Genomic DNA, 144,179 nt, shown 5'->3' on the forward strand with positions numbered 1-144,179 from the left:
CTAGAGAGAGAGAGTGTATAGAGAAGGTTGAGGAACCATGAGAGCTCTGCAGGAGGTGAAGGAACAGCTCAGGACTGAAGAGACCAGTGAGCACCACTGTTTACACCTCCCAGGCATGTGGATAGAAGATGGGAGCTCCATCCAGGCTCTATGGTGGTGTTTCCCAACGTGGGGCCCACGCCCACAGGGGGGCAATTCGATAGTTAAGGGGGGCAATTTGAATATAGACTCGACACAACTTTAACTCTTTCGCCCCAGGCCATTTAAATGCAATGCTAGATATCGGTGCCAAATTTAACAGAAAATGCAATTCTTAAATAATTATTAAGCATAATTTCATTTGACGAGACCAAAATAACAACTGGGTGACTGGCGTCGTCAAGTAAACTTCATCCTGGGTTCACCGCGGAGCGTGCCATCTGCCGCAGGGAAGCCCGGACATTTTAAAAACTCGCTAAACAATGCAGTTATTCTCACCTAATTGGCCCATTGCAACTTCTGTAGTGTCTCACATCATTCAGTTGGTGTTATTTTGAAATAAGTGTCAGTCAAAACTGTTGTAAAACCTCGTTGATTTAATAAATATACATATATATTGTATAGATATAATTGTTAAATATTTGATTTTATTTTTATCAATATTAAATTCTTTATTAAGTACTTCTTGCATCGGGGCTAGAAAGCACTAATATTTTATAAATATTATTGGGGCTATAATAGTGCATGCACGACAATTTTAATTTTAGAAGCATAACTTTCCAGAAAATTTTGTCAAGTGGAAAAAATATAGATACCTTTTGATTTGTGGTGGTAGCGTAGTAAATGTGTTATATACATTTAAATAAATATGAATTTTTTTTTTTTTACAGAGGCAGAGATAGACAGGGACAGACAGACAGGAACGAAGAGAGATGAGAAGCATCAATCATCAGTTTCTCATTGCGCGTTGCGACTTGTTAGTTGTTCATTGATTGCTTTCTCACATGTGCCTTGACCGCGGGCCTTCAGCAGACCGAGTAACCCCCTGCTGGAGCCAGCGACCTTGGGTCCATGCTGGTGAGCTCTTTGCTCAAGCCAGATGAGCCCATGCTCAAGCTAGTGACCTCGGGGTCTCGAACCTGGGTCCTTCCACATCCCAGTCCGACGCTCTATCCACTGCGCCACCGCCTGGTCAGGCAAATAAATATGAATTTTTAGTATACGTTTACTCTATGTCACATTGAATATATTTTAACACATATTTTAATATTAGTTTTTAATTGATCTTATTTTATTTCTTATAGCCCATAGTAAAATGAGTGGTGCAAGCAAGAAAAAAACTCGTCAATATTCGGAGGAATATTTAAAATTTGGGTTCATACCCGCTGTTCACGATGAGCAGATTCCTTTTTGTCTTTTATGCCAGCAATGCTTGACCAACGAATCAATGAAACGAGGTCATCTTGAGGAGCATTTGAAGGCAAAACATAGTGCTCATATTAATTCAGATTTGAGTTACTTTAAAACTTTAAAGAAAAATTTTGAACAAAGAACAACATTAAAGTCTCTATTTACTGCTCATACTTCAACTAATAATCGTGTTCTTGAGGCTAGTTATCAAATTTCTTTATTCATCGCTAAAACTGGAGAAAATCACACTATAGGAGAGAATTTAATAAAACCGTCAATATCAGCATTTCTTAAAACGGTTCTTGAAGAAGATGACAAAGATGTAAAAGCTATGCCACTCAGTAACAATTCTGTTAGCAGAAGACTAGACGAAATGAGTGAGATATTGAAAAACAACTTCTTGAAAAGCTGAAAACAAAATTCTCCTTGCAAATGGATGAATCAACTTTGAGAGACAGTGAGGCAGTATTGATAACTTACGTAAGATATATTGATAAAGGACATTTTGTTGAAGAAATGTTGTTCTGTAAAAGATTAGAAAGCACCACTACCTCCAAAGATATATATAATAAGCTAAAAAAAACTACTTAGATGTCAATGATATACCAATGAAAAATATAACATCTTGTGCTGCAGATGGTGCTCCCAATATGATGGGCAAGAAAAATGGCTGCTTAAAATTGATGAAAGATGCGAATCCAGAAATGATTCTTGTGCATTGTGTTATTCATAGGGAAAACTTGGTAGCTAAAAACATCTCGCCTGTTCTGAATGAAGTATTACATACAGTAATAAAGTGTGTTAATGCTATTAAAGCTAGGGCCAAATGTGAGCATCTTTTCAAGCGATTTTGTGAAGAACAAAATGAAGACCATGTGAGACTTTTACTTCATACTGAAGTAAGATGGCTATCTAAAGGAAACTGTTTGAAAAGATTTATGGAACTGTTTGATACTCTTAGTGATTTCTTTTTTTTTTTTTTTTTTTAGATTTTATTTATTCATTATAGAGAGGAGAGAGAGAGAGAGAGAGAGAGAGAGAGAGAGAAAGGGGGAGGAGCAGGAAGCATCAACTCCCATATGCGCCTTGACCAGGCAAGCCCAGGGTTTTGAACCGGCAACCTCAGTGTTTCCAGGTTAACGCTTTATCCACTGCGCCACCACAGGTCAGGCCATCTTAGTGATTTCTTAAGTGACAAACCTGAAATGAAGTAACTGTTAACAATAGATGGTAAAGCATTTGTGAGTTATTTAGCCGATATCTTTGAAAAACTAAATATATTAAATAAGCAACTTCAAGGAACAAATAAAACTCTTGTCAATGCAAAAGCAAAGATATTTGGTTTCATTACCAATATTGAGTTATGTCAGAAACATATTAACAACAAAAACTTTAAACAGTTTCATTGGCTCCAAAAATGGGAAGTAACTGATACCGCTTTACTTGTTATTGTCAATCATTTGAATATCCTATCGGCTGATTTAAAAGAAAGATTTTCTGATTTAAAACAAATTGATTTCCCAACATGGATGATGCAGCCAATGTTAGTGGATTTGTCTGATATATCAAATATGCAGTATCAAGAAGAACTTGCAGAATTGCAAAATGATGAGTCAGTTAAAGCTTTATTTAATATCAAAGGAGCGATGGCATGGCTTTGTGAGGAAACAGAAATCAAATACCCAAATTCAACCAAATGTGAAAGAAAACTATTGCTACCATTTCCATCTCTATTTTAACTGAATGTGGATTTAGTGCTGTAAATGATTTACTGGTAAAAAAAAAAAAAAGAAATCGGCTGGATATAACACAATGTGGAGACTGGAGACTAAAGCTAACCAAATTGGAACCTAATATAAAATCTCTGTGCAGCAAGCATCAAGCACAAGGATCACACTAAATTAAAATAATAAATTAATATAGAAAAATCTGTATTAAAATTATTTGGAATTTAAATTTCTGTTTTTCATTATATGTTTTGAAATTTTACTTACTGTGTTTTGTTAATAATTTCATAGTGATTTCTTCCTAGAACCTATCATTTATGTTTATTAAGTGAACAAATCAATTTTTTAATGTTAAAAATTATGTATGTTACATAGGGGGGGGACATAAAAATTTTAGAAAGGTTAAGGTGGAGCATGGCACAAAAAAGGTTGGGAAACACTGCTCTATAACCAACCACAGGGCACTGAAGCACATCCCCAGCCACCCCTCCTGGAGCTAAACACAACAGAATCATGAGGCCAGCATAGCTTGTATAAAGAAGAGCTGCTCTTCCCAGATATCGACCCAGCAGGTAGGTATGGGGAAGTGGCAACACTTTGCCCACTGAGCTGCATGTGCATGTGGGGCTCCCTCACCTAGAGAGAGTGCAGAGCTAGGAAAACACTCTGGTACCAGCTGCAGGGCAATTCGACCCACCCAGAGAAAGTGCAGAGATAGTTGGTCACTTCTGGCATTCCCCTCCTGGAAAATATGGAGCTGGCAAATGGGCTATGGTCTGCACACAGGACTGCATGATCAGAAAAAGTGCAGAGATTGGGGGGTGCTGCTGCTCACACTAGTTGGGCTGCTCTACTCAAAGAAACCACAAAGCTAGAAAAACCTTGTGGCCCAGTGTGGAGTGACGGGGGCAATGCTGTGCATGTGCACAGGGCTGCCAAGCCCTGAAAAGGTGAAGAATGAACAAACTAAGGCTGTGTGTGCACCCAGGCCACCTCACCAGGACAAAGGGTGGATCTAATGGGGGGTGAGATACAAGAAAGCAATCAGGTAACCCAGTGGCCCCCAACCCCGGGCCGCAGACCGGTACCGGTCCGTGGGCCATTTGGTACTGGTCCACAGAGAAAGAATAAATAACTTACATTATTTTTGTTTTATTTATATTTAAGTCTGAACGATGTTTTAAAATTTATTTATTTATTTATTCATTTTAGAGAGAGAGAGAGAGAGAGAGAGAAGAGAGAGACAGGGGGAGGAGCTGGAAACATCAACTCCCATATGTGCCTTGACCAGGCAAGCCCAGGGTTTCGAACCGGCGACCTCAGCATTTCTAGGTTGATGCTTTATCCACTGTGCTACCACAGGTCAGGCTGAACGATGTTTTATTTTTTAAAAATGATCAGATTCCCTCTGTTACATTCATCTAAAACTCACTCTTGATGCTTGTCTCGTAAATTCAACAATTATACTTAAAAATCAAATACCACAGTTTTTATGCCAATCGCATAATTTTATCTTGTGCATTTATCCATTTACCTAAAGGCCAGTCCGTGAAAATATTTTCTGACATTAAACCGGTCTATGGCCCAAAAAAGTTTGGGGACCACTGAGGTAACCAAGTGCAGACCATGCTCTGCCAACAGGTAATTGAAACAGGACACACAAAGCACACACCACGCAGCCCCTTTTACACCAGGCAGCCCTGCCAAGACTAAAAGGACAAGGAGGCTCACACACCACAGGTGGCCCATTCAGAAGCCACTCCTCCAGGCCAGGCCACAGGACAGGCACTGCATGCACCGCCCCCCCCCCAACGACAACCAGCAGGCTGAAACTATTCAACACACAATGTAACAAAGACAACTTTTTCAAGAGTGGGTAAGATGAGTATTCCATTCAACTCAAAGGAACAAAAACAGACAAACAAAATAGGGAGACAGAAGAATATAGTCCAAATGAAGTACCAAGAAAAAAACTAATGAAATATCCTAATGAAATGGAGATGGGTAATTGGACAGATAAAGAATTCAAAGCAAACAGTCATAACGATGTTTAATAAACTTGAGAGTAGAATAGAGGAATTCAAGAGAGCGCTTGAACAACAAGAAAATGTAATAAGATCATCCGGCTTGAGCGCGGAGTCGCTGGCTTGAGCTTGGGATCATAGACATGACCCCATGGTCACCAGCTTAAACCCCAACTCTCTGGCTTGAGCAACGGGTTCACTGGCTTGGCTGGAGTCCCCGAGCTGGCCACACTTGTCCCCTCTCGAAACACCCTACCGCGAGCGCGCACTAACACGCGCGAATGTGCGCCCGTGGGCCAACCAGCCAGCCTTAGCGCCGTCTCCCGCGCAGGCACGTCGGGGCTGGGCGTGCAGGGTGGCCGGAGCATGGACGCGGATGGGACCCCGCGGGGCGGCGCTGAGGAAGCGACAGGGAGGACCTGGGCGGGCCAGGGATGGCTGGACCTGGCCGGGCGAGGGGCGGTTCCGCCGGCCGCTGCGCAGGGTCACGTGGCTGCGTCTCCCCCCAGGCCCCCGCGCCTTCAGGGCCGTCCGCGCCTACTTCTCCTGGAGGGTGGCCACCGTGGGCGACTGGGAGAAGGCGCACTGCGGAAACGTGAAGAGGAACCAGGACGCGCTGCACTGCACAGGTGACGGGGACCGGGCGGGAACCGCGGGCGGCATGCGGGCCCGCCTGTGTCCGGGCTGATCTTTCAAGCGCTTCGCTTTCGGGACCACGATTTTGTTTCTCCCCAGGCCTCAGAGCCCCTTGGCCCGCTTTCATGATTCACCGCCGGCAGACCGCCAGAACCCCGGCGGAGGACACTAAGGACTCGCATGAAGAATGGACTGGGAGGCAGCGAGGTGAGGGGCCGCAGGCCCGGCACTGCCCATTTGAAACCGACCCAGGGTCAGGTCCCCAGCGTCTCAGCAGCTAACGAGGGACAGAGCTTGCGTTTAGCAAACAAGTGAGATGCAAACAGTGCATTGTGCAGTATGGAGCGATTTGCTACACTGCTTCCATGTGTAAATAATTACACGTTTATAGATGTGTTCATGAGCAGGAACGGTATAAAAGTATAAAAGCACTTAAGAAATAACTCATTCAGAATAGTTCTCATCACAAGAGGAGGAGGAAGGTCTGGCCGGTGAGCAGTGCTCCAGGACAGGGCTGCCTGGCTGCACCAGCCACATTGCAGACCGGAAAGGATTAATCATGGTGATTAAGGCAGCTGGGGTTGTAGGCCAGGGTAGGGACCATCATATCAGGCCCTGTGTCAGCCATCTCTTCAGTGTGTCTAGTTTTATGAGGGTGTGGTCAGTAAGGTCCTTCCACTTTCATGGGTCTAACATTAAAACACAGCTGAAGTCCAGATGTGATCTCTAACTTGACCCAAATGGTTTCTGTGGTCCACAGACTTGAGGCTCTGTTCCCAAGACTGTTTGGTGCTGACCAGACTCTGATGATTAAGGAAGGGCAAGGATGGTCAAATGTGTAAAGGTGAAAGGATAAGAAGGAAAGGAGGCAAGGTGGTCACTGTACCATTAGACTGGACAAGGCCACTCTGAAACAAGAAGACAGAAAGGAGCCCTGGCCAAGTTGCTCAATTCATTAGAGAGTCGTCCCTATACACCAAGGATGTGGGTTTGATGTCCAGTCAGGGCCCATATCAGAATCAACCATTGAAGCCTGACCAGGTGGTAGCACAGAGGATAGAGCATCAACCTGGGATGATGAGGACCCAGGTTCCAAACCCCAAGGTTGCAGGCTTGAGGATGGGTACACTGGCTTGAGTGTGGAATCATAGACATGACCCCATGGTCACTGGCTTGAAGCCCAAGGTTGTTGGCTTGAGCCCAAATTTGCTGGTTTGAGCAAGGAGTCACTGGCTCAACTAGAGTCCCCTGGTCGGGGCATGTATGAGAAAGCAATCTATGAACAACTAAAGTACCGCAGCTATAAGTTGATGCTTCTCATCCTTCTCCCTTCCTGTCTGTCTCTTTAACTAAAAGAAAAAAGAAAGAATAATCAATCACTAAATGCACAAATCAGTGGAACAACAAATCAATGTTTCTCTCTCACTCTCCTCTCTTCTCTAAAATCAATTTTAAAAAGTTAATTTATTGATTTTAGAGAGAGGAGTGAGAGAGAGAGAGAAGGGGGTGGCAGAGAGGAGCAGGAAGCATCAACTTGTACTAGTTGCTTCTTGTGTGTGTCTTGACCATACAAGCCTGGGGTTACAAACTAGTGACCTCAGTGCTCCAGGTCGTTTCTTTATCCACTGTGCCACCACAGGTCAGGGAAATTTTTAAAAAATTTAAAAAAGAGAGAAAGGAGAAAGTGTTATGTTAAAGATTTGGAATTTCTGTCCGCTTAAGTGACCTTTATTATATTTTTGACATAAACGGCCAATTTTTTATTTTTATTTTAGTGAGAGAGAGGAAGGGACAGACAGGGACAGACTGGATGAAAGGGAGAGAGATAAGAAGCATCAGTTCTTCATTGCAGCTTCTTGTTCATTGATTGCTTTCTCATATGTGCCTTGACTGGGGGGCTACAGCACAGTGAGTGACCCCTTGCTCAAGCCAGTTAGCTACCTTGGACTTGAGCCAGCAACCATGGGGTCATGCCTGTGATCCCACGCTCAAGCCAGCGATCCTGTGCTCAAGCTGGTAAGCCTGCAGTCAAGCCGGTTTAGCCCGCACTGAAGCCAGCAGCCTCAGAGTTTCAAACCTGAGTCCTCAGCATCACAGTCCATCCTGGAGAAGTAAGACCCTCTGGACAACACTCTAGATGAAAATTGGGTAAGAGAGAGTCATTTGTAGATTTCGGTTCCTCTGAATCCTCTAGAAAGGCTAATAAGTATGGCCTAGGTATGTGGGGTGGACTTTGGATAGGACTGGATTTAAGAACTAAACTGAAAGTGAATTTAGCACTGGAGCTTTGGGCAAATCTTACAAATTCTCTGAGCTCTTGAATGCTAATGTGTAAAGTGAAGATACATGCATATATTCATTAACAGTATTCAATTCAATTTATTTATTTGTATATGTATTTATTTATTTTTTAGGTAAGATGAGGGGAGATAGTGAGGCTGACTCCCATATGCACCCTTACCAGGATCTACCTGGCAACCCCAGTTCTTGAGTACTGAGCTGTTTTTTAGCACCTCAGGATGATGTGCTCTGGCTAACCGAGCCATCCTGAGCACCCAGGGCCAATGCTCAAACCAATTGAGCCACTGGCTACAGGAAAAGAAGAGAAAGAGAAGGAGGAGAGGGAGGGTAGAGAAGAAAATGGTCACTTCTCCTATGTACCCTGACCAGAATCAAACCCGGGACATACACTGGGCTGATGCTCTATCCACTGAGCCACTAGCTAGGGCTTAAATTCAATGTAGAAGAACTGACACATACAAGTTGTCCAATAAATATATCTCTGATAATAGCAACCATATGCTGTTCGTGTTGTATACCAGGCCTTTCCTCAATACTTTACATATACTGTGCCCTTAAATATTTTAATTTCTTTTTAATTTTTAATTTTTTAATTTTTTTTATAGGAACAGAAAGAGAGTCAGAGAGAGGGATAGATAGGGACAGACAGACAGGAATGGAGAGAGATGAGAAGCATCAATCATCAGTTTTTCGTTGCAACACCTTAGTTGTTCATTGATTGCTTTCTCATGTGCCTTGACCGGGGGCCTTCAGCAGACCGAGCAATTCCTTGCTGGAGCCAGCGACCTTGGGTGCAAGCTGGTGAGCTTTTTGCTCAAGCCACATGAGCCCACGATCAAGCTGGTGACCTCTGGGTCTCAAACCTGGGTCCTTCCGCATCCCAGTCCGACGCTCTATCCACTGCACCACCACCTGGTCAGGCAATATTTTTATGAATAACTAATAGTTGGGAAGTTATACCTCATAATGGAAAGATCTAGAAACAAATATTGCATTGGCCATCTGTAGTCAGTGTAGAGGCTTACTATTATAGAGGCTCTCTAAGCCAATAGTTGACAAAGGAAAATACCAGAGTATATAGGACAGGTGATAATTTGATGGGAGGAGATTATGTTTTCTGACAAAATAGGGACTAAAAATCCAGATCCCAACAACCTCACTCTTCTCCAACTTAGAACTCAGAAGAGCCTGACCTGTGGTGGCGCGGTGGATAAAGCGTCGACCTGGAAATGCTGAGGTCACCGGTTCAAAACCCTGGGCTTGCCTGGTCAAGGCACATATGGGAGTTGATGCTTCCAGCTCCTCCTCCCCCTCCTTCTCTCTCTCTCTGTCTCTCCCTCTCCTTTCTAAAATGAATAAAAAAAATTTTTTTTAATTAAAAAAAAAAAAAAAAAAAAAAAAAGAACTCAGAAGAAAAGAGACCGAAGTAAAGATGTATATCCTACGAGAAAGAAAGGGCCATGTGCACCAACAGGTCAGTGAGCACCAGGACGATGACTACCTCTGTAAGTGACCCTCACAAGGAAGCATGTTATCTCTTCATACAATAATTTCATCTGGTCCTTTGGCCCTTAGAGCAGTGGTTCTCAACCTTTCTAATGCCATGACCCCGCAATACAGTTCCTCATGTTGCGGTGACCCCAAACCAAAAAATAATTTTGGTGGCTACTTCATAACTGTAATTTTGCTACAGTTATGATTCGGAATGTAAATACCTGATAGGCATTATGTATTTTCCGATGGCTTTAGGCGACCCCGCTGGGGTTGCGATCCACAGGTTAAGAACCGCTGCCTTGCCTGACCTGTGGTGGCGCAGTGGGATAAAGCGTCGACCTGGAACACTGAGGTTGCTGGTTCGAAACCTTGGGCTTGCCCGGTCAAGGCACATATGGGAGTTGATGCTTCCTGCTCCTCCCTCCCCTTCTCTCTCTCTCTCTCCTCTCTCTCTAAAAATTAATAAATAAAATATAAAAAAAAAAAAAAAAAAAAAAAGAACCGCTGCCTTAGAGCATTCCATTCCCTTATAGACCTGCACTACTTATCACACAAATTATCACCTGTCCTTCTATATACTCTGGTATTTTCCTTTGTCAACTATTGGCTTAGAGAGCCTCTATAATAGTAAGCCTCTACACTGACTACAGATGGCCAATGCAATATTTGTTTCTAGATCTTTCCATTATGAGGTATAACTTCCCAACTATTAGTTATTCATAAAAATATTGCCTGACCAGGTGGTGGTGCAGTGGATAGAGCGTCGGACTGGGATGCGGAAGGACCCAGGTTTGAGACCCAGAGGTCACCAGCTTGATCGTGGAGAATCTAGAATTGAGGCTCAATGATATGAGTGCTTGGGCTCTCTCTCTGAAGCTCTATACGTCCAGGAACATGCATTACACCTTCTCTAATCCCTGTTGTTCTCACCCCCAGATTGTGAGAAGTGTCAGAACTTCTTCATTGACAGTTGTGACGTGCATGGGCCCCCTACATTTGTAAAAGACACTGCAGTGGATAAGGGGCATCCGATCCATGCAGTCCTCACTCTGCCTCCTGGGTTGAGAATCAGACCATCGGGCATCCCTGAGGCTGGGCTTGGAGTGTGGACTGAGGCATCTGCTCTGCCAGTGGGTCTGCACTTTGGCCCTTATAAGGGCCAGATCACAGAAGATGAAGAGGCAGGCAACAACGGATACTCCTGGCAGGTGAGAAGTATTTACCTCTTCCCCTGTCTTGTGCCTTCCCACATCCCTCCCATGGCTTGGTGGGACCTGCCCTTCTACATACTAGGACATGGATGGAGACAGTCTGGTTAGCTCTGGGTACTGAGTGAACATTGCAGACATGGAGCTCCAGCTGAGGATCGCAGGTTAAGTGGGAGCAAAATAGTACACACACAAAGGAATGCCTCCTACCAGCCCTGAGTGGACAGGTCAACTCAGATGTGATAAGTAAGAAAAATATTGTCACGAGTGGCAATGCATGCAAGCTGAAAGACCTTTGTTAACAGTCGGGTAATATAAGTCTTCTATTACCCTCTCACCTGAAAAAAAACTTTATTTTTTCTTCCTGAAATGCAGATCACCAAAGGGAGAAACTGCTATAAGTATGTGAATGGGAAAGATGAATCCTGGGCCAACTGGATGAGGTAAGGCCAAGAAGTTTCTGGGAGTCATGGAGAACACTCATCCCTCTCAGGCCCATACATCTTACCTTCTCATTATGCCTCCCTCAGTGGTCTGCCTCAATCCTCTGTTCCTCTTTTTTCTCCATTCGGTGCTCTTTCAAAGCAAGAGGTATTTAGAGGAAGAAAGGAAATAAAAATAGAACATATGTCCTCAAAATATAAATCTCTATGATAGACAAAATTTAGGCACTGGAAAAAAACATTGAGGGCCTGGATTACACTTTAATTCAAGGGTCGAGAACCTTTTTGGCTGAGAGAGCCATGAACGCCACATATTTTAAAATGTAATTCCATGAGAGCCATACAATGACCCGTACACTGTGCATTATCTAATAAAAATTTGGTGCTGTCACGGAGGACAGCTGTGATTGGCTCCAGCATCCTGCAACCATGAACATGAGCGGTAGGAAATGAATGGATTGTAATACATGAGAACGTTTTATATTTTTAACATGTTTTTATTAAAAATTTGTCTGTGAGCCAGATGCAGTCATCAAAAAAGCCACATCTGGGGGAAGAGGAAATGAGATGTTGTTCTAGGGTTAAAGTTTTAGTTATGCAAGATAAATAAGTACAAGAGATCTAGGGTACTATAGCTAACACTTTATTACCTACTTGCAATTTGCTAAGAGAGGACATCATAAGTGGCAGCCTTGGAAACTGTATCCAAGTTCTCTCATCCAAAGAATAAAAACAGACCAAGAAGCCAGACAACAGCAGCTTTGAAAGTGAACCTGGCCTGACCTGACGTGGCGCAGTGGATAAAGCGTCTACCTGGAAATGCTGAGGTTGCCGGTTCGAAACCCTAGGCTTGTCTGGTCAAGGCACATATGGGAGTTGATGCTTCCAGCTCCTCCCCCCTTCTCTCTCTCTCTCTCACCTCTAAAATGAATAAATATGGCCTGACCTGTGGTGGCGCAGTGGATAAAGCGGCGACCTGGAAATGCTGAGGTCGCCGGTTTGAAACCCTGGGCTTGCCCAGTCAAGGCACATATGGGAGTTGATGCTTCCAGCTCCTCCCCTCTTCTCTCTCTCTCTCTTCTCCCCTCTCCCTCTCTGTCTCTCTCTCCTCTCTAAAAATGAATAAATAAAATAAAAAAAAAATGAAATATAAAATGAATAAATAAAATTAAAATAAAAAGCTTTAAAAAAAAAAAAAGAAAGTGAACCTGGTGGACTCTGAAGGAGTGTGTTTCCCCATTTCCACTTCCCCCCTTTCCCACACCTTTCTGTCCTTTGTAGGCTATAGTACAGCGGTTCTCAACCTGTGGGTCGCGACCCCAGTGGGGTCGCCTAAAGCCATCGGAAAATACATAATGCATATCAGGTATTTACATTCCGAATCATAACTGTAGCAAAATTACAGTTATGAAGTAGCCACCAAAATTATTTTTTGGTTTGGGGTCACCGCAACATGAGGAACTGTATTGCGGGGTCACGGCATTAGAAAGATTGAGAACCACTGCTATAGTGACACAAAAAAAGAGGAATTGTTGTAAGGTACCAAAAAGCTGAAAATTGATATTGATATTCTGGGAGGAAAGGTCAGGTTTTCCTATCAGCCTTTCCTGTCCCGTCCCTCCTTTAGGGAGGGGAGGAAGAAGAATGTAGAACAGTGGTAGTCAACCTGGTCCCTACCACCCACTAGGGGGCGTTCCAGCTTTCATGGTGGGTGGTAGCAGAGCAACCAAAGTATAAATAAAAAGATAGAATTTTTTTTTTTTTTTTTTTTTTTTTATGGAGACAGAGAGTCAGAGGGATAGACAGGGACAGACAGACAGGAATGGAGACAGATGAGAAGCATCAATCATTAGTTTTTCGTTGCGCATTGCAACTTCTTAGTTGTTCATTGATTGCTTTATCATATGTGCCTTGACCGTGGGCCTTCAGCAGACTGAGTAACACCTTGCTGGAGCCAGTGACCCTAGGTCCAAGCTGGTGAGCTTTTTGCTCAAGCCAGATGAGCCTGCGCTCAAGCTGGCGACCTCGGGTTCTCGAACCTGGGTCCTTCCACATCCCAGTCCAACACTCGATCCACTGCGCCACTGCCTGGTCAGGCTAAAAAGATAGATTTAACTATAGTAAGTTGTCTTATAAAGATTTATTCTGCCAAACTTAGTGAAAATCCAACATAAAGTACTTGGTAAGTAGTTGTTATATGCTTTATCTTGCTGTAACTCTGCTTTATAAATTTTATAAAGTAAAGTTACTTTCCTACTTTATCAATCACCATTACTGTGGAACCGGTGGGCAGTTAGAAAATTTTACTACTAACAGAGATACATAAGTGGGCGGTAGATATAAAAAGGTTAACTACCCCTAATGTAGAAGTTTCTAGCTTGCAAGAATAATCGGCCTGACCAGGCAGTGGCGCAGTGGATAGAGCATCGGACTGGGATGCAGAGGACCCAGGTTCGAGACCCCGAGGTCGCCAGCTTGAGCGTGGGCTCATTTGGTTTGAGCAAAAGCCCACCAGCTTGAACCCAAGGTCGCTGGCTTCAGCAAGGGGTCACTCGGTCTGCTGAAGGCCCACGGTCAAGGCACATATGAGAAAGCAATCAATGAACAACTAAGGTGTTGCAACATGTAATGAAAAACTAATGATTGATGCTTCTCATCTCTCTTCGTTCCTGTCTGTCTGTCCCTCTCTCTGACTCACTCTCTGTCTCTGTAAAAAATAAATAAATTAATTAATTAAAAAAAAAGAAGAAGAATCGGTCATTCAGTTTCAAATCTAACATAAAGGTTAACCAAGAAACTTCTCTTTCAATAGGAGGTAGAATTTACATACCACCTGGCATTGATTGTAGTTCTTCCCCCTTCCTGGAATCTTGAGGGTAAAATACCTCTAGGCTGGTGAGGGAAGATGAACCCTGAAAGATTTGTAAACATCTTTGATTGTGTTACCTTGAAAGTCTTAATGTTTCTGTGTATCCCCTAAACAAATGTTGCCAGCTTGTACCATGATGTCACGCTCTCCCCAGCTCGTGTGTGATCAAGGGTATATAAGCAGCCCCTGAACTATTTTGGGGACTGCACGACTTGGGTCTAATGCCCCATGTCAGCCATATGCAGCCGGCATATTTAATAAATCTCCTCCTCTAATAAAACTCTTGAAAATTCATCTGGAGTGGGTGTTTCTATACGAACTCGATGAAATGAGGTACAGTGCCTTTCAGAATCTGGGGTGCAGTACTTTATAACAGAATGTCCTAGATATACTTATACACAACTTTTGAGGGCACAGTTTGGAGGTGCAGGCGCACAGGACACTTGTAGAAGTGGGATAGCAGGGTCTCGCTGTAGCCCACAAGGAAATAGAACTTGTGCGCAGGCAGCTGCCTCAGGACCAGAGCACAGATCTCCACTTGGTTAGCCCGGCGCTTCAGGACAAGCTGGTCAGCCAGGCAGCCGGGGAAGGTACCCAGCATAAACTTGCGAAGAAAAACATCTTCCACCATTCGCTCTGCAGCATGGTCCTCACCATCAAGGTTACCTGTAAAGAGAAGGGCACCACAGACTCAACCAAATCTCTTGAATTAACACACAATAGCACAGGGCACCCATTCCACCCCCACCTCTGCCACGTTTCTTCTGCAAGTGGAATAAGAACATTTTAAAGTTCAAAATACAGCCTGACCTGTGGTGGCGCAGTGGATAAAGCGTCGACCTGGAAATGCTGAGGTCACCAGTTCGAAACCCTGGGCTTGCCTGGTCAAGGCACATATGGGAGTTGATGCTTCCAGCTCCTCCCCACCTTCTCTCTCTGTCTCTCTCTCCCCATTTCTCTCTCCTCTCTAAAATGAATAAAATTAAAAAAATAAATAAAGTTCAAAATACATTATTTCAATAAACTCACAAACTAGGTACTATCACTATCCTCACTTTACAAAGGAAACAGGTCTTCCTTAGCCAGGACACAAAACTCAGATGATCCCTCTGTCCACTCCCTTTTCCACAGTCTTTCTTTCTTTTTAAAATTATTTTATTAATATTTTAGAGACAGGGGAGGGAGACAGAGAGAAGAGAGGGAGAAATAGAGAAAGGGGGAGAGAGGAAAAGAAATGTGGGGGAGAAGCAAGAAGCATAAACTCATGTGTTCCTTGACCAGGCAAGCAGCATTTTGAACAAATAACCTCAGACTTCCAGTTTGACGCTTTATCCGCTGTACCACCACAGGCCAGGCTGTCACTTTTTGCTAACTGCCTTAAAGCACTTTTCATCGCACAGGCCACAGATGAGGCCATCATCTCCTTCTGAAGTTTGGGACAAGAGCTCTCACCAGCCAGGGCCATCACCTTCACCCAGTGAATTCTCAGTGTGGACCCTGCAAGCCCTCCCCTCTCACGATATCCACAGAGTCTCCACATCCATCTCCAAGTCTCAAAACCATACCCCAGAAAGGGTCAGGGAACAAGAACCTTTATCAGGGGTCTCCAAACTTTTTACACAGGGGGCCAGTTCACTGTCCCTCAGACGATTGGAGGGCTCCCAAATACAGTGATCCTCTCACTGACCACCAATGAAAGAGGTGCCCCTTCCAGAAGTGCAGTGGGGGCTGGATAAATGGCCTCAGGGGGCTGCATTGCGGCCAGCGGGCTGTAGTTTGGGGATGCCTGCTTTAAATAATTCTCTAGATAGATACATCTCAAACATCCAAATTGAAAACCTTCACACTGAACAAAATACAGTTGATTATCATTAATTTACTGTAGTTCTATTCTGTAAACTCACTGTAGACAATGAACTATCAAACACTCAACCATAGCTCCTGGAGAAATGCAAGGGTAGGCTCTGCAAGCCTTTAGCTACAATATACAATATTTTTGTCAATAGATCAATATATCACACAACCTTGTTTCATATCAGGTCTACCGGAAAGTTCTGTCTGTTTCTATCAAAAGTTTTGAAACATAAGCACGTTTATTTGGCGCATGTGTGCCTCTCTATTGTTATCACTTAATGTATACGTACTGATGTAGCAAATTAACTAAAACAAAGTTGGTTCACGTTAGTCTTATGTGTGAAGTGATAGTGTACCCATGGCTACTGATAAAATTCATTTACGCCACTGTAATTTTTACGAATTTCAACAAGGAAGAAATGCTACAGAAGCATGTAGAAATTTATTGAAAGTGTTTGGTGAAGGTACAGTTTCTGAAGATGGTTCGAAAAATTCGAAAGAGGTGATTTCGACCTTTTTGATAAGCCATGTTCTGAGCGACCATCTTTGATTGATGACGATGTTGTTAAGACCATGTTGGAGCAAGATCCTTTTCTGACAACATCGGAGATTGCAGAAACGCTTAATTCAGCTCAGCAAACCATTTGGGACCATATTCAGAGGAAAGGATTGGTGTGGAAATATTCAAGATGGGTGCCACATAAATTAAGAAGAATTTGGATGATCGAGTCGTCATATGTACATATCTGCTTGCTTGGAACAAAATCGAGCCCTTCTTGAACCGGATGATAACTGGGGATGAAAAGTGGATTACCTATGAAAACATCGTAAGGAAAAGGGCATATTGTGAACTCGGAAAACCTAGCCCTTCCACTTCTAAACCAAATTTGACTCTGAATAAGAGAATGTTGTGTATATGGTGGGACATTTGAGGACCAATACATTATGAGCTTTTAAAACCAAACGAAAAGCTCAATTTGGAGAAATATTGTCAGCAACTGGATAATTTAAAGACAGCAGTCCAAGAAAAGAGGCCGGCGATGTTCAATAGGAAGAACATACTGCATCATGATAATGCCAGGCCACATGCTGCTTTGGGGACTCATCAAAAAATTGCAGAACTAGGGAAGGGGGAAAAAAAAAATTGCAGAACTAGGCTGGGAAATTGTCGCATCCACCATATTCCCTGGACTTAGCACCCTCCGACTATCACTTGTTTTTGTCCTTACAAAATTTTTTGAAGGGCAAAAAATTCAAAACTGAAGAAGATATCAAACAAGCACTGGTTCAATTTTTCGCATCAAAAGATAAAACCTTTTTCAAAAACGGGATATACAAACTGCCCTCACGCTGGCAAGTAATCATTAATAATAACGGCAATTATATCATTTAATAAAGTTTATTGATGGTAAGAAAAATTTGTATTTTGTTTTATTCCAAAAACGGACAGAACTTTCCGGTAGACCATATATATTTCTACTTAAAGACACCTTTTTTATTATGTGGGCTAATTAATACTAAACTCTCCCAACAGCACCATGACTCATGCCTGAAGTAAGCTAATCTAACACGCACATTTCCTCTGTCAAGTATGTCACAGCCTCCCTGGGCTCAGGAACACCAGACAACCCCTCAGCATCACCGCTATTTAAGGCAGCGGAGTCAACAACAAAAAGCATAAAACTGTGAATACATGGAACCAGCAACTCAAAAGGACACATGAGTACTGTAGGAAAGCTGAAACTAGCAGCACAGACTGGAAGGAGACTTGACTTGGGGTGGTTAACACACAATACAACATACACACGATCATTATACAATTGTAAACCTGAAACCAACATAATTTTACAAACCAGCATCACCTCAATAAATTCAATACAAATTTAAAAAACTTCGGACAAATACACAGAAACAAAAACAAAAATTAAAAAAAGGGCACTGCCAAGAGTAGAAAAACCCACAGAAAATAAAGAAAAGCCAGTGCTTCAGAGGAAAGCTGCTGTATTTACAACACACTATCCCGCGTGTCCAAGTCGACTCTACAGGGTTTCACTCTTCACTGCCTCTGAGCCACCGGGCGCCTCATTCAATCACAAGTGATTGACAGCAAAGCAACAACACTTCCTGCCTCCAGGCACGCAAATCCCTCCGTGGAGGTTCAATCCGCTCCCCGCGGAAAAAGCCACCGCTGTGTCGCATTTCCACCCTCGTGCCCTGACGCCTGCTTTCCCACGTCTCCTCTACAGGTGGACGGATTTCTGACTCCACGCGGATCACTGAGTGGAGTAAAACCTCCAACGCGGCTCACTCCTCCTGTACCAGTCACAGCCGAGAACTCGTCGGTGGCGCCGGGGTCGCATCACCAGCCTCTGGCACCGTCGTCCCCTCACCTGTGTGCAGCGACAGCCAGCCCTTGCGGTGCGCGATGTGGTGAGGCGCGTGCGCCTCCTCGTACGTCACCGGCTTGTCCCCTTTGCTCACTCGGACCCGGGCCGCCCGATTCTAGGAGGACAGAGAGGCCGTAAGTCCGCACGCCCGACCCAGGCGGCGACCCGGCCCCGGCCCCTGGTCCCCAGGCGGCTCACCTTGGCGCACACCGCGGAGACGTGAAGGGCGCGCCAGGCACACGGCAGCTCTCGGCTCCAGGACAGCACCTGCATATGTGGAGGGGGAATCGTAACACGAAACCTGGGGCAGCCATGACCGGCCGAGCCCACCTCCCGCCACCGAGCCCGCTCACCCGCTCACCCGCTGTCCGAGCCTCCAGCTACCCATGGGCGCCGCCATTTTGGCTGAGCGCAGGGCGTGACGCTCCACCGCGCCGCGGGGGCAAAGGTCAGCGCGCCGTGGACGAGATCAAATCGGAGCCGCGCAGCTGCGACTCTGCGGTGGGGGGCGGGGCCCGAGGGCGAATTGGGGCCGGGGCCGGGCGGACCCACGCTCTGGCGCTCATTTCTGCACCTCTTCGCCGGCCACCGCTGGAGCCGCGGCTTGGGGCGGAATGAGCGTGAGTTTCTCACGGGAAGAGCTTGTCCCGGTGTCCTGAGGACAGCAACGTGCCCCTCGCCGCACTCCCGGGCCTCCCCTTGGAGCGTTTTCTCAGTTTTTACACATTCAGCTACTTGAATTGTCTCCAAATATTTTTTCTGCAATGTCGATATTAAAGCCCTAATGATACACGGAAACAAGCTCACAAAAACTGTCAAGATGCCATTTAAGAAAAAAAGATCGTCTACTTATATTCACACAGTAAAAATATACAAAAAGTCATTTCAAGTGTTAGCAGTTATCTTTGGAAAGTATGATGATGTGCAATTTCTTTTGGTTTGTAATTTTTTCTCCTTGTAGTCTCTATTCTCTTTAATGAACATATCTAGTATTTCTTCCGTATTTCTCATAACTTACTTTGCTTTTTAGGCCGTATTTAATTTACTTTTAAAACTTTCTATTACAGTTTACTTTCAGTAGTTTTTTCAAATAATTGTCTTTAAATCAAACTCCTAGATTTTATCCACAATGAAGAACAAACACGTTTTGGTTAAAACTTCACCCAATTTTTCAACGAGGCGCTAAGCAAAAGGGAGGGGCTTCACCCTGCCCTGGGCGGGTCAGAACCTCAGGGGACACCACGGGGCCTTGATGCTCAGACCAGGGCACTAACACCGTCATTGGTCTCCACTGACGACTACAGTGAGGGGGAAAGTACCAACACTGGATGTCTTATTTCAGAATTCAACACTGTAATGGGGAAAAAAACCTCAAAACACAAAATTTAGGCTCCAGGTTCTGGAGTTGTGCCCTGGTGGGACAATCTGTACACTTGAGCCTCAGTTACATTTTCTATAAAATGATTTTGTTGCTGATACCATGTCATAGAATTGTCAGTAGAAGTAGTTGTCATTGGTTCTGTTAGGCTGATCATGTGAAATCGCCAACACTTGGCCTTTTTAAATCTACATCATCCACCCTGATGTTGCAGCGGCTGTGGTTTCCAAGGGAAGAAGGACAACACTAGCATCTATGTGGAGGGCAAATGCACGGTTGCCCATCATCGCACTGGGAGAGGAAAAGGGACCAAGAAACTCATCTTGGCTTCAGTCCGTACATTCTGCATGATCAAGATTTCTTTGACCACTTGAAGATGGGTCCTCAAAAAAAATCGTTAATAGAAGGACAGTGTCTTTCACTTTACTAGAAATGTTTTATTTCTAATTTATTAACTGTGGCCTCCAGCTGTTCTGCATACTGGGTAAGGGGGCGGAACAGGGATGAGATGTTCTCCAATCACAGTAGTTTCCAACTGTGAGAACTTCCACCTCTTCCTGAAGGAGCCTTTTAGACTGATAGTATTTCATTGTCCAGTTTTATAATTTTATTTTAGAGAGACGTCCCCATGTTTCATTCTCCACACCCACTATCCATTGTTGAGGCACAGAATGGAGTAGGTTCAGTGGGCTAGGTCCCAAGCTAGTATTACTGACTTTACCTTTGGGGTGCTGAGATAATCATCTCCCGACTCCTGATAGACCCAATTACAAACATCCTGTGCCACGCTGGGACCTGTGGGAAGAAGCCACAAGTCCAGGACTTGGAGTTGATGGATATGGAAATTGGCTTCACATGTACCAGCAACACTTCACTTCCTGACTCTGACACGGCACTAGATCTGGACACAAAAGAGGGCTGATACTGCATTACACAGGGAACAGGGAGCCTGGATGGGGAGGGCAGAAAAGCTAAGGTAAGGACCGTAACAGGAGCACTTATAGGGGCCTGACACCCTCGGGTGGTAGAAAGAAGGTGAGGCTGACATCAGAGACTGTCCTGAGGGAGAAGTGCCTGCTGGAGAGGGCCAAGGACAGGCAGGAGGCTGGGGCATACAGCAGCATGTGGGAGCTGAGGGGTGAGGAGGAAAATCACCACAACCAGGATCAAGGACTTCTTGGCTCATTTCTGCAGCCCTGACTTGTCAGTGCTTGTAACACTGAATTAGTTTTACTGATGATGTCTTAGGAACTCATGATAGGTTTATAACCAAAATTATATGTTTACTAGTGATTCAGAAAAAAAGAAAAAATTTTTCTTCCTTGGGCTAACTCACATCTGAGGAGCTAGGGAGAGCTACAACAATATCAGACTTACATTCGCACAGATTTCTTTTTTTTTTGGTGACAGAGAGAGAGACAGACAGGCAGGAAGGGAGAGAGACGAGAAACATCAATTCTTCCTTGTGTCTCCTTAGTTGTTCATTGATTGATTTATCATATGTGCCTTGATCAGGGGGGCTACAGCAGACCGAGTGACCCCTTGCTCGAGCCAGCGACCTTGGGATCAAGATGGTGAGCTTTGCTCAAACCAGATGAGCCCGCGCTCAAGCTGGCGACCTCGGGGTCTCAAACCTGGGTCCTCTGCGTCCCAGTCCGACGCTCTATCATTGCACCACTACCCAGCCAGGCTCGCACAGATTTCTAACACCAGCCCTGCTAGGTCCTGTGTCTCAGTAAAACTAAGATATTACAGACATTGCTTAATACACCATTAAGAGAAGTGTATCCTTTTGAAAATCTGTTGAAAGCTATAAACCTTTCCACAGAAGGAACAGCACACTTAATTTTCAGGAATTCAATGACTGAACCTTAACTTTACACAATGGGTAGATCCCAAATAAAGAACCCTCGGTTAGTAGGGAACCAGTTGAGCTTCCCTGTTTCAGATTTCAGGAATAGCTAGAATAAGTTTTCAAAGGAACTGATTGCCCTGGCCAGTTGGCTCAGCTCAGCGGTAGAGCATCGGCCCAGTGTGTGGAAGTCCCGGGTTTGATTCCCAGTCAGGGCACACAGGAGAAGCACCCATCTGCTTTTCCACCCTTCCCCATCTCCTTTCTCTCTTTCTCTTCCCCTAATGCAGCCAAGGCTCCATTAGAGCAAAGCTGTCCAGAGCGCCATGGTATCCACCTCAGGTGCTAGAATGGCTCCAGCCCCAAAGGAGCAACGCCCCAGATGGGCAAGGCATTGCCCCTGGTGGATCTAATGCCGGGTGGATCCCGGTGGGGCGCATGCGGGAGTCTGACTGCCTCCCTGCTTCTAACTTCAGAAAAAAAATTTTTTAAATAAATAAATAAAATAAAAGGGACTGATTGATATTCAACAATCCTAAGACAGGTCTCCAGTGCCTGAACTTGGGGCCCAGAAATATTCTAGTGGATTTCCCACTGTGTTGGAGAAACACCAGGGTAGCTTCCATGGCCCTGGACAGAGAAAATAACAGGTTTGTGGTTTTCAAGGTGAACCAACATCTTAAAATTTGTTTTACTTAATGATACAGGAAGAGATGAGCTTGCAGTGCTTGAGGATTACAAATTCTTTTTAAGTTTCAGAAGGGAAAACATTTCCCCAAATTTGTTAGCAGAAGACCAGGTTTCCAGAGTGCCAGTATGGTGCATGGCCTGTTCTGCACGTCCAGAGGCTTGCAGAACCCAAGGGGCAATGCCCCAGACACCAAGGAAGCCGCAGGTGTCCTCGCACTTCAGAAAAGGGCCCAAGGGGCCTGCATTTAAGGGCAGGTTCCAGGACACAGGGCTCACTTTCCAAGTCTGGCAACAGCAATGAAAGGGACACAGAGAGCTCTTGATCACCACCTTGAGGCCAAGTTTTCCTGTAACCACAAAGCAGGGAGGCCCCAAGGCCTCAGCTGAGATTCACAGAGCTAGTGACACAGCTGGAACTGGGTTCTGAGGCTCAGTGAGGTCACCTTGGTGAGGGCTAGTGCAGGTCAGGACTTCAGCTGGAGAAAAGACAGGGAAGGACCTCAAATTCTGGCTCGAATGGCAGCAGGGGGGCCCATGTCAGGAGCAGTGCAGGGAAGTGAAGGGCTGGCACCGAGGGCCTAGGGGGTGAGCCTGCTGCCCTGGGAGTGTGGGACGTAGAGAGGCAGCACTGAGGGCAGCGGCTCCCTCTCGGCTCACTGCCCACACAGGTCTGCTGCTCTGGGCCCGTCCTCACCTACAGAATGGGACAGTGATGGAGGCACTTTGGAGCTACTACAAGGACAGTTAGCTCAGTTTCCCAGTTAACAGCCTGAAGAATTGGTCTTCTTTCAGGGCCCAGCATGCACCCCTCCCTCAGAAGACACTGGTCCTTTTGGAGGAAACATGAACATTAGGGTCAGAGAGGAACCGCCTATTACTCTCATTTGTGCATTCATTTGTTTCACAAACATTTATTAAAGCGCCCACAGTGTACCAGGCCCTGGGGTGACAGGGAACACACAGCCCCTGCTCTCAAGGAGCTCACTGTCTGGGGAGGGGCATATGTGTGACCAGGTAAGTCACGATGCACATGGTCGTGCCGTGGGAGGTGTACACAACGTGCTGTGGGGTGTAGGACACAGAAGAACGAGCAGGGTGGGGTTGGGGCGGGCTTCACGGTCAGTCAATAAATAGACTTGCCCACATAGGCATTCACTGAACGAGCTGCATCAACCCACTGATGCTGGGCTTGCCAGGAAGGTCTGTCTGATTCCTAGGGCCCCTTCCCTACCCCTCTCCTGGAGACCCGTGTGCCCAACTGCAGTGATAGAGGGCACCCCTCTGCTCCAGAAACAGATGAAAGAGACCCCACTGCAGGGGTCACCCACGGAGCTGAGACAGAGCTCTTGTCTGTACCTGACTGCAGGGCTGCTACACCCCCAACAGCCTCTTTCACCACTGCTCAGGAAACGCCAGGCCCCGTCTTTTGCCTTTCTACCTTCTCATATAGGCAGGGCACCAGCCCTCTCAGATGCCAACCCCAGGTGGACACCCCTCAGACCAGCTGCAACTCACAGCTGGCTCACCAGCTCGATGAGCTGCTGAACGTTCTGGTTGGGGTTGGACAGGCCGTTCCTGATGTTCTCCAGCAGGCACCTCTTCAACTCAAAAATGGCTTCACTGTACCCCAAGCTCACGGCAGCCATGGGAGGCACTCCACTCCAAAGGCCAGGGATGTGCCATACGTGCTGCTTCTCTGGGTCACAAAAGGTCAGGTATGCTAGCGTCCGGAGACCCTCTCCCTGTCTGTCCACCTGGGCGGCAGCTCTGTTCACATCAGCAGGGTGCTCCAGCAGTGGCCTCCTCTCCCGAGGCTTCGGGCCGGGGACAGACATGTCGTGAAGGTTCTGGTACACAAACTGGTAGTTAGGCACGTGCCCCATTTTCTCCAGCCTCAGAAAAGCATGCACCACAGCAGGTGGAATGTCCCTTGTTTCAGCTAAACTGACCACAATGACGTTGCTCAGCCCCATAATCAGAGTGGCCAGGGAGACCTCCAGCTCAAAGCGCTCCCCAGCCGTGGCCGGGGCGCCTATTAAACCCCCTGAGTCTATCACCAGGATGTGGTCACAGCCCAGGTCCTGGCTGAAGGACTCAGCCACTGTAACAAGTTGCATAAAGGCCCCCCGAGGCCCACGACCCCTCCCTGTGGCAAACCGAAGCCCAAACATGGTATTGAGGAGAGTGGACTTCCCTGTAGCAGGCACGCCCAACGCCGACACCACCACCAGCCGTGACCTTCTCTCCAGGTGCGCATGTAGCTCCTTCAAGAGCCCCGTGACCCAGCGCAGAGGGGCGCTCAGCGTGTTCCCATCGATCAGCTCCAGGGGCAGCCCCTGGACCAGCAGTTCCAAGGCCAAGCCTGGGAAGTGGGCAAAGCGCCTCTGGCCTGCTGGCAGCTTCCCTGCCTCCACAAGGCAGCTCTCTGCCTCATAAAACTGCCCCATCTCCCGCAGGAAGTGCTCCACCCCCAGGGGTTCCGGCCAGAGCGGCTCACTGAGGTCCCCAGCCCCAACCTGCTTCAGTCTCAGGGTCAGAACTGCCTCTGGAGTCTGTCTCGGCCTTGGTTAGGCCACCCAGGCCAGCCCCCACTCCATCCACCTCAGGAAATACTGCCTCTCGCCTAAGGAGGGGCAGCTGATGCCCGCGATGAACTCCTGCATGCCCCCTGCAGGGTCGTGGCTGCTCTGCTGTGTGCGAAGTTCCAGCAGCCGGTGGCTCAGCTCTGCCCGGTGCTTGTCCGGAGGGTCCACCGCCCACTGCACCTGGCACAGCTCCTTCTCCACCCGGGCTGCCTTTCTCCACGGCTCCCCCTGCAGTCTCAGCTCGTCCCGCCGGTAGGCGTCTGAGTCTTTGATGTTCCTGGTGATCCGCTCCATCCGGTCCTTCGCCCGCTGACACTCCTCACCGTCCTCGTCGACCTTCAGCCCCAGCTTGCGGGCTGCGTGGGCCATGTCCTCCACCGACACCCTCCTGCAGGGGGACCGGGCCACGTGCGCCACAATGGAGCGGACCCTGCGCGTGAAACGCACCCCGTCTGTGCTGCTGACCTTCACAAGCACAGGTGAGTGGTCCATTTTCAGCACGGGGATCAGCCTGTTCAGGAACCGCAGGTTGGAGTTGCGTTTCCCACGGTAGGGACTCAGGATGAAGTAGTACTTGGTGGCTGACCCCTTCATAGAGGACAGCAGTTTGTACTCCTTCTTACTGATGTTGTCGGTCAGGATGAACACGGCCGAGGAGACTTCTGTCAAGAGCTTAAACTGCAGCCAGTGAGACCCAATGTCGCCTCTGAGGTTCAGAAAGGCCACGGGCTCAGGGAAGAGGTCCAGGTCCTTCCTGCCACTGGGTAGGAACCAGGAAATCTCCACCAGCCCATCTGCAATCTCCCGAGGGCTGGTGCCCAGGCTCATATCCCGATGCCAGAAGCAGTTTCGCTGCCTGTGGCCCGGGCTGAGCACGGCATTGAGCAGCTGGGACTTGGAGTTGCTGCTGACCTCCATGCGCACGAAGGCGAAGGCGGGCGCCCGGGGAAAGACCACGCTGTCCTCCCTGAGGCTGCCCACGCCCCTTGGGGGCTGTGACCACCATGTCTGCACGATACCCCGCATGGCCCACAGCAGGAAGGTGTGGACGTGGTTCTCCGAGTCGGGCAGAATGAGCGGGAGCGCGAACTGACAGAGAGACATCCTCAGCATGATTTCTTGCTGCAGGAAACTGTCAGAGGAAAGCAGCAGGGCACAGAGGAGGTCCAAGGGATTCACAGGCGTGTCAGGGGTGGGCAGCTCCGAGAAGGAGTAGATGTCCGCGGAAATGTCATCAGCGGTGTCCCAGTAGATGACCTCCTCCTCCATCTGGCTCTCCTTCTCCACAGGCCGGGTGTCTGGGAGCACATCCAGCACCATGGTGGTGTTCCTGGCATCGGCATGGAGGGCCTGCAGCTTCCGGAGGAAGTTCCAGGGCAAATCTTTGGGAGCCTGCGGAGCCCAGTTCCTCGTACTGTCACTGCTGATCTGCAGGGCGTCCTGGAGGCTGAGTTTCTGGACCTGGTGTGTCTCTAGTCCCAGAAGCAACAGCATTTCCTGCAGTCGGCTCCTCTCCACTGTAGAGGGAAATGAAGACATAAGTGCTCACCACGCAGGGCAGGGGCCAGGGCAGAAGCAGAGAGGGAACACCAGCATGAGGGTGGGGTGGCCTCCTTCAGAGAGCAGAATGCAGGATCCCTGGGCCACCTGAGACCAAGACACACATAAATCACACCACCCAGGTCTGAACACAGGCAGGCATGTGGACATCAGAGAAGGACAGGACACCAGGGGCCTCAGACAGAAGTCTGCATATCTGTTTCTCCTGCAGCCTATGGCCCCAGCAGCTCTGAGCCCAAATCAACTGGCTGGAGTGAGTGCACCCCGAGGTGCGGGCAGCCTGTTCTCCCCCACCCCACCCCATCCCCACCCCCGCATGTATCCTGTGCTTCTCCCTGCACTCGGTCTGGCAGTGGGTCCTCTCACACTGTAACTGGCTGGAGTGAGTGCACCCCGAGGTGCGGGCAGCCCGTTCTCCACTCCCCCCCACCCCCGCATGCATCCTGTGCTTCTCCCTGCACTCAGTCTGGCAGTGGGTCCCCTCACACTGTGACCGGTATGCCACAGGTGACACCATCACTGATTCACTATGATTTTCTTGTTCCTGTTCTTTCCTCTTTACAAAATAATTAGAGAATATTTAAACAAAACAGGAAATTATTATTAGAGTGCTGCAAACCATAGCTAAACTATTTTGCAAGTCTGAAGCCAATAATACGGATCTAAATTTTTATTGTATTCAAGTCTCTGTTAGAGATGATCATAATTCTGCTCTTATTTGTTCTCACCTTACATCACCCACTCTGATCCAGCCTCTTACAAACACTGCATGCTCACAACAGCCATGCCAAGGGTTTTGGCCACTTCCCTGTCTTGGACATGGCCTCTTACCAATTTTCATATTACATGTAACTAGTACACTTTTAATGATAACAAGTCAACAAAATGAACACGATTCCTGCTGCTCTCCTGGATTCTCTCCGCTCCCTTCTCCAAAGAGGCAGCGACCCCTGTGACGCTACCCTAGGTGCTTCTGGGAACTATGGGGGCCGTTTCCTCAGAAGCACAGGACGGTTTAGGTCCAGGCCCAGGTAACCAGTAGCAGTCAGAGCACTGGGGCACATCTGTCTCACTTCCCCGCAGGGTCCACCAGCTGCCTACTGTCTGCATGGACTCAGCAGGTTCTCGGGCGTGTGGCTGCAGCACGACCAGGAGCTGGTGAACTTGCTGCAGGAACAGCACTTGTAGGGAGAGACACTGAAGAAGAAACTCTCCATACGTGTTACTCAGGTTTCTCAGTCTTGGAAAAATGAAACCAGGGATATTTTCTTCCGAGATCGGGCGTATTCAGGGTGGTATGGCCGTATACCAGGGATATTTTCTTATCAGACAGGGAACGACTGTCTCTACAGTATTTCTGAAACAGCACGGTAGTTAAGTGCTGCAGGGAAAAGCCAGAGTAGAAAAGCCTGTTACATACACACTCATGCCCAGTGCATGACTCTCCACAGGCCTGTATATGAAACCAGCACACCGTAAGTGGTTCCCAAACCAGGCTGTGCTATAGAATCACTTTGAAAAGGACTTGTTAAAAATAACACCCAGAGATGCCAACTCCGTTACTCTATACCGGTGTTTCCCAACGTGGGGCCCATGCCCCACAGGGGGGCAATTCGATAGTTAAAGGGGGCAATTTGAAAATGGGCTCAACACAACTTTAACTCTTTCGCCCCGGGCCATTTAAATGCAATGCTAGATATCGGTGCCAAATTTAACAAAAAATGCAATTCTTAAATAATTGCAGTAAATAATTATTAAGTATAATTTCGTTTGACAAGACCAAAATATCAACTGGGTGATTGGCATCGTCAAGTAAACTTCATCCTGGGTTCACCGCGGAGTGTGCCGTCCGCCACGGGGAACCCCAGACGTTTTAAAAACTCGCTAAACAACGCAGTTATTCTCACCTAATTGGCCTGCCAGGGTCCAGCCCCGGGGGAGGATCCAGGGGCCCCACAGGAGGAGACGACGTCGGCGAAATCGAGTGAGAGAGCCGAATTCTTTTCTTTCTCTTTATTCTCTAGTTAGCATTTACTGCCAGGCATCTCTACCAAATGCTAGTACAGCTTCTTTTTTATACACACACACCAAGTTACAATTACATGGTATTAATCATTGCTTCTGTTTTACTATGTTTACATGTTTCCAGATAACAGTTAATTTATATCTATAAACTACAAATCAGGTGGCAAATCATTCAAAGTATAATTAAAAAATAACTTGAATAGCGATAACATCGGTAAAAGCTTTTAAAGGATTAGTACTAACTAATAACTCAACTTTACTGTTGTTGTGAGTCAAGGGGCAGAGAGAGATTAACAGACAAAATCATTAAGGACTAGCAAATGACCACCGCTTGCTCAGGCAAATGGCCTTGAGTTTATGCAGTGTCCTAACTTTCCTCACAAGATAACAAAAGGCTTTTCCATTAAGAAATTGACATAACATTAAGAGTAACTTTTACTTAAAGATATACAGAGTGCACTCGCAAGATAGTTTAGTAGCAACATAATTTCAGAAGACATTAATTGCTATTGCTTCTATGTATGCCCTTCCATACCTCTCATTATCTGAAGAAAGAATTTTTGGGGAGGTATGCAAACCTCATAAGAGTGTCTCACTGAGAAAGCCCAGCAACTGCCTTCAGTCATAAAACAATTCTCTTAGCAAAACATTCTTTTCTTGCTGACTGCATTCCCATTCCAGGCCACGCAACGGGCCATTCTATAACACCTTACCTAAGATTCTATGTCTAGTTAAACTTTATTTATTTACTATATTCACACACTAGTAAATTCTAACTATATTCTTCTTAGAGTGTTCCACTATTTGCAGATCAAATAAGCAAAAAGAAAGGAAAGTTTCTCTACTCTATCACATGAAAAGGCTAGGGAGGAAAAATGATGAATTAAGTGAAGGCCGAAAGGTGCTCTGTGCACAGCCACTGCCTCCTACCCATTCACAAGTCACAATCTATTCTTTCTAACATGATTAGTAAGAAGAAATTCTCCTACAGACTTAACCCTTTATGAGGGATATCATAGCCAGCCTCTTATGTTTATGAGCCCAGTTCAAGGGGCTTACAGGCTTTTCTGTGGAACTTACACCTTCTGTCTCATTTCCAAAGAAATTACTACAAATCTACAGGGAAAGCATGGAACTATTATCCCTGTGCCACAAATAATAGCACACACCCAGAAAAGGGGGGATATAAGGCCAGATTAATTCAAAAAGTCAAAGGGGGAAGTATCGTTGTGCCTATTCTTTTTGCGGTGACTTTGTCACCCCGCAGCCATTGGTCTTCACTGCAGTGACTTTGTCACCCCGCAGCCATTGGTCATCTCTGCTGTGACTTTGTCAATCAGCAGTTGTGGGTCTTCTGCTGCTGTGACCTTGTCAGCCAGCAGTCGTTGATAGGCTCCCGACATCGGCCCATCGCAACTTCTGTAGTGTTTCACATCATTCAGTTGGTGTTAATTTGAAATAAGTGTCAGTCAAAACTGATGTAAAAGCTCATTGATTTAATAAATATGCATATATATATTGTATAGATATAATTGGTAAGTATTTGATTTTATTTTTATCAATATTAAACTCTTTATTGGCCCTGGCTGTTTGGCTCAGTGGTAGAGCGTCGGCCTGGCGTGCAAGGGGTCCCGGGTTCGATTCCCGGCCAGGGCACACAGGAGAAGCGCCCATCTGCTTCTCCACCCCTCCCCCTCTCCTTCCTCAATGTCTCTCTCTTCCCCTCCCGCAGCGAGGCTCCATTGGAGCAAAGATGACCCGGGTGCTGGGGATGGCTCCTTGGCCTCTGCCCCAGGTGCTAGAGTGGCTCTGGTCACGGCAGAGCGGCGCCCAGGAGGGGCAGAGCATCGCCCCCTGTTGGGCAGATCATCGCCCCCTGGTGGGCCTCTGCCAGGTGGATCCCGGTCAGGCGCATGCGGGAGTCTATCTGACTGTCTCTCCCTGTTTCCAGCTTCGGAAAAATACAAAAAAACAAACAAACAAACAAAACCCCTCTTTATTAAGTACTTCTTGCATTGGGGCTAGAAAGCACTAATATTTTATAAATATTATTGGGGCTATAGTAGTGCATGCACGACAATTTTAATTTTAGAAGCATAACTTTCCAGAAAATTTTGTCAAGTGGAAAAAATATAGATACCTTTTGATTTGTGGTGGTAGCGTAGTAAATGTGTTATATACATTTAAATAAATATGAATTTTTAGTAAACATTTACTCTATGTCACATTGAATATATTTTAACACATATTTTAATATTAGTTTTTAATTGATCTTATTTTTATTATAGCCCATAGTAAAATGAGTGGTGCAAGCAAGAAAAAAACTTGTCAATATTTGGAGGAATATTTAAAATTTGGGTTCATACCCGCTGTTCACGATGAGCAGATTCCTTTTTGTCTTTTATGTCAGCAATGCTTGACCAACGAATCAATGAAACGAGGTCGCCTTGAGGCACATTTGAAGGCTAAACATAGTGCTCATATTAATTCAGATTTGAGTTACTTTAAAACTTTAAAGAAAAATTTTGAAAAAAGACCATTAAAGTCTCTATTTACTGCTCATACTTCAACTAATAATCGTGTTCTTGAGGCTAGTTATCAAATTTCTTTATTCATCGCTAAAACTGGAGAAAATCACACTATAGGAGAGAATTTAATAAAACCGTCAATATCAGCATTTCTTAAAACGGTTCTTGAAGAAGATGACAAAGATGTAAAAGCTATGCCACTCAGTAACAATTCTGTTAGCAGAAGAATAGACGAAATGAGTGAGGATATTGAAAAACAACTTATTGAAAAGCTGAAAACAAGAAAATTCTCCTTGCAAATGGATGAATCAACTTTGAGAGACAGTGAGGCAGTATTGATAACTTACGTAAGATATATTGATAAAGGACATTTTGCTGAAGAAATGTTGTTCTGTAAAAGATTAGAAAGCACCACTACCTCCAAAGATATATATAATAAGCTAAAAAACTACTTAGATGTCAATGATATACCAATGAAAAGTATAACATCTTGTACTGCAGATGGTGCTCCCAATATGATGGGCAAGAAAAATGGCTGCTTAAAATTGATGAAAGATGCGAATCCAGAAATGATTCTTGTGCATTGTGTTATTCATAGGGAAAACTTGGTAGCTAAAAACATCTCACCTGTTCTGAATGAAGTATTACATACAGTAATAAAGTGTGTTAATGCTATTAAAGCTAGGGCCAAATGTGAGCATCTTTTCAAGCTATTTTGTGAAGAACAAAATGAAGACCATGTGAGACTTTTACTTCATACTGAAGTCAGATGGCTATCTAAAGGAAACTGTTTGAAAAGATTTATGGAACTGTTTCATACTCTTAGTGATTATTTAAGCGACAAACCTGAAATGAAGTATCTGTTAACAATAGATGGTAAAGCATTTGTGAGTTATTTAGCCGATATCTTTGAAAAACTAAATATATTAAATAAGCAACTTCAAGGAACAAATAAAACTCTTGTCAATGCAAAAGCAAAGATATTTGGTTTCATTACCAATATTGAGTTATGTCAGAAACATATTAACAACAAAAACTTTAAACAGTTTCATTGGCTCCAAAAATGGGAAGTAACTGATACCGCTTTACTTGTTATTGTCAATCATTTGAATATTCTATCGGCTGATTTAAAAGAAAGATTTTCTGATTTAAAACAAATTGATTTCCCAACATGGATGATGCAGCCAATGTTAGTGGATTTGTCTGATATATCAAATATGCAGTATCAAGAAGAACTTGCAGAATTGCAAAATGATGAGTCAGTTAAAACTTTATTTAATATCAAAGGAGTGATGGCATGGCTTTGTGAGGAAACAGAAATCAAATACCCAAATTCAACCAAATGTGCAAGAAAACTATTGCTACCGTTTCCATCTTCATTTTTAGCTGAATGTGGATTTAGTGCTGTAAATGATTTACTGGTAAAAAAAAAAAAAAGAAATCAGCTGGATATAACACAATGTGGAGACTTGAGACTAAAGCTAACCAAATTGGAACCTAATATAAAATCTCTGTGCAGCAAGCATCAAGTGCAAGGATCACACTAAATTAAAATAATAAATTAATATAGAAAAATCTGTGTTAAAATTATTTGGAATTTAAATTTCTGTTTTTCCTTATATGTTTTAAAATTTTACTTACTGTGTTTTGTTAACAATTTCATAGTGATTTCTTCCTAGAACCTATCATTTATGTTTATTAAGTGAACAAATCAATTTTTTAATGTTAAAAATTATGTATGTTACATAGGGGGGGACATAAAAATTTTAGAAAGGTTAAGGTGGGGCATGGCACAAAAAAGGTTGGGAAACACTGCTCTATACTGTAGTAGCTTCCAGGGGTTTGCTTTTTCTGGCAATATTATTAATATGTAATTGATATAAAGAGTTAGTGGCTCTGGCCAGTTGGCTCAGTGGTCAAGTATCGGCCCGGCATGTGGAAATCCCAGGTTCGATTCCCAATCAGAGCACACAAAAGAGGCATCCATCTGCTTCTCCATCCCCTCCCTCTCACCTCTCTCTCTCTTCTCCACCCCTCTTACAGACATGGCTAGATTAGAGCAAGTTGGCCCCTCCGCCTCAGCCACTAAAAAATGGCTCCAGTTGCCCCAGATAGGCAGAGCACTGCCCCCTAGGGGGTTTGCTGGGTGGATCCCTGTCAGGGTGCATGCGGGAGTCTGTCTCTACTTCCTCTCCTCTCACTAAAATTAAAAAAAAAAGTTAGTGGACTAGACATGATTTTGATGCAGCTAGGTGTGGGGACCACCAGCATGGATGCTGTCTTTCTTCAACAGGACAGGAAGTTGTAGCAGTGACAGGAAACAAGACAGAAAACACATACCTGTTGGAAAGTCACTGTCCTGAGCCTCATTCGGACCATCTACAAAAGCAAAGGAAAACAAATGTCAATCAAGCCACATGCCTGGGACTCACACCAGTTTAAGCTAAACTCAGAATCCTCTCTGCTACTTATTGAGACAGAGTACTCCCAATTTTTCAAAATATACAACTACAGTTATTTTTAAAATTTTATTTAATGATTTACTGAGAGAGAGGAAGAGAGAGACAGAAACATTGATCAGTTCCTGTATGTGCCCCGACCAAGGATGGAACCTGCAACCCTTGTGCATCAGGACGATGTTCCAACCAACAGAGCTATCAGCCATGACACACCAATTCGTTTTCACTGTGCCTGTTCCCTCTCTCTTTCCCCACCCCAATCCAACACCAAGCCCTGTGGTCTCCACCTCCATACTGAAGCTTGCAGTCATCTCCTTCCATTTCTCTCCATTCCAGATCTGGAAGAAAAACATACACACGGCCTCATCAGCAAGTTAGAACTATCATCTGTCCCAACAATTCCACCTTTGGTAGATTCCTCCAAAAGATTGACTACAAGGTCTCAAAGAGATATCTGCACACCCACGTTCACATCGTTATTCACCACAGCTAAAACACAGAAACAACCTGAATGTCCACCAGCGAACAAACGGACAAATAAAATGTGGTCTGTATGTTTAATGGCATGTTATTCAGCCTCTAAATGGAACAAGGTTCTACAAAATGGTGCAGCACAGACAAACCCTGTGCTGAGAGAAATAAGCCAGTCACCGGAAGACAAACATGGTACGAGTCCATGTACAGAATGTACCCAGAGAAGTCAAATCATAAACACAGAAAGTATAATGGTGAGTGCCACGGGCTGGGGGAGAGGAGAATGGACATTATAATTGAATAGGATAAAACTTCTATTGACAAGATGAGTCAAGTTGTGGGACGGACAGTGTTGATGGCTGCACAACAAAGTGAATGTATTTCATCACTAAACTGAATACTTAGAAATGGTTAAGATAGTAAACATTATTTTATGGTATTTTAACAAAAAAGAAAAAAACTCTGGGGAAGAAGAACATTTTATAGTGAGTAATTCTGTGCCATTTAGTAAAGTCACAAAGTTGTGCGGTCCCTGCTTCTTATCCATCTAGTCACAAAGTTGTGCGGTCCCTACTTCTTACCCATCTAGCTCCACAACATTTCCATCACTGGAAAGGAAACTGTGTTCCCATTAAGCAGCTTGCTTCACCTCTCCTCCCCACCCCTGCAGCAACCCCCATCCCCAGTTCCCAGCAGCTGCAACATTTTACACACCTACCAACCATGCACAAATTTCTCCACATCGTGACCAACATTTCTCTTGTTTTTTGGTAGTAAGCATTACATAGGGTGTGAAATAGTATCTCATTGAATAAATATTTAATAAAACGTAGCAAAAAGGGCCTGACCAGGCAGTGGCGCAGTGGATAGAGCATCGGACTGGGATGCAGAAGGACCTAGGTTCGAGACCCCGAGGTCGCCAGCTTGAGCGTGGGCTCATCTGACTTGAGCAAAAAGCTCACCAGCTTGGACCCAAGGTCGCTGGCTCGAGCGAGGGGTTACTCGGTCTGCTGAAGGCCTATGGTCAAGGCACATATGAGAAAGCAATCAATGAACAACTAAGGTGTCACAACAAAAAACTGATGATTGATGCTTCTCATCTCTCTCCATTCCTGTCTGTCTGTCCCTATCTATCCTTCTCTCTGACTCTCTCTCTCTGTCCCTGTAAAAAAAACAACAACCCATAGCAAAAGTGATTAACACAAACTTATTTGTGTATTTTGTGGGGTTATTTTTGTATAACACTATTAATATCCAATAGAACACATTCATTTGGTGAAGCACCAGGTTAATGAAATTCACCTTGAAAATGAATCAATAAGAGAAAGATTTCTGGAGTGTGTCCAAAACTTAAAGCTGAAGTCTAGAGGAGCTGCTACAGCCCCACCCCACAATCTCCATAGGAGCAAAAACTGCTTCTGGGGACCATGACCAGAAAGACCAGAAGCCCCAGTCTAATCAGGACAGTTCCACTTTATACCTGTTGTCCCAACAAGACACGCCTTTCCCTCTCAGAAGTGCTTAGAGCTTAGGAACTACTCAGTCACCCTGGACACATCTTGGGTAAGCAGACATAACACATTCAAACAGAGTGTGTCCAGGTGAGCAGTGCGATCATCACCTGTTTTAAAACTAAATCCCACTTTGAATATTAAGGGAAGTTTAAAAGACACCTAGCCCCTTGGTTGGCAAACTGCGGCTCACGAGCCACATGCAGCTCCTTGGCCCCTTGAGTATGGCTCTTCCACAAAATACCACATGCAGATGGTACCTCGATAAGGAATGTACCTACCTATATAGTTTAAGTTTATAAAATTTGGCTCTCAAAAGAAATTTCAATCGTTGTACTGTTGATATTTGGCTCTGTTGACTAATGAGTTTGCCGAACACAGACCTAGCCTGACCTGTGGTGGCGCAGTGGATAAAGCGTCGACCTGGAAATGCTGAGATCACTGGCTTGAAACCCCTGGCTTGCCTGGTCAAGGCACATATGGGAGTTAATGCTTACTTCCTGACCCCCCCCTCCAAATGAATAATAAAAAAAAGACACCTAGACAGGATATTCTTGTAAAAGGAAAATCAAAGCCTTATGTGGATTTGCTCTCAAGGTCCATGTTCCCCAGGCCAGGCTGAGGCTGGAATCCAGAACCCCAAGGGGACAGAAGAAAGGTATCTGCTTTGCTGGGAGCCCAAGTCCAACTTTACCTGCAATGGCCACAGCTGCTTGTCTCTCAGATGTTTTTATTTCAGGGGCCACTTCTCCCAAATCTGACTGTCTGTAATAATTTCAGAAGAACGTTACAATTAAAACAATGAAATAACACTTTTTTTCCTTTCCAGTTGGCTGCATATCAAAATCTCTTGGATGAGCCTATGAAAACTACCAATCCTGATCGCACCCCAGATCCTCAAAACAAGAATCTCAGAGGTCCTGAGTCTGGACCAGGACACCACTGCTTCTGAAAGTGCCCTTGGTTGTTCTGATGTGCAGCCACATTGAGAAAGCATCGGTCTAGAAGAACCAGCAATCCCAGACACTATGAGCCAGAGCATAAACACAGCCCACTCAGAAAAACATAAAAGTATACATACCCTCTGACCAGTAATTCCACTTCTACCCTAAGGAAATAATTAAAATTAAGATTTAGTTACAAAGATGTTGGTGCGAGTTTTATATAGCATAGCAAAAAAACTGGACACTTTTTAAAATCAAATCCAGTAACACGGAATTCAGGTACAGTCTTATTCTACAACCATTACAGAACAGTCTACGTGGATCTTGCTTTGTAGCAAAAAGCATGCCGATAGGACGTTGTGGAATGGTGTTAGTGGGGAAGTCAGGTTAGAGTGTGCAGAGTGTGCGGACGATTTGATAAAACTGACCCTATTTATCTACAGGTCGACTCAGAGGGTGTTCATCAGAAGTAGACAATGTGGGCAGGGAGGGATGGTCCTGAATTCTTCTAAGTACGTTTGATAAGTACGGTCCACTTTAGAATCAACTATTTTTAGGTATGTCATAGGAACGAGTAAATGTGCAAGCTGGTCAGGAGCCAAGGTGCAAGGACACACAGATAAGGAGTGGAGGAAGCCGGACAAAGCACTCACAGTGCTGCACTGGGACTGGAGGTCCAAGTGTGAACTCGTGATCTCTGCACGCACGCTCATGTCCACGTGTGCATGCGTGTTTGTGTATGCACGCATGGATTTCCAGGCCGCTCCACTGAAAGGGCCGGAGTAGCAACGAGCACACCAAGCACCCTTTAATATCACTCCACACTAAAACACACTGGTCTCTGTGGAGAAATGCCTGATGCCAGGCCTGGTCTGGAAAAGAACTGGATGAGGCTAAGCATCTGACTTCAGAAAATACAAACTCCTTAAAAAAGTGCTGGGGCATGTCAGAGCACACAGCAACCAGCCCGAAGGGATTCCCACTGTCATGTTTGGGACACTTTGAGCATGAACATAATTAAATACAACATTTAATTAAAAGCTATTGAAAAACAGGAATTAATGAGTGTATACACCAGGCAGATGAACAAACGGGGTGGGAGGACAGGGGCAGAGGGTTCTCGCCCTAAGGAGCGCTGCTGTGCAGCTGTGGCCACCAGCAGAGCACTGCATGCCACCACCACCATCAGGAAACGCCCAGCAGTCCTGGATAGAAATGCTGACGGGAAACAAGGTCTTCACCAAGTCTTAACATGTTTCCTCATGGATCGCTTACCATGAGGTTTCAGTAAGGTAGAATAGAACCCAGCAATTACACTTCACTGGGTGCTCAAACCAGTGACAACGGGTGCCCCTACTGTGGTCCCCTATGGAAGGACCTAGCATTACCTGAGCTGAATTCTGGCTAAGAATGTAGAACCTGGATCTAATCGTGTGGACAAATCCAAAATGAAATTTCATGCTAGACGGGGAGAAAACTGTATTTTCCAATAGTATGAAGGTCATAATAGACAACCAAGAAAAAACTGAAGAACTGTTCCAGATTAAGGGTGCTGAAGGGACAAGAAAACAAAACGCAATGCCTAACCCTAGACTGGATCTTGAAGTTAAGGAACAAATTATATGGTCTACTGACCAAATTGAAACCTGTGTGTTATCAGTGTTAAATTTACTGATTTTGACAACTATACTGTGCTTATGCAAAAATATCTCTATTCTTAGGAAAGAGACACTGAAGGATTCTTAGGAAAGAGACGCTTAAGAAAAATTTACATCCATTTGTATTTATATGTGCACGCGTGTGTGTACACAGACAGCAAGAGAGAGAGATAAATGAGAACAGTAAAAAATGTCAAGAATAAGACACTCTGGATAAGGGGAATTTTTATACTTGTCATTTACCTCTAAGCAGAAAATATCTCTAAATAAAAAGTTTAAAACTTTAATAGTGGTTAGTTTATTTCTGTGTAGTGTATCAGTTTATGTGGTCTTATTTTAATTCGTTTAAATAAAAGCATGTTCTTATTTAATAAAACCACAAGGCCTGTGAAATGATGCTATGAGTGGGGGGTCGGGGCCAAGATACAACACGCATGCCCACCGGAGACCTGATGACCTGGTGCCCCTGGGAACCAGTGCCCCTCGGAGAATAGCAATGCAGCTCCACCTAGTTCACCAGCAAAACAGACGCTTAGTGTTCATCCAGTCCAGGCTCCCAGAGGAAGTTTCAGGACCTATGCTTGTTATTCCAGCATGTTCCTGGGGTCTCACCCTCTGCCCCTCTGAGAAGAGTGACAGTAACCACAGTGGGCACTGTGCTCATGGCTGCTTCAGCCCTTCACAGCCAGAGCACCGAGTAACTGAATTCACCTGAACCCACTGCAGATAAAAATGGGAGTTGACAGTCTTCTCTTCACTCTCTGCAGAGAACATATACAGGTACTACTTTTGTAACAAGGATAAAAAGCAACCTCACCAAAAGAAAACAACTGAACCAGTTAAAAATTTTTTAACTTCTTTCCCCAAAGAGAAAGAAGCTGGCCTGAAGAGCCCATAGTGGAGACAGGTGAGCAAGAGGGGACGTCCCCACCTTTTGTCACTGTCCCAAGAGGAGAGAATCCCCATGTGGGGTAGTCGTCCCTGATAGAGGTCGTCACCACCTGTCAGGGAGCTCCGAGGACGAGAAGTCCGAGAGAGTGGAGAGGTTTGGCTAGTCTTCCGTGCAGTCCACTGAGACTGAAAGTCAAACCCCTCAAAACGTGAGGTGTGTCAGAAAACCATCCGACCAGGAAGGGGTGTTTTTAGAGAGAAATTTAGAGGCCAACCGGGGAAGGGGAAGGGAGAAACTCCTTACCTTCTGGTCCAGCAGAGATTTAGGACAGGGTTAGACTGCCGGCCAATCAACCTACAATTACACGTCCAAACAGAATCAGGGAGTAAGCCCAGGACGAGCTGCTGCTGCCCATTGTTTCCCTGGTTGTAAGTTTGGACGGCAAAGAGGGATCATCCAGGCAGTTAGTACCCTGTCCCGGGTTTCGGCACCAAATGTTGGAATCCATGGGAATCCGAAAGACCAGAGTAACAGGCTTTATTGAAAGGAAGAAAGGAACCCTGCCGGGCACTTCTCCTGGGGGAGAAGAGCACCAGTTACAGACTAGGGGCAAGTTATATAGCAGGGGTCCCCAAACTTTTTACACACGGGGCCAGTTCACTGTCCCTCAGACCATTGGAGGGCCAGACTATAAAAAAAACTATGAACAAATCCCTATGCACACTGCACATCTTATTTTAAAGTAAAAAAACAAAACAGGAACAAATACAATATTTAAAGTAAAGAACAAGTAAATTTAAATCAATAAACTGACCAGTATTTCAATGGGAACTACAGGCCTGCTTTTGGCTAATGAGATGGTCAATGTCCGGTTCCATATTTGTCACTGCTAGATGTAACAAGTGATGTGACGTGCTTCCGGAGGCGTGAGGCGTGCATCCACGTCACTGGAAGTAGTACTGTATGTGAGTAATGCCATGCTTTGCGTCTCTCACTGACCACCAATGAAAGAGGTACCTCTTCCGGAAGTGCAGCGGGGCCGGATAAATGGCCTCAGGGGGCCGCATGTGGCCCATGGGGCCATAGTTTGGCCCTGTTATATAGTGTTTGGGAGAGCCTGAGGGGATACTGAGACAAAAGTCCTGGTATGTCCGGAATGCTCCTCCTTGGGGGCTTGGAGCATGTGGGTGTTGAATCAAAAGTCCTGGTGTGTCCGGAGCCCCTCCTTGGGGCAACTTGTCAGCTTTTTGGAATTCCTCTGTCTCAGGGGCAATAGTCCAGTAAGGGTGAGTTCTGACAGATAAGCGGAACATCAAGAGGGCAGTTCGGAATTTACATATCTATCAGCCATGATATTTTACAAAACTTTCCATTCATTCACCAGTTTGTGAATCCAGACTTCACCAACATTTAAAACAGAGATAGCTTATTTTCACATTTAAAGACAAACATTATTTAAAATGTCTTCAAAACATTCAAGCCAACAGACAAAACCCCTTTAAGCTAAGCAGACACACATTCCACTGGAAAGCCATACTATTCAGACCACCCTGGAACTGATGAAGGGATGGAATATGAAGAATGAGAAAGACCAACCACAGATATTTCATTACAGGTCCAAAGATGAAAAGAAATCCTACCATGACACATGGAATAATCACCCCACAGGAAAACAATTGTGATCACGCAGGACAATATCCACCACCCATGTGAATTCCTTATGGACTATACTGGAAATCCATAACTGAAAACATTGGTAGACACCTGAAACAAATGTACAAAAAACCAATCAATACACACAGAAAGAAAAACTTAATATGCTGCAATATCCAACCATGCCATAAGTTCATGAGGCAACATAATAGACCTCCAGGCAGGAAGCATCCACAGAAAGAACACAGAGCACTGTCACAGGCCAGTTTGATTTCCCATAAGTACTGCAACCCCGCACACTTGACGACACTAAGTATAAATACATACTCATAATCACATCAATACATATCATTCCTCATCTCGTGGCCATCAGGAAACCTCACGAACAACCCACCTAATGGTCAAAATGACACAGAAGCAAGGTAACAATTCTTCCTACAAAAACGTTTCCTTCCTTCCTAGACCGAGGAAAATGTACCCTCACTCTAGAATCACAGAGACCCTCACCATGAGCACTGTGATCTCTACAATATCAATGTACCCCATGTATACTCAAAAAATCTCTCAACTCTTCACCTATACAGTCCATGTCTTTCTTTCCCCTGGAACGACTTGAAGGAATTTTTCATTCCTTGGCATAGCAGCCTGTATGGCTAACCCTACACCTCTTAGAGGACCTACAACTTCTCCTTCCCTCCCAAGCTCACCACTGGAATAGAAAACTGCGTAAAAAGAAAGAGCAAGAGATCCAACCTAGGAGACACCTGTTCTACCCTGAAATGTCTTCTTCAAGGTTCCACCACATGCCCCCTACAGGAATCATGGCGTTGGAAGCACACACACTGGCTCAGGGTCCACACAGTTTGAATAGCTCCACTGTCAGCCTAGTCCTTCTCAGTCAACCACTCTGCATTCCATTCAAAAGCCTATGAGAACCACCAAACAACTGAATACTTTGATAAATTCCTATTTTTACTCATGAAGTCTTCCACCTACATTCCACCCAGAGCAACAACCTTAAAATACTAATACATAGGTGAAAGCACTGAACTCTTCAAGTGCCCCCGAGGCACACACACCTCTCTGGATCCTCCCAGCTCTCAGCATCCCCTCAGGATGGTTCACAGGGGCAAAGGCCCACACGCTTCTGTCCAACAGAATCCAGTCTCCACAAATTAGGAAAACCCCACAGTCAGACACTCAATGGGGCTCATTCTGACTGGAGAGAACAGGATTCATCCAAACATGAAGCCTGGGGTGAGGGCGTATTTATTTAATACACAGAATGGGCTATGACAGCATCTTCAAGACTCAAAATGAATATTCAAATCACAGAAAGTCCTGCATCACCATACTCCGTGTGCATTGCAGCACCAAACCCTATGATCAAAAACAGGGTGGGGGACAGACACCAGGTACAGACACAGTGACAGAAACCAGTGAAGGCCCAAAAAACGGGCACAAAGCACTGTACTGTTGTGTTCTCACATACACCTTGCCTCACAACAGTCCCCTAAAAAGCACACACATGGCAACAGAGATATCAAACCTAAATACATTACTACTGTGTGCCACCCAAACACAAAGCTTGAGAAAGCACAAACTTGCCTAACGCCAACCACGGTCACTTGAACACAGACCATCCTGAAAGAAATAAAGTATCACAGGCAGGTGCCAGCAATGCTCTGCTGTGCACACAAAAACGGTGTTGACAGCAAATAGTCTCTCCTTCATGGGATGCCGACCTTCAAAATCTGTCAATAGAAGTAGGCAGCCAGGCCCCAGATATACAATTTCCTAGATGAATTAGCTATCCTCCCCATAACCAAGCCCTGTCGTCACTGTGGGAATGCAATAGAAAGCACCTAAGAAAATCCTCCGGAGAGTGCCAAGCTCATGAACCATTCACTCCTGCAATCCTCACTGCTCTGGACTCCACTTCAACACCTGCTCTCTCCCAGCCCCTTACAATCTCCACCTTGCTTCCTCCTCCATTCCCAGGACATGAAATAACCTGCCTGGAAGACAATCTCTCACTCTCGAGATCTGAATCACAATGGCCTACCCTCACCTTGGCTCCCAGGATTCCTCCTAGACCTTAGGTGCAGCCTTCTCAAGTTCTCCTTTCTATGTGACGTAGAGACAGATTGCAGTGACCAGTGACCCAGGAATCATGTCGTCATCACACCATCAGACATGGAGGCACCACTGCACAGCAAATAGGTCCTCAAACCCCTAAGACTCACTATGGGAATATAGCCACAGGGCATCAAACTGAGGATCCTCTCTCGACATGAACACTGGGGAAACTTTTGAAAACAGGTAAACAGAAAAAAACCCACAGTGGACATCGAAATACACAATGCCCTATCCCCACAGACAGCATCAGAGATGCCATTTCATAATCCCACGGAACAAGCAGCTGAGAACAGCCTCCCCGGGGGGCCACCTCATTTCAATACTTTATGAGACTCCAGCCTAAGAGACACCCCCATGACCCAGCCCAGTAAGAATACTCCTCACAGCCCACACACCGCTGCTTCCCTGGAACACTCACGGACTGCGCTGGTGCCTCTCCTCTCCTCCCTCCCCACCCTCTCCTCCGCACCCTCTCCCTTCCCACAAGACCTGTGCTCCGGACTCCACCCTGACCCCGTCTCCGAGCTCCCTTCCCTGCAACTCCCCCACTCGGCCACTGCGGCCCCCACAGACTCCCCCGGGACCTCCCCCCCCTGACCTAAACCCTTCCTCGCTTCTCTCCCCCCACAGGGACGCCCTGGACACCCCCGACTCCACCGCGAAGTTTCCGCAACGGGTCTACGACGCCAGCGGGAACCGTGGGCCCCAGTCGGACCAGTGGGAACGCATCCCCCTAGGCTGACGACTGAAGACTCCACAAAAGGGCACCATTCCCCCCAAACGAAAGTGAACGACCTCCCTGAAGACTCCATAGCTTCATAACTAAAGGTAAGAGCCCCCATTTACATGTAAGATTTTTTCAGAGTCCAACACACTTTCATCCTCAGAGAGCTATGTCACCCAACTTAGACTAAGAACCCGTTCTAAGAACACCAATGGGCACCTCCTGCGACATGACACATCTGTCTTCATGTGCACACTGTGCGCCCTCACAGACGGGGCCGGCGGAAAGCATCTACTCAGTGGGCTCCAACCAAACACAGACCACAGCTGACAGAAAACCTCAGAACACAGAACGGAAAAATCACAGAAAGTAAATGGCACGATGCTTCTCTCCCCTCACAGCCTTCTCATCCTAATCCATGGCACGTTTTTTATTACAAAAGTAACCTAACTTTGCCACTGAAGGATTCCCTGTTTCTACATTCAAAGCTCACTGAGGGGAGAAATTCTATTTCTTCCATCACAACGACCATGAGACATGAAATAAATTTTCTTTCACAGAAAATGCACGAGCAGGCTCTTCTCTAAACACTTCTTTCTAACATTCCGAGCAGCCGCTACCCATTGCAGAAAGTCTGCCTTAAGAAACCCTCAGCTCCGTCTCCAATCCCTATTCCCTCTCCTTCATTCTTACTTACCTGAAACCACCTTCACCTCCCTTTACTCCACTCTCTCTCCTCCCGGCACCCACGACAATGAGTCTCCAAGGCAAAGGAGACCCATGGTAAGCGGCTTCGCCTCCACTTTGACCTCTTCAAAACCCACCATGTACCCACAAGAATACACTCATTTCAGAAGCTGATCAACAACTGCTGGTTGACACAGTCACAGCAAAAGGAGAGGCGCAATGATACTTCCTCCTTTAACTTCTTGAATTAATTTGGCCTTTTATTCCCCCCCCTCTTTTTCTCTGGGATGTGTGTGTGCTATCATTTATGGCACAGGGAGAATAGCACCGTACTTTCCCTGCAGATTTGCAGTAATTTCTCTGGAAGTGAGACAGAGGGTGTAAATTCCACAGAAAAGCCTATAAGCACCTTTTCCTAGGCCCATAGACCTAGGAGGCTGGCTATGATATCCCCCCAAAAGGGGCTAGATATATGGAATAACTCCCTTCTAAAATCCTATTAGAAAAATCTAGATTATGACTTATGAATAGGTAGAATTCAGACACTAAACACAAAAGCACCTTTCAGCCTAAACCCAATCCATTACTTAACCCCCAGTCCATTACTCATTATAAAAATAGAAAAAATTTCCTCTCACATAGCTTCTTACATACCTAGCCTTCAGATATGGAATGTTCTGGGAGTAATAGTTGGAATTACTAATAGATGAAAAATAGCAGACAAACATAGCTTTTACTAGACAATAGGTAGCTAAGTAAAATAGAGTCAACAGAGTCTTTTTAGAAGTTTGTGCCAATATTGTTGTTGCTGCTGCTCAAGTTATTGTATAACTGTACTTAATGACTTACCACCTGATCCACAGCTTAAAAAAATATACTAACCCTTTCCTGGAATTTTTACTCATATTAAAGCAAAAATGACTGTTTATCAATATATTCTGCATACCATGTAATTATAACAGTGTATAAAAATAAAGCTATACTAGCCATTGGCAGAGATGCCTGGCAGTGAATGCTAAAGAATTTGGCTCTCTCACTCGTTTCTCGCCAGCTGACACTGTCTGTTCCTGTGGGGACTCCTGGATCCACCCTGGGGCAGGACCCCAGCACACTCAGAGGAAAGCTATGGGACAGTCAGGTGAGCTGTGACCCAATGACCCCTTCACTTATCCATGACCCTAACCTTCTCCCTTCCTTAATACTAATACACCTCAGCCCCCTGCTCGAATGGCCTCAGCTTCCCCATGGGCTACTTTGTTCCCCTCCCTCTACCAGGAACCCAAATCACTAGACACAGCAATAACCGACTTCTCTGGATTTTAGAAAGCTTCCACCGTGCTAGGTCACTGCAACCCTACGTCCGAGCCCTCTCAGGACAGATTTGCACGTCACTTCACTGCTCCTCTGTCAGACCTCCCATCGCGGGGCTCCTCTTCTCCTCAGAGCCTCAGGGACCCAGTCTGGGGGACACCCTTCCTTCCCTCTGTGTTCAGTCATAGAAAGGATGAACGCTGACTCCATCTCCCTTGGATTCACACTACTAAACCTCTCCCTCACAAACTCAACAGCACTGCCACACTCCGCACACCCGGGACACACGGGAAATGACAGGTAATCTGAATAACATTTCCTGACACCACAGGCGGACAGTTTTGTTTTTTTTTTCCCACGGATGCAACCAAGTTGTTCACTGGCCATGGAGTGTCTGCAGAGGCCACCCGACGCTGCTTGGCGGACCACACCCACCCATAAAGACTCGCTAAAGTCGGTGGGCCCTGCTTTCCCACGGACTCTTCCACTGCCCTAGCAATGGACCCTTTCAGTTCACTTTCAACTGTGGACCAACCTCCGGGCTGCAGGGTGACCCTGTGATCTCTGACCCCCCCTCCTTCAATAAGTGAGACAAAACCCCCTCTGTTTCGTCTTCACTTTTCTGCGCTGATGCCTGTCTATCCTATTTAACAATAGCACGCCTTTGAAATGTAAGGGTAATTTTTTCCTGCAGTCCTCAGAGCAAGCAGATCAGCAGAGCAGAAGCCAACCACCCATATCGTTGTTATTATCACGATCACTGTTAACTATCTTATTCCTGCCCACGTAACGGAAATTTCAGTATATACATTTTTACTTTTAATCAGTCCCAGAGATTTCCCCAGTTTGCATTCTCCTTCTTGGCCTCCCTAATCTATCACCAATCAATTTCATGTAACCCCCACGTCTTCAACTTCGATTCTGATGTACAAAACACTGGGCAAAACGCCATTTTCCAGATCATTTTTTCAATCGCTGAGACTTTGATTACCAGCAATTGTCAACAGTTTGGCTAAAATAAACTCATAAATATTCTACAGGTCTGGACGTTGCTTAAGTTGACAAGGGAGACCTGGGGGGGGAGGCTCTCTCCCCTTACTAAACATCTCCAGGGAGATGCCACCCCTCCAAGGAACGAGAGCCACTCTACAGAGGGAGGGCCCCCTTACTGGGAAGGTCACCAAATCCAAGGAGGGAGACCCTCCTCAGGGATTTGTACCCTCTCTGGGGAGGGAGCTCCTAAGGCGAGGCTGCTGCTCCTTTCCAGGGACTGACCCAACCACAAGGAAGTCTACGTCCGGCTCCGTGGAACCCCATGCCATCCCTGCCCCACGCTGTTCAGGTGCCTCACTAGCCCAGCCCCGCGCCACCCCGAACAGCGCCATCCACCCTGCCCCGCGCAGCTCCGCCCCAGCCGCCCCACTTCTCGCAGTCTCCGCCCCTCGCAGTCCACGCCCTTCGCCGTCCCAGCCCCGACCCACCCGCGTCCTCCAGCACTACACCTTCACTGCCCCGTCCCCAACCCGCGCAGCAGTCCACGACCCAAGCCGTCCGACCATCCTCCGCCACGCCCTGTCCCTGTCCCACCCACCACTGTCCCCGCCCCTCGCAGCCACGCCCCACACCGTCCCACGCGGTGTTCCCCACTCCGCTTGTACCCCCCAGCCCCACGCTGTAAGCCCCGCCCCAGGCCTTCTGCGCCTCAGGCCATCTGCGCGCCTTGCCGCCCCACCCTCCGCTCCCTCGTAGTCCCCGCCCCCAACCGTCACTGCACCACACCATCCCCACGCCTCGCCCCACGCCGACCCCACCCCGTGTTGTCCCCGCCTCTCCCCGTTTCCGCCCCATGCCATGCCTAAAACAGAAGCGTGCAATGAAATTCAAAGTGAAAAAAGGGGAAAAGACACATCGGTGATGCAGAAGTAGGTTGATAGTTTTTTGGTTACATGCACCCAGATTGCAGCAGAGGAAAAAACTTTCTGGTGACTTTTACCTAGCTGTCATTTTCAAGGTACACACGAGGTGACAGCAAAAACCTACTTGTGGGATTTTTTCCTAGAGAGGTCCACTGTGATGTTGATCCAAATATGTGTAAAACAGAGCAGCACATGCCCTGGCTGGACAGCTCGGTTGGTTGGAGCATCGTGCTGAGATGCAGAGGTGGCTGGTTCAATCCTTGGCTGGAGCACATACAGGAACAGATTGATGCTTCTGTCTCACCCTCTCCCCTTCCCCTATCTGGATTCATTGAAAAAGAAAAAAAGGAAAATAATAAAAATTAGACAATGGGAGTGCCCACAGCATTAAATGAGAATCCAGACCTGGTAATAATTCCTATTTTAAGACCCTCACATGCCTCACACCTTATCTATTGCTTCCATTTGCCGAATGAGATAGGGACAATTGTTATCTCCATTTCACAGATATTTGAACTAAACACTGATTCTAACATAGTTCAAAGTCCAGAACCAATGATTCAAGATCAGCCAGAAGAGTGCGCACTCACAGTATCCTGGACAAATCGAGCAATCCAAGTACTCCTTGTAGCCTTGTGTTGAATATTGTACTTTTTAAAAGTTTTTATATTTTTAAGAAAACCTGCACATAAACTGATGGTCCAGTGTTGGGCAGATAAAATATATTATGCTCACTTTGTTAAAGATGGCGCTGCTGACGTGGAAGGCCGTTGCCCAGGTGATGGTGTTGGTTGCCCGTCTTGCTTGGGATGGGCATGATTATATTGACGTGTGTTGGGGGCGGGCTGTGGGCAGGCAAGATCTTTGTAGCCTGGGGCTTGGTGTTGGGACTATGCCTTTCCCACCCTTTTTGATATGGGATAGTACACTCTCATGAGGAATCCCATTATGACTCAGATAAGTGACTTTGTATCAGACTTCCTTGTTTGTATATTGGATTAAATTTTTTGGTTTCTACACTATAAACTGTGGCAGACCAGGAGCTTGTCCCTCTCAGTTCCTGAGATTAGCATTAGAGAAGAGAGCAGATAAAGGCCACGTGGAGGAGAGGAGAAGCAGCCAAAATGGCAAATGCTGAAGGAGAAGCCATTTAGTGCAGAGTTTGTGCAGAAAGGAGATGGGGAACAGAGGTGAATAACACTAGTGAGCTAGAAAACTTTGATTCTAGGAAATTCGAATAAGTCAGTAGCTTTGTGAGCACTGAATGAGTGGGTTTTGGGGCCCACTGTGTGTATTACTTGCCCACCGGGTGCAAGCTAGGATTAAAGCTAATGGTTAACCAGTTTTGGCTCTGTTGCTACATTACCGACTGTCTGAATCAAATGAACCTGCATGGGCCAGGCGGCTGTGATGGTGGCCGCAGCCACTGGCTTTACATCCAGCTTGCCATGTTCTCACTCAAGGTGGTGGACAGGAAATGAAATAGGGTAGGTGGAGAGGGAGGAGGTGGCCTGGCCCTTCCCAGATGGTAACCAACAACAGATCTCTTTAAGAGTGCCCTCCCCACTTCTACCACCCTCCCTGTCTGATGGCATTGTAAAATCTGTTCTTTGTTGGATGGGATAGAAAGTCTGCCTCCAGGTGTCACCTCACTCCTCACCCCAGGACTCCAGACATCAGACATGTGGATCCAGGGAACAAACCTCTCAGGGTCTTTCTCCTATCACTTATAAAAGTTCTGCTTTCTGGAGCTTGGAACACACATCTAGGCTCTGGGCTTTGTTCTGCTGCCTGGAAGCCTGTGAGGTTAGACCTCACCATGCTCAATAAACTGGGACCACAGTGTGCTTCTGAATCTGCTTTGCATCTATAGGAAGGCCTCACAAAAAGTGGCCCCATGGAATAGTTCATATAATTTGGGACATGAGGCATGTACCTCAGGAATAGTCTGGGTACCCTTTTGGGTCCTCACAAGCTGCCTGTGGCTGTTCCCCACTCTCTCGCCTCATCCCCTTTACTTACCTAGAATCTCCTGGACCACATTGCTCACTTCACATTTGGATTCTGACATGTGAACAGAAATACAGCCCATATCTACTAAGAGAGACCCCATCCAAAGTGTACGAAACAGCTGGGAGGAAAGCTATTCTGCTACAGACTGGATTTCCTCATCTTCCCCTCTTGTTCCACCCCATGCACTCACCAGGTCCACATGGGGGGGGGGACTGGAGGACAATAACTACCTGCTTGTAGAGGCTACATGAGGAAACCGAGCTTCCTCAGAGCCCTACACCTTTTCCTTGCTCCCAGTCTCACCTGGCCATTGAGGAAGTTGATGGGGAGGTTCCACATTCAACCAAACAGAAGAGATGGTCATTCTAGAACTGACTCATTCAACGTGTCCTGACTATAAACCTCAGAATGTGAACATATCCCCCATAACATTACACACTGAGAAATGAAGAACAACACAGAAAACACTGTGACCCTACGTATTCATCAATGGATAATATTCTAGATTACTCCTCAATACTCAGAGGTTAACTCACTGCACTAATGGGGTGTGGTTTCTACATTCCCAGGACAATCATTCAGGTTCCAGAATGATCTTTCAACATGTGTTTCTCACCTAGGTCGAATGGTGGCCCCAGGGACAACCGCAATGTATGCAGACACTTTGGATTGTCATGAGCCTTTTTAAAATTTTAATTATTAATGTTAGAGAGAGGAAGAGGGGGAGACAGTCAGACAGATAGTCAGAAACATCAATCTGTTTCTGTATGTGCCCTGACCCAGGATCAAACCTATGACATTAGTGTATGCATGTGATGCTCTAACCTACTGAACTCTCTGGTGAGAGCAAGCTGTTATCTTTTTTTTTTTTAATTTTTTTTAAATTTTTTATTTATTTATTCATTTTAGAGAGGAGAGGGAGAGACAGAGAGAGAAAAAAAGAGAAAGAGACAGAGAGAGAGAAGGGGGGAGGAGCTGGAAGCATCAACTCCCATATGTGCCTTGACCAGGCAAGCCCAGGGTTTTGAACCGGCGACCTCAGCATTTCCAGGTCGACGCTTTATCCACTGTGCCACTACAGGTCAGGCGCAAGCTGTTATCTTTTCTAGGGGAAAAAAGTACCAGAGAAAACCTGAGGTAATTAAAAAATAAAAAATAATCTGTCTGCTGTGGTGACAACACCAGAAGTCTTTTCTTTGCTCTTGACAGTCAGGGGCATAAACACTATTTCTAATAGTTTAGCACAAAGTGACCCCTTTTCTAACATGCAGTTTTTCTTGTGCTGTGGCAGCAGTCCAGACTGAGAATCCACCTAAGCTCTGGACATCAGTATTTACCTGAGCCTGGGTCACCACCTACAAGCTAGGTTCCTTTGGTCACAGAACACCTCCCAGGGTCTTTGTTTCATCACTTGTAAATTTTCTCAGTTTTATAGCTGAGAACACGCATTGCTGAAGGATCGAGACTTAGGTCTCAGCTCTGCCTTCCGAGAAGCTGAGATACGGGACCTCACCATGATCAATCAAAACTGGGACCAAGGGCATTGCACTAACAAATCCAGTGCTTGTCACAACTTATAATTATTTCATTTATGATATTTTTCATTCCCTCTGTCTACTCCATGACAGCATAGTATTCATAAAGACAGAAAGTGAGTCTGTCTTATTCACTACAGACAACCAGTGTCGAGCACAGTGCCTGGCACATAATAGAAATACAGTAACTGTTTATTGAATGAGTGAATAAATACTCATTTGTATACATATACAGATATACACAAATGACAGACACATATGAACACAGAGAGATATGCTCATGTGCAATGAAAATCTATGCACACAGATGTATACACACCCAATATACCTGGGTACATATACATAGAGAAATACAATAGGTACACAGAGAATATGGGATGTAAATGTCATAATACTAACAGTAAATATCTCTGTATGGAAAATTTGTTCTTTTATTTTCCTCATAATTTTTCTAGCATTTCTGCAATAAGAATACATTTTTTATAATAAAAAAGTTGTTAAAATTCAATATACTTGTCAAATCAAGGTACATCATATTTTACAATATATTAAGAAGATTTAAATAAAAGAAGGTCAAAAGACAGAAGTAAAAATAGTAGAATGGAAAGTCATTGAGTGCAGGGACATGAGTTCCTAGCACAGTGCCTGGTATATGATGGGCGCTTTCAAAGGCTTTATGAAAGCATGGCTGGAAGGAAAGAAGGAAAACAAGATGAAAAGACGGGTGATAGAGAAATCCAGGAAGAAAAAGAAGAGAGGAAGAAAAAAAGAGAAAAACAAATCATAACTAGAGAGAAAAAATGGAGGAGGACTAAGGGAGATTCATCACAATTATACACATTCACAATATTTGAGATCCCAAGTTGACAATAAAAGTTCTCTGCATTTGCCTGACCTGTGGTGGTGCAGTGGATAAAGCCTTGACTTGGAATGCTGAGGTTGCCAGTTTGAAACCCTGGGCTTGCCTGGTCAAGGCACATATGGGAGTTGATGCTTCCTGCTCCTCCCCACCTTCTCTCTCTTTCTTTTTCTTCTCTAAAATGAATTAAAAAAAGTTCTCCATATTTACCAAGCATTCAGAAAATATTTTTAGAGCATCAAAAAATAAATGGAACTTACTGGCTTTACAATGTTGAATTTCTTGGACTCCTGAACTTCTGGATTTCATAAACGTGATCAAGGGAGGACTCAAAAAAAATGTGCCTCTCTTTATCCACCTGTAAGTCAACCTGCAGAATGGTAGCAAATGTCACATATTGGCACTGTCAGTCACACAATCAGTGCTTATGGAATGAACAGAATGCTGGAACTAGAGGGAATTCAGGCACCAAGGAGTGACCTGCTCCCTTTATTTTACAAATAGGGAACACAAAGCCAAATGATAAGCCACTAATGCAAGACTTGCGGTTTCTGGTCCTACAAGTAAGAAGCTTGGCAGTTATCATACCCATTCTCACAGGAGAAAAATGCTAAACAAGGTGAAAATAAACTATTCCTTCTGGATCCAACAACTAGTTAAAGTCAGAGGGAAAACCACTGTCTCAAAAATTGTATAGAAATTTGAATATGGGGAATAAGAACGTATCAGAGCAGAAGGCTGTACCTGCAGCCAATATCAGACTATTTCAGAACTGTCCTGTGGGTCCAACATAATAGCACATGTGGACGCTGGGCTTGCACCCACCCAAAAACCCATCCAATGTACCCCTTTGGTTAGAACAATTCCTCCTGAAAGACAATTGGGAAACAACTAAACAGCTTCTGCACAACAAGCTAGAGAGAGAGAGAGAAAGAAAGTGAGAAAGAGAGAGAGAGAGAGCATATAGAGAAGGCTGAGGAACCATGAGAGCTCTGCAGGAGGTGAAGAAACAGCTCAGGACTGAAGAAACCAGTGAGTACCACTGTTTACACCTCCCAGGCATGTGGATAGAAGACTGTAGCTCCATCCAGGCTCTATGGCCAACTGCAGGGCCCTGCAGCACATCCTGAGCCGCCTTCCTGGAGCTAAATACAACAGAATCATGAGGGCAGCGTAGCTGGTGTAAAGAGAGCTCCTCTTCCCGGATATCTACCCAGCAGGTAGGTATGGCAGGGTGACACTTCACCCACTGAGCTGCATGTGAATGTGGGGCCCCCCACCTAGAGAGATTGCAGAGCTAGCAAAACACTCTGGTACCAGCTGCAGTACAATTCGACCCAGAGAAAGTGCAGAGATAGTGGGTCACTACTGGCATTACCCCTCCTGGAAAACGGGGAGCTGGCAAATGCACTATGGTCTGCACACTGGACTCCCTGATCAGAGAAAGTGCAGAGAATGGAGGGCGCTACTGCTCGCACTGGTCGGGCTGCTCTACCCAAGGAAAGCACAAAGCTAGCAAACCCCTGCAGCCCAGTGTGGAGTGAGGGGGGTGTTAATCCAAATTCGAAGGGACCCGAAATATGGAAGACAGGAGCAAGGTCCGTCGTTTACACATTAAAGCTTTATTGTCTAGCTTGGCCAAGCGGCGGGAACTCCGACAGAAATCTGACGGAGAGCGCGCTGGCCCTTTGTTCTACTTAGTTTTTATAGTTTTGTAAGTGGGAAGTACAGAAGCAAAAATTACAATTAGGAGCCCCTTACCGCTATTGGTTATAGTCATATGTCCTTTAACATGATAGGACCACGTTCAATTTGCAAACCATACATCATTTTGGAGAAAACAAAATTTACAAGTCAACACAATGGTAGAAAGATATCTCTTTACATATTAAAAGGCCTTCCTATATTTTCTAGTGTTCATCTGCCATCTCTCTGTCCAGAGTCAGAGGTATTAACCACATGCATTTACATAAGAGAGATAGTTTCCGTGGGGACAAATGCCCGCAAATGGCTCATAGTTATAAGAAAAGGTTTATTTTGGCTTTTCCCTTCCTGCACCTGGCTAGCCATTCACTCCTTTCCCCACAGGTGTGGTGGAATGTCAGGGAATCTATGCTTCCTTCCCTTTTCATTTACAATACAATGGCAAGAGCCATCCTAGTTATGCTAATCACACAGCACAGAGACTATTCTCACAATTTCTTTTAACCCAAATTAATAAAATGTTCTCCAAGCCTCCTAAAATATTAATATTAATTCTATAGCCTTTGGTACTTTACAACACCTGCGGGTGAAATGGCTCAGTGGCTCCTCAGGGGCAATGCTGTGCATGTGCACAGGGCTGCCAAGCCCCGAGAAGGTGAAGAATGAACACATTAAGGCTGTGTGTGCACCCAGGCTACCCCACCAGGACAAAGGGTGGATCTAGTGGGGAGTAAGACACAAGAAAACAATCAGGTAACCCAGCGCAGACCCTGATCTGACAACAGATAATTAAAACAGGATACGCAGAGCACACACCACGCAGCCCGTTTTACACCAGGCAGCCCTGCCCAGATTAAAAGGCAAGGAGGCTCAGACGCCTCTGACTGCCCATTCAATACCCACTTCTTCAGGCCAGGTGACAAGACAGGCACTGCATGCACCTATCCCCAATGACAACCGACATGGGGAAACTATTCAACACACAATGTAACAAAGACAACTTTTTCAAGACTCGGCGAGATGACTGTTCCATTCAACTCAAAGGAACAAAAACAGACAAACAAAATGTGGAGACAGAAGAATATACCCCAAAGGAAGGAACAAGAAAAAACTCTGGAGAAATATCCTAATGAAATGGAGATGGGTAATCAAACAGATAAAGAATTCAAAGCAAACAGTCATAACAATGTTCAAAAACTTGAGAGTTGAATAAAGGAACTCAAGAGAACAAGAAAATGTAATAATTTCATCCGGCTTGAGCGCAGATTCACTGGCTTGAGCGCGGGATCATAGACATGACCCCATGGTCGCTGGCTGAGCCCAAAGGTCACTGGCTTAAAGCCCAAATTGCTGGCTTGAGCAAGGGGGTCACTGACATAACTGGAGTCCCCAGTCTGACCCTTGCGTTCCTGGGGATGGCCCCACATGCGCACACCATGGGCCAAGCAGTCAGCCTCAGCGCCCTCTCCTGTGCAGCCTCGCCGGGGCTGGGCGTGCCCGGTGGTCGGAGCATGGCGCGCACGGGAGCCTGCGCAGCGGTGCGGAGGGAGCGGCAGGGAGAGTGTGGGCGGAGCCGCAGGTGAGCGCAGGGCGGCCAGAACCCAGCGGGGCGAGAGGCGGTTCCTTCCGTCAGCTACGCGGGGTCACGTGGCCGCGTCTCCCCCAAGGTCCCCGAGCCTTCAGGGACGTCCACGCCTACTTTTCCCAGGACAGGTGGCCGCCATGCATGACTGGGAGAAAGCGCGCTGCCCCAACGTGTAGAGGAACCTGGACGTGCTGCTGCGCAAAGGTGACAGCGCGCGGGCGGGAATCGTGGGCGGCGTGAGGGCCGGCCTAAGTGTCGGGCTGCTCCTACTAGTGCTTCGGTTTAGGGACCACGATTTTGTTTCTCCCCAGGGCTCAGCGCCCATCGGCCGGCTTTTATGGTTCACGGCCGGCAGGCCACCAGACCCCCGGCGGAGGACACTGAGGACTCGCATGAAGAATGGACTCAGAGGCAGCGAGGTGAGGGGCCGCAGGCCGGACGCTGCCCATTTGAAACCGACCCAGGGTCAGGTCCCCTGCGTATCAACAATAACAAGGGACAGAGCAAATAAGCCAGATGCAAACAGTGCATTGTGCAGTATGGGGCGATTTGCTACACTGCTTCCATGTGTAATTGATTACACGTACTTATAGATGTGTTAATGAGCAGGAACGGTATAAAAGTATAAAAGCATGTAAGAAATAACTCATTCAGAACAGTTCTCATCACAAGAGGAGGAGGAAGGTCTGGCCGGTGAGCAGTGCTCCAGGACAGGGCTGCCTGGCTGCACCAGCCACATTGCAGACCGGAAAGGATTATTCATGGTGATTAAGGCAGCTGGGGTTGTGGGCCAGGATAGGGACCATTGTATCAGGCCTTGTGTCAGCCATCTCTTCAGTGTGTCTGGTTTTATGAGGGTGTGGTCAGTAAGGTCCTTCTGCGTTCATGGTCTAGCATTGAAACACAGCTGAAGTCCAGATGTGATCTCTAACTTGACCCAAATGGTTTCTGTGGTCCAAAGACTCTGATGATTAAGGAAGGGCAAGGACGGTTAAATGTGTAAAGGTGAAAGGATAAGAAGGAAAGGAGGCAAGGTGGTCACTGTACCATTAGACTGGACAAGGCCACTCTGGAACAAAAAGACAGAAAGGAGCCCTGGCCAAGTTGCTGAATTTGTTAGAGAGTCATCCCCATACAGCAAGGTTCTGGGTTTGATGTCCACTCAGGGCCTATATAAGAATCCACAACTGAAGCCTGACCAGGTGGTAGCACAGAGGATAGAGCATCAAACTGGGATGTAAGGACCCAGGTTCCAAACTTCAAGGTTGTGGCTTGAAAATGGGTTCACCAGCTTCAGTGTGGGGTCACTGGCTGCAGCATGGGGTCGTAGATGTGACCCCATGGTCACTAGCTTGAAGCCCAAGGTTGCTGGCTTGAGCAAGGGGTCACTGACTGAGCTAGAGTCCCCTGGTCAAGGCACATATGAGAAAGCAATCAATGAACAACTAAGATGCAGCTATAAGTTGATGCTTCTCATTCCTCTCCCTTCCTTCCTGTCTATCTCTCAATCTAAAAAAGAAAAAGAAAAAGAAAGGATAATCAACCACTAAATGCATAAATGAGTAGAACAACAAATCAATGTTTCTCTTTCACTTCTCTCCTCTCTCTCTCTCTCTCTCTAAAATCAGTAAAAAAATTTAATTTTTTGATTCTAGAGAAAGGAGTGAGAGAGAAAGAAAGAACAGGGAGGCAGACAGGAGCAGGAAGCATCAACTTCTAGTAGTTACTTCTTGTATATGTCCTGATCAGGCAAGCCTGGGGTTACAAACTAGTGACCTCAGTGTTCCAGGTCATGGCTTTATCCACTGTGCCTCCACAGGTCAGGCAAAATTTTTTTAATTTAAAAAAAAGAAAGGAAAAGAGAAAGTTTTATGTTAAAGAAATGGGGATTTTCTGTCCAGTTTGGTTGACCTTTACTATTATTATTATTATTATTATTCATTTTAGAGAGCAGGGGGAGAGAGAGAGAGAGAGAGAGAGAGAGAGAAGGGGGAGGAGCAGGAAGCATCAACTCCCCTATGTGCCTTGACCAGGCAAGCCAGGGTTTTGAACCGGCGACATCAGTGTTTCCAGGTTCACACTTTATCCACTGCGCCACCACAGGTCAGGCTGACCTTTATTATATTTTTGACATGAACAGCCAATTTTTTTCTTTTTCTTTTTTATTTTAGTGAGAGGTAGAGAGGGAGGGACAGACAGGGACAAACTGGCTAAAAGGGAGAGATGAGAAGCATCAATTCTTTATTGCAGCTCCTTAGTTGTTCATTGATTTCTTTCTCATATATGCCTTGACCAGGGGCTACAGCACAGTGAGTGACCCCTTGCTGAAGCCAGCGACCTTGGACATGAGCCACCAACCATGGGGTCATGCCTATGACTGCACGCTCAAGTCAGTGACCCTGTGCTCAAGCTGGTAAGCCTGCACTAAAGCCAGATTAGCCCGCACTAAAGCCGGCAGCCTCAGGGTTTCAAACCTGGGTCCTCAGCATCATAGTCCATCCTGAAGAAGCAAGACCCTCTGGACAACACTCTGGATAAAAATTCGATAGGAGAAAATCATTGGTAGATTTCAGTTCCTCTGAGTCCTCTAAAGGCTAATAAGTATGGCCTAGGTATGTGGAGTGGACTTTGGATAGGCCTGTATTTAAGCTCTACTAAACTGAGAGTGAATTTACCATTGGAGCTTTGGGAAAATCTTACAAATTCTCTGTGCTCTTGAACTCTAATGTGTAAGGTGAAGATACAGGCATGTATTCTATGACAGTGTTCAATTTACTTATTTGTGTATGTATTTTTTATTTTTATTTTTATTTATTTTATTTTTTTCATTTTTCTGAAGCTGGAAACAGGGAGAGACAGTCAGACAGACTCCCGCATGCGCCCGACCGGGATCCACCCGGCACGCCCACCAGGGGCGACGCTCTGCCCACCAGGGGGCGATGCTCTGCCCATCCTGGGCGTTGCCATGTTGCGACCAGAGCCACTCTAGCGCCTGGGGCAGAGGCCACAGAGCCATCCCCAGCGCCCCGGGCCATCTTTGCTCCAATGGAGCCTTGGCTGCGGGAGGGGAAGAGAGAGACAGAGAGGAAAGCGCGGCGGAGGGGTGGAGAAGCAAATGGGCGCTTCTCCTGTGTGCCCTGGCCAGGAATCGAACCCGGGTCCTCCGCACGCTAGGCCGACGCTCTACCGCTGAGCCAACCGGCCAGGGCTTGTGTATGTATTTTTTAGATAAGAGGAGGGGACATAGTGAGGCTGACTCCCATATGCACCGTTACCAGGATCTACCCAGCAACCCCAATTCTCAAGTACTGAGCTGGTTTTTATACCTCAGGGTGATGTGCTTTGGTTAACCGAGCCATTCTCAGTGCCCAGGTCCAATGCTGGACCAATTGAGCCACTGGCTACAGAAAAAGAAGAGAGAGAGAAGAGGGAGAGGGAGGGGTAAAGAAGGAGATGGTCGCTTCTCCTATGTACCCTGACCAGAATCACACCCGGGACATACACTGGGTCAACGCTCTATCCACTGAGCCACTGTCTAGGGCTTAAATTCAGTGTAAAATAACTGACAGATATACGTTGTCCAATAAATACATCTCTGATAACAGCAACCATATGTTGTGGGTGTTGTATACCAGGCCTTTCCTAAATGCCTTACATATACTGTGCCCTTAATGAATATTTTATGAATAACTAGAATTTGGGAATTTAAACCTCACAATGGGAAGATCTAGAAACAAAAATGGAATTGGCCATCTGTAGTCAGTGTAGAGGCTTACTATTACAGAGGCTCTCTGAGCCAATAGTTGACAAAAGAAAATACCAGAGTATGTAAAACGACAGGTGATAATTTGATGGAAGGAAATTGTGTGTTTTCTGACAAAATAGGGACTAACACTCCTAACTCCACCAAACTCTCTTCTCCAACTTAGAACTCAGGAGAAAGGAGACTGAAGTAAAGATGTATAGCCTATGAGAAAGAAAAGGCCATGTGTACCAAGAGGTCAGCAGGCCCCAGGATGATAACTACCTCTGTAAGTGACCCTCAGCAAAGCATGTTATGTCTTCATACAATAATTTCATCTGGTCATTTGGCCCTTAGAGCATTCCATTCCCCTATGGACCTGCACTACAGAATTGGGTTCAATGATGTGAGTTCCTGGGCTCTTTCTGAAGCTCTATATGTCCAGAAACATGCACTACACCTTCCCTAATCCCTGTTGCTCTCACCCCCAGATTGTGAGAAGTGTCAGAACTTCTTCATTGACAGTTGTGACGTGCATGGGCCCCCTACATTTGTAAAAGACAGTGCAGTGGATAAGGGGCATCCGAACCATGCAGCCCTCACTCTGCCCCTGGGTTGAGAATCAGACCATCGGGCATCCCTGAAGCTGGTCTTGGAGTGTGGAATGAGGCATCTGCTCTGCCAGTGGGTCTGCACTTTGGCCCTTATAAGGGCCAGATCACAGAAGATGAAGAGGCAGGCAACAACAGATACTCCTGGCAGGTGAGAAGTATTTACCTCTTCCCCTGTCTTGTGGCTTCCCACATCCCTCCCATGGCTTGGTGGGACCTGCCCTTCTACATGCTAGGACATGGATGGAGACAATATGGTTAGCTCTGGGTACTGAGTCGACTTTGCAGACCATAGAGCTCCTGTTGAGGATCACAGGTTAAGTGGGAGCAAAGTGGTACAGACACAAAGGAATGCCTCCTCCCAGCCCTGAGTGGACAGGTCAACTCAGATGTGATGAGTAAGAAAGTATCATGTGGTCACGAGTGGCAATGCATGCAAGCTGAAAGAGTTTTGTTGATAGTAGGGTAAAATAATTTCTCTATTACTTCCTCAACTGAAAAAAAACTTTATTTTTTCTTCCTGAAATGCAGATCACCAAAGGGAGAAACTGCTATATGTATGTGAATGGGAAGATGAATCCTGGGCCAACTGGATGAGGTAAGGCCAAGAAGTTTCTGGGAGTCACGAGAACACTCATCCCTCTCAGGCCCATACATCTTTCCTTCTCATCATGCCTCCCTCAGTGGTCTCCCTCAATCCTCTGTTCCTCTTTTTTCTCCATTTGGTGCTCTTTCAAAGCAAGAGGTATTTAGAGAAAAAAGGGGGATAAAAATATAGCATATGTCCTCAAAATATAAATCTCTATGCTAGACAAAATTTAGGCACTGGAAAAAAACTTTGAGGGTCTGAATTACACTTTAATTGATCTAATGAACATTATTTAAGCCCTTCCTATATTCCAGTTTAGATGAAGTATTCATTACTTAAGCAGGTCATATAACCCATCTTCTTATGGAGGAGTAATTGCAGACACAGTGAAACAATTGATATTACAAATATTTAACTATAATTTTTTTTGAGAAGTTCACAGTGCCAGCATACTTAAACCAAGGATAGCCTAAACCAGTGGTCAGCAAACTGCAGCTCATGAGCCACATGCAGCTCTTTGGTCCCTTGAATGTGGCTCTTCCACAAAATACCATGTGCAGGCACTACCTCGATAAGGAATGTACCTACCTATATAGTATAAGTTTAAAAAATTTTGGCTCTCAAAAGAAATTTCAATCATTGTAGTGTTAATATTTGGCTCTGTTGAATAATGAGATTGCCAACCACTGGCCTAAACCTGTGAGGGCAGCAAATTATCCCAGCCTCCCTTCTAACTAGAACTGAGTTCTGAAGCCTGCAGAGCAATGATCATGGGACACTTGCCTGAGAGGATCTTTTATGAGGGGTTACAAAATGTGAATAAGCTATTATTGTTCTTTAAGATTTTGCTAAGACAAAGAGACCTCCAAGTCCTGGCAGGTTGGCTCAGTGGTAGAGCATCAGCCTGGCCTGTGGAAGTCCAGAGTTTGATTCCCAGCCAGGGCACACAGAAGCGCCCATCTGCTCCACTCTTCCCCCTCTCCTCTATCTCTGTCTCTTCTCTTCCCTCCCCAGCCAAAGCTCCATTGGAGCAAAGTTGGCCCCAGGCTCTGAGGATGGCTCCATGGCCTCCACCTCAGGCACTAGAATGGCTTTGGTTACAGCAGAAGCAGTGCCCCAGATGGGCAGATCATCGCCCCCTGGTGGGCATGCTGGGTGGATCCTGGTAAGGCGCATGCAGGGAGTCTGTCTATCTCCCGCTTCTCACTTCTGGGGGTGGGGGAGACCTCCAGGTTTTTATGGGAACCTGGTTGAAGCTACCTAAATAAAATGTGAGGAGAATGGAGAAAGGCCTCTCAAGAAAAGATGGACTTGGTCTGAGTATTGAATGATGTGAACTAATCTAGACACAGAGTCCAACATCAAGTAGCAAGTTCTGTGATATAAACAGGACCTGAGTTAGTTTAGAGAAGCTAGAGGTCACTGTGTTTAATGGCCAATCAGGGTTAAGGTTACATCTGCAATTGGCTTTGGAAAATGGTATTAGGCAGGATGAGCACCAGTAAGCAGGACATGGACATTGGAAGTCATATGACATTCTGATATGCTCAGACATTGAGAGAAGGTTCTCTGGGAGCACTGTGGGAGTGGTCGACATCAGAGCCCGAGTGTCAGGTGCAGAGCTGGACATGGATCTGAGAGGTAGTAAGAACTCATCGCCTGTGGGTTTCTTTTCTTTCATCTGCCTCAATCCCAGGTATGTGAACTGTGCCTGGGATGATGAAGAGCAGAACCTGGTGGCCTTTCAGTATCATGGGCAGATTTTCTACTGAACCTGCCGGGTCATCAGGCCAGACTGTGAGCTGCTAGTCTGGCACAGTGATGAGTATGGCCAGAAGCTGGGCATCAAGTGCAGCAGCAAGTGGAAGAGAGAGCTCACAGCAGCTGGAGGTGGGCACAACTGTTCTTCAAAATGGAAAGAAAAGAGAGAACTCACCTTAGAAATTTTCATGGTACACTCTAAAGTCAGTAAGATTTCAAATCAGATGCTTCAGAAATGAAGAATTTCATTTCATATGCCTTTGATTCTTAGGAAAAATCTTTATATTTTTTACTTTTGATTTAATTTTTTTATGTGAGAGGAGTGGAGATAGACAGATTCCTTCATGTGCCCCAACCAGTATCCACCCAGCAACCCCAGTATGAAGTCCATGCTCAGACTAGCCGAGCTATCCTCAGTGCCGAGGTCAACACTTGAACCAACTGAGTTATCGGGCTGATGCTCAAACCAATTGAGGCACTGGCTCTGGCAGGAAAAGAGAGAGAGAGGGAGAGGGAGAGAGGGAGGGGAAGAGAAACAGATAGTCACTTCTCATTTGTGCCCTGACCGAGGATTGAACCTGGAACTTCCACATGCCAGGTCAACACTCTGTCCACTGAGAAACTGTCCAGGGCCTGTTTTCTGAGGGCCACTCCTGTTTAGCATATAGGGTAAGAGCAGAGGTCGGATAGATGCCCAGCAGCCTGGAAATGCAGTGCTGTGATCCAAGCTGAAGACACTGGTGACCTTCCTGAGTGAGGTGGGACAATGGTGCTATTTTTAGCTACAGGGAGACTTATTCTCTTATTTGCTTTGTTAATTTTTGTAAAATACACTTCAGTGGGAATCCTCTCAGAGATTACTTCATCTCCAAGTGAGAGAGGATGGTGGATTAGCTAGAGAGGAATAGGAGTCAGGCATGTAAGAAGTATGGTTGGGGGCCCTGGCTGATTAGCTCAGTCAGTTACAGCATCACCCTGTAATATCAAGGTTGAGCCTGGTTCAGGGCACATATGAAAAATGACCAATGACTGCATGTTTAGGTAGAAAATTAATAAATGCCTTTATCTATCTCTCTCTCTCCTTCTTTTTCTTCTCTACTTCTTCTTCCTCCTCCTCTCTGTCTCTCTAAAATCAATCAATTTTTAAAAAGTATGGTTGGGGAAATATTTTGAAACAGGACTTCCCATTGTATATGAAATGGGCTGACACTAAATGAAATCAAGTATGAATATTTGGTGTGAGGCTTGAGGAAGGACATATTTTCAGTTTATCATCTATGGGAAACTATGAGGGAAGCAATTCCTAATTGGGGCCAGTGGTCTTTCTAAACAACTGTGTTAATAGCTACGTGTATATAAGAAAGGTCAGCATTGTTCCACCCATACAAGGGGTGAAACAGCCCCTGATGCTACTTGACAGTCCCTCATCTGGTAATACATACAAAGGACCCTTGATATGGGCTTTCTGGATTTCTAAAGAAGATACAGTATGTAAAAATTAAAAGATAAAACAGACTAAAGAAAAAAAAAACAGACTATAAAGAAACAGTTTGTGGAAGACAGAGATTATACTGTCAAACCCGTAAGAACAACTAATGGGAGACGTCTTAACATCAGACAAAACATATGACCCATGCAGCCTTATCAACCTCTACCCTGACCAAAATTTACTCTTTCAGCAGAACCAAAGCCACAGATACACCCGTGTCCTTCCTGCTCTCTGGTCTTCTCCAGTCAGAAATTCCTCACTCAACACATGGGATGCAGTCACCCCCCTCAGATTCTCCCAGGAACATCTACAAGAAAACAGCTCCAATCAGAGGATTCCTGCCCAGAGGATCCAAGTCAGCAGCAGCAACATACTGATACACACAACTGGGATGACAAAGCTGAAGGTCAAGAGGTCAAAGAAAAGTCCAGCCTTTTGCTTAAAAGGACCAGGCAGAGGAAGATTTCAAGGGCCTTTTTCAAACCTTGTAAAGGACACATGGGAAGCTCTAGTGAGCAAGAGAGAATGATACAGGAAGTGCCCAGCACAGGCCAGGAAGTAAATTCAGTGGACACAGGCAAAGTATCTATGGGAGTAGGAATGTCAAGAATTGTAGCTGTCAAGTATAGAGAGTGTGGGCAAGACTTTGAAGATAAGTCACATATTCTCAGACAACACAGGACACACTCAGAGGAGAAGCCCTATGTTTGCAGGGAGTGTGAGCGAGGCTTTGCAGAGAAGTCAGATCTCCTCAAACACCAGAGGACACACTCAGGGGAGAAACCCTATGTTTGCAGGGAGTGTGAGCGAGGCTTTGCACAGAAGTCACATCTTCTCATACACCAGAGGACACACTCAGGGGAGAAACCCTATGTTTGCGGGGTGTGTGAGCGTTGCTTCGAACGGAAGTCACATCTCCTCAGACACCAAAGGACACACTCAGGTGAGAAACCCTATGTTTGCGGGGTGTGTGAGCGTGGCTTTGCACAGAAGTCATATCTCTTTAGACACCAGAGGACACACTCAGGGGAGAAACCCTATGTTTGCAGGGAGTGTGAACGAGGCTTTACACGGAAGTCAGATCTCCTCAGACACCAGAGGACACACACAGGGGAGAAACCCTATGTTTGCAGGGAGTGTGAGCGAGGCTTTGCAGAGAAGTCACATCTTCTCATACACCAGAGGACACACTCAGGGGAGAAACCCTATGTTTGTGGGGTGTGTGAGCGTTGCTTCGAACGGAAGTCACATCTCCTCAGACACCAAAGGACACACTCAGGTGAGAAACCCTATGTTTGCGGGGTGTGTGAGCGTGGCTTTGCACAGAAGTCATATCTCTTTAGACACCAGAGGACACACTCAGAAGGAGAAACCCTATGTTTGCAAAGGAGTGTGAACGAGGCGTTTACACGGAAGTCAGATCTCTCAGACACCAGAGGGACCACACACAGGGGAGAACCCTAATGTTTGGCGGAGTGTGCAAGTGTGGCTTTTTGCAGGAAGTCAGATCTCTTCAAACACCAGAGGACACATTTCAGGGGAGAAAACCCTATGGTTGCAGGGTGCTGGCAAGCGTGGCCTTTGCACGGAAGTCACAATCTCCTCAGGACACCAGAGGACCACACACAGGGGAGAACGACCCTACTGTATTGCTCAGGGTGTGCAAGCATGGCTTTGCACGGAAGTCACATCTCCTCATACACCAGAGGACACACACAGGGGAGAAACCCTATGTTTGCAGGGAGTGTGAACGAGGCTTTACACGGAAGTCACATCTTCTCATACACCAAAGGACACACTCAGGTGAGAAACCCTATGTTTGTGAGGTGTGTGAGCATTGCTTTGCATGCAAGTCACATCTCCTCAGACACCAAAGGACACACTCAGGGGAGAAACCCTATGTTTGCAGGGAGTGTGAGCGAGGCTTTGCAGAGAAGTCACATCTTCTCATACACCAAAGGACACACTCAGGTGAGAAACCCTATGTTTGTGGGGTGTGTGAGCGTGGCTTTGCACAGAAGTCATATCTCTTTAGACACCAGAGGACACATTCAGGGGAAAAACCCTATGTTTGCAGGGAGTGTGAACGAGGCTTTACACGGAAGTCAGGTCTCCTCAGACACCAGAGGACACACACAGGGGAGAAACCCTATGTTTGCAGAGTGTGCAAGCGTGGCTTTGCATGGAAGTCAGATCTCTTCAAACACCAAAGGACACATTCAGGGGAGAAACCCTATGTTTGCAGGGTGTGCAAGCGTGGCTTTGCATGGAAGTCACATCTCCTCATACACCAGAGGACACACACAGGGGAGAAACCCTATGTTTGCAGGGAGTATGAGCGAGGCTTTCTATGGAAGTCAGATCTCCTCAGACACCAGAGGACACACACAGGGGAGAAGCCCTATGTTTGCAGGGTGTGTGAGCGTGGCTTTGCATGGAAGTCATATCTCATCGTACACCAGAGGACACACTCAGGGGAGAAACCCTATGTTTGCAGGGAGTGTGAGCGAGGCTTTGCACAGAAGTCACAACTCTTCAGACACCAGAGAACACACTCAAGGGAGAAGCCCTATGTTTGCAGGGAGTGTGACCAAGGCTTTGCACGGAAGTCTCATCTCACACACCTGAAGACACACTCAGGGCAGAAGCCCTATGTGTGTAGGGAGTGTGAGCAAGGCTTTGCAAGGAAATTCTAGCTCAGACACCAGAGAATACACTCAGGGTTGAAGCCTTATGTTTGCAGGGAGTGCAAGCAAGGCTTAACATAGAAGGTAAATCTTATACACTAGAGGACACACTCAGGTGAGAAGCCCTATGTTTGCAGGGTGTGTGAGTGTGTCTCTACACTGAAGGCACATTTCCTCAGTCACCAGAGAACACATTCAGGGGAGAAGCCTTATGTTTGCATAGAGGGTAGTAAGTTATTAGCATAAAATTGCATCTCCACAGCCATAGCTATTACATGGGTCATATCCCAGCTCTGAGGGGACTTCAGAAGGAGTTTACTGACCCCTTCCCTCGCAAGAGTAATTTGTACAGATGTAACTGGTTAAACAAATTCTTTGCTTTCACAATAAGAGATGAGCTATACAAACGGTTCCTTAAGTGCTATGGGAATGTCAACACCAATCCTCCATGGTCTCTTGGCCTCCTGTTCTAATAAATCTTATCACCATAACACTATGAAGACCGCCTGACCTGTGGTGCGCAGTGGATAAAGCTTTGACCTGGAACGCTGAGGTCGCTGGTTCAAAACCCTGGGCTTGCCTGGTCAAGGCACATATGGGAGTTGATGGTTTCTGCTCCTCCCTTCTCTCTCTCTCCTCTCTAAAATGAATAAAGTTTAAAAAAAAAACTCTGAAGACCACATACCTCATTACCCCCTGTCACTGAAGCCAGATAGTTCCAAGAGAGCCACAGAGAACTCACACTCATGCACAGAAACTCAACCCTTGGAAATGTGAAAGTCTGGAGTCAATCTACTTTGCTTACTGCCCAGGGGGAGGGATTTGAGACAGACTCACCAGGAAAGGAATTTCCTTGATTCCCAGGAAGTGGAGCCTTTTTTTCTAGTAGGCTCACAACCCTCCTTCCTGGGCTTCTCTTGGCTCCTGTCATATTTCCTCTGACCTCTGTGTCTCAGTGGTGCAAACCAGGGAAGAACATGTATGTGTGCATGTCTGTGTACCTGGCTCAGTCTGGGCATCTGGTCTCCCTCACCTCACTGGCCTCTACAGGATGAGAATCTCATGGTGCATACTACATGGACTCTGGATCATTCAATAGTTGCTTTGAATCTCAGCTCTGCCCTCACCAGCTGTGCAACCTAAGGCAAGATTCTCAACTTCCATTTTTCTTTATTTTATTCTATAAAATGAGAGTGGTTCCTGACAAGCAGTGGAGCAGTGAATAAAGCACTAAACTGGGACACAGGACCCAGATTCAAAACCCCAAGCTTGCCAGCTTGATTGAGCATGAGGTTGCAGGCTTCATTGTGGAATCATAGACATGACCCCATGATTGCTGGTTTGAGCCCAAGGTTGCTGGATTGAATTCCTGGTCAAGGCACATATGAGAGCAATCAATGAACAACTAAGGAGCCCAAATAAAGAATTGATGCTTCTCATCTTTCTCCCTTCCTGTCTTTCCCTATCTGTCCCTCTTTCAGTCTCATGAAAAAAAAAAGAAAGAAAGAAAAAATTGTTTCTCTCCACTATATAAAAATGCCCTCTTGATGTTCCGCTTATCTGTCATACCTTATCCATACTGGACTATTGCCCCTGAGACAGGAATTTCAAGAAGCTGACAAGGCGCCCCAAGGAGGGGCTCCTGACATACCAGGACCTTTTTTTTTTTTTTTTTGGTATTTTTCTGAAGCTGGAAACAGGGAGAGACAGTCAGACAGACTTCCGCATGCGCCCGACCAGGATCCACCCGGCACGACCACCAGGGGCGACCCTCTGCACACCAGAAAGCGATGCTTTGCCCTTTTGGGGCATCACTCTGCCATGACCAGAGCCACTCTAGTGCCTGGGGCAGGGGCCAAGGAGCCATCCCCAGCGCCCGGGCCATCCCTGCTCCACTGGAGCCTTGGCTGTGGGAGAAGAATGGAGAGACAGAGAGGAAGGAGGGGAGGGGGTTGCAGAAGCAAATGGGCGCCTCTCCTATGTGCCCTGGCTTAGAATTGAACCCGGGTCCCCTCCACGCCGGGGCGACACTCTACCACTGAGCCAACCAGCCAGGGCCCATACCAGGACTTTTGATTCAACACCCACATGCTCAAAGCTCCCCAAGGAGGAGCATTCCAGACATACCAGAACTTTTGCCTTAGTATCCCCTCAGGCTCTCCTAAAAACTATATATCTCACCCCTAGTTTGTAGCTGGTGCTCTTCTCCCTGGAGAAGTGCCCAGCAGGGTTCCTTTCTTCCGTTCAATAAAGCCTGTTACTCTGGTCTTCCGGACTCCCATGGATTCCACCATTTGGTGCCTGAACCCGGGACAGGGTACTAACTGCCTGGACGACCCCTCTTTGCCGTCCAAACTTAAACCAGGGAAGCAATGGGCAGCGGCAGCTTGTCCCAGGCTTACTCCCTGATTCTATTTGGACGTGTAATTGTAAGGTCGATTGGCCGGTAGTCTAGCCCTGTTCTGAACCCCTGCTGGATCAGAAAGGTAAAAATGTTCTCCCTTCCCTTTTCCCGGTTGGCCTCCAAATTTCTCTCCAAAACACCCCTTCCTGGATGGACGGTTTTGACTTCGGACCCCATATCTACGGGTGGTCTGCCTCTACTCCTTTATGGACTTATACGAAAATCTAGGCGCGCCTAGCCAGGCCTCTCTACTACGTCCGGGGATCTTGGCCTTGGGGTGACGAACTCCTATCTGAGTCTCTCTTTCTACGGAGATTTTTTCCTCTCAGAAATGTGACTGAAGGCAGGGACCCCCCTTCTCTCACCAGTCTCCTCAACTGTGGGCTTCTCTTAGTCCAAACCGTCCAGCCAGGCTCCCCTCGGAACATGGGCCCCTCCCAATCTCAGGCCTCAGAGACTCTTCCTCTACTCCTTCAGGACTCACCCTACTCTCTGAGTTTCACAGTTTGGGAGGTTTCTACTCCAAGCAGCTAGTTTCTACAGACTTCCTTAAAAGTCTAAGAATCTTGCCAGGTTGCTTTCTAATACCATTACAATATCCTGAGAGATCTTGACAATTTCTGCCACCCGACGGGGAGGGCATCAGAGATTCCTTACGTGTGCAGGCCTTTCTTCCCCCTTCTCTCCAGTCTTTAATTTCTGTACTGCTTGTTCTACACACAGGCTGGTTTTGGCCAAAGAAACCTCACCTAAAACTTCTGCTCCTAATATTATCTTCTCTGCGGACTCCCAAATCTCTCCTTCTCCTGCCTGACCCCCGAGTGCACCCCTCTCTTGGGACCCCTCTCTAATTCCTCTACAAATCTCTTTTGCTCTAGTCTCTTCCCTCCTAGAGCCCCCTCCCTTCTCCACTGTGTTCTTCATTCCCACCCCCTACTTAGAAACTGTGGCTCTGGCTGAGGTGCCTGTCTCTCTTCTTTGGCCCCTCCCCACTGGCTTTGCTGTATTTTACCCATTTCCCTCTCCCCACCAGCTTCTGCTACAGCTGTGCCCTTCTTCCCCTCGTCCTGCAGATTCTGACCCTCCTTTTCCATCCAGCTGCTCACACTGTCCATCCGTCTGCCTTCTCTCTTCCTCCCCTCTATGCTGGCAACTCCCTGCCATCTCAAAAAACTTAAAAAAGCAGAATTGTATATTAAGCTATGTAAGTAATCCGTCTTTTCTCTTTGTTTTTCAGAAAATATCTCTAGTATAATTTTAATTGAAACAAGTAAAGCATGCTCATTTAAATTCCTTAATTCATAACTTTTATGTAAAGTCTTTGTTTATTGTGTAACTGTGTCTGTTTCTAAGGCTTTAAACCAATAATTACCTGCCTCTAAACCAGGCTCACTCATCTCCAAAGACTCTCCCTGCAATAGCCCCAACCTTGCTGTCCAAAAACCTTCAGGGAATTATCGCCTCCTACAAGACTTAAGCCTAATCAGTGAGGCAATAGTTCCCCTCCATTCAGTAGTCCCTAATCTCTACAAGTTATTGTCACACATTTCCTCAAACACCACTCACTTCAGGATTGTAGACCTCAAGAATGTCTTCTTTACCATTCCTCTACCCCCTGACTCTTTACTTTCTGTTTACCTTTACTTGGACTGTCTTACCCTAGGGGATAAAAAACAACCCACACCTGTTTGGGCAGGCACTAGCTCAGGATGTAGCATCATGCAATCTCAAACTAGTACTCTCTTACAATATGTAGTACTCTCCTACTCCTCTGCAGCCCCTCCCTGCCTGCTTCAAGGAAACACACATCCACCCTTCTTAACTTCCTCACTGTGAAGGGAAATCGTATCTTCTCTGCTAAGGCTCAACTTCACTCTAAGTCTGTAGTCTATCTGGGCATTGCCTTAACCCCCACCACCTGAAGTCTCACCCTAAATCTATCTCAGAACCTCCACAATCTTCAACCACCTACCACCGCAAATCAAATATTCTCTGTCCTTGGCCTAATAGGCTTTTTTAGACACTGGATTCCCAAGTTTGCTCTCTTAGTCAAGCCCCTCAGTGAGATCTTCTGAGCATGGCTTTTAAGGTCTATAATAACCAAGGAAGTACCAGAAAAGGAAAATATGGCCCTAAAGAAGTCAGGAAATACCAGCTTTTGGCATATGCTCTTAAAGGCTTCAGAAGCCCTAAAGGGCTTCATAGGATATCATCAGGGCCCTCCTCCAGAGTGGAAAGAAAGGTCATTGAACTGAAGCCTGCCAGGCTTCCTAGCCCCACCTATAGACACGTCTTTCTGTGGAAAAGGGGATACGAGAAGGTAAGCTGCTCCCTTGCTCCATGGAAGGAGGGTTTGGTCTCTTCTGGCCCTGCTCCAGCTATCTGTGATCTGACCTTGCCCAGCATGCTGGGAATTGCCACTGAAGGCCCAAGGACATCATTCAGGAACCTAAAGTATTTCTTCTAAATAGCAGGTAAACTAATCTCATTTCTTGTAAACACAAAGGCCATCTACACTGCCTTACTTGAATATTTGAGTTTTATTTATCCTCCAAAGATCTCTACTGTGGGTATTGACAGTTTGATTTTGTTGCTATATTTAATGTATAGTATATCCTTTATACCTCTTGTCTCAATGCCCCATTCCTATGGTGGGCTGGGACCTGCTGCTAATTCCTGCTAGAAGCAGTGATCAATAGGACCTAAACTCTAATGCAAAATATAGAACTGTAATCACCCTTTCCCTAAGTACTTGCAGGATTTATAGTTTATAGCAAACTGTTCAAAGACTGTCCAAGAGGCGCTTCCAGCAGTACATCACCCAAGGACTGACTTTCACGTGGACAGGTCCACACACCGTGGTCCTGACAACTCCCACTGCTGCTAAGGGTGACTCTTTCATCCACCCTGACCATCTAGAGCTCAGAAACAGAGAAACAAAATTGACCCCTTGTCTCTGTTCATGTCTCAACCTGCCTCACCAAATCAGGGGTTTTCTACTCATATGGGATCAACACCTATATATGTCTCCTTACTAATCGAACAGAAACCTGTACCCTAATCTATCTCACCCCAAATATAAACCTAATCCTACCCCATGAGCCTTTTTTAATTCCTAGTACATTAGTCATGAATCTAAGAACCATGCAAGCTGTAGAGGTAATCCCTCTTCTTGTTGCTTTAAAAATCTCTACAAAAATAGATCTGGGGGCAGGGGGACTAGCCACATACCTGTCTTATTCCTATTCTCTCTCTCTCTCTCTCTCTCTCTCTCTCTTTCTAGCCCAGCGAATTTGTATATATGGAATTGTAAGGACCAAGGAAAGTTCAAATTGTTAGATTCAGGAAAGTGTGCTGGGATTGCCAGAGTGTAGAAGCAGAGACAGGGAGGTAAGGATAGGGACCCTGTAAGGCTGAGAACAAAGGAAGACAAACGTTTGCATTCCATTGGTCACAGACCCTTATCAGAAGTTTATGTTTGAAATTCGCCAATGAGCTAGACCCAGCCCCTGTTGCTATGCTGTGTATGACCCCCTTAGTGAATAGGTAACTACCACATCTGCTTCTGTTAATGCTTGCTTACTTAGGATATATAAAGACCTAGCTGTAAGCGCCAGGGGCGATTCCCGTTTGTAGCTGCTTGTGGGTACGTTGTTTCCGGACACCTGGGAATTCACCCCTGCACAGGTTAAACTGGCCAATAAAGAAACATCTATACTCCTGAAAGTCTCCGACATCTGTTCTCAAACCCAGTGCATGCTACATCCTGGGGGCTTGTCCAGGATCTCCCTCGGTGGAGTTTTTGGGTCGGAGACCGGAGGAACAGCTCGGGCTGAGTAAGTATTTACTGAGGATCCTCATTTGGTGTGGCTCTTAGGCTCTGGAGCGTATAAACCTGAGGTAGTAGGTGGGATGCCACTGGTAACTTCCCAGGGCTTTCAGAAGCGGGACGCCACTTTCTGAAAGGATTTGTTAACTCTAGGATTTAATTCTAGGAGTGACTGGTCACATTAGGAATTTTTGCGCCGTGCTGCACTGCGTTTTGTCTGAGCTCGAATGACTGAGTTGAGTGTGATACAATTTGCTACTCTTATTGGATTGACTCTTGGTGCTGGGGTTTTGATGATTGTTCTGTTAATTCTTGAAGGTTTAGAAGCAGACAGAGCAGGATACAGGAGAATGGGACAAGAGTCTGTGCACGGTTCTCCACTCGAGTGCCTGTTAAACAACTTTTCTGACTTCCAGAAAAGGGCCCAAGGGTATGGGGGGCCACCTCCACATCAAGAAACCCTCCGGACCTTAATCCAGTTAGAATGGCCCACCTTCAATGTAGGGTGGCCCACTGAGGGCACTTTTGATCTCCCTATTGTGTTTGCTGTTCAGGCCATTATCTACCAGGTGCCCCTTCCAGACCAATTTTTGTATATAGATGTGTGGATTGATATCGCCACTAAAAAGCCAGGTTATATCAGGAAATACATAAAGGATAGCAAGAGAGAGAAGGGCAGTGTGCCTTAATGCAGATAATCAGAAGGTGGGGCAGGGTGACAAGAAAGAAAAGGGAGAAGCTAGCCCCCCCCCCCCCCCCCCCGGCACGGCCCAGCGTGCCATCATCTAGACTTTACCCTGTTTTTTCCGAGCCTCTAGAGGACCACCTAGACCCGGTGAATTTCCTTCCACCCTATTGGCGGCAGGCAGAACCTGATTCTTCCCGGCAAGATGTGAACGGGCTTTCGAGTCCACCTCACACCCGAGGAGGTGCGCTTTATGGGGCGGGGGAAGCAGCCGCCATCTCGCCTCCTTTGGCGGGAGCAGCCGCCATTTTCCCTTCTTCGGCAGGAGGCGTGGCCGTTCTTCTTTCAGCAGAAGGTGTGGTCGTTCCTCCTTCAGCAGGGGGTGTGGCTATTTTTTCTTCTTCAGCGGGAGCCGTGGCTATGCCTCCTTCGGCGGGAGGGGCAGCCATCTTGCTGCTCCAGGAGGCGCCACCGGCACCAGATGCAGGTCCCCATGCACCACCCCGTTTTATTTTATTTAATTAATTTATTTATTTTTTTTTTTTTTCTGAAGCTGGAAACGGTGAGAGACAGTCAGAAAGACTTCCGCATGCGCCCGACCGGGAGCCACCCGGCACACCCACCAGGGGGCGACGTTCTGTCCACCAGGGTTCAATGCTCTGCCCCTCCAGGGGGTCGCTATGTTGTGACCAGAGCCACTCTAGAGCCTGGGGCAGAGGGCAAGGAGCCATCCCCAGTGCCCAAGCCATCTTTGCTCCAATGGAGCCTTAGCTGTGGGAGGGGAAGAGAGAGACAGAGAGGAAGGAGAGGGGGAGGGATGGAGAAGCAGATGGGCACCTTTCCTGTGTGCCCTGGCTGGGAATTGAACCCGGGACTTCTGGATGGCAGGCCAATGCTCTAGCACTGAGCCAACCGGCCAGGGCCACCCCGTTTTATTTATTTGCCTTTTTCTTCCAGTGATTTATACAATTGGAAACATCAAAATCCTCCCTTTTCTGAGAAATTGCAGGGATTAATATCCTTGCTTGAGACCGTTTTTAGGACCCACCAGCCAACATGGGATGATTGTCAACAGGTCTTACAAACTCTTTTTACTAGAGAAGAAAGGAACAGGCTAATTAGAGAAGCATCAAAGGCTGTTTTAGAGGATGGGGGAACAGATGTGGAAGTCGAGAATGTCCTTCCTAAACAACCCCCAAATTGGGACCCAAATACTTCTGGGGGAAGGGAGGCACTCTTCCAGTACCGCCGGGCTCTGTTACGGGGCTTAAAGGCAGTAGCCAGGAGACGCACTAACTTCAGTTAGGTAAGTGAGGTTATCCAGGGAAGGGAAGAGTCCCCTGCTGCATTTTTAGAGCGGCTAATAGAGGCCTACCGGGTTTTTACCCCCATAGATCCAGAGGCTGAAGAAAATCGCAGGCTAGTGAATATAGCCTTTGTGACACAAGCTGCATCAGACATTAGGAAGAAGCTTCAGAAGTTAGAAGGATTTGAAAGGAAAAATAGAAGTGAGTTGCTAGAAATAGCTCAGAAGATATTCATAAATAGGGACGACCCAGACTTAGGGAGAGCGGCTGTCAAAATCCTCCTTGCCACTCATAAGTCTAAAGGGAAAGGAGAAGGGAAGCAGCAACAACGAGGCAAGGACAGAGGTCAACTGCGAAAGCGAATACACAGGGACCAGTGTGCATACTGCAAGGAAAAAGGGCACTGGAGGAGAGAGTGCCCAAAGTGAAGGGCCGACAGCCATAGGCCAAAGCAAGCCCGAGAGGTCATGCTCCAAACCTTAGACTGACGGCCAGGGCTCCATTTCCGTCAGCTCCCAGGAGCCCATGGTCACCTTAACAGTCGAAGGAAAGCCAATAGACTTCCTAGTTGACACAGAAGCCACCTACTCAGTTCTGAAGAAACCACAGGGCCAAATACAGAAAGAAACTACAAAGATAGTAGGGGTAACGGGAAAAGCAAAAGCTTACCCACGGGCCACTGCGAGAATTTCTAATTTGGGCCGAGGCACTATCACCCACTCATTTCTAGTTATTCCAGATTGTCCTTATCCTCTCATGGGCCGAGACCTCTTGCAGAAACTTCAAGCCATGGTCACCTTCAAGCAAGGAGATAGCAGTTCCCAAGAAGAAGGCAAAAAAGTCAGCCTAGAGGTAACGGTGCCCCTATCTGAAGAATACTTGATGGCAGCCCTCCAGGAAGGTAAGAACAAAGCCACCGGGGTCCGGGAAAAGGTGCCTGGGGTGTGGGCAGAAACCAACCCACCAGGCCTAGCTGCTCACCAGCCACCTGTCATAGTGCAGTTGCTGAGCACCGCTAGCCCAGTATGGGTAAGGAAATACCCCATCCCTGCACGGGCTAAGCAGGGCATAGCACAGCATTTGAAGTGCTTATTAATGGCAGGCATCCTTCCGGGAGTGTCAGTCTGCCTGGAACACGCCTTTGTTACCGGTTCAAAAACCTGGGACCCAGGACTTTCGCCTGGTACAAGACCTGTGGGAAGTCAATGTTCGGGTAGAGACTATACACCCCACAGTGCCAAACTCCTATACCCTATTGAGCTCATTGCCCCCTACGCATACATATTATTCAGTATTGGACTTGAAGGATGCTTTCTTCTGCATCCCACTAGCCCCCAGAAGCCAAGACATATTTGCTTTTGAATGGAATGATCCAGAAAATGGACTAGTGGGACAGTATACTTGGACCAGGCTTCCCCAAGGGTTCAAGAATTCTCCCACTATCTTTAATGAAGCTCTGAGCAAAGACTTGCAGGGGTTCCGAGCTGACCATCCATCAGTTGTACTGCTACAGTACGTGGATGACCTCCTCATCACTGTAGCCGAAGAAGAGCAATGCAGTACGGCCACCTTAGACCTACTCCAGGATCTCCAGCAGATGGGATATCGAGTCTCTGCCAAGAAGGCCCAGATTGTCACCCAAACTGTAAGTTACTTGGGGTATAACTTACAAGGGGGACAAAGGACATTATCCAGCCAAAGGATTCAGACTGTGTTGCAGATCCCAGAACCCACTAACAAAAGGCAAGTGCGGGAATTTCTGGGTGCAGTAGGATATTGCAGACTCTGAATATTAGGATTTGCAGAGTTGGCCAGGCCCCTCCACGAATTAACATGGGGCTAAGAAGAACAGTTTATTTGGACAGACAAGGAAAGGAAGGCTTTCCAGGCACTGAAGGAAGATCTAGTAGCTGCCCCGGCATTGGCGCTACCAGATATGGCCAAACCTTTCCAGTTGTACATTGCTGAAAATGGAGGGGTAGCCTTGGGAATCCTCAGCCAAGAGCTTGGGCCATAGAAGAGGCCTGTAGCATACCTATCCAGGAAGCTAGACCCCGTAGCGTCTGGCTGGCCAACCTGTTTATGGGCAAATGCTGCTACCTAAAACCTAGTTAAGGAGGCCAACAAGCTGACATTGGGTCAGGACATCCAGGTTATTGGAGAACACTATCTATAACAAGTGCTGAGTACCCCATCGGATAGGTGGCTCTCCAATGCACGACTGACACAGTAAAAAGCACAGTTTTTGAATCCCCCCGCCGTGCAGTCTTTGAAGACTGGCAAGTCCTTTAAAATCCTGCCACCTTTGCTCACAGTTGCCAGGATCCCATCAGTGGTCCATGACTGCAGACAGATATTGGACACTGTCACTGGGGCCAGACCGGACCTTCAGGATCAGGCCTATGAGAAGGCAGACCTCACGCTGTTCACTGATGGAAGCAGTTATGTCCGAGATGGACAAAGATATGCAGGAGCAGCCATAACTACTCAGGACAGTGTCTTATGGCAGAAAGCATTACAAAGGTACTTCTGCACAGCGAGCAGAGCTAATTGGACTTACACAGGTTCTCCAGATAGCTGAGGGCAAAGTGGCGAACATTTACACAGACAGCAGATACGACTTTGCCACTGCCCACATTCACAATGCCATTTCCAAAGAAAGAGGCTTGCTAACGGCAGGGGGAAAGAAAATTAAGAATAAGACTGAGATCTTAGCCCTGCTTGATGCCATTTGGCTTCCCTCTAAAGTAGCCATAATTCATTGCAAAGGACATCAAAAAGGGGACTCTCCAATTGTTCAAGGAAACCGTTTTGCTGACATCGCTGCCAGAGAAGCTGTGGAAGGAGGGACTGCAGACATTCTTCCGCTCTTGCCTCAACCCTTGCTGCCTCCAGACCCTAAGTATACTCCTGAAGAAGAGCAGGAAGGAAAGCAATTAGGGGGTAAAAGAAATAAGCAGGGGTGGATAGAACTTCCTGACACCAGACTCTACCTACCCCAAGGAATAATAGGAGAAATTGCAAACGGAAATCCATGCAAGTTCCCACTTAGGGCAAAATAAGATGAAACAACTAATTAAGAAGTACTATAGGGGACCTCAGATTAGGAATATAGTACAATCTATAGTTTCTAGATGTAAGGCTTGTGCTAAGGTCAATGCTATAAACAAGAAGCTTCCCTTTTTAGTTAGATATAGGGGAAAGTGCCCAGGAGAGTTATGGGAAATAGATTTCACAGAAATGACTCCAGGAAAGGCAGGATTTAAGTATCTACTTGTGCTAATAGACACTTTTACAGGATAAACAGAAGCCTTTCCCACTAAAGGTGAAACTGCTTCCATGGTTTGCAAGATCCTACTAAGAGAGATCATCCCTAGATATGGAATTCCCATAGCCGTAGGGTCTGATAATGGACCAGCCTTCATTTCTAAAATCTCTCAGGAGTTAGCTAAAAGGTTAGGAATTAACTGGAAATTACATTGCATTTACAGGCCTCAGAGTTCTGGGCAAGTAGAAAGAATGAGTAGGACCCTAAAAGAAACCTTAATCAAGTTAAAAAAGGAGACCAGCGAGAACTGGGTAGAGTTACTCCCCTTCACCTTGTTCCGGGTCAGAAGTACCCCATATGTCAACAAGTAGACTCCCTATGAGCTCATGTTTGGACAACCTACTCCATTAGTTCCCCAGCTCACTAGAGAGGAAATAGAGGTATCTAATCATAACTTCCTCAAGCCCCTACAGGCATTGCAGCAAATTCGGAGAGATAAGAGAGCTACAGGAGGAGAGGGCTGAAGCATCAGGAGACAACACCCAGAAGTTTTCACCACCGGACCCTGGACAGTGGGTTTGGATCCTTAACCACCGATGAGGGAACCTAGAGCCGCGGTGGCGAGGAACATTCCAGGTACTGCTCAGCACCCCCTCTGTGGTCAAGGTAGCTGAGAAACCTTACTGGATCCACCTTTTCCATGTGAAACCAGCTCAACCCCCTGAGGAGGAGTCTCGAACATGGCAAGTCAAGCAAACCCTGGAGAACCTCTAAAACTCACTTTCTCCTGTGTAAACTGCTCATTGTTTATTGTCTTTCTGTAAATGGGTTAGAATGAAAGGAATGGGTATTAATCAGAACAGCTGATGGAACAATGATAGCACAAAACAATACATGGGGCAAACAAGTAACTTTCAGAGTAGATTTTTCAAAGTTCTTTGATGATGAGTTCTGTGACTCTCCTGCAGCACACAGGTCTATAGGATTAGGACCTAGAAAACCTCTGGGCTCGCCAAGATGGAATCATGAGGTATGTAGGCCCTCTCACAATAATAGAGCATTGTGGTATACTCCACATTATGCGTGTCCTGAGCCTCTTCCAAGGTGGTGCCACAATTGTGGATCTACCACTGACTTTTATTGTAAGGCATGGGGTTGTGAAACACTTTCTAGTAAATGGAAGCCACCAAGACCTGACCCAGACATAGATCTCTTCCGTCTAGGAACTAAATTTGGAGGGAAAAGGCCTAATGATGCAGGGGATTACCAATGTTCTATAAGCAATTGTAACCCTACCATTGTCACCATCAAAAGGCCTCAAGACCTAAGTTGGAGTAAGGGAAAAACATGGGGAATAAGACTCTATACCAAGGGCACGGATCCAGTGTCGGGAGCCGATCAACAACTCCTGGCTGACAAGGTCACAGCAGAAGAAGATCCAAAACTGCTGATTGACAGTCACAGCAGAGAAGACTCAGGACCCCAGACACAGACCCTACATTTCTCCACCTAAACAATAGACCCCAAACAATAGTCAGACCCTAGGCCTCAGGCACCAAACCAAGCACTGTTCTGCAGACCCAAGTCAGACCCGAGAACCCAAGTGCCAGACACCAGAGACTGACACAAGAACTTGCACACCAGATATCTGGCATTACATATGTTGGTCAAATAAGTTTGTAAATATAATATATATATTTACTCACTTATAGTTTGCAATGGGTGTGGAAGACAGGCTGTAAGTTGACAAAGTCATTATAGCCTAAGGCTTAGTTTTAAGAATAAGCTTTTTCCTACACCCTTGACTGTTGCATGATGTGGGGTGGTGCACTCTTATGGGAAATCCCATTATGCCTCAGATAAGTGACTTTGTATCAGAGACTTCCTTGTTTGTATATGGGATTAAAGGTTTTGATTTCTACACTATAAAATGGCTTTCTATTTGGCGTAGTCTGTGGTAATGCAAACCTGCATGGGCCAGGTGGCTGTGATGGTGGCCATGGCTACTGGCTTTCCATTTGGCATAGTTGGCAGGATTTGATACAGATTGTTATGAGGCTACTAACACCTTTGAGCGGTAAAGTAGAGGACTGGCTGCTGTTACGGTTCCCCATGGCTGTCCTTCTGGGGGCCGTAGCCTGGCTGACTTTTATAGCCATGCATAAGAAAACCAAGAGCTCAGTAAAAGAGGATGCCTGGGACCCGCAAACCGAGCAGTGGAAGGAGCTGGAGCAAAGTGGGGGGAAAATGCTGGCCCTGGAGCTGGAGCAAGCACCGGAGAAGGCCAACCGGGGTCATGAAATTTGCTTGGAAATGGAACAGCTGTTGGAGAAAGAATCACAGGTTCATGAGTTGCAGATTGCCCTGGACATTGTGGAGAGCCAGCAGCATCAGGAGGCCCGGGGCTCAAGCCCAACAGCAGGAGCTGATGTTTTCAGTTCCTCTTTGGAAGATGATGAGAATCGGTCTGGACTTGTGGTCTGCAGTCTCCAGAAGGTAAGAGCTCAGCAGCAAGGAGTACCTACTAGGCCTCTGGTAGGTCTGTGATTTTGGGACATAGGAGTGGTTGCCATCATGCTCTCCAGAGAAAAGATGAAAATGCTGACTACCATTGTCACATGCTGCTCTTTGGGACAGTTTAAGACCTGCCAGAACAGCAGGGATGAGGGGGGTGGCTGAGGCCCCATGTGTGTGGACTGATTACTGGACTACCACCAGAGTGGGCACTGGCTTCTTTGTCGGATGGACTTACAGATTTTGGACAATGTGAAATACTTTGATAGGGGTGGGGGCGGCTTTGCTGGGGGTCCACTCCTGCCCCAGGAAGCTTTTCAAATGGCTAGAAAGGCCAAAGACATTTTATGCTTTTGGCAAAATACTCAGAGACTGGTAAAATGTACCTTTGTAATTGTCAAAATTATATAGTTTGTCATGTATTGTAATGTATGTAATATGCCTAATTTCCTCATGCAGGAATACCTGTGCTTTAGATTGTGAAGTGAGCAAAAGGGGTAAAATATTGGTCAATATAATATATATGTTTGTTTGCTTATATGATAGTTTGCATTGGATATGGGAGACAGGCTGTAAGCAGGCAGGGTCATTATAGCCTAAGGCTTAGTTTTAAGACTAAGCTTTTTCCTACACCCTTGACTGTTGCATGATGGGGGGTGATACAGTCTTTGAGGAATCCCATTATGCTTCAGATAAGTGACTTTGATTCAGAGACTTCCTTGTTTGTATATTGGATTAAAGGTTTTGATTCCTGCACTATAAAGTGGGACAGACCAGGACCTTGCTCTCTCTCAGCTCCTGAGATTAGCATTAGAGAGGAGAGCAGAGAAAGGCCACGTGGAGAAAAGAAGAAGCAGCCAAGATGGCAGAGTGCTGAAGGAGAAGACAGTTTGTGAAGAGTTTGTGCAGAGAGAAGGAAGGAGATGGGCAACAGAGGTGAATAAGGCTGCTGAGGTTAGAAACCTTTGATTCTAGGAAACTCAAATAAGTCAGTACCTTTGGGAGCCCTGAATAGAAAGGGAAGTGTTTTCCCACTGTGTGTATTTCTTGCCTGCCGGGTGCAAGCTAGAATTAAAGGCAATAGCCCACCAGTTCTTGGTTCCATTGTTTCATTACCGTCTCTCTGAATCTAATGCAAACCTGCACAGACCAGGCAGCTCTATTGGTGGCCATAGCTATTGGCTTTACAACATCTTATGGCAAGAGCAGTGTGTGGGCCCCACACTGGAAACCAGGACATGGAGACACACACAGAGGTACCCCACACAGATGACACACAGCTCAACACAGATTCAACCACAGATGCCACAGACTAAATCTTCATCTGTAATTGAGACCCCACAGCCAAACTCCAGACATGGAGCCAGACAACAAACCCAAGTTTCCACACAGAAGTTGCAGGATCTCAACCAGATCCTTACAATGTAAACAAAGCTGGAACTCAATACAGAAAACTCATTACTCTCTGAATCCAAGCAGCTACCTTCTCAGATGTGTTTTTATGCCAGTGTACATGAAGGAGCACTACATAATTCCACCAAACTCTACAAAAATTAACCGAAACAGCTAACAGTGAACAAAAATAACAGTAACCCCAGCTGGTAGATGTCCATATCTCAGCTGCAGCACTTCCCTGAAGTTAGTTTCTCATCCTTTATCTTCACATGTCCAGCTCATTGAAAGAATGAGGGATAAAAAAACAAACACATTTTTTTGTACCTTGTAAGTCCCAATAGCTGTGGTAATAATCAAATCAACTTAGTCAGATGAACAAGAGTTACTCAACATATAATACATGCTCAAGGTGAATTCATATTTATACAAGACAGTGAGATAACAGGGGGTTCTCTCACAGAAAGAAGGCTCTGCCTTGTGAAAGTAAGGGGTCATGCCCGTAAGCTCTGGGTCCAGTCATTGTGGAAGGGGTCCTGCCTGACACAGGGAGTCCTGTCACATGGGTTCTGTTCCCTGTGAGCATAGGAAACAGGCCCACCAGAGAGAAGGGGGTCCTGTCACATCAGGGCTGGAACCTGTGAGTGTGAGGAGAGGTCCCACCCTGAGAGAGTAAGGAGGACATCACATCATTTTTGATCCATGTGAGTGCAAAGAAAGATCTCTCCCTGAGAGCATAGGGCATCCCATCACACATGGGATGTTATTTGATGGTGTTATTTGACGGTGTGGAAGGGTCAAAACTGAGAGAGTAGAGGGTCTGTGTTTGACCCCATTGCCTCTGGACCCTGAGATGTAAGAAGGGGGTCCTAAAAAAGGAGTCATGGTTCAGCATGGCTGGGTTTTCTGACTGTGGTGAGGGGCCCCACCTAGGAAGGGGTCATGTGAGCTTTGGATTTTGTCTCGTAGAGAAGAATTTTACCAGAGTGGTGAACTTTCTCCCATGCACTTTAGTTTTACCATTATGGAGACACAGACATCCAGAGCTGGGGGTGATAGGAGGCGCCTTGGACATTCACTGTGTCCCTGCAACAAGACAAGGCCAGATGCTCGGTTAACGGGTGCTGTTCCCACGGTGCACATTAGATGGCAGCAGAGAAGATTGTTTGCTCTGTACCGAGTGTGTGCGTGGATCCACTCAGCGTGGAGAGTCCGGTCCCATTGGCTCTGCCTCCTCTGAGTGTGGCCAGGGGTCTTCCCTGAGGGGGTATGGAGCCCTGAGACATGAGATCTGACACTGTCATTGGGTGCAGGGGTCCCACCCGGGGCTAGGGGGTACTGTCAGGAGTCCTCCAACTGCAGCGACCAGTAAATGCTTACGTAAATGGAACAACAAATTTCTCTCTCTTATCAATATTTTTTTTAAAAAAGCTGAAGGCCTGGCTACTGGAATTGGCAGCGACTGATGCTGCTGGACCCTGCTGGCTCTTCCTCTCTGCGGGGAAAACGGGAGCTCAGACACATCACCGGGCAGCTCCACGGTTGTGGTTTTTATTCCATTTCCCTTCCTCAGGCTCTCTCTCTCTCTCTCTTTCTTTTTCTTTCTCTCTCTCTCTCTCTCTCCATGACCTTGTCGCACCCAGGCTTTCTGTTCTGAAAGCCTCAGTCCTCCCTTATTGCACCTTACTCTAATATAGGCACGCAACCCTCCTCTCCCTTACCCACCTCTTCATAGCGCCCCTCACAGCAGCCCCGTCCTCCTTCCAAACACAGGCCACAGCCCCTTCCCTTCTCACCCTGGGTTTCTCCAGCCCCAAAGTGATGCGGCTGCGCCTCGCTTCCACTTCCGCCTACACTATACCCCTCACCTGGCCCAGCCTGGGCCCTTCTCTCACCTCATACCAGAGCTGCACTGCTCCCCGCACTGTCTCACCTTTCCCCTCCCCACCTGGCAGCGTCCTAGTCCTTGTTTCTCTGGAGGTTATTTGTCTGAACATCACCACCCTCTCCCATCAACGTTCCACCCCTAGAACCTTGGCAGCCTGTACCCGGTCCAGCCTGACACCCCGGACAACTTCTGCCACATCTGCCCATGCAGATTCATCCACACTGGGCATTTGAATTCTGACACCGCTGGGCGGGAAAAGCAGAGGAGAGACAGGCAAAGGCTGGGGGAGGCTGTGATTTAAGAAGTGCTTCTGGAACTTGGCTGGCTGGGAGTGGCTTCAGGACCAGTGAGCCCTGACCTGAGCTGAGCAGCTGGGGCAGGGCTTCCTGGCAGTGGCGTGGCCAGACTCATGCTGGCTGAAGTGCACCCCTCACCCCAGACCCAAATACCTCTCACAGGCTGGCAAGAAGCCACATCCAGGTCTATTCTTGCCCTTGACCTCAGGGCACCCTCTGCCCAGCACAGACCTGCTGGAGCCAGGAAGAAAGAAGTGGCTCCAGGTCTCTCCTCATCTGTTTCTGGAGGCTCCACCTGCCCATGAAATGCTGGGCTGGAGTCTGGAGAAACAATTCTCCTCCAGGCCTCTCCTGGCCCCTTCCTACAGAAAACCTCTCCTGCCCATCATTCTGGCTAAAGCAGGGGTGGAAATTCAGCCCCAGACAACCCCTTTCACCACACAAGCTACTGCAGCTGAGATGCAGAATCCTGTTCATGGTCTTTCCTGGTCAGTGAACTGAAGACTCACTGTGCTCTTCACACCCTGGCCTGAGCAAAGAGGGAAAATTCACCAGCCAGTCTCCCCTTCCCATTTTCCCATGACCCCCTCAAAGAGATGCATGCAGAGAAGATAAATATTCATCTCTGGTCTCTCGTAATCCCTTAGCAGAAACATCTGCTCTGCCCTCACATACTGACCTCAAGCCTCCATGGAAAACTTGCCACAAGTTCAGCCACATTCTTCTCCAGACATTCCCTCTTCTCCTTTATGGTTGCTGGGAATTGGGATAGAAAGTCTGCCCCAGGTATCCCTCACCCCTCACCCCAGGACACCAGATGTCAGACATGTGGATCCAGAGAACAAATCTCTCAGGGTCTTTCTCCTATTGCTTATACAAGTCCTCCTACCTGGGTTCGATTCCCGGCCAGGGCACACAGGAGAAGCGCCCATTTGCTTCTCCACCCCTCTGCCGTGCGTTCCCCTCTGTCTCTCTTTTCCCCTCCCGCAGTCAAGGCTCCATTGGAGCAAAGATGGCCCGGGCGCTGGGGATGGCTCTGTGGCCTCTGCCTCAGGTGCTAGAGTGGCTCTGGTCGCAACATGGCGATGCCCAGGATGGGCAGAGCATCGCCCCCTGGTGGGCAGAGCATCGCCCCCTGGTGGGCGTGCCGGGTGGATCCCGGTCAAGAGCATGCGGGAGTCTGTCTGTCTCTCCCTGTTTCCAGCTTCAGAAAAATGAAAATAAATAAATAAATAAAAGTTCTCCTTTCTGGAGCTTGGAACACACATCTAGGCTCTGGGCTTTGTTCTGCTGCCTGGAAGCCTGTGAGGTTAGACCTCACCATGCTCAATAAACTGGGACCACAGTGTGCTTCTGAATGAATCTGCTTTGCATCTATAGGAAGGGCTCACAAAAAGTGGCCTCATGGGAATAGTTCATCTAATTTGAGACATGAGGCATGTACCTCAGGAATAGTCTGGGTACCCTTTTTGGGTCCTCACAAGCTGCCTGTAGCTGTTCCCCACTCTCTCTCACCTCATCCCCTTTACTTACCTAGAATCTCCTGGACCACATTGCTCACTTCACATTTGGATTCTGACATGTGAACAGAAATACAGCCCATATCTACTAAGAGAGACCCCATCCAAAGTGTACGAAACAGCTGGGAGAACAGCTATTCTGCTACAGACTGGATTTCCTCATCTTCCTCTATGTTCCACCCCGTGCACTCACCAGGTCCACAATGGGGGTGGGACTGGAGGACAATAACTACCTGCTCGTAGAGGCTACATGAGAAAACCGAGCTTCCTCAGAGCCCTACACCTTTTCCTTGCTCCCAGTCTCACCTGGCCATTGAGGAAGTTGATGGGGAGGTTCCACATTCAACCAAACAGAAGAGATTGTCATTCTAGAACTGACTCATTCAACGTGTCCTGACTATAAACCTCAGAATGTGAACATATCCCCCATAACATTACACACTGAGAAATAAAGAACAACACAGAAAACACTGTGACCCTATGTATTCATCAATGGATAATATTCTTTTTTTTTATATTTTATTTATTAATTTTTAGAGAGAGAGGAGAGAGAGAGAGAGAAGGGGAGGGAGGAGCAGGAAGCATCAACTCCCATATGTGCCTTGACCGGGCAAGCCCAAGGTTTCGAACCGGCAACCTCAGTGTTCCAGGTCGACGCTTTATCCCACTGCGCCACCACAGGTCAGGCAATGGATAATATTCTAGATTACTCCTCAATACTCAGAGGTTAACTCACTGCACTAATGGGGTGTGGTTTCTACATTCCCAGGACAATCATTCAGGTTCCAGGATGATCTTTCAACATGTGTTTCTCACCCAGGTCGAATGGTGGCCCCAGGGACAACCGCAATGTATGCAGACACTTTGGACTGTCATGAGCCTTTTTTAAATTTTAATTATTAATGTTAGAGAGAGGAAGAGGGGGAGACAGTCAGACAGATAGTCAGAAATATCAATCTGTTTCTGTATGTGCCCTGACCCAGGATCAAACCTATGACATTAGTGTATGCATGTGATGCTCTAACCTACTGAACTCTCTGGTGAGAGCAAGCCATTGCCTTTTTTTGGGGAAAAAAGTACCAGAGAAAACCTGAGGTAATTAAAAAATAAAAAATAATCTGTCTGCTGTAGTGACAACACCAGAAGTCATTTCTTTGCTTTTGACAGTCAGGGGCATAAACACTATTTCTAATAGTTTAGCACAAAGTGACCCCTTTTCTAACATGCACTTTTTCTTGTGCCGTGGCAGCAGTCCAGACTGAGAAACCACCTAAGCTCTGGGCATCCAGAATTTATCTGAGCCTGGGTCACCACTCACAAGCTAGGTTCCTTTGGTCACAGAACACCTCCCAGGGTCTTTGTTTCATCACTTGTAAATTTTCTCAGTTTTATAACTGAGAACATGCATTGATGAAGGATTGAGACTTAGGTCTCAGCTCTGCCTTCTGAGAAGCTGAGATATTGTACCGCACCATGATCAATCAAAACTGGGACCAAAGGCATTTCACTGCCAAATCCAGTGCTTATCACAACTTATAATTTTTTTATTATTCATTTTAGAGAGGAGAGGGAGAGACAGAGAGTAGAGACAGAGAGAGAGAATGGGGGAGGAGCAGGAAGCATCAACTCCCATATGTGCCTTGACCAGACAAGCCCAGGGCTTCAAACCGGCAACCTCAGCATTTCCAGGTCGACACTTTATCCACTGCGCCACCACAGGTCAGGCTAATTATTTTATTTATGTATATTTTTCATTCCCTCTGTCTACCCCATGACAGCGTAGTATTCATAAAGACAGAAAGTGAGTCTGTCTCATTCACTATAGGCAACCAGTGTCGAGCACAGTGCCTGGCACATAATAGAAGTACAATAAGTGTTTATTATATGAGGTGGAATATGTAATTACGTCCATTGTATATCATTACACAGATATACAACAAATGGACAGACACACAATGACACAGAGAGATATGCTCCATGTGCAATGAAAGTCTATGCACCCTGCTGTATACACACCCAATATACCTGGGTACATACAGATAGAGAATATAATAGGTACACAGAGAATATGGGAAGAAAATGTCATAATATTAACAGTAAATATCTCTGTATGGAAAATTTGTTGTTTTGTTTTCCTCATAATTTTCCTAGCATTTCTGCAATAAGAATATATTTTTTATAATAAAAAAGTTTTGCCTGACCTGTGGTAGCGCAGTGGATAAAGCATCGACCTGGAAATGCTGAGGTCGCTGGTTCGAAACCCTGGGCTTGCCTGGTCAAGGCACATATGGGAGTTGATGCTTCCAGCTCCTCCCCCCCTGTCTCTGTCTCTCTCTGTCCCTCTCTGTCTCCTCTCTAAAATGAATAAATAAAATAAAATAAAATAAAATAAAAAAATAAAAAAATAAAAAAAAAAGTTTTAAAATTCAATATACTTATCAAATCAAAGTACATCATATTTTATAATAAATTAAGGAAATTTAAATAAAATAGTTAAAAAGACAGAAGTAAAAATAGTAGAATGGGAAGTCATTGAGTGCAGGGACATGAGTTCCTAGCACAGTGCCTGGTATATGATGGGCACTTTCAAAGGCTTTATGAAAGCATGGCTGGAAGGAAAGAAGGAAAACAAGAGGAAAGGAAGGGTGATAGAAAAATCCAGGGAGGAAAAAACGAAGAGAGGAAGAAAAAAAGAGAAAAACAAATCATAGCTAGAGAGAAAAAAATGGGGAGGACTAAGAGAGATTCATCACAATTATGCACATTCACAAAATTGTGAGATCCCAAGTTGACGATAAAAGTTCTCTGCATTTGCCTGACCTTTGGTGGTGCAGTGGATAAAGTCTTGACCTGGAATGCTGAGGTTGCCAGTTTGAAACCCTGGGCTTGCCTGGTCAAGGCACATATGGGAGTTGATGCTTCCTGCTCCTCTCCACCTTCTCTCTCTCTCTCCCTCTCTCTTCTCTGAAATGAATAATAATTTTAAAAAAGTTCTCCACATTTACCAAACATTCAGAAAATATTTTTAGAGCATCAAAAATAAATGGAACTTACTGGCTCTACAATGTTGAATTTCTTGGACTCCTGAACTCCTGGATTTCATAAATGTAATCAAGGGAGGACTCAAAAAAAATGTGCCCCTCTCTTTGTCCACCTGCAGGTCAACCTGTAGAATGGTAGCAAATGTCACAAATTGGCACTGTCATTCACACGTCAGTGCCTATGGAATGAACAGAATGCTGGAGCTAGAGGGAGTTCAGGCACCATGGAATGATCTGGTCCCTTTATTTTACAAATAGGGAACACAAAGCCAAGAGATAAAAAGCGACTAAGGCAAGACTTCTGCTTTCTGGTCCTAAAAGTAAGAAGCTTGGCAGTTATCATACCCATTCTCACAGGAGAAAAATGCTAAACAAGGTGAAAATAAACTATTCCTTCTGGATCCAACAACTAGTTGAAGTCAGAGGGAAAACCACTGTCTCAAAAATTGTATAGAAATTTGAATATGGGGAATAAGAATGTATCAGAGCAGAAGCCTGTAGCTGCAGCCAATATCCAACTATTTCAGAACTCTCCAGGGGGTCCAACATAATAGCACATGTGGACGCTGGGCTTGCACCCTCTCAAAAACCCATCCAATGTACTCCTTTGGTTAGAACAATTCCTCCTGAAAGACAATTGAGAAACAACTAAACAGCTTCTGCACAATAAGCTAGAGAGAGAGAGAGAGAGAGAGAAAGTGAGAGAGAGAGAGAGAAAGTGAGAGAGAGAGAAAGTGAGAGAGAGAGAGAGCGCGCATAGAGAAGGCTAAAGAACCATGAGAGCTCTGCAGGAGGTGAAGGAACAGCTCAGGACTGAAGAAACCAGTGAGCATGACTGTTTACACCTCCCGGGCATGTGGATAGAAGACTGTAGCTCCATCCAGGCTTTATGGCCAACCACAGGGCACTGCAGCACATCCCCAGCCACCCTCCTGGAGGTAAACACAACAGAATCAAGAGGGCAGCATAGCTGGTGTAAAGAGAGCTCCTCTTCCCGGATATCGACCCAGCAGGTAGGTATGGCAGGGTGACACTTCACCCACTGAGCTGCATGTGCATGCGGGGCCCCCCACCTAGAGAGATTGCAGAGCTAGCAAAAACACTCTGGTACCAGCTGCAGGACGATTCGACCCAGAGAAAGTGTAGAGATAGTGGGTCACTATTGGCATTACCCCTCCTGGAAAACGGGGAGCTGGCAAATGGGCTATGGTCTGCACACTGGACTCCCTGATCAGAGAAAGTGCAGAGGATGGAGGATGCTACTGCTCGCACTGGTCGGGCTGCTCTACCCAAGGTAAGCACAAAGATAGCAAAACCCTGCAGCCCAGTGTGGAGTGAGGGGGGCCATACTGTGCATGTGCAAAGGGCTGCCAAGCCCCGAGACGGTGAAGAATGAACATATTAAGGCTGTGTGTGCACCCAGGCTACCCCACCAGGACAAAGGGTGGATCTAATGGAGGGTGAGACACAAGAAACCAATCAGGTAACCCAGCGCACACTGTGCTCTGACAACAGATAATTAAAACAGGACAGGCAAAAAACACAAAACGCAGTCCCTTTTACACCAGGAGCTCTGCCAGATTAAAAGGGAAGGAGCCTGACCAGGAGGTGTCGCAGTGGATAGAGTATCGGACTGGGATGTGGAAGGACCCAGGTTCGAGACCCCGAGGTCGCCAGCTTGAGTGCAGACTCATCTGGTTTGAGCAAAGCTCACCAGCTTAAACCCAAGGTCTCTGACTCAAGCAAGGGGTTACTCGGTCTGCTGAAGGCTCACGGTCAAGGCACATATGAGAAAGCAATCAATGAACAACTAAGTGTTGCAACGCGCAATGAAAAACTAATGATTGATGCTTCTCATCTCTCTCCGTTCCTGTCTGTCCCTGTCTATCCCTCTCTCTGACTCAGTCACTGTCTCTGTAAAAAATAAACAAATAAAAATTTAAAAGGGAAGGAGACTCACACACCCCAGGTGGCCCATTCAGAACCCACTTTTTCAGGTCAGGTGAGGGTCACTGCTTGCACCCCCCCCCCAACTACAACTGGCAGGCCGAAACTACTGAACACACTGTAACAAAGACAACTGTTTCAAGACTGGGCGGGATGACTATTCCATTCAACTCAAAGGAACAAAAACAGAAAGTCAAAGAAAATGGGGAGACAGAAGAATATACACCAAATGAAGGAACAAGAAAGAAACTCCGGAGAAATATTCTAATGAAATGGAGATGTGTAATCGGACAGATAAAGACTTCCAAGCAAACAGTCATAACGATGTTCAATACACTTCAGAGTAGAATAAAAGAACTCAAGAGAGCGCTTGAACAAGAAAATGTAATAATGTCATCCGGCTTGAACGCAGATTCACTGGCTTGAGCGCGGGATCATAGACATGACCCCATCCATGGTCACCGGCTGAGCCCAAAGGTCGCTGGCTTAAAGCCCAAATTGCTGGCTTGAGCAAGGGGGTCACTGACATGGCTGGAGTCCCCAGTCTGACCCGTCCTTGCGTTCCTGGGGCTGGCCCCACACGCGCACCCCGTGGGCCAAGCAGTCAGCCTCAGCGCCCTCTCCAGTGCAGCCGCGACGGGGCTGGGCGCGCCCGGTGGTCGGAGCATGGCGCGCACGGGAGCCTGCGCAGCGGCGCGGAGGGAGCGGCGGGGAGGGTGTGGGCGGAGCCGCAGGTGAGCGCAGGGCGGCCAGAACCCAGCGGGGCGAGAGGCGGTTCCTTCCGTCAGCTACGCGGGGTCACGTGGTCGCGTCTCCCCCCAGGCCCCCGCGCCTTCAGGGACGTCCGCGCCTACTTCTCCCTGTAGGGTTGGCCGCCATGCGCGACTGGGAGAAAGCGCGCTGCCCCAACGTGTAGAGGAACCTGCACGCGCTGCTGCGCAAAGGTGACGGCGCGCGGGTGGGAATCGTGGGCGGCGTGAGGGCCGGCTAAGTGTCGGGGCAGCTCCTACTAGTGCTTCGGTTTCGGGACCACGATTTTGTTTCTCCCCAGGGCTCAGCGCCCATCGGCCGGCTTTTATGGTTCACGGCCGGCAGGCCACCAGACCCCCGGCGGAGGACACTGAGGACTCGCATGAAGAATGGACTCAGAGGCAGCGAGGTGAGGGGCCGTAGGCCGGGCGCTGCCCATTTGAAACCGACCCAGGGTCAGGTCCCCTGCGTATCAACAATAACAAGGGACAGAGCTTGCGTTTAGCAAATGAGCCAGATGCAAACAGTGCATTGTGCAGTATGGGGCGATTTGCTACACTGCTTCCATGTGTAAATGATCACACGTACTTATAGATGTGTTAATGAGCTGGAACGGTATAAAAGTATAAAAGCATGTAAGAAATAACTCATTCAGAACAGTTCTCATCACAAGAGGAAGAGGAAGGTCTGGCCGGTGAGCAGTGCTCCAGGACAGGGCTGCCTGGCTGCACCAGCCACATTGCAGACCGGAAAGGATTATTCATGGTGATTAAGGCAGCTGGGGTTGTGGGCCAGGGTAGGGACCATTGTTTCAGGCCCTGTGTCAGCCATCTCTTCAGTGTGTCTGGTTTTATGAGGGTGTGGTCAGTAAGGTCCTTCTGCGTTCATGGTCTAGCATTGAAACACAGCTGAAGTCCAGATGTGATCTCTAACTTGACCCAAATGGTTTCTGTGGTCCAAAGACTGGTGATTAAGGAAGGGCAAGGATGGTTAAATGTGTAAAGGTGAAAGGATAAGAAGGAAAGGAGGCAAGGTGGTCACTGTACCATTAGACTGGATAAGGCCACTCTGGAACAAAAAGTCAGAAAGGAGCCCTGGCCAAGTTGCTGAATTTGTTAGAGAGTCGTCCCCATACAGCAAGGTTCTGGGTTTGATGTCCACTCAGGGCCTATATAAGAATCCACAACTGAAGCCTGACCAGGTGGTAGCACAGAGGATAAAGTATCAACCTGGGATGATGAGAACCCAGGTTCCAAACATCAAGGTTATGGCTTGAAAATGGGTTCACCAGCTTCAGTGTGGGGTCACTGGCTGCAGCGTGGGATCGTAGATGTGACCCCATGGTCACTGGCTTGAAGCCCAAGGTTGCTTGCTTGAGCCCAAGGTTGCTGGTTTGAGCCAAGGGGTCACTGACTGAGTTAGAATCCCCTGGTCAAGACACATATGAGAAAGCAATCAATGAACAACTAAAATGCTTCAGCTATAAGTTGATGCTTCTCAATCAATGAACAACTAAAATGCTTCAGCTATAAGTTGATGCTTCTCATTCCTCTCCCTTCCTTCCTGTCTGTCTCTCTATCCAAAAAATAAAAAAATAAAAAGAATAACCAACCACTAAATGCATAAATGAGTGGAACAAAAAAATCAATGTTTCTCTTTCACTTCTCTCCTCTCTCTCTCTCTCTAAAATCAATAAAAAATTTTAATTTTTTGATTCTAGAGAGAGGAGTGAGAAAGAAAGAAAGTGAGAAGGGGGAGGCAGACAGGAGCAGGAAGCATCAACTTCTAGTAGTTACTTCTTGTATGTGTCCTGACCAGGCAAGCCTGGGGTTACAAACTGGTGACCTCAGTGTTCCAGGTCATGGCTTTATCCACTGTGCCACCACATATCAGGCAAATTTTTTTTAATTAAAAAAAAAGACAAAAAGAGAAAGTTTTATGTTAAAGAAAGAAATGGATTTTCTGTCCATTTAAGTGACCTTTATTATATTTTTGACATGAACAGCCAATTTTTTTTCTTTTTCTTTTTTATTTTAGTGAGACATAGAGAGGGAGGGACAGACAGGGAAAAACTGGCTAAAAGAGAGAGAGATGAAAAGCATCAATTCTTCATTGTAGCTCCTTAGTTTTTCATTGATTTCTTTCTCATATGTGCCTTGACTGGGAGGCTACAGCACAGTGAGTGACCCCTTGCTCAAGCCAGCGACCTTGGACTTGAGCCAGCAACCATGGGGTCAGGCCTATGATCCCATGCTCAAGCCGGCAATCCTGTGCTCAAGCTGGTAAGCCTGCACTAAAGCCAGATTAGCCCGCACTGAAGCCGGCAGCCTCAGGGTTTCCAACCTGGGTCCTCAGCATCATAGTCCATCCTGAAGAAGAAAGACCCTCTGGACAACACTCTGGATAAAAATTCGATAGGAGAAAATCATTGGTAGATTTCAGTTCCTCTGAGTCCTCTAAAGGCTAATAAGTATGGCCTAGGTATGTGGGGTGGACTTTGGATAGGCCTGGATTTAAGCTCTACTAAACTGAGAGTGAATTTAGCCCTGGAGCATTGGGCAAATCTTAGAAATTCTCTGAGCTCTTGAACGCTAATGTATAAGGTGAAGGTATGGGCATGTATTCTTAGACAGTTTTCAATTTATTTATTTGTGTATGTATTTTTTTTAGATAAGAGGAGGGGAGATAGTGAGGCTAATCCCATATGCACCCTTACCAGGATCTACCTGGCAACCCAAATTCTCGAGTACTGAGCTGGTTTTGACACCTCAGGGTGATGTGCTTCAGCTAATCGAGCCATTCTCAGTGCCCAGGGCCAATGCTCAAACCAATTGAGCCACTGGCTACAGGAAAAGAAGGAGAGAAGAGGGTGAAGAAGGGGTGGAGAAGGAGATGATCGCTTCTCCTATGTACCCTGACCAGAATCACACCTGGAACATACACTGGGTAAACGCTCTATGTACTGAGCCACTGGCTAGGGCTTAAATTCAATGTAAAATAACTGACAGATACATGTTGTCCAATAAATACATCTCTGATAATAGCAACCATATGTTGCAGGTGTTGTATACCACGCCTTTCCTCAATACCTAACATATACTGTGCCCATAATAAATATTTTATGAATAACTAAAATTTGGGAATTTAAACCTCAGAGTGGGAAGATCTAGAAACAAAAATGGAATTGGCCATCTGTAGTCAGTGTAGAAGCTTACTATTGTAGAGGCTCTCTGAGCCAATAGTTGACAAAGGAAAATACCAGAGTATGTAGAAGGACAGGTGATAATTTGATGGGAGGAGATTGTGTGTTTTCTGACAAAATAGAGACTAACCCTCCAGATTCTACCCAACTCACTCTTCTCCAAGTTAGAACCAGGAGAAAGGAGACTGAAGTAAAGATGTATAGCCTACGAGAAAGAAAAGGCCATGTGCACCAAGAGGTCAGCAAACCCCAGGATGATGACTACCTCTGTAAGTGACCCTCAGAAAGCATGTCATGTCTTCATACAATAATTTCATCTGGTCATTCGCCCATTAGAGCATTCCGTTACCCTATGGACATGCACTACAGAATTGAGGCTCAATGATATGAGTGCTTGGGCTCTCTCTGAAGCTCTATACGTCAGGAAATGCAACACCTTCCCTAATCCCTGTTGCTCTCACCCCCAGATTGTGAGAAGTGTCAGAACTTCTTCATTGACAGTTGTGACGTGCATGGGCCCCCTACATTTGTAAAAGACAGTGCAGTGGATAAGGGGTATCCGAACCACGCAGCCCTCACTCTGCCCCCTGGCTTGAGAATCAGACCATCGGGCATCCCTGAGGCTGGTCTTGGAGTGTGGAATGAGGCATCTGCTCTGCCAGTGGGTCTGCACTTTGGCCCTTATCAGGGCCGGATCACAGAAGATGAAGAGGCAGGCAACAATGGATACTCCTGGCAGGTGAGAAGTATTTACCTCTTCCTCTGTCTTGTGGCTTCCCACATCCCTCCCATGGCATGGTGGGACCTGCCCTTCTACATGCTAGGACATGGATGGAGAAAATATGGTAGACTTTGCAGACCAGAGAGCTCCTGTTGAGAATCACAGCTTAAGTGGGAGCAAAATGGTACACACACAAAGAATGCCTCCTCCCAGCCCTGAGTGAACAGGTCAACTCAGATGTGATGAGTAAGAAAAGAATCATGTGGTCACGAGTGGCAGTGCATGCCAGCTGAAAGAGCTTTGTTGACAGTAGGGTGAAATAATTTCTCTATTACCTCCTCAACCGAAAAAAACCTTTGTTTTTTCTTCCTGAAATGCAGATCACTAAAGGGAGAAACTGCTATCAGTATGTGGATGGGAAGGATGAATCCTGGGCCAACTGGATGAGGTATGGACAAGAAGTTTCTGGGAGTCATGGAGAACACTCATCCCTCTCAGGCCCATACATCTTTCCTTCTCATCATGCCTCCCTCAGTGTTCTCCCTCAATCCTCTGTTTCTCTTTTTTTCTCTATGTGGTCCTTTTTCAAAGAAAGAGGTATATAGAGGAAAAAAGGGGATAAAAAATATAGCACATGTCCTCAAAATATAAATCTCTATGCTAGACAAAATTTAGGCACTGGAGAAAAACTGTGAGGTCCTGTGTTACACTTTAATCGATCCAATGAACATTATTTAAGCTCTTAATATATTCCAGTTTAGAGGAAGGTATTTATTACTTAAGCAGGTCATATAACCCATCTTCTTATGTAGAACTAGTTGCAGACACAGTGAAACAATTGATTTTACAAAACTTATTTATTTTTATTTTTTGAGAACTGCACAGTGCCAGCATACTTAAACCAAGGATAGCCTAAAGCAGTGGTCAGCAAACTTCAGCTTGTGAGCCACATGCAGCTCTTTGGACCCTTGAATGTGTCTCTTCCTGAAAATACCATGTGCAGACACTACCTCAATAAGGAATGTACCTACCTATATAGTTTAAGTTTAAAAAATTTGGCTCCCAAAAGAAATTTCAGTTGCTGTACTGTTGGTACTTGGCTCTGCTGACTGAGTTTGCCAACCACTGGCCTAAACCTGTAAAGGCAGCAAATTATCCCAGCCTCCCTTCTAATGAGAACTGAGTTCTGAAGCCTGCAGATCAATGATCATGAAATACTTTCCTGAGGGGATCTTTTATCAGGGGCTACAGAATGTGAATAAGCTATTATTGTTCTATATGATTTTGCTAAGACAAAGAGATCTCCAAGTCCTGCCTGGTTGGCTCAGTGGTAGAGCATCAGCCTGGCGTGCAGGAATCCCAGGTTCAATTCCTGGCCAGGGCACACAGGAGAAGCACCCATCTGCTTCTCCACCCCTCCCCTGCCGGGGTCCGCCCCGGGGGGGATCCAGGGGTCCCACAGGAGGAGACGGCGTCGGCAAAAATCGAGTGAGAGAGCCGAATTCTTTCCTTTCTCTTTATTCTCCGGTTAGCATTTACTGCCAGGCATTTCTCCCAAATGCTAGTATAGCTCCCTTTTTATACATGCACACGGAGTTACAATCACATGGTGTTAATTATTGCTTTTGTTTCACTATGTTTGCATGTTTCCAGATAACAGTTAATTTACATCTATGAGTCACAAATCAGGTAGCAAATCATTCAAAATAACTTGAATAACAACATCAGTAAAAGCTTTTAAAGTATTAGTCTGTTGTGAGTTAAGGGGCAGAGAGAGATTTAGCAGACGACTAACAATGGATCACCGCTTGCTCAGGTAAATGGCCTTGAGTTTATGCAGTGTCCTACAAGATTCTGAAAGGCTTGCCTCTAAAGAAATTAACATAACATTAGCTTTCACCCAAATATATGCAGAGTGCACTTGCAAGATAGCCCAGCAGCAACACAAGACATTAACTGTTATTACTTCCTACATTTTTCTCATTATTACAGAATTTTGGAAAGTATGTAAATTTCATGAGAACATCTCATTGAGAAAGCCTAGCAATTGCCTTTAGTCAAAAGACAATTCTCTTAGTAAAACATTCTTTTCTTGCTGACTACGCTCTCATTCTAGGCCACACAATGGGCCATTCTACTATACCTTACCTAAGATACTATTGTCTAGTCAAATATTACTTATTTATTATATTTAAACACTAGTTAAGTTCTGACTCTATTCTTCTTAGAATATACCACTATTTGCAGATCAAATAAGCAGGAAGAAAGGAATGTTTCTCTACTTATCACATGAAAAGGCTAGGGAAGAAAAAATGTTAAGTGAAGGCCGAAGGGTGCTCTGTGCACAGCCACTGCCTCCTAAGTCACAATTTATTCTTTTTAACATGATTAAGAAGGAATTCTCCTACAGACTTAACCCTTTACGAGGGATATCATAGCCAGCCTCTTATGTCTATGAGCCCAGTTCAAGGGGCTTACAGGCTTTTCTGTGGAACTCACACCCTCTGTCTCATTTCCAAAGAAATCACTACGAATCTACAGGGAAAGCACGGTACTATTATCCTTGTGCCACAAATAATAGCACACACCCAGAAAAAGGGGGGATATAAGGCCAGATTAATTCAAAAAGTCAAAGGGGGAAGTATCATTGTGCCTTTCCTTTGTGGTGACTTTGTCACCCCACAGCCATTGGTCTTCACTGCAGTGACTTTGTAACCCCGCAGCCATTGGTCTTCTTCTGCTGTGACTTTGTCAATCAGCAGTTTTTTATCTTCTTCTGCTGTGACCTTGTCAGCCAGCAGTTGTGGATCAGCTCCCGACACTCCCCCTCTCCTTCCTCTCTGTCTCTCTCTTCCCCTCCCGTAGCCAAGGCTCCATTGCAGGAAAGTTGGCCCTGGCTCTGAGGATGGCTCCATGGCCTCCACCTCAGGCGCTAGAATGGCTTTGGTTGCAGTGGAGCAATGCCCCAGATGGGCTGATCATCGTCCTCTGTTGGGCATGATGGGCGGATCCCGCTCAGGCGCATGCAGGAGTTTGTCTGCCTCCCCACTTCTCCTGGGGTGGGGGGAGACCTCCAGGTTTTTATGAAAACCTGGGTGAGGCATCAAATACTACCTAAATAAAGTGTGAGGAGAATGGAGAAAGGCCTCTCAAGAAAAGATGGACTTGGGCTGAGTATTGAATGATGTAAACTAATCTAGACACAGATTCCAACATCAAGTAGCAAGTTCTGTCATATAAAACAGAACCTGAGTTAGTTTAGAGAAGCTAGAGGTCACTGGGTTTTATGGCCAATCAGGGTAAAGGGTACATCTGGAATTGGCTTTGGAAAATGGTATTAGGCTGGATGAGCACCATAAGCAGGACCTGGACATTGGAAGTCATATAACATGGTGACAGGCTCAGACATTGAACAGGAGGTTCTCTGGGAACACTGTGGGAGTTGGTGACATCAGAGCCCGAGTGTCAGGTGCAGAGATAGATGTGGATCTGAGAGGTAGTAAGAACTCATCGTCTGTGGGTTTCTTTTCTTTCATCTGCCTCAATACCAGGTATGTGAACTGTGCCCGGGATGATGAAGAGCAGAACCTGGTGGCCTTTCAGTATCACAGGCAGATTTTCTACCGAACCTGTCGGATCATCAGGCCAGACTGTGAGCTGCTGGTTGGGTACAGTGATGAGTTTGGCCAGAAGCTGGGCATCAAGTGCGGCAGCAAGCAGAAGAGAGAGCTCGCAGCAGCTGGAGGTGGGCACAACTATTCTTCTAAATGGAAAGAAAAGAGATCACTCACCTTAGAAATTTTCACAGTACACTCTAAAGTCAGTAAGATTTCAAATCAGATGCTTCAGAAATGAAGGATTGATTTCATATGCCTTTGATTCTTAGAAAAATCTTTATATTTTTACTTCTGATTTCATTTTAATTTTTTTAAGTGAGAGTAGGGGAGATAGACAGATTCCTTCATGTGCCCCGGCCAGGATCCACACAACAACCCTAGTCTGAAGACCATGCTTGGACTAGCCAAGCTATCCTCAGGGCCAGAGGTCAACACTTGACCCAACTGAGTTATCGGGCTGATGTTTGAACCAGTTGAGGCACTGGCTCTGGAGGGGAAGAGAGAGAGAAGGGAGAGAGGGAGGGGAAGAGAAACAGATAGTCACTTCTTATTTGTGCCCTGACCGGGGATTGTATCTGGGACTTCCACATGCCGGGCCAACACTCTCTCCACTGAGCAAACCGGCCAGGGCCTGTTTTCTGAGGGCCGCTCTTGTCTAGCACACAGGGTAAGAGCAGATGTCAGATAGATGCCCAGCAGCCTGGAAATACAGTGCTGTGATTAAGTTGAGACACTGGAAACCTTCCTGAATGAGGTGGGACAGTGGTGCTGTTCTCGGCTATAGTGTGTCTTATTCTCTAAGATTTGCTTTGTTAATTTTTTGAAAATGCACTTCGGTGGGGAATTCTCTCAGAGATTACTTCATCTCCAAGTGAGAGAGGATGGTTGATTAGCTGGAGAGGGATAGGAGTAGAGCATGTAAGAAGTATGGTTGGGGGCCCTGGCTGGTTAGCTCAGTTGGTTACAGCATCCTGTAATACCAAGGTTGAACCCGGGTAAAGACACATATGAGAAATGACCAATGACTGCATGTCTAGGAAGAAAAATGAATAAATGCCTTTATCTCTCTCTCTATTTCTTCTTTTTCTTCTTCTACTTCTTCCTCCAATCTTTGTCTCTCTAAAATCAATCAGTTTTTTAAAAGTATGGTTGGGGAAATATTTTGAAACAGGACTTCCCATTGTATATGAAATGGGCTGACTCTAAATGAATTCAAGTATGAATATTTGGTGTGAGGCTTGATGAAGGACATTTTCAGTTTATCATCTGTGGGAATCTATGAGGGAAGCAATTGTTAATTGGGGCCAGTGGTCTTTCTAAACAACTGTGTTAAAAGCTATGTGTATATAAGAAAGGTCAGCATTGTTCCACTCACACAAGGGGTGAAACAGCCCCTGATTCTACTTGACAGACCTTCATCTGGCAATGCGTAGAAAGGACCCTTTACATGGGCTTTCTGGATTTGTAAAGAAGATACAGTATAAAAAATTAAAAGATAAAACAGACTGTAAAAAAAAAAACAAAAAACAGGCCCTGGCCGGTTGGCTTAGCGGAAGAGCGTCAGCCTGGCATGCGGGGGACCTGGGTTCGAATCCCAGCTAGGGCACATGGGAGAAGCACCCATTTGCTTCTCCACCCCCCCTTCCTCTCTGTCTCTCTCTTCCCCTCCTGCAGCCAAGGCTCCATTGGAGCAAAGATGGCCCGAGCACTGGGGATGGCTCCTTGGCCTCTGCCCCAGGCGCTAGAGTGGCTCTGGTCACGGCAGAGTGATGCCCCGGAGGGGCAGAGCATCACCCCCTGGTGGGCGTTCCAGGTGGATCCTGGTTGGGCACATGCGGGAGTCTGTCAGACTGTCTCTTCCTGTTTTCAGCTTCAGAAAAAAACAATAAAAACGCAGACTGTAAAGAAAAACTTTGTGGAAGACAGAGATTATACTATCAACCCCATAAGAATGACTCATGAGAGAAGACTTAACAGCAGACAAAACATATGACCCACACACTCTTATCAACATCTACCCTGACCAAAATTTACTCTTTCAGCAGAACCAAAGCCAGAAATACATTCGTGTCCCTCATGCTTTCTGGCCTTCTCCAGTCAGAAATTCTTCACAGAGCACGTGAAACGCAGTCACCCCGATGAGATTCTCCCAGGAACATCTACAAGAAAACAGCTCCAATCAAAGGATCCCTGCCCAGAGCATCCAAATCAGCAGCAGCAACATACTGATACACATAGCTGGGATGACAAAGCTGAAGCTCAAGAGGTCAAAGAAAAGTCCAGACCTTTGCTAAAAAGGACCAGGCAGAGGAGTATTTCAAGGGCCTTTTTCAAACCTCCTAAAGGACACATGGGAAGCTCTAGTGAGCAAGAGAGAATGATGCAGGAAGTGCCCAGCACAGGCCAGGAAGTAAATTCAGTGGACACAGGGAAAGTATCTATGGGAGTGGGAATGTCAGGATTTGTAGCTGTCAAGTATGGAGAGTGTGGGCAAGACTTTGAAGATATGTCACATATTCTCAGACACCACAGGACACACTCAGAGGAGAAGCCCTATGTTTGCAGGGAGTGTGAACGAGGCTTTTCATGGAAGTCAGAGCTCCTCAGACACCAGAGGACACACACAGGGGAGAAACCCTATGTTTGCAGGGTGTGCAAGCATGGCTTTGCACAGAAGTCATATCTCCTCAGACACCAAAGGACACACTCAGGGGAGAAACCCTATATTTGCAGGGAGTGTGAGCGAGGCTTTGCTCAGAAGTCACATCTCCTCAGACACCAAAGGACACACTCAGGGGAGAAACCCTATGTTTGCAGGGAGTGTGAACGAGGCTTTACATGTATGTCAAATCTCCTCAGCCACCAGAGGACACACACAGGGGAGAAACCCTATGTTTGCAGGGTGTGCAAGCATGGCTTTGCACGGAAGTCATATCTCTTCATACACCAGAGGACACATTCAGGGGAGAAACCCTATGTTTGTGGTGTGTGCAAGCGTGGCTTTGCACGGAAGTCATATCTCTTCATACACCAGAGGACACATTCAGGGGAGAAACCCTATGTTTGCAGGGTGTGCAAGCGTGGCTTTGCACGGAAGTCACATCTCCTCATACACCAGAGGACACACACAGGGGAGAAGCCCTATGTTTGCAGGTTGTGCGAGCGTGGCTTTGCATGGAAGTCATATCTCATCATACACCAGAGGACACACTCAGGGGAGAAACCTTATGTTTGCAGGGAATGTGAGCGAGGCTTTGCACAGAAGTCACATCTCCTCAGACACCAAAGGACACACTCAGGGGAGAAACCCTATGTTTGCAGGGAGTGTGAACGAGGCTTTACATGGAAGTCAGAGCTCCTCAGACACCAGAGGACACACACAGGAGAGAAACCCTATGTTTGCAGGGTGTGTAAGCATGGCTTTGCACGGAAGTCATATCTCCTCATACACCAAAGGACACACACAGGGGAGAAACCCTATGTTTGCAGGGAGTGTGAGCGAGGCTTTGCACAGAAGTCACATCTCCTCATACACCAAAGGACACACTCAGGGGAGAAACCCTATGTTTGCAGGGAGTGTGAACGAGGCTTTACATGTATGTCAAATCTCCTCAGCCACCAGAGGACACACACAGGGCAGAAGCCCTATGTTTGCAGGGTGTGCAAGCATGGCTTTGCACGGAAGTCATATCTCTTCATACACCAGAGGACACACTCAGGGGAGAAACCCTATGTTTGTGGTGTGTGCAAGCGTGGCTTTGCACGGAAGTCAGATCTCTTCATACACCAGAGGACACATTCAGGGGAGAAACCCTATGTTTGCGGTGTGTGCAAGCGTGGCTTTGCACGGAAGTCAGATCTCTTCATACACCAGAGGACACATTCAGGGGAGAAACCCTATGTTTGCAGGGTGTGCAAGCGTGGCTTTGCACGGAAGTCACATCTCCTCATACACCAGAGGACACACACAGGGGAGAAGCCCTATGTTTGCAGGTTGTGCGAGCGTGGCTTTGCATGGAAGTCATATCTCATCATACACCAGAGGACACACTCAGGGGAGAAACCTTATGTTTGCAGGGAATGTGAGCGAGGCTTTGCACAGAAGTCACATCTTGTCATACACCAGAGGACACACTCAGGTGAGAAACTCTATGTTTGCAGGGTGTGTGAGCACGGCTTTGCAAGGAAGTCACAGCTCTTCAGACACCAGAGAATACACTCAGGGGAGAAGCCCTATGTTTGCAAGGAGTGTGAGCGAGGCTTTGCACAGAAGGCAGGTCTCCTCATACACCAGAGTACACACTTTGGGGAGAAGCCCTATGTTTGCAGGGAGTGTGAGCGAGGGTTTGCCCAGAAATCATATCTCCTAAGACACCAGAGAACACACTCAAGGGAGAAGCCCTATGTTTGCAGGGAGTGTGACCAAGGCTTTGCACGGAAGTCTCATCTCCTCTCACACCTGAGGACACACTCAGGGCAGGAGCCCTATGTTTGTAGGGAGTGTGAGCGAGGCTTTGCAAGGAAATTCCAGCTCCTGAGACACCAGGGAATACACTCAGGGGAGAAGCCTTATGTTTGTAGGGAGTGCAAACAAGGCTTAACATAGAAGGTAAATCTCATACACTAGAGGACACACTCAGGGGAGAAGCCCTATGTTTGCAGGGTGTGTGAGTGAGTCTTTACAGTGAAGGCACATTTTCTCAGTCACCAGAGAACACATTCAGGGGAGAAGCCTTATGTTTGCCTAGAGGGTAGCAAGTTATTAGCATAAAATTGCATCTCCACAGCCATAGCCATTACATGGGTCATATTCCAGCTCTGAGGGGACTTCAGAAGGAGTTTACTGACCCCATCCCTCACAAGAGTAATTTGTACAGATGTAACTGGTTAAACAAATTCTTTGCTTTCACAATAAGAGATGAGCTATACAAACGGTTCCTTAAGTGCTATGGGAATGTCAACACCAATCCTCCATGGTCTCTTGGCCTCCTGTTCTAATAAATTTTATCACCATAACACTATGAAGACCGCCTGACCTGTGGTGCGCAGTGGGTAAAGCTTTGACCTGGAACGCTGAGGTCACTGGTTCAAAACCCTGGGCTTGCCTGGTCAAGGCAGATATGAGAGTTGATGCTTTCTGCTCCTCCCTTCTCTCTCTCTCTCTCTCTCCTCTCTCTAAAATGAATAAAGTTTTTTAAAAAAAGTATGAAGACCACATACCTCATTCCCCCGTCACTGAAACCAGAGAGTTCCAGGAAAGCCACAGAGAACTCACACTCATGCACAGAAACTCAACCCTTGGAAATGTGGAAGTCTGGAGTCAATCTACTTCGCTTACTGCCCAGGGGGAGCAATTTGTGACAGACTCACCAGGAAAGGAATTTCCTTGATTCCCAGGAAGTGGAGCCTTTTTTTCTAGTAGGCTCACAACCCTCCTTCCTGGGCTTCTCTTGGCTTTTGTCATATTTCCTCTGACCTCTGTGTCTCAGTGGTGCAAACCAGGGAAGAACATGTATGTGTGCATGTCTGTGTACCTGGCTCAGTCTGGGCATCTGGTCTCCCTCACTCTCCTCTCTGGCCTCTACAGGATGAGAAACTCATGGTGCATACCACATGGACTCTGGGTCATTCAATAGTTGCTTTGAATCTCAGCTCTGCCCTCACCAGCTGTGCTACCTAAGGCAAGATCCTCAACTTCCATTTTTCTTTATTTTATTCTATAAAATGAGAATGGTGCCTGACAAGCAGTGGAGCAGTGAATAAAGCTCTAAACTGGGACACAGAGGATCCAGGTCCAAAACCCCAAGCTCGCCAGCTTGATTGAGCATGAGGTTTCAGGCTTCAGTGTGGAATCATAGACATGACCCCATGATTGCTGGCTTGAGCCCAAGGTTGCTGGATTGAGCTCCTGGTCAAGGCACATATGAGAGCAATCAATGAACAACTAAGGAGCCCAAATAAAGAATTGATGCTTCTCATCTTTCTCCCTTCCTGTCTTTCCCTATCTGTCCCTCTGTCGGTCTCATGCAAAAAGAAAAAATTGCTTCTCTCTCTCCACTATATAAAACTGCCCTCTTGATGTTCTGCTTATCTGTCAGACCTCACCCTTACTGGACTATTGCCCCTGAGAGGAATTCCAAGAAGCTGACAAGGCGCCCCAAGGAGGGCTCCTGACATACCAGGACTTTTTTTTTGTATTTTTCTGAAGCTAGAAATGGGGAGAGACAGACTCCCGCATGCGTCCGACCGGGATCCACCCGGCACGCCCACCAGGGGCAACCCTCTGCCCACCAGGTGGCGATGCTCTGCCCCTCCAGGGCATTGCTCTGCCATGACCAGAGCCACTCTAGCGCCTGAGGCAGGGGCCAAGGAGCCATCCCCAGCGCCCGGGCCATCCCTGCTCCACTGGAGCCTCGGCTGTGGAAGGGGAATAGAGAGACAGAGAGGAAGGAGGGGAGGGGGGTGCAGAAGCAAATGGGTGCCTCTCCTATGTGCCCTGGCCGGGAATTGAACCTGGGTCCCCTGCACGCCAGGCCGATGCTCTACCACTGAGCCAACCATCCAGGGCCCATACCAGGACTTTTGGTTCAACACCCACATGCTCGAAGCCCCCCAAGGAGGAGCGTTCCAGACATACCAGAACTTTTGCCTCAGTATCCCCTCAGGCTCTCCCAAAAACTATATAACTCGCCCCTAGTTTGTAGCTGTTTCTCTTCTCCCTAGAGAAGTGCCCGGCAGGGTTTCTTTCTTCCTTTCAATAAAGCCTGTTACTCTGGTCTTCCGGACTCCCATGGATTCCAACATTTGGTGCCAGAACCCGGGACAGGGTACTAACTGCCTGGACGATCCTTCTTTGCTGTCCAAACTTAAACCAGGGAAGCAATGGGCAGCGGCAGCTCGTCCCAGGCTTACTCCCTGATTCTATTTCGACGTGTAATTGTAAGGTCAATTGGTCGGTAGTTTAACCCTGTCCTGAACCCCTGCTGGATCAGAAAGGTAAAAATGTTCTCCCTTCCCCTTTCCCGGTTGGCCTCCAAATTTCTCTTGAAAACACCCCTTCCTGGATGGACGGTTTTGACTTCAGACCCCATATCTACGGGTGGTCTGCCTCTACTCCTTTATGGACTTATAAGAAAATCTAGGCGTGCCTAGCCAGACCTCTCTACTATGTCCTGGGATCTTGGCCTTTGGGTGACAACCTCTTGTCTAAGTCTCTCTTTCTACGGAGATTTTCTCCTCAGAATTGTGACTGAAGGCGGGAACCTCCCTTCTCTCACCAGTGTCCTCTACAGTGGGCTCCTCTTAGTCCAAACCATTCAGCCAGGCTCCCCTCGGAACATGGGAGAGGGATTTGTGACAGACCTCAGGCCTGTCAATCTCAGGCCTCAGAGACTACTCCTCTACTCCTTCAGGACTCACCCTACTCTGTGAGGTTCACAGTTTGGGAGGTTTCTACTCCGAGCAGCTAGTTTCTACAGACTTCCTTAAAAGCCTAGGAACCTTGCCAGGTTGCTTTCTAGTACCATCACTATATCCTAAGAGATCTTGACCATTTCTGCCACCGGATGGGGAAGGCATCAGAGATTCCTTATGTGTGCAGGCCTTTCTTCCCCCTTCTCTCCTGTCCTTAATTTTTGTACCGCTTGTTCTACATGCAGGCTGGTTTTGGCCAAAGAAACCTCACATAAAACCTCCACTCCTAACATTTCCTTCTCCCTGGACTCCCAACTCTCTCCTTCTCCTGCCTGACCTCCAAGGGCACCCTTCTCTCAGGACCCTTCTCTAATTCCTCTACAAATTTCTTTTGCTCTAGTCTCTTCCCTCCTAGAGCCCCCTTCCTTCTCCACTGTGTTCTTCATTCCCACCCCCTACTTAGAAGCTGTGGCTCTGGCTGAGGTGCCTGTCTCTCTTCTTCGACCCCTCCCCACTGGCTTTGCTGTACTTTACCCATTTCCCTCTCCCCACCAGCTTCTGCTACAGCTGTGCCCTTCTCCCCCTCGTCCTGCAGATTCTGACCCTCCTTTTCCATCCAGCTGCTCACACTGTCCATCCGTCTGCCTTCTCTCTTCCTCCCCTCTATGCTGGCAACCCCCTGCCATCTCGAAAAACTTAAAAAAGCAGAATTGTATATTAAGCTATGTAAGTAATCCGTCATGTCTCTGTCAGAAAATATCTCTAGTATATAATAATTTGAATTGAAACAAGTAAAGCACGCTCATTTATTGTAAATTCCTTAATTCATAACTTTTATGTAAAGTCTTTGTTTAATGTGTAACTGTGTCTGTTTCTAAGGCTTTAAACCAATAATTACCTGCCTCTTAACCAGGCTTACTCATCTCCACGGACTCTCCCTGCAATACCCCCAACCTTGCTGTCCGAAAACCTTCAGGGGATTATCGCCTCCTACAAGTCTTATGCCTAATCAATGAGGCAATAGTTCCCCTCCATCCAGTAGTCCCTAATCTCTACAAGTTATTGTCACACATTCCCTCAAACACCTCTCACTTCAGGATCGTAGACCTCAAGAATGTCTTTATCATCCTCTACACCAGGGGTCCCCAAACTTTTTACACAGGGGGCCAGTTCACTGTCCCACAGGCCATTGGAGGGCCACCACATACAGTGCTCCTCTCACTGACCACCGATGAAAGAGGTGCCCCTTTCAGAAGTGCAGCAGGGGGACAGATAAATGGCCTCAGGGGGCTGCATGCAGCCCATGGGCCGTAGTTTGGGGACGCCTGCTTACACCCTGACTCTTTACTTTCTGTTTACCTGTACATAGACTATCTTACCCTAGGCAATCAAAAAAGCCCACACCTGTTTGGGCAGGCACTAGCTCAGGATTTAGCAGCATGCTATCTCAAAACTAGTACTCTCTTACAATATGTAGATAACCTACTCCTCTGCAGCCCCTCCCTGTCTGCTTTAAGGAGACACATCTCCACCCTTCTTAACTTCCTCACTGTGAAGGGATATCGTGTCTTCTCTGCTAAGCCTCAAGTTCACTCTAAGTCTGTAGTCCATCTGGGCATCGCTTTAACCCCCACCACCTGAAGTCTCACCCTACATCTAACTCAGAATCTCTGCAATCTCCAACCACCTACCACCGCAAATCAAATATTTTCGGTCCTTGGTCTAATAGGCTTTTATAGACACTGGATTCCCAAGTTTGCTCTCTTTGTCAAGCCCATCAGTGAGATCTTCTGAGCATGGCTTTTAAGGTCTATAATGACCAAGGAAGTAACAGAAAAGGCAAATAAGGCACAAAAGAAGTCAGGAAATACCAGCTTTTGGCATACGCTCTTAAAGGCTTCAGAACCATAGAGGGCTTCATAGGACTCCATCAGGGCTCTGCTCCAGAGTGGAAAGAAAGGTCATTGAACTGAAGCCTGGCAGGCTTCCCAGCCCCATCTGTTGACATGTCTCTGTAGAAAAAGGCACATGAGAAAGTAAGCTGCCCATGGAGGGAGGGTTAAGTCTCTTCTAGCCCTGCTCCAGCTACCTGTGACCTGACCTTGCCCAGCATGCTGGGAATTGCCACTGAAGGCCCAAGGACATCATTCAGGAGCCTAAAGTATTTCTTCCAAATAGCAGATAAACTAATCTCATTTCTTATAAACACAAGGGCCATCTACACTGACTTGCTTGCATATTTGAGTTTTATTTATCCCTCGAAGATCTCTACTGTGGGTGTTGACAGTTTGATTTTGTTGCTATATTTAATGTATAGTATATTGTTTATCCCTCTTGCCTCAATGCCCCATTCCTATGGTGGGCTGGGACCTGCTGCTAATTTCTGCTAGAAGCAGTGATCAATAGGACCTAAACTCTAATGCAAAGTATAGAACTGTAACCACCCTTTCCCTAAGTACTTGCAGGATTTATAGTTTACTCAGCAAACTGTTCAAAGACTGTCCAAGAGGCGCTTCCAGCAGTACATCACCCAAGGACTGACTTTCACGTGGACAGGTCCACACACCGTGATCCTGACAACTCCCACTGCTGCTAAGGGTGACTCTTTCATCCACCCTGACCATCTAGAGCTCAGAAACAGAGAAACAAAATTGACCCCTTGTCCTTCTAGTCTCTATTCACCTCTCAGCCTACCTCACCAAATCAGGGGTTTCCTACTCATATGGGACCAACACCTATATATGTCTCCTTACTAATCGAACAGAAACCTGTATCCTAATCTCACCCCAAATATCAACCTAATCCTACCCCATGAGCCTTTTTTAATTCCTAGTACATTTCTCATCAATCTAAGAACCAAACAAGCTATACAGGTAAACCCTCTTCTTTTTTTTATTTTATTTATTTATTTTTTTTTCTGAAGTTGGAAACGGGGAGGCAGTCAGACAGACTCCTGCATGCACCCGACCGGGATCCACCCGGCATGCCCACCAGGTGGCAATGCTCTGCCCATCTGGGACGTCGCTCTGTTGTATCCAGAGTCATTCTAGCGCCTAAGGCAGAGGCCACAGAGCCATCCCCAGTGCCCAGGCCAATTTTGCTCCAATGGAGCCTTGGCTGCGGGAGGGGAAGAGAGAGACAGAGAGGAAGGAGAGGGGGAGGGGTGGAGAAGCAGATGGGCACTTCAAACCCGGGACTCCTGCACGCCAGGCCGACGCTCTACCACTGAGCCAACCGGCCAGGGCCCCCTCTTCTTGTTGCTTTAAAAATCTCTACAAAAATAGGTCTAGGGGCAGGGGGACTGGCCACTTCCCTTTTTTATTCCTACTCTCTCTCTCTCAAGCCCAGCAAATTTGTAAACATGGAATCAGTGGTTTCACACAAACTGGGCATCTTGATTATAGCCTTCAATTAGTCCACTCAGGCCTGACCTGTGGTGGCACAGTGGATAAAGCATCGACCTGGAATGCTGAGGTCGCCGGTTGTTGGGCGGATAAAATGTATTATGCTCACTTTGTTAAAGATGCCGTCACCCAGGTGATATTAATGTGTGTTGGGGTGGGCTAAAGGCAGGCGAAATCCTTGTAGCCTGGGGCTTGGTTTTGGGATTAAGCCTTTCCTACCCTTTTTGATGTGGGGTGGTGCAATCCAATCATGCCTCAGAAGTGAATTTGTATTAGGGACTTCCCTACTTTGTATATTGGATTAGAGGTTGTGAAGCTACAATATAAAATGGGGGCGGAACAAGAGTTTGCTCTTGGTTCCTGAGGTTAGCATGAGAGAGCAGAGAGAATAGAGCCAGCAGCGGGAGGAGGCCACGTGGAGAAGGCCAGGAAAAGCAGCCAAGATGGCGGAGTGCTGAGTGAGATGCCAGTTTGTACAGAGTTTGTATCTGGGATAAGGAAGGAGATGGGGAACTGAGGAGAATAAGGCTGGTGAGCTAGAAACCTTTGATTCTAGGAAACTCGGATAAATCAGTAGCTTTGTGAGCACTGAATGTGACTGGGTTTTGGAGCCCAGTGTATGTTTTACTTGCCCGCTGGGTGCAAGCTAGATTAAAGGCTATGGCCCACCAGTTTTTGGCTCCATGGTTTCTTTACCGACTGTCCGAATCCAATGTGAACCTGCATGGGCTGGGTTGCTCTGATGGTGGCCGCGGCTGCTGGCTTTACACCGGTTCAAAACCCTGGGCTTGTCTGGTCAAGGCACATATGGGAGTTGATGCTTCCTGCTCCTCCCTCCCTCTTCTCTCTCTCTCTCACTCTCCTTTCTAAAAATTAATAAAATAAAAAAAAGCAATTAGTCCACTCACTCTCCTATTTATTTCTGTAACTTTAGGACCCTGCCTCTTACATTTGTTCACTAGTTTCTTACAGAACCACATACAGACCTTTGCCAATCAGAAAATTGTAAAAGTTACCTAACCCTACACACCAACCCTGAAACCTGCCCTACCAAAACAGAAAAATCTGAAACCTTATATCAGCAAACCTTGTAAATCCTATCTTTCAACTCCTACAGGTCCCCTAAACCTAAACCTCTCCCATATCCCTGAAGAACTAGGAGAATGAATAGTATTCACCTCTTAACACTTCCCAGTCTTTTTACCCTTCACGTAGTAAGGGGACAAGATTGCTGGGTCGTCTTGGCTGAAGAAGAGCCTACAAATGGACATGAAACATTTCTTTTAGCTCAAGCTAACTGTTCTCTCCAGGGCTTCCAGGAAAGAATATCTCTAACTTTACCATGGAAGAACTTTCACTCCCTGCTATACAACCCTCCTTATCTCTGCATTCCTAATCTCCAAATACTTGCCCCTTTCTTTATCAAGTTGCTACAGGCCCGGGTGAGAGAAATCTCTAGAATTACCTACAATCAAATGCTCCTACACTCCTATTCCCCAATACCCCAAGGAGAACTTCACGAGGGAAATATCAAATAGGTAGGGATGACAGCAAGAAGAAGCCGCCCTCAGCCTGAGAAGTTCCATCCTGAATGTTCTCCAAATCCCCATCCTTTTAAACCACACATATTCAGTCCTTCTAAAAACTTACACCAACAGGTTCCCTGTCTCTACAAATCTCCACATGTCCTCCCATTCGAGAGGAACCAGACCAGCATGTCTCATGAGGCTCATCCAGGAGACCATGTGTCACCATGTCACTCTGTCAATGGGCACTCGCAGCAGGCAATTCACAATTATTACCTTGCAAAATTTTTTTACTTCCTCACTCAGGTTTTCAGAGACATCGCCTGGTTCAGACTTTACAACTTGGAAATTGACAACCTTTTTAACTGGATGGGAGACTTGCCTTGGCAAAGTTTCCTTCTTGAGTTCTCTCCAGAAAAAGCAATAATTTTCCAATTTTTTCTCCTCTTTCTCATCACCTCTCACCATATATTATAAGGTTAATAACTGCCTATCTTTTATATGTAACCACAGAGTTGAGAAATGATAGATATGTGTATTCCAAACTGCCCTCTTGATGTTCCCCTTATCTGTCAGACCTCACCCTTACTGCCCCCGAGATAGAGGATTTCAAAGAAACTGATGAGCCACCCCAAGGAGGAGCATTCTGGACATACCAGGACTTTTGCCTCAGTATCCCCTCAGGCTCTCCCAAACACTATATAACTCACCCCTAGTCTGTAACCGGTGCTCTTCTCCCTCAGGAGAAGTGCCCAGCAGGGTTCCTTTCTTCCTTTCAATAAAGCCTGTTACTCTGGTCTTCCGGACTCCCATGGATTCCAACAGTGTCCACAGTTTCAAAGCTAGTAGGAAAGGAACCCGATATTAATTAGAAACTAATTTGAAGTTACATTGTGCCCACAGGTACCAAAAGGTCAAGGTAAGTAAAATGCATGAATCAAATAGTAAAAGAAAAGTAACCACCCTTTCCCTATGTAATTGACAGATTTACAGGTTACTCAGCAAACTGTTCAAAGACTGTCCAAAGGTGCTTCCAGCAGATTCAGTACATCACCCAAGGACTGACTTTCACATGGACAGGTCCACACACCATGATCCTGACAACTCCCACTGCTGCTAAGGTAGAAAAACAGCATGCCCTACTCCAAACACAAACCAGAAGCTGGTTGGTCTATGTATGGTGAATGTATGAAAACCTCACTATGGACTTCTTTTTATCAGACTTTCGGAAAAGGGAAACTAGAGTAAAACAAAAGCCAACTTAATTGTCACTAAAGGTTAAGATTTTTAATATCAAGAGTTTTGACTGGAAAGGAAATTGTACAGTCCATAGAACATTAATTAGTAATATTTGTTTCTTTAGTGAACTGTAATGCTATTAATTCTGTCTGTTAAATATCTGTTACATGTTATTATATCCCTAGACAGCAGCCTCATACTCTTCACTAAACTAAGTCAAGGATTTGACTTAGGAAATAGAACCAGTGGGGAATGTTGTAAGGTACCAACTGAAAATTGATATTGATATTCTGGGAGGAAAAGTCAGGTTTTCTTATCAGGCTTTCCTGTCCCACCCTCCTTTAGGGAGGGGAAGGAGAAGAATGCAGAAGTTTCTGGCTTGCAAGAACAATAGGTCATTCAGTTTGAAATCTAAAATAAAGGTTAACCTAGAAACTTCTTCTCTTTCAATAGGAGGCAAAATTTACATACCACCTTGCATTGATTGTAGTTCCTCCCGTTCCTGGAATCTTGAGAGTAAAATACCTCTAGGCTACTGAGGAAAGATGAACCCTGAAACATTTGTAAACATCTTTGTGTTACCTTGAGAGTCATAATGTTTCTGTGTATCCCCTAAAAAAATGTTGCCAGCATGTACAGTGACGTCATGCTCTCCCCCTCCCGTGTGCGATCAAGGGTATACAAGCAGCCCCTGATCTATTTTTGGCAGTGCACAATTTGGGCCTGATGCTCCCTGTAGGCCATATGCGGCCAGCTTATTTTATTTTATTTTTTTAAGATTTTTATTTATTTTTATTCATTATAGAGAGGGGGGAGAGAGAGAGAGAGCGAGAGAAGGAGGAAGGAGCAGAAAGCATCAACTCCCATATGTGCCTTGACCAGGCAAGCCCAGGGTTTTGAACCGGCAACCTCAGCGTTTCCAGGTTGACGCTTTATCCACTGCGCCACCACAGGTCAGGCTGCGGCCAGCTTATTAATAAATCTCTTCCTCTAATAAAACTCTTCAAAATTCATCTGGACTTGGTGTCTCTACATGAACTTGATGAAATGAGGTACAGTGCCTTCAAGAATCTGGGGTGCGGTACTTGATAACAGTGTGTTTGCCGTGTCTTTTCTCCTGTGGCGATTGGTCTCAGTACCAATAAGCAGAGTCATCATTGCCCCCTCAAGAGTAGTCTCAAAGAGGCTGCCAGCCCTGCTGCTAAGCAGGAGTGTCCCACTGCACGGGGAAGTCGAATCAGGGACGCCTGACCAACATAGAGCTAGGGCTCTACTGGGACAGGGAAGCACTTCTCTAGGAAGCCAGTGTCTGAGGAGGGTGTGGACAAAAAAAGGGGCCACATGCTGAACCTGACAAGCTCCAGGGAGGCTTGCATGGTGGCCTTACAAATTCAGAGACCTAAAATAACCACACAGGATGGTCTGAAATTGAAACTTTCTAACTAAAAGCAAGCAGTTCATGGTAGGGTGGGTAGTCATGTATAGAGAGGTATTTTTCTCTAACAAAGGTAAAAGGCTTACTTTAATTGAGCCTGGCTCTTGTCTTTTGGATCTACAGTAAGGTACCTGATAATGGCACCAGAGAAAACTCAGGTCCTAGAGGGCTTCTCAGGTGAGAAAGAATTCAGGTGACAGGGTGCAGTGTTCAAGCAAAGCAAGCAGTATATTAAGCAAAGCTGTGCACTTGGCACAAGACACAGGTGGACAACTCAGCTCGTCTGAGCACCGCTACCTGTTGGGGTCTTAGAGATCATATACTTTAAAAAAAAAATTTTTTTTTAATTGCAAGTGAGGATGCCAATCAAGAAGCAATATAGGAATATGTTAAATAAGTTTTATTGTTTTTTGCCAGGTATTATTTAATACTTTTCATAAATATTTTATTTATTTATTTTAAAGATTTTATTTATTCATTTTAGGGGAAAGAGAGAGAGAGAGAGAGAGAGAGAGAGATAAGGAGGAGGAGGAGGAGGAGGAGAGGAGCAGTAAGAATCAACTTCCATATGTGCCTTGACCCGGCAAGCCCAGGGTTTCGAACCGGCAACCTCAGCATTCCAGGTTGACACTTTATCCACTGCGCCACCACAGGTCAGGCGATATCATATACTTTTTAACTCTAACTTTCAAGTTTCCCTTTTGCTAGCCCTGGCCGGTTGGCTCAGCGGTGGAGCGTCGGCCTGGCGTGCAGGAGTCCTGGGTTCGATTCCCGGCTGGGGCACACAGGAGAGGCGCCCATTTGCTTCTCCACCCCTCCCTCTCTCCGTCCTCTCTGTCTCTCTCTTCCCCTCCCACAGCGAGGCTCCATTGGAGCAAGGATGGCCGGGCGCTGGGAATGGCTCTGTGGCCTCTGCCTCAGGCACTGGAATGGCTCAGGACGCAACAGAGCAACGTCCCAGAGGGGCAGAGCATCGCCCCCTGGTGGGCATGCTGGGTGGATCCCGGTCAGGCACATGCGGGAGTCTGTCTGTCTCCCCGTTTCCAGCTTTGGAAAAATGGGGGAAAAAAAAGTTTCCCTTTTGCTGATACTCTGACCATCGTACAGTATTTCAAGGGTGTTTGGACATTTGATGATTTTATTCTGGCAGACCCTGTGATCTTTGACCCCCTCCTTCAGTGGGTGAGATAAAACCCCTTTGTTCCCTTTTCCTGCCCTAGTGCCTGTCTATCCTAAGGATAGCACACCTTTGAAATGTAAGGGTAATTTTTTACTGCAGTCCTCAGAGCAAGCTCATCACCAGAGCAGAAGCCAATCACCCTTACTGTTATTATCACGGTCATTGTTAGCTATAATATTCCAGCCCACATAAAAGAAATTTCAGTATATACATTTTTACTTTCAACCATTACCCTGCTTTCCGTTCTCAGCCTCCTGAATCTATCACCAATTTCATGTTACCCCTTTGTCTTCCGCTTTGCTTCTGATGTACAGAATATGGGGAAAACGCCATTTTCCAGATCACATTTTTAATCTGCTGAGATTTTGATTACCAGCAATTGTGCACAGTTTGGCTAAAATAAACTCATAAATATTCTACAGGTCTGGACACTGCTTAACTTGACAAGGGAAACTTGGGGGGAGGGAGGCTCCCTTCCCTCAATAAACATCTCCAGGGAGATGCCGCCCCTCCATGGAAGAAGAGCCACTCTACACAAGGAGGGCCCCCTTACTGGGAAGGTCACCAAATCCAAGGAGGGAAACCCTCCTCGGAGTTGTACCCTCTCCAGGGAGGGAGCTCCTGTCTAAGGCGAGGCTGCTGCTCCTTTCCAGGGACTGACCCAACCACAGGAGGTGTCCTGCCCTCGTGGGCCCCAGCGCACCCTCGTCTACCACACGCTGTCAGCCCCGCCCCCGTGCCCCCTGCCCCGCGCTGTCCCCGATCCTCCCCGCTGTCCCGAGCGGGATGCCCACCCTGCCCCTCCCAAACCGCCCTGCTCAGTCCCCCCTTCCCCCCGCCCCTTGCCAAACACCCCGCCCAGCGCCGCCGGAACCGCCCCCTCGCTGTCTCCGCCCCACGCTGTGCACGTCCCACGCTATCCCCGCCCCATGCCATCCACGCGCCTCTCCTGCTGGGACTGACCCGACTGGGCTACCTCTGACCTTCCAGCCCCGTGCGGTCCGACCTGCCCCGCACCGGCCCTCCCCTCGCGGTCCACACCCCGTGCCATTGGTCCCATCCCATCACCGCCCGCGCCTTCAAACCGCGCCCTGCGCCGTCCCTAAAATATAGCGTGTAAAGAGATTAAAATTGAAAGATGGAAAAAGACACGTCCATGCGGTGACGCAGAAGTAGGTTGACAGTCTCCGGTTACATGCACTCAGCTTTTCATTTCTAATTGTGCACCAGATTGCAGCAGAGGACACAACTTTCTGGTGACTCTTACCTAGCTGTTATTCTCAAGATGCACACAAGATGGCAGCAAAAACATACTTGTGGGCTTTTTTCCTAGACGGGTCCACTGTGATGTTGATTAAAATATGTGCAAAACATTGGCCCTGGCCGGTTGACTCAGTGGTAGAGCGTCGGCCTGACATGCGGAAGTCCCAGGTTCGATTCCTGGCCAGGGCACACAGGAGAGGTGCCCATCTGCTTCTCCACCCCCCCTCCTTCCTCTCTGTCTCTCTCTTCCCCTCCCGCAGCCGAGGCTCCATTGGAGCAAAAAGATGGCCCGGGCGCTGGGGATGGCTCCTTGGCCTCTGCCCCAGGCGCTAGAGTGGCTCTGGTAGCAGCAGAGCGATGCCCCGGAGGGGCAGAGCATCGCCCCCTGGTGGGCATGCCGGGTGGATCCCGGTTGGGCGCATGCGGGAGTCTGTCTGACTGCCTCCCTGTTTCCAGCTTCAGAAAAATACAAATAAATAAATAAATAAAATAAAAATATGTGCAAAACAGAACAGCAAATGCCCTGGCTGGATGGCCTGGTGGGTTGCAGCATCATGCTGAGATGCAGAGGTGCCTGGTTCAATCCCTGGCTGGGGCACATACAGGAACAGATTGATGTTTCTGTCTCCCTCTCTCCTCCTTCCCTTCCCTGGATTCAATTAAAAAGAAAAAGAGAAAATAAAAATAAAAATTAAGCAACAGCACTGCCCACTACATTAAATGAGAATCCAGACCTGGTAATAATTCCTACTTTAAGACCCTCACATGCCTCACCTTACCTCTTGCTCCCATTTGCCGAATGGAACAGGGACAATTGTTATCTCCATTTCACAGGTATCTGAACTACGGACTGATTCTAACAAAGTTCAAATTCCAGAACCAATGGTCCAAGATGGGTTAGAAGAGTGTGGACTCACAGTATCCTGGACAAAACGAGCAATCCAGGTACTCCTTGCAGCCTTCTGTTGAACATTGAACAGTGGCACCTTGAGATACAATTTTAATTTGTTCTGTAATCAAGCTCGTCAGTCAGTCAACTCGTGTATCAAACTGCCGATACTGGAACAGTGCAACAACGCGCCAACTAGCAGCAGCTTCCTGAATCACGACTCGTATCTCGAAATTTCGCTCAGATCTCGAACAAAAATACAGACAGAACCGCAGCTCGTATCTTAAAAAAGTATGTTGGTCTGTTCGTATCTCAAGGTACCACTCTACTTTAATTTTTATTTGTTTTTTTAAACATTATTTTTATTTTTTAATTTATTTTTATTTTTTTATTTACAGAGACAGAGAGAGTCAGAGAGAGGGATAGATAGGGACAGACAGACAGGAACAAAGAGAGATGAGAAGCATCAATCATCAGTTTTTTGTTGTGACACCTTAGTTCAGGGGTCTCAAACTCAACTCAGCATGTGGGCCGCAGAGCAAGATCACAGCCGTTCGGTGGGCCGCACTAGGTCTACAAAAGGCAACTGTTATGCAACACTTTTCTCACTGCAGTTGAAAACAAAAAAAAAATCAGTACAACAAGCACAATCGTACATGCAGTTTACTCAGTGTCACAAAATGACCAGAAACTGTAGTTTGCATCACAACTGCTGTTCACTAAGCTAATATCTAGCTAGGATGCTAGAGAAATGAAAAATACAAGTAGGCCCCTAGGCTTACTTAATTTTATCCAAAATATTTTGAACTTCGTGGATTAGTCTGCGGGCCGCACAAAATTGTTCGGTGGGCCGCATGCAGCCCGCGGGCTGCGAGTTTGAGACCCCTGCCTTAGTTGTTCATTGATTGCTTTCTCATATGTGCCTTGACCGTGGTCCTTCAGCAGACCGAGTAACCCCTTGCTCAAGCCAGTGACATTGGGTCCAAGCTGGTGAGCTATTGCTCAAACCAAATGAGGCCACACTCCGGCTGGCGACCTCAGGGTCTCGAACCTGGGTTTTCTGCATCCCAGTCCAATGCTGTATCCACTGTGCCACCGCCTGGTCAGGCTTTTTTATCTTTTTAAGAAAAACTGCTCATAACCTGAGGGTCCACTTGCCATGCTCTCACCCGAGGTGGTGTTTGAGGTGGAACTTGGGCAGGAAACGAGATAGGATAGGTGGAGAGGGAGGAGGTGGCCTGGCCCTTCCCAGGTGCTCAACCAACAGATCCCTTTAAGAGCGTCCTCCCCACTTCTACCCCCTCCCTGTCTTTACAATCTGTTCTTCAGTCCAGAGCATTGGTCTGCTTCTACCCACGTGTCCTTCCTCTGAGGCCTCACCTGACAGGAGCTTCCCACAGGCTTGGAATAAAATCTAGAGCTGACTTCTGGCTCCACCACCTGTAAGCTGTGTGATTTCAGGCAAATAAATGAAAACTCAAGTGTCCCCATCCGTCAAATGGGGAGAACGGCTCCCTCTCAGTGGCTGTGAGGATTCAGGAAAGTGGTATGTGTTAGCTCCTGCCAACCGTGTGACCAGCACTCTCTCTCCCTCTGTCCTGTCTTGGTCCATGCCTCATATGACATTCCTATCAGTCCCTTCCTCACTGCAGCCACCACCACATGGCATGAGAGACCTTGGAGCTCAGGACGGCCCTCCTGCACTCTGTCCTTGCTGTTCTCAGCTGACATCCAGGCCAATAATAAACTGATGTGACTGAGCACCCGGAAGCCCAGGCTTACCCGGGGACACCCTCCCAGTCCTTGCTCTCTCACAACCTCTTCGTTTCTTGGAGACCACAGTCCGAGAAGGGACACCAAGGGGCCACCTGAAAAGGGGAGGCATCCAGAGGAAAAGGGCAGAAGGACTCAGTGCCCATAACCCCCACTATTATGACTTGCTCTTGACCTTCTCTAGAAGCAGAGCGGCTATGGCACAGAGGGGCCAGACCCACAGGCCACTAGGCTGTTTTCCCTAAACTCCTTCCTGGCATCTAATGTGAGATCCTCAAGCTGTATCAATAGCTCATATGGCCTTACTGGGGTCCCTGTAAAGATGGGACTATCCAACCTATTCACTTAAAAAAACTTAACTCTTAAAGTTTTTATTTATTAATTTTAGAGAGAGAAGACAGAGAAAGGTGGGGAGGAGCGGGAAGCATCCACTGGTAGTTGCTTCTCCTGTGTGCCTTGGCCAGCAGAGCTTGGGGTTTCTAACCAGCAACCTCAGCATTTCCAGCTCGATGCTTTCTTCACTGCACCACCACAGGTCAGGCTATTTATTGATTTTAGAGAGCAAGAGGAAGGTGAGTGGGGGGAGACAGACAGAGGCCGAGAAAGAGAAACAATGATGTGTTGTTCCACTTATTTAAACATTTAATAGTTGCTTCTGACATGTGTCCCACATGACATCAAACCCACAACTTTTATATATTGGGAGGACACTCTAACCCACTGAGGTACCCAGCCAGGGCTCCACCCTATTCATTTTGTAAGCTAGCTCTCAATGTGCCAATATGGATTATCTGTGTCCATGTCTAAGAACTGGGACACCTTCCAGTGCGTGATGACCTGGGCCTCCTTCACTCACCCCTGCCCGACTGGAACGCAGGGGACAATGAACTTCTGAGGACACAGTGGGTTCCTGAAATGGGCCATCAAGCCTAGAAATACTTGAGCTTTTATGCTGATTAAGCTTAAGCTCAATGGAATGCTGAAGCTTCTTCCTAAAACAGGCCTTCTTAGAATTATAAACTATAATGTGCTATTTCCTTACCTCTCTTTTTTCAACAATAGCCAGCTACCTGTCCTTGTAAACACAACAACCATTACTTGATAGACACCAGACGGTGGCCACAGACAGACTCGGGACCCCAGACACAGACCCTACGTTCCTCCACATAAACAACAGTCCCCAAACCAAAAGTAAGACCCTGGACTCTAAGCCCCAAACCAAACACTGTTCTCCAGACCCAAGTCAGACCCTAGAACCCAAATGCCAGACACCAGAGACTGACACAAGATCTTGGACACCAGATGCCACACATTACATCTTATGACTAGAGCTGTGTGTGGGCCCCACCCTGGAAACCAGGACATGGAGACACACACAGAGGGACCCCACACTCCAGATGCCACACAGCTCAATATAGATTCAACCACAGACCCCAGAGACTGAATCCACATCTGTAACTGAGACCCCACAGCCAAACTACAGACATGGAGCCAGACAACGCACCCAAGTTTCCACACGACAGATGCAGGAGCTGAACCAGATCCTCATAATGTAAACACAGCCGGGACTCAATACAGAAAACTCATGACTCTGAGTCCAAGCAGCTAGCTTCTCAGATGTGTCTTCATGCCGCTAAATGAGGGAACACTACAGAATTCCACCAAACCCTACAAAAATTAACCCAAACAGCTGACAGTGAACAAAAATAACAGTGACCCCAGCTGGCAGATGTCCACATCTCAGCTGCAGCACTTTCCTGAAGTTAGTTTCTCATCCTTTCTCTTCACATGTCCAGCTCATCGATAGTGTGGGGGATAAAAAACAAACAAACATATTTTTCCTCGTACCTTATAAGTTCCAACAGCTGTGGTAATTATCAAAGGAACTCTATCAGATGAACAAGAGATACCCAACATACAATACATGCTCAAGGTGAATTCATATTCCAAAGAACAGAAGACAGTGAGGTAACAGGGGGTCCTCTCACAGAAAGAAGGCTCTGCCTTGTGAAGGTAAGGGGTCGTGCCCATAAGCTCTGGGTCCAGGAATTGTGGAAGGGTCTTGTCTGACACAGGAGTCCTGTCACATTGGTTCTTTTCCCTGTGAGCATAGGAAACAGGCCCACCAGAGAGAACGGGGGTCCTGTCACATCAGCTCTGGAACCTGTGAGTGTGAGGAGAGGTCCCTCCCTGAGAGAGTAAGGAGGGCATCACGTCATTTTTGATCCACGTGAGTGCAAGGAAAGGTCTTCCCCTGAGAGCACACAGCATCCCATCACACACACTCTGTTATTTGACGGCGTGGAAGAGTCACAACTGAGAGAGTAGAGGGTCTGGGTTCGATCACATTGCCTCTGGTCCCTGTGATGTTAGAAGGGGGTCCTACCACAGGAGTCATGGTACAGCAGTGTTGGGTCTTCTGACTGGTGTGGGGCCCCACCTGGGAGGGAGTAAGGTGAGGTTTGGATTTTGTCTCCATTGAGAAGAGTCCCACCTGGGAGAGTGGTGAGCTTTCTCCCACACACTTGAGTTCCTACCATTATGGAGACACAGACATCCAGAGCTGGGGGTGATGGGAGATGCCTTGAACACTCACTGTGTCCCTGCAACATGACAAAGGCAGATGCTCCGTAAATGGGTGCTGTTCCCATGGTGCACACTAGCTGCTTTTGTGAAAGAGAGAGATAGGGACAGACAAGAAGGGAGAGATGAGAAGCATCAACTCTTAGTTACAGCACCTTAGTTGTTCATTGATTGCTTTCTCATATGTGCCTTGACCGGGGGGGAGGGGGCTACAGCAGAGTGAGTGACCCCTTGCTCAAGCCAGCAACCTTGGGCTCAATCTGGTGAGCCTTGCTCAAATCAGATAAGCGCATGCTCAAGCCGGGGACCTTGGGTTTTGAACCTGGGTCCTCGGCGGCCAAGTCAGACACTCTACCTACTGCGCCACCGCCTGGTCATAAGAGCTCCTTTTAGCACTTTCAACTTTTTAAAGTTCTCGTAGATATTTTACCCAAGGCCATTTCAAAACCTATTGGTTTCCACTATTCTTTTTGCCAAAAATGGGGAACCCAGGCTGGGGTTCGTGAGCCCACAGCTCAGTGGGAGGAGACGGAAGCAGGTTTAGAGTGTTTCCTGCCGGCGTGCAGCTGAGTGTGTGCAGGGCTCCACTCAGACAGCGTAGACAGTCCAGTCACACTGGCTCTGCCTCCTCGGAGTGTGGCCAGCCGTCTTCCCTGAGGGAGTCTGTCTGCACCTCTCAGCCCAGGACTTTCTGTGCAACTTGTACACCAGATGTCAGACATGTGGATCCAGGGAACAAACCTATCAGGACCTTTGTTTTGTCACCTGTAAAAGTTGTCACTTTCATAGTTTACAACATGCTTTGTAGAAAACCTTGGCTTCAGAGTCGGCTCTGCCGCCTAAAAGCCTGTGAGGTTGGACCTCGCCGTGCTTACGTGAACTGGTGTGAGCAGAATTAGTGTGCTCCCAGATATGGTATGCAGTCCAGCTGATGGACTCACTAAAAGTGGTCCAATCGGAATGACACTCCTACTTTAGAACCTGAGACGTGTAGCCCAGAACTACCCTCACAGGCTAGCTGTACCGATTCCCCACGCCTGCTCACCCCCAGCCCCCTCCACTCATGTGACAAGCTCTGGACCACATCACTAACTTTGTCTGGGTTCTGATAGGTGGACAGAAATATAACGCATAGCCACTGACAGACACCACACCCAAAGTGAAAGAACAGGTGGGAAAATCGGTATTCAACGACAGCCTCGATTTCTTTGTTGCTTCCTGTGCCATCTCACCTCAAGCACTCACAACGCCCACAGGGAGGTGACAGAGGAAAACAGGACTTCTTACTCCACAGACAGGGGAAAACCGAGCCTCCTCAGAGCCCCCGGGGCCTACACCTTCTCCTTCCTTCCTTCCTCGCTTTGGGGAGGTTTCACACTCAACCATACAGGAGAGGGGGTCACTCCAGACCTGACCCACTCAACGTGTCCTTAGCATAACCCCCGGAATGTTAACATTCTACCTTGTAGCAACACGCTGACACACAAAGAACATGGAAAACACTGTGGTCCCACGAAGTCATCAGTGGATGAAGTTTCAGATTCGTCCTCCCTCCTCTGATGGTACTTCCTACATTTGAGGCAGGGGAGGTGAGGGCACCCCACGCCCAGTCTCCATCACCATCTATCTCTCTCTCCCCTCCTCTCCCCCACCTCCTTCCCTCCTGCAGTCCCCCGCCCTCTGCTGTGTCTAAGAGCTGTTTTTGTGTGAGAGATAGGGACAGACAAGGGAGAGAGATGAGAAGCACCAATTCTTCGTTGCAGCACCTTAGTTGTTCATTGATTGCTTTCTCATGTGCCTTGACCACAGTGTGTTACAGTAGACCGAGTGACCCCTTGCTCAAGCCAGCGACCTTGGGCTCAATCTGGTGAGCTTTGCTCAAACCAGATGAGCCCACGCTCAAGCCAGCGACCTTGGGTTTTGAACCTGGGTCCTCGGCAGCCAAGTCAAACACTACCCACTGCGCCACTGCCTGATCATAAGAGCTGTTTTTAGCCTGTTCAACTTTTTTTTTAATCCTCTAATTTTACCCAAGGCCATTTCAAAACTTACTGGTTCCCACTATTCTTTTGCCAAAAATGGAGAACCCAGGCTGGGGTTCTTGAGCCCGCAGCTCAGTGGGAGGAGACTGTCTCTGCCCTTGAGGGTCTGTGTCTGTGACAAAGAATGAAGCAGATTTAGACCCATTAACAAAATAAAGTGTCCCCAACTTTCTGCATGCACAAAAGACCTGAGCAGTGAGCACAGAGCTGGTGTGCTTGTTAGACAAGTGACCTTACCTGGGAGCCTGTGATGGGGCAGAGAGGCTCCAGACGGGGCACTAAATGGTGGACAACTACTCAGGGCACGCATGTGGTGCCCAGGACATCGTGGGGTGACAGGGACACACATGGGGTGATGGGACTTGGGAGTGATACATGACTCATCAGAGCACCTTGGGTGTGTAGTGTGTTTACTCTTTTTCAAGTGTCCTTACCTTCGGGTGTCCTCACTCCAGTATTTCTGAGGACACAAGTGCTCTTTGGGACAAGTTCAATGACCTCCACTGGGTGTGGGGTGGAAGTGGACGCAGGTGAAGGGGTGGCCCTGTGTCCTCACCTCACCAGGGGTCATTGTACTCGTCCCTGCTCCCGTCTTGTTTAGATTTTCCCTGAGACAAAGTCGATCCTGCCAACGGGTTACCTTTTCCTCTGGACTGGACCCGGATCGTGGGGACAGACTGCCCGGGGGGGTGTGGTCCGTGTGTGTGTGGGGAGGTTTGGGTGCAGCCACCATGAGTGAGGGGTTCTGGGTTCCTGACGAGACCAGGTGGTGAGGGTGGGAGGAACTCTTTGGGGGAAGACGTGGTGGAAACTAAGACAAAACCTGCTGCAGAAACAGTGCGACCCCCTAACACCACAAACACCCGACCACAGCCCCCAGCCCATGAAGGGTGAAGCTGTCTGCAGCCCCACAGCCAGTGGTTAGGAGGGCGGTAGGAGCTCAGACATTTTCCGTAAACAGCTGGGGCCAAATTAATGAGCCACGAATACCCCAGAGGAACCACAGGCCTCCTGCCGACCCCATCGCTGGACCCTGGAAACATGCAGAGCCAAGAACAGCCCCCAGGGAAAACCATCACTGGTGGGTCGGTCACCCTCTCACACCTGCACTGGGACGCCCCTCGCTGCTGTCTCAGACGAAGGTCCCAGGGACAAAAGTGACACGTGTGCCCGAGGTCCCCTGTGGCCAGCAGGCTGGGCAAGGCCAGGAGGGCCGAGGAGAGCTCCCTGCCTAGCGCGGAGGTTCCTGCCGCAAGCGGTCCTCAGGCGGCAGGGGCGCGAACAGGCGCCCGCGGGAGCAGCTGGGAGCCGGGGGAGGCGGCACGGAGAAACAGCACCCCCCCCCCCCCAGAAATCCAGGAAAAGACGGGGTTGGTGAGACCCGGGGACTGGCCTGGAAGTGACGCTCAGCGTCCCGAAATCTGAGACAGAGGGCTCTCCTGGACGGGGTAGCTCCGTCCACCGCTAACCCTGTAAGCGTCTCCTTCGCAAAGCCGGTCTTGTCCCTTCCTGTCCCCGAACCCCGAAATCGTGGCTGCAGGCTCGGGGACTTCGCGCAGAGGCATCCAAGCAGGCGGCGGGGAAGATGTTCACAGTGCGGGGGGGGGGGGGGGGGAGGAGAGGACAGGACGGAGCCCCAGGGGGACCGGGGAGGTGAGGGCCGTGGGAGGAAATCAGGACCCCCCCAGGAAGAGGTTCTACCTCCTTTTCCGGGGTGTGGGGGGGCAGACCGCTTTTGGACTCACTCCCCCCTGCACGGCTCCTCTAGGTCCCGAGAACCGGAGACGAGTGATTGACAGGGAGACAGACGGAGTGACAACCTGGCCGGGGTGGGGCGGGGCGCAGTGGGCGGGTCTCAGCAGGGCACAAGGAGGTCGCGGGCTGTCTCGCCCTCAGCCCCCACATGGGGGGCGGTGTACCGCCTCCAACGCCAACACTGGGGACACCGTGCAGCTGACCGGAGCACCTGGCCTTGCTATGTGCCCTGGCCCCTTGGCCCCAGCCCACCCAGGACGGACACAACCCAAGTGCTACCCACGGGCTGCAGGAATGCTGAGGGTCCCCCAACAGCCGAGAACGCCGAGCTACAGGGGAGCCCTGTGTGTGTATGGGGGGTGCTGATTCTGTCCTCAGCTCCGCAGTCACAAATGTCCTGCACAAAGCGGTTGGCCCCAACCCGGAAGTCTCCGCAGAGGTAACCACGGAACCCCCCACCTTTCTAACCCTGAGCTTCCCGTCCCGCAGAACCGGTCAGAGCACAGCCCGCTGCCCAGGCTGACAACGGACAGGCAAGGCGGCAGGTCCCAGAAGGTCCAACGTGGACAAGACGTCACAGAGGGGAGACGTTAACAGTGCCCAACGGCTATGTCCCCTTAGGGCACTGGGCTGTCCTGGGGGAGGGGGGCGCTGGGCAGAGTGACCTGAGGGAGGGGCTGATGGGCCTGAGCTGAATGGACAGAGGAGGAGGCTGTGGGGAGTGGGTGGGCAGCAGTATGTCCCCGAGACCACAGCTGCCCTGGGACACCTGCAGCCAGCAGCTCGGAGGACGGATGCCTAGAACTGAGGGGCGAGGACTGCACCCCAAAAACCTGCACTGAGCTGCCCAAAATGTCCCTCCCATCTCATTCACCACTGGGTCCTGTCCTCTCACCGGGGAGGGACATGGGGGCTCAAGGTACTTTGCTGACTGAACAGCCCACTGAGCCAGAAAGAGAAGCCAGGAGGGAGGAGGGTGAGGGACCCCTGCTGGGTCCCGGTCACCTCGTGTCTGGTCAGCGATGGGGCTGAGGGAGTCCACAGGATGAGACCCACTCAGGAAACCCAGTTCCCTCACTCAGGCAGCACACCATGCTGGGGTCTGGGACAAAGGCAACTCAGGACTGGGAGGGCTGGACACTTCAGGTAAAGACAGGGACACTTGCTGAACTGCTGCTTACAGATCAGAGGCCCAGGCCGCAGGCACGAAGCCACCAGAGGGCTGAGATGAAGGCATGTTTGCTCTGGCCTGGGGCCCAGAGGGACCAGGAGCAAGGACCACAGTCAGAGTGGGGTCGGGCCTTCAGGTCACTGCCTGTCCTCTGACCACTGACCCTGTGGTCACACACAGGACAGTCGCCTTCCCCATCCGGTGTCCTGTGACCATGGGGCCTTATGGCCTTGGCTGAGCATCCTGACACCCCCAAGAGGGTCTGTTCCCCACACACTGGAGGCTGTGAGGGCCGTGGGTCTCCCTTCCAGCTGGGCAGTGCTGTCCCCACAGTGGGGTCCTGCTCTGGACTTAGGGGTTGCAGCTGCTGCCACCCTGGAGCTCAGCAGGGCTGTTCCAGGTAGGGGCCCCTTCTCCTCCTCCCCTTCCCAGGAGTGGGTGTTCCTAGCGTCCAATGGAGGTCCGTGGGAGTGTTTTCAGAAGTGCCTGAGTCTGAGGAGGGAGGGAGAGCAGAGTGGTGGACCAGCTGGAAACTCTGCTGGAGGGACGGAGGCTGGAGGAGCTCAGTGAGGTCTGCGGAGGTGAGTGAGGTCCTCTGAGGTGAGGGACTGAGGTCCCTGAGGTCTGTCTGGACTGAGGCTCCACAGGAAGCCAAGCCAACAGGCACAGCATGGTCCCTATGGGGCCCCCTTTCCTGTCACTCAGACTCTGCCCAGACCTGGACCCCAGGGATCCCGAGGGAGGGGGCAGAGGGACCCATGTGCCCTGCAGGCAGCAGGGTGTAAACCTTCTGGGCTCAGAACCGCTGACCCAGGGGACTGGGGCCTGACAAGCCCCACGGGGCTCAGGGCTGCTGAGGGAGGACTCAGCGCCCAGCTCCCCTGTCCCTGCTGCCTGTGGGCAGGGCTTCCTGGACTGGCGGTGCCGTGAGTGTCTGGGTACCTGGTGAGGACCAGGACAGGAATCACCGCATCAGCACCAACCACTTGCACTATATGTCCCTATTTCCTGTGTACTTAACACTCCGGTGGCATTTCAAGCTGTGGGGACCCAGGACTGTTGGCCCCTCCCAACGCAAGCTGCTTCTAAAGGTGCAAACGACCTACCGGGGATTAGGTCCCTGAAGAGAGCCACCTGTTACCTCACACACAAGGCCCATACCGCTCCGTTAGCTCTGACATCTCCCTTAGCTAAAACCCCACCCGCAGAAACGAGTCCTGTGTGGCCCCAGGCATGCAGGGGACTCCGCATCGTCCCAGAAGCCTGGGCGCTACCTTCCCAGGCCCACAGCCCGGGCCCCAGGACCTCGAAGGTCACGGAAGTACCTCCTTTGTGCACCTGGCCTTCCCGAGCCAGGGGCTCCTGTTCACAGACAAAGGATGGACCCCAGCCACGGTTTCACGTCACTTCTGTCCTGGAAGGGATGTCAATCCTTGTGCAGCTCCTGCTAGGGAACATTCATCCTAAAGGCAAGGGCACCAGACGTTACATTGTCTCAGCAAAAACCCTGCTCGGGCCCTGCTGGACTGGATTCTCTTTGGGGTCAACTCAGCCATTTCCCACAAGACAGACCTGCTCACGCTTCGGGGGCCAGGATGTCGTTGTGACACAAAGGCCCTGAGACCCTGAGCTGGGCACCACGCGCTGGGATGTCAGGCCATGGCTCAGCCTGGTTGAGCACAGCGGACCAGGTATCAGGGCTACAGGCTGGGACGACTCACAGTGTCTCTGATGTAGCGACTGTCAACCCCTGCACACCCACATTTCCTTCGTTCCTGAGCCAGGAACCATCCACAGCAGTGACTTCCTGCCAGACAACAACGAACTCATGTGAAACTCGGCTTTGACATTGATTTTTGTGGTCAGACAACCCAGGCGTTGAGAACACACATGAAGGAGCTTCAGAAATGTGAACTGTGTCCCAGTCCCAGGGAGCTATTTCTAAACATGGAATTATGCTCTCCTTCCTCCCATTTATCTTTGATTTATAAAGAGTTCTCAGGCTCACAATACCTTCAGCCTCCCAGGGGCCATTAACCAAAGGTCTGCATGTAATTGTAAAGATGACCCCCTCCAGACTTTTTGTTAAAGGGACGCGTTCTTCCAGCAGGACGTTCCGGGAAAACTGACTTCCAGGCTGTGGGCAGGGACTGCCACTATGAAGCCGCTCAATAAATGTTTGTCAAGGAGCCACCAGGTACATGCTGACCTGGGCTCTCTCTCTCTCAAAACACTCCCTCATCAGACACATGGTGGACACCTTCTGGTCTGCCCAGCCCAGACCACCTTCCCCTGAAGACACAATGGCCTCCCTCCCACTTGTGGTTTTCTCAGGGTCGGGGCTCCTGTGGGCCCAGTGGGCCCTGTAACCGGGAGGGGACAAGACTGTCAGTGGTACAGAGTGGTCTTGCACCTGTTCTCCCCCACACGAAGCCCAACGTTTCCTCTCTGGGGCCCCAAGACCCCAACCTCGTCCTCCTCCTGGCGGCCCCACTGAGCTGAGCCCCCGCAATGCTGTCAGGACCAGGCAGTGGGCCAGGCTGTGCCTGAGGCAGCCCTGGGGTGAGCTCTTTCCTCCTCGACTCCAGGAGTAAGGACAAGGGTGCCGGCCATGGGGGTACCAAGAGGAGAACCCGCCCGAGAATAGAACCTCCACCCAGCCTGGTCTCTCTCCCCAGCCAGGGAGGAAGTGGCCTGCAGCAGATGAAGCCTGGAACTCGCTGGATGGGCGGGTGTGGGCAGCAGCCAGGAGAGGACGTGAGGCAGCCTGCAAAGGGACAGTGCTGCCCCCAGGTGGCCGCCGGCTGCAGCACACTAGGCAGGACCTCAGGGCCCGGAGGGCACCCCAGGAGGAGTCCTCCACCCCCAGGGGCTCCTCAAAGCCCCACCAGCTCAGAGACCCACGGGGGCTGATCCCCAAGGCTGGGCTTTAATGGAGACAGACAGCAGATGCTCTGCTGCCCCGGCTCATGGGGCTGTCCTGTCCCCATGGGGCCACGAGGGCGCCCCGCAGCACCTCCACTCTGTGGACAGGACGGGGCAGCCAGGACCACAGGCTCACTCTACACTCGCCCTACAGGGTCCCTAGGAGCCCAACTCACGGGGACAGCGGGATAGGGCCGTGTCACCCATGGGCAGCCTCAGGAGCCTGTGTGCTGTCTGTCCTGCACCCAGGATGCCCCGTGTGCAGCTGTCCTGAGGTCACTGTAACACCCGACCATGTCACTGTTCTCTCAGTCTGGGGCTCGGGAGTCTGCAGGGGTCTCCAGGGGCTGAAGTCAGGGTGTGGCAGGGCCGGTTCCCCCAGAGGCCATGGGAAGGGGAAGTGTTGTGGGGCTGGTTCCCCAACGCTGCAGGGGACACTCGGAGGCCCCATGGTTTCAGCTCAGAAGCACCCTGTGGCTGGGCTCTCCTGTCTCGCAGCTGCAACCTCGGGAGGAGAGCCAGCCGACATGACGCGGCGACCAGGCAGCGCCCGAAGTCCTCCCCTCGTCCTCTCCGTGGCCCGCGGACTCCCGGCCTAGGGACCCGCCTCTCTCCCTGGCTGGGGGGAGGGCCCAGGTTGATGCGTCTTTTCATTCTGGAAAGAGCTTCTGGAATTTGCCGTAAGCGGAGTTGCTAATGATGGCCTCGAGGTCGGTCACACTGGCCTCGGGGACCACGTGGATGTCCTGCATCGTGGCCTCCTTGCTCAGCCAGCTGCCGCGAGGGCGCCTTAGGGCGGCACACACAAGCGCTCCCGATGGGCGCATGCAGACTCCTTACTCCGACGACGCGTACAGGGCCTGTGCGTCTGAGTGTGCAGAGGGGCGTCCCGCCGCGCAGGAAGGGGGTCAGGCCGGGCGGGGACGGGCACTGCCTAGCGTCGGGGCCTCGACCAGAAGGGAATCAAGGCTACGCCCATGTGAGGCGACTGGGAACACGCGGGCTCTGCGGGACCCCGCAACTTCTTCTTCCTTATCGGCCTGTTCCCTAAACCCCACCCCAAACCGACGGGCTAGTGTCTCCTTCCTAGAAGGCTCAGGGTGTCTTGTACCTCACGTGCACCGTTAAGTTATTTTAACTATAAACCCCGGGAAATGAAAACAGTGTCGCCTCACGGCTCACTGCTGCAAAAATAAAATGACCAGAAGAAACACTGTACTTTGTACTCATACACGACGCCCTCGGACAAAAAATTACCTACTCGAACAGCGTCCAAAATCTGTAATCATGGCGAAAACGCTCCCAAATGAAAAAAAAACAAAACAATGTCTGCTCCGGCGTCCCTCACCCATTCCTCAGCTCCCTAGAGGACACACCTGAGAGTCCGCGGCATCCAAACAGCACTCTGCGTCCTCCCTTCACGGAGGAACCACAAGTACCCCCAGACTCTTCTCAGCCTTTCCCTGTCCTTGCAAACACAGAAAACGACATACTTAACAAAGTGACACCCACTGTCCACGTTGCACCGAGGACACTTTTTGTTTGATGCATACGGACCCCTCCCACTAGCAGCATCTGGAGAGCGAAGCTCTGGGAATTAAGAAGCTCGTTTCATAAACCTCCCCGCCTGCGTGCCATTGGGTCTTCTCTGCTCCCTTCCTCGGACCCCCGGACCCTCCGCGGTGGCACAGGCGGCTCCCACCCACACGACCTGGGTTAACTGTTCACACGCCGCTCTGAACAAGAAAAGCCCTGTCCTCCTACCCAGCCCCGGGGACGCCGGAGGACGAGGAAATTGAGGCGGAGGTGAGCCAGGAGCCTCCCGCGGCGCACCCTCTCGGACCCCCAGCCACCTCGGTTGCCGACTCCCAGGACCGCGGGACCGCGTCCTCGTGCCCACCCTGCCCCGTGAGAAGCTGAAGGACTGGACATTAGACTCACCTGCGACCCAGCGCGCTCCGCTCTGCGCTCTCGGCCTTTCCACCCACAGAGGGGAGACGCCCCCCGCAACCTCCCTGGCCGTGGGGGTCCCGTGTCCTGTGTCTGTCCCTACAACAGTTTCTTGCGGGTCGTACCTCCATAGGCCCAGTTCCCGTGCAGACTGCTCAGCTGCCTCTCATTCTGCACCAACCCTCCCGTCCGCCCCGACCCCACCCGCCTCTGAGCGCACGTTCCCCAAACCCCTTCCCTGAGCTCCTCGCTCAGCACCTCTCATGCACCCCCTCTTCCCGGACCCCCGAGGACAGTCCCGTCCGCCTCCGACCGCGGGCCTGGTGCCCTCCCTTCTCGGTCTGGGCGCCTCCAGCCCCGACCTGCTCGGACCACGGCCGCGTTCGGCGGCACCTCCTTCACGGCCCTCCCCTGGCGCGGCCCTGGCCCTTCCTCCCTCTTCCCGGGGCTGTGGCTCCTCCTCCGCCTCCCGTCACCTGTCACCGACCTGCTGCCTTCTCCTCAGGTGCTCGCGCTGCAGGTCACCGTGCCCTCCCCACGAGTGTCCGTCGCCGAGACCTCAGCCCCAGCGCGCTGTCGGGTGTCTCCTGTCCCGGAACGCGAACGTGTAGATGCGTCCACGCTGCGTGCCTGGACTCGCGCCGCGGAGGGGAAGAGGAACAAGGGAGGGGCAGCGGTCCAGAAGAGAGTCCGGGAACCGGCCAGCTGGTGCCGATTTCCACGGCACCGCGAGACCTCGGCTGAGGAGGGCTGCGTGGCCGTGACGTCCTGGGGGTGCAGAGAGCTTCCACGGGGCAGGAGAAGAGGAACTGTCCCCAAAGTTACTTTGGAACCGGTTGACGAGGCTACTGTTTCTTTAAGGGCTTTACTTTCAGAGCCCTGCCGAGGGAGGTTCTTTGCTTGCCCATATTTTGTTTAACAGTATTTAATGTCGGTACCGGTACAGACGAAGACACCAGTGTACCGATCAGCACACAACACACACATGATTTCCTGTGGCTCATGGTTTATGTGGCTAAGCGGGTAATAAAAAATTAAAGACACCACTTTAGGATCAGGCAACCGCTATGCAGGGAAAGAACAGAATACTGTCAGGAACAGACACCAATGATCCCGGAACACCTTTCTTGGAAGAAGTGGCCTGGAGGCTGAGAACTAAAGTGCAAAAACCAAACCCCGGCCGGGTGGCTGACTGCACAGACTGGTGTCCCGTCCACCCTACATGATGTGGTCGCTCACGACTCAAGGCAGGCACAAGAAACGACAGATAGGAACACCAAGAAACAACTGCATGGAACAATGATTGTGTGTTTCTCCATCTCTCTCCCAATACCCTATCTCTAAACTCAATGAATGAAATATAAGCAACAACACAACTTAACGTGCAGCACCATTGCTCTGCTGGTCCCTTACTGACTGACAGTCTTTCTGCCTCACTTTCTCCGCTCTTCAGCGTTCACACACTTCCCGTCCCCATACAGACGCCTCCACGGAGGCTGCTCAGGTGCGCTGTGCTGCCTCAGCAACTGGGGACCGGACCGTCTGAAGCAGCGAGCAGTGTCTGGCAACCGAACTGACTGGACACCACTGTCCTGGGAGTTCCATGACCACCGGTGGCACGAGTGCCCCGTGGGTCAGATGGGCAGATCCAAAAACCCCTGCCCACTGAAACCTCTGTAGACAACTGTCCTTGCCTCATAAATCAATCTTTCCTACTGGTGCTATGTAACTAATAACTGACATTCTTTATCTTTTACTTTCCACAATCCACCATCTACAGACCCACTTTTTATCATGGTGAACAAGTGCCCAGAAAAGAATCTCTCAGGTGACTTTAAGGAGACATGGTATCACTTACAGAATGCTTCTCACTCTCAGAACACTGTGCCTCCAGACTTCATTTCACTAAAAATACTAAAAGTTCTGTTACTAACTTATTTTTAAATTAACCTAAAACTCATAAAAACAGTTTTACCAAAAATGATGTCAATTTCCCAAGGATGTCTATAAATTTCTTAGAATATAAATGGAAACATCAACAAAATTTTTAATAACATGGTCTTATGTTCCCTTCAACAGTTGCAATAAGTAGAGGAACAGCCTGGCCAGGTGGTGATGCAGTGGATAGTGTGTGAACCTGGACACTGAGGATCGAGATTAAAATCCCTGAGGTCCCTGGATTGATCACAGGCTCATTCAGCTTGAGTATGTGGTGACCAGCTTCAGCATGACATCATGGACATGAGCCCATGGTCTCTGGGCTGGAGCCCTTCCTCTGACACATTCACAGACACTGCTGATGAAAAGTGCAATGACATTTCCAAACTTTTTGCAAAACAGCAGCAGGGATGGAAAGAAATATTCTCTTATGAAGTGCTATTTGTTCCCAACTTCCCCACTGAGGGCAACAGAACAATGTGTCCTATCCCAGTGACCCCTATTCAGGAGACATTCCGCAAATGCAGAATGCAGAGCAGCATGCATCAGAGTGCATCAAGGGATCCCACACTTGCAGACGAGTGGGTCCCTAGCCGATGGTTCCTGTTCATCAGACTAACAGAAGGCATGACACAAAACATGCAGCAGAGCCAAAGTCAGGACCCCACACACTCAAGGGAGGCTCAGAGGAGCACTGTAAGCCCCAAGGGAGGACCGAGGACTTCCAAGCTAAAGTTCTTGCCCAGACATGGTCCTGGCCATAAAGACCAAAACCTAGAAACACATTGTAAAAATAGAAGGTCACATGAACTGAAATCTATGAAAACCTCAGACACAACCACACCAAGAAATATAGCACACACCAAAGCAGCTTCCTTATTCACTTTTCCCTGGAAGCACATACTCTGGGCAAAGCTCTCACCTCTCTAAACAGGATGTCAGCAGCACAATAAAAACAGAGACAAAGAGGAAAGGGTAGATCCCTCTGCATCAGCTGAATCACACACAGTAGAAAGACACGCACCACTCCCCAATAAAGCACTGAGGGAACAAGCAAAGGAAGGCAATCAAAGTTACTGAATAAGTAACTAAATGACCTAATAAGTAAACAAAGGGGAAACATAAACAAATCAAGGGGAAAATGAATGAATAAAAACCGAGAAACTACGAAAGCGAATGAAGAATGACTACAGAAACAAATAAGGAAGACAAATAAAAGGAGTGATACTTGGAGCAGCCACCTATCTGAACAGTTTCTGATGCCAAGGCTAAGACCTAAGACAGAGATAATGGTCAGAAGACCCAGAGGCCCAGCAGACTCTGCTGTTCCACTCCGGAAAATGGAACAGAGTGACCCAAAGCACTCCTTCCATTTCCCAGAAGATTGTCTCCACATCAGCACTACAGCAGTTTCGGAAAGTAGCAATGTCATGGAAATCAATCTCGAATAGCCTATTACTCCTACCTGTAAGAAAGAAACAGATGCTTTTGTTCTCTTGAGAACCTCGTCCGTTTTCACAGCTGCAGTATGAATCGTACACAGAATCAGCGACACCATAATCACTTCTTCACTATATGAGAAACCTCAGGATTTGTTTGTATTCACACAAACCAATACCAACGGCTTTCTGAGAAAGAGCGCTATTCTCAAGACGGCCACTAGAGGGCACCAGAAATCTTTCATTTTTTCAAGTGCCCTCCTCTTAGGCGGTTTTCTCAAGATTCAGCATCAGGAGGCAGAAATCAGAGCATCAGAACAGATCACACTGTCAAGGACTACACAGCCCTGTCATGGGCCTTCTGGTGCATGTCAGCAGTTACAAAGGAATGACCGCAGAAGGGGTACAGCCTGTGATCCCAGCCAGACAGTCAGTGGGGATCCTTTTCAACTGTCACTCCCACTCTGAGTCCTAGAAATGAATGAAAGAGGCACCACTCTTTTCTGTACATGGACAGAGAGAGAGACTGAGAGAAAGATAGATATTGACAAATAGGAAGGTAAACAAATAGGAAGCATCTGTTCTTTATTGAGGCACCTTACCTGTTCATCTATTGCTTTCTCGTATCTGCTGTGACTGGGGTAGGGGGCTTTACAGTACAGCCAGGAACCTGCTGCAAAAGCCAGCAACCTTGGCCTTCAGGCCAATGAATCTTGGGATCAATCCAGTGACCACAAAGTCACATCTATGATCCCATGTTCAAGCCAGAGAGCCCACAGTAAAGCTGAGGAAACAGGACTCAAGCTGCATGAGCCACTGCTCAGGCCAGAGAGCTCGGGGTCTCAACCCAGGGTCTACTGCATCTAAGGCTGAAGGTCTATGCAATTCACCACCTGCTATTATGGACGGGCAATAGCAGTCTTCATAGACAGGGTTGGGTGATCTGGGTGAAGAACTCAGTAGACTCATCCTGCAACCATGTCACTGGATCATGACAGGGATAGGAAAGCATGCTCCCTGGGAAAACATCAGTGACACAGTACGACCACATGCTTCGACTGTGAGTGGACACACTACAGGAAAGCAGAGTACTGGACGATGCCACAGGACCTCAGTCCTGCACTTCTGAAGGATTACAGAGAGAACATAGAGATCTGCCACGGGAGCCTACACGCATTCACCCTTAGAGGCTCACCTGCCCTAGGACATGAGCACTGGGTCCAGGAAGCACATTCAGGCAGACGTAAAGGGAGAGATGCACACCAAATGTATTGGGACCCGCCCCCCTGAAGCCCTGGATTGTGCAGTCAGTGCATGTCCCACTCCTCTGACCTTCCCAACGCACCTCTGCGAGTAATACAGGGATTCCCTGTCATAACACGGCTATGTCCTCTCACCCTGTGGAGGATGCCCTGGACAAAGCACTAAAACTGCTGGCTATATACGTGTAATTCGCATTGGCTACAAGGAGAAGACTGGTGCCCCTCAAAGGCATCTTTATTCCAACCTCTCTGGACAGAGAAGTCACCCTTCACTGCATTACAGGTGAAATGATTGAGAGCTCAGGCAGGGAGCAGGTCAGGAGCAACCCCCAACTTGTCCTCTGGGTGGCAGCACTGGAGTAAGAAAACGGAAATGTGGATCCCAGTGCAGAAGAACTTGACCTCAGACGATCTTCGATCTTCGGGATCCTTTCTCCGCGCCCCAGTATTCAGCATATGCAAGCATGGGCTCCCTGAGAGTATGGAGGTGTATCTCTGACTCCTATGGAGTGTGGACACTTTCCCCCAAGAAAAACACCGCTCCCTTTCCCGGTAACCAAGGGCCGACATAGTGAGAACAGCAGAGTAACAGACGAGAGCACAGACACTTCAAACAACATCTAGTGCTAGTGACCAGGAGGGGCAGGGGGGACTCATACAAGTGTTGAGAGCTGTAGACATGAGGACTGGGAAATAATGCACATACCTCACAACTGCAGAAGCGAAGGTACATCCTCCCCGAGAAAAGTACTGCCCGCGCTCCCTTGACCCCATCACCACACCTCAGGAACACCTCCTGAACTGAGAGAGACTTAAGGTGCAATGGACAGTCATGCTCTATTTGCAGAAAGACAAGAACAAGCATTTATGAAAAATGTGCTTTGAACAAAGAAAAATTACTACAGAATTAATCAGAAAAGCCTTTTGCAGCATACACCAATGTACACTATGAAGGGGTTACAGTCTAACAAAATACCGATAAAACATGACCTTCAAACTCCTCGATACTTGGAAAATGCAAAATGAGACAAAGTCCCGTGGTAACACAACTGCTAACAGCTGTTGGACACATTTTGCCCAGAAAAGACACATTGAACCAAGAAAGAAGGGAAGGGCTTTGCAGCACCCAGCACAGAACAGTGATAGAACACCTTGACTCCCACACTCAAGGAAAGCTGGGAGAAGCTGAAACATAGAATCAAGACACAGCATCTGGAACCCTGCAGATGGGAATGAAACTCTATTCCAAATGCTAGATCTCCCCCTTCTCTGATCAATAACAAGGTTGAAAGGACACATACACTAAAGCACCATCCACTCATCCAGGCCAAAGAAATCACATTTATCAACGTGAACAGAGGCTGACACTCATATTTTACAGGCACTGATGGGACCTCAAACCACATCTTCTGTTAATGGAACCCACCTCAACGAACAAGACAAGTTAGGCACTGGTGGGGTAAATGGACAAACACTGCACCCCCGGAAACCTTCGGCAGGAGCAGAACTACAGAAAATGTGAACAAAGTCCTCAAGTAACACAGAATACTCATTTAAGCAAACAAGCAAGCAAACAGTGAGACAAAGGAGAAATCCGACAGGTGAAGCCAGGACTGTAACTCCAAACAGCCGCCTTGATAACAACCTTTCTGAACTCCAGGTGAAAAAACAACACGAAAAGAGAACTCGGAAAGCCTCGTGTCTCTAACAAACCCAACACCGGGGTCATAAAAAAGGAAACGGCAGGGACGAGCACAGGCCTTCCAGGTCCTGGAAAACCAGAAAGGCAGCAGTTGGAGCAGGTGCAACCTCTGCAGCCATCCCTTTCACAGTGACAGCTGCTCATTCTCCTCAGCACTTTATCATTTTTGGCAAATGGACTAATCAACAGAAATGTACTAGAAACGTACACACTGCAACTATTTTTCTGTTCCTGTTGATGGAGGAAACCTTAAGGCCTCTCCGTGATGTCAAAACCCAGCGCTAACAAATTGCTTTTATGTTCCCCGACAGTAGTGCCATCCCCAACTGGCACACTGTGTGGCACCCTTTTTCAGTTCCCCCAGGTGGCCTCTACTGAAACATTCTTTCAAAGGTACACGCACCATGATGGCAAATGTCCAGTGTCACAGTGATCACACCATTTCCATAACATGGGGCCTGTGACAGCAGCTCTGGGTCATATGAAATGATGAACAAGCTGTGACACACAACCAGCACCAGAACCAACGTCAGAAAGCCACACACACACCCTCAGCCAGAGGTTGTCACCATCCGACCGCAAACAGGTGCCCAGTCATGATACAGAACATGAAACCTAAAGTGAAGATGGAACAGGGCAGACATACATCAAGCCCTTGTACCTGGTTACATCCATCAGAACTGAGTTCTACACCACCCACGGACCACACTCTGAACCACGGGACTGAAAGGCAATAGCAAAGCAACCTAGGACCCCTGACACCCACACTGAGCATGCACAGATGACCTTAAGCCGCAGTTTCCAGCAGGAAAAACCCACTGCTGTCAGCAATACACCAGAGGCAGAGCAGACAAACCGCCCAGGTGCTCTGTTCAGGGGAACACTCAGATCCTCCTGCTGTACATAGACCCAGGGTTCAGTGAACAGCACATAACATAAATAAATAAATAAATACAGACAGACAGACATAGGGGAGGCAGTGACCCCACGTGCAGTTGGAAACCTTCACCAACAGTTTTTGGTACCATGTCAGAGACACCCTGTGAACATGGAAGTCACTGAGCCTCGACATTCCCTCTCAGCCTGCACCTTGACACAGACAAGACCAGCAGACTGAACACAGAGATCACTTTCCCTAAAGAAGTGGAACCCCTTCACGTCCTCCCACCTACAGCACCTTCAGAACACAGAAGCGTGACAACCCTCCTTCTCCCATGACCATCTCTTCTGAGCACGCAGGGAACAAAGAGGAGCAATTATTTTTCTCACCACCTTCTCCTCTCTGTGTCCTCTATGGATGATCCCATCAGAATGGCTAAGTCTACATCAGACATTCACCAGCTGAAACACACTAATTGAAAACCCATATATGCAGACAACTACTGGAAACAGCAAGTCACTCTACCTAATGGGAAACGTGATGGACTGACCTAACAAGCTCAGAAGTCATAGAGAAAAAACAGACAACATGCAGGTACAACTGGAGGCCAAAACAGGACTTGAACATTCCACAGGCCAGTTCCAAAACCGTAAGACATGAGAGGCGAGACTAACAAGCCATCAAACTGCTGCTGAGAATGCCAACCTAAAACGTGACTGGACTTCAGCAAGGCCATCTCCCTGCAGCAGACATCTGGATAGAGATCTTATACAGTAGCAGGAGTAGCACTCATGGATGTCATCTCAGGCTTCTGTCCAAAAACTCAGCTGTCAAGCACAACAGAGCACACAGAATACAGAAGTGTCACTGTTGCCAGAGTGGAGTTATCTCAGTAAAAAGATATGTCTGAAAGAGAAAGAAGCAGAATATTCCCTATCTCATTGACATCATCAATCATAAAGGAAAAATAACTTGAAATAACTTCTTCTCCTGGCCGGAAATACTAACATTCACATACATGCAGAATCCACCAGGTTGGAAATAGGTCAGAACTTCCTCCTATCAAGAAAGAAACGTCCCTGAACCTGCAGTGATCTGTGAGCTGCAGTGATGATCCAGGTGAGTATCGGGAATGACAGAGGAGGAGGGAATGACCCAAGTCTAAGACATTCATGTACATGGTGCCATGTTTTCTACAAAAGAGTCACAGAACCCACCGACACAAGGCGCTGACACCTCCAGCAGACAGACAGCAGTGGAGACAATGAGAGACAGTGATGCCTGCAGCTACCTGTGTGGCTTAAAGGGTCCTTGCAAAATGACATCAAAAATTAAAAAAATTTCCCTTCACTGGTGCTATTCCCAGAATGCCCACATGATGGCAGCCAAAAAAGTTGTTTTTCTCCCACAAGGGACTTTGTCTCTGGTGTCATTCCGGAAAAGCAAACTCCATAGCAGTGTGGATTATAGTGACAGAAAGAATAACACAGAGATAAGAGAGGATGCTTTCGTACCAACTAACTCAATGAAGAAAGCTCAGCAGAATCAAGACAGCTTAACTGGTGTAAAGACCCCAGACACATATCCTCGTCCCTTAATAATGCTGCAAAACACACTTGAAGTCGAAGAACCTCGCATTCAAAGATGATACCCAGACACCATCCAGATCAGGAACCCAGAAGAACAGAGGAGAGGTGGCAGAGCAGGATATTAGACCTTTGTGCCTGACTGCAAAGCCATTTACCTAGGTACTTATCAGAAAGCAATCAATGAACAAGAAAGGTACCATAACAGCCTGACAAGGTGGTGCCACAGTGGATAGAGGATTGGACTTGGTACATAGATGACCCAGGTTCAACACCCCAAAGTCACCAGCTTGAACGTGGGATCATAGACATCACCCATGGTCACTATTTTGAAATGAAGCTCACTAGCTTCAGGAAGGGTCACTTACTCTGCTGAAGGACCCCCCCCCATCGAGGCACAAATGGGAAAGTAATCAGTGAACAAGTAAGGTGACACAATGAATAATGTTTCTGATCTCTCTCCCTTTCTATCTATCCCTATCTGTCCCTCACTCTGTGTCTCTTTTTTTGTGTCTGTCAAACAAAAAGGTGACAAAAAGTACATTGAGGCTTCTTTTCTATCTCCCTCCCTCCCCCTCACCTACCTTCCTCCCAGGTTCTTTGTGTCTCTATATCTCAGAAAAAAATAACTAACAGAAATATATTCAGTGCATCAACTACAGAGATAGAAAGAGTGAGAGCCAGAGAAGGAAAAAGACAGGAACATCACTCTATTGTTGTATCTTCCCTTACCGTGGAGAGAACTGGCAACCAGCTCATTTTCAGACAATGGTCCAACTGAAAAGGCCAAGAAAAGTATCATTTTCAATGCAGACACATGTTATAAAATAACAGAACACAATTCTCTTAACGTGGAAATGAATGACTGTGAAAACCCTGTCTTAGAAGAAGCAACATGAAAGAGAAAGACTCCACACTGACAGCAGCCTTCCAGAGGTGGGGGCAGATTGTCCCGGCCTGGCTGCAAATATGCAAATAGAACACTCAGCAGCCGGCGGAAAGACAGGACCACCTGGGACGTCAGTCACCACAAGGAATCGCTGAGGGTCCTAAAACTCACTGTCCTCACTGATGGGCCTGAAATCCAATCGGGAGAAATATCCTGTAATGCGACTACAACAAAGTGACCTTCACATTCTGCGGACCACTGACGATGGACCATCCTGTGCCCAGCTTAACCCTACAAATTACTCTCAAAATCGCCGTGTCATGGAATACGGCCGCCGTGGACGGACTTCAAAACACAGAGATGTAACGAGGGTATCTCAGACTGCAATGCCATCCAACACAGAAACTAGACGGAAAACCCCAGTAGACAGACGTCTTCACCTAAAACAACCTACTTTCCTACAACACTACAGTCACCTCCACGGACTAAAGACACCGCGGACCACGTGTCCCCGAGGACGCAGCCCTCCCTGCGATTCGCAGCGTGTCCACGGGAGGGCAGCACGGAGCCGCACGGCCGCCCATTCTCCACGGACCTCACCCCGCGGGGAAATGAAACGACCTGCGGACCTCAGGGTAACAGTCCTCAGCATCTTTCTTCCCGTTGCACAGACTGTGGCCACCGGGAATGCATTCACGTCGGAAGTCTCTACAGTCAGCACACGTAATGCGCTTCAAAATAACGCCACAGCCTGGAGCAGTGGAGAGAGCGACGGACTGGACGTGGAGGACCCAGGTTTGTAAACCCTGAGATCGCCGGCTTGAGCATGAGCTCATCTGGTTTGAGCAAGGTCATAAGGTCGCTGGCTTGAGCAAGGGGTCACTCACTCTGCTGTACACCCTTCCCCATCAAGGCACATATGAGAAAGCAATCAACTAACAACTAAGGTGCTGCAGCGAAAAACTGACGCTTCTCATCTCTCTCCTTGTCTGTCTGTCCCTGTCAGTCCCTGTCTCTGTCATAATAATAATAATAATAATAATAACAATGCCGCAGCGTACAAGCCACTTCAGGCCAAAAACAAATCGAAGGGAAGGAAAAGGGAAGTGGCCCATGCTCACACCTCAGGGAGACCGTGCCCTCCTCAGAAGACGTACTTCCCAGAAGAGCTCAGCATTCCCAACTGTCACCCCCTCCTGAAGACCCCAGAACGCTCCTTCCATTCCATAAACAGGAACATGAAAGAAACAGACCGCAGATGAGCATTCGCTGCACGACCTGGCAGGCCTTACCTGTCTGGTCAGGTTTCCAAGCAAGGACATCCTCCGAGCAGCACAATTCAGGTCCACTGCATACACGACTCTTGATGTTCCAGAAACTCCCAGGAAAAAGTCCCTCACCGATGAAAAGGGAACGAGATTCTGCACGAATGTGTCGTTATGATTCCTTTTTAAAAAAATTTTTTTTATTTATTAATTTTAGTGAAAGATGAAAGGAGAGAGAAAGAGGAACATCAACCTGTTCCTGTGTGTGCCCCAACTGGGGACCAAACCGGCAGCCTCTGTGCTTTAGGACGTTGTTCCTACCAACCAAGCTATCCAGCCAGGGCTGGCACTCTGATTTATGATTTCAACATATCTTTTCTCTGCGGGGGGTGGGGGGGGACAGGACTTCAACCAAGTAGTAGTATTTATAATACTTCTTTATTATAAATTCCTGCTGTGCAGCCTAGGTGCTTTAATATATGGCAATCTAGGACAGGATAGTTCTTGAAGATGGTCAATCATTAAATGCAAGAAAAGTAAAAATTGATACTCACTCTGGCTCTGTTAAAGTTATTAACAATTCTTTTTAAAGTAACCACGGGCAAAGCTTGTGTCCTCAGCAGTGTTTTCCCAGAAAGGTTGTCCATTCCTTTTAGAGAGAGTTCAAGGGCATGAATGGGAGGATACAATGGACACTGGGGTCCATCACTAAACAGAAGGTGGACTTTGTGAACTCTGGAATCAGCCCAACTGTAGATGAGTGGATAAAAAGCTGTGGTACATTTACACAGTGGAATACTACTTGGTTGTAAACAAAGAAGGAAATCTTACCTTTTGTGACAGCATGGATGGACCTGGAGTGTATTGTGCTAAGTGAAATAAGCCAGGCAGAGAAAGACAAGTACCATGTGATGTTACTTGTATGTGGAATCTAATGAACAAAATAAACTGATGAACAAAATAGAAAAAGAGGCAGGGCCAAAGGGAACAGAGGGACAGCTGTCAGAGGGAAGGGGGACTGGATGAAAAAATGTGAAGGGATTAGTTGGAAAAACAGAACGTGTAACACACAGACACAGACAACACTGTGGTGACAGCAGAGGGAACAGGGGTGTGGGAGGTGGAGCAGGGCTAAGGGGGTGTGGGGATGGAGAGAGACTTTGCTTGGGGCGATGGGCACACAAAGTGTGTGCAGTGTATGGTTTTCTGAACCAATGTCACCCCAATAAATTCAATAACAATAAGTAAATAAAGATATGTTAGGCAGAAAGAGCAAGTAATTATTCAAAGAAGAAAAATTCAAAAAGCTTAAAATGTGATTAGCTTTGCAGATAAGAGCAGGCAACACGGGGACCATGAATTTCTGTAGCAGCTGAGCTGAGTCCATCATCCAGGGTAACAGCATCAAGGAGCTGACAGAGGGGAAGCCTTTGTCATTAGCCCAGTAAAGGTCCCTTCCAGCTCAGGGCACACAGATAAAGGCCTCTCCCTGCAAGTCTCACCAAGATAGTCACATGGGTTTTATGAGGTCCATAGGACAAGCAGTCTTAGAATTACAGAGACAGTCGTGCCTCAATCCAACCTTGCTTTAAAGTCACAGGAACTTAGCTCAGTGGGGCTGAGTAGAGCCCAAGGTCGCCCAGAGGGTCACAGAATACAAGAGTAGAAACACCAGGTCTCTCACTCACTCTCCAAGGCTTTCCTCCCCACACTGAGGTTCGTACAGCCCAGCAAAGCCGAGGAGAACCTACTGGGTGCTGGAAGCAGCTCGGTGCTGAGGGAGCAGTCACAGCTTCTCCACATTTACTGAGCACCTGACCAAAATTCGCACGGAGCTCCTGAGTCTCAGCGAGCTCTTAGACAACTTTGGAAGCATGTGCATCTGTCCAGGTGAGGATGCCAAGCTTTGCAAGGCTGTGGCCTGCAAAGTCAGACACCCAGGGATGGGCCGAGCTGGGGTGCACCCTCAGCATTCACAAGCCAGCCATGCTAATAGCTGTCAGCCGAGGACTCGGGAAATTGAGTGCACCCATTTATATAAACAAGTGAACATTTTCAGTTACCTCTAAACCCGCCCCAAGCAGCCTTTTCTTCTCATGTCTGCATGAGAGCAAGCTTACAAAGCTTCTTGTGTAAGAAAATACTCAAAGAAGCATTTCTATATTTTCCCAAAGCTGGAGCAACTTGACTAGTTTCCATGAAGTTCTTTTCCCTGAGAAGGGTGCTGTGGCCATTGCTGCGTGTCAGTGAGTAGGGACCTGCATCCTTATTTGCTGCAAGAGCAAAGGGCACCACAGCTCCAGCACTGGGGATGCAGTTCCATTGTGGAAGGGCCATGGTGATTGTGGCTGGTGTCTGACTGCTGTCCCCATCTCCACATGGTCTGAGTGGGTGGG

General features: G+C 47.6%; 3 protein-coding genes and 2 pseudogenes across 7 annotated transcripts; 3 read left to right on the top strand and 2 right to left on the bottom strand.

Annotated features, from left to right (window-relative positions):
- Window positions 1-7,858: 7,858 nt before the first annotated feature.
- Window positions 7,859-102,910, top strand: LOC136318299 (histone-lysine N-methyltransferase PRDM9-like). Of its 5 annotated transcripts, XM_066250676.1 has the most exons (8): window positions 90,803-90,928; window positions 91,036-91,143; window positions 94,105-94,205; window positions 94,404-94,675; window positions 95,038-95,105; window positions 98,209-98,402; window positions 100,317-101,094; window positions 101,176-102,910. In XM_066250676.1, the coding sequence occupies exons 2-8, from the start codon at window positions 91,124-91,126 to the stop codon at window positions 102,878-102,880; spliced, it is 3,138 nt and encodes a 1,045-aa protein (XP_066106773.1). In that variant the 5' UTR covers window positions 90,803-90,928; window positions 91,036-91,123; the 3' UTR covers window positions 102,881-102,910. The 5 variants fall into 5 exon arrangements, with proteins under 5 accessions (XP_066106771.1, XP_066106773.1, XP_066106769.1 ...); XM_066250672.1 differs by having other exon boundaries at window positions 100,320-102,910; XM_066250673.1 differs by having other exon boundaries at window positions 94,111-94,205; window positions 100,320-102,910.
- Window positions 14,443-18,758, bottom strand: LOC136318297 (small ribosomal subunit protein uS3m). Its single transcript, XM_066250671.1, has 4 exons — window positions 18,694-18,758; window positions 18,531-18,599; window positions 18,336-18,447; window positions 14,443-14,757 (listed from the first exon to the last, which is right to left on the bottom strand). The coding sequence occupies exons 1-4, from the start codon at window positions 18,730-18,732 to the stop codon at window positions 14,474-14,476; spliced, it is 504 nt and encodes a 167-aa protein (XP_066106768.1). The 5' UTR covers window positions 18,733-18,758; the 3' UTR covers window positions 14,443-14,473.
- LOC136318298 (up-regulator of cell proliferation-like) lies at window positions 23,663-39,964 on the bottom strand (annotated as a pseudogene).
- On the top strand, window positions 55,344-63,583 carry LOC136318301 (histone-lysine N-methyltransferase PRDM7-like; annotated as a pseudogene).
- Window positions 64,670-77,058, top strand: LOC136318302 (zinc finger protein 436-like). The gene is made up of 6 exons (XM_066250678.1): window positions 64,670-65,860; window positions 72,992-73,166; window positions 74,206-74,319; window positions 74,858-75,147; window positions 75,632-75,763; window positions 77,014-77,058. The coding sequence occupies exons 1-6, from the start codon at window positions 64,670-64,672 to the stop codon at window positions 77,056-77,058; spliced, it is 1,947 nt and encodes a 648-aa protein (XP_066106775.1).
- Window positions 102,911-144,179: the final 41,269 nt, after the last annotated feature.

This window comes from Saccopteryx bilineata, unplaced genomic scaffold, assembly GCF_036850765.1.
Source record: "Saccopteryx bilineata isolate mSacBil1 unplaced genomic scaffold, mSacBil1_pri_phased_curated manual_scaffold_29, whole genome shotgun sequence".
Lineage (NCBI taxonomy): Eukaryota > Metazoa > Chordata > Mammalia > Chiroptera > Emballonuridae > Saccopteryx > Saccopteryx bilineata.

Excerpts from the sequence above, each read along its gene's own strand:
- LOC136318297 (XM_066250671.1), bottom strand. The coding sequence starts at position 18,732 with ATGGCGGCGCCCATGGGTAGCTGGAGGCTCGGACAGCGG. Across the intron at positions 18,600-18,693 it reads GCTGGAGGCTCGGACAGCGG|GTGCTGTCCTGGAGCCGAGA; the intron begins GTGAGCGGGTGA and ends CCACATATGCAG. Across the intron at positions 18,448-18,530 it reads TCTCCGCGGTGTGCGCCAAG|AATCGGGCGGCCCGGGTCCG; the intron begins GTGAGCCGCCTG and ends CTGTCCTCCTAG.
- LOC136318302 (XM_066250678.1), top strand. The coding sequence starts at position 64,670 with ATGTTTGGCGGAGTGTGCAAGTGTGGCTTTTTGCAGGAAGTCAGATCT. Across the intron at positions 65,861-72,991 it reads ACTCAGGGCAGAAGCCCTAT|GCAGAACCTGATTCTTCCCG; the intron begins GTGTGTAGGGAG and ends TATTGGCGGCAG. Across the intron at positions 73,167-74,205 it reads CGTTCTTCTTTCAGCAGAAG|ATCCAGAGGCTGAAGAAAAT; the intron begins GTGTGGTCGTTC and ends TTACCCCCATAG.
- LOC136318299 (XM_066250672.1), top strand. The coding sequence starts at position 91,124 with ATGGACTCAGAGGCAGCGAG. Across the intron at positions 91,144-94,104 it reads ATGGACTCAGAGGCAGCGAG|AACCAGGAGAAAGGAGACTG; the intron begins GTGAGGGGCCGT and ends TCTCCAAGTTAG. Across the intron at positions 95,106-98,208 it reads TCCTGGGCCAACTGGATGAG|GTATGTGAACTGTGCCCGGG; the intron begins GTATGGACAAGA and ends CCTCAATACCAG.